The sequence below is a fragment of the Dysidea avara genome, chromosome 1 (genome assembly GCF_963678975.1).
Source record: "Dysidea avara chromosome 1, odDysAvar1.4, whole genome shotgun sequence".
NCBI classification, from domain to species: domain Eukaryota; kingdom Metazoa; phylum Porifera; class Demospongiae; order Dictyoceratida; family Dysideidae; genus Dysidea; species Dysidea avara.
Window position 1 is genome coordinate 22,417,793 of NC_089272.1, and position 130,622 is coordinate 22,548,414.

Below are 130,622 nucleotides of genomic sequence, written 5' to 3' on the forward strand. Positions count from 1 at the left end.
CATTAAGAGTCTGAAAACTACAGCTATCTAGTTACTTAATATAGCTGCATTCAGCCATGAATAGTATTAAAAAAGTCAATGATATACAGCATGGAAAATGGCAATGTACAGGTGAGGATGGAAGCTAACAATTAAAGATATGTGGCCTTACAAAACCACCAAAATTGTAAATTTACCTCTGGCTGCATGGGTACATGCAATTAGCAGACCATTAATGCAGGCTCCTTTCCAGCACATAACAGAAGTAAAAATTGCCTTGCCAGCATGTTCATATTTACTAAGTATACCTTTATCAATAATGATCTACAGCTTTACATTATTTAAATGAAAGCCAGTAAAATCCTTCTGCAATTAAAGGTTCCAGTAAGATTGAACCCTATAAAGCAATGTTGCATGGCTTTGTACTAAAATGAATTACGTACAACTTGCCATGTAGATTTATCACTTACTAGACTGTTTTATATACAGCTGCTATTTTCCATTTGAGCAAAATAGATAGACATACAAATTTGGTTGTTATCTCTCATATCTCACGCAGTGTATTATAGCAAAAAGTTATTTAAGCATAGCCAGCTATCTAGATTTGCAAAACCTAAAATTCATCTACATTTGTACCTCTAATTTTCAATTGTGCCATTATAGTGGATCCAGGGGGTTTCTGAGGTTTCCAGAAACTAGTCAAGTATCAGATCTCAAGTGCATGGATTGATTTGCAAAGGGTTCAGAACGAAATTCTCTAATAAAGCAATCAACTACCCTAATAGAACAGTCACATTGTAAAGCAGTCTTTAAGACCTGAAAATATCCACATTACATGTCCAAACTTCACATTGTTCCACCTCTTAGCTCTTTAGCCTGCTTCCTAGCAGAAGCAAGCATAAGCAGTCTATAATACGTCTAAAATTTCAGTTTTAAAGGTTTTTTTTGGCAAAAAATGACCAGATTCAATTTCACAATGCACAACTTTCAAAACTTCCCTGGGGAGCATACTCCCTAGGTTTAAGTGTGTGCACAACAGAACCTGCCGCCAAAATTCCTGGAGCCACCCTTGGTAGCCACTCAGCTGCAGGGGCGTAGCCAGGATTTTTAAATGGAGTTTTTTCCCCAGCAGTTGAGAGACCTTGCACACATTTACAAATTTCAATAGACAGTCATTTTTCATGTATAAATTAGTTTGTCAGTGTGAGCAAGAGTTTCACTCTTTGTGTGAGTGAATACTTTATTATTAATTTTGAACAATCTCCAACATGTAGAACTTTGTGACTACCTTTCCAACATTAGTTTTAAACAGTTCAATGTCACTGTCATTAATACTCTACACAATATTGCATTGTGTCCCTAGAGAATACAGTATATTAAAGTCCATTTCTGTATGCATCTATGCTGCTGTTGGCTCATATGCATTGTAATTTACAGAAATTCAGAAAAACAATTTATTTGTGAAGCAAAGCTAGGGCAGCAAGATGGTTACTAGCTCCTGGTTTGAAGGCAGTTCCTTAATAGTTTAATACTTCTCTAGCTATCCACACAAATGATATTAAGAGTATTTATTCAATATAACATACTTTTATTACACACTTAGTTGAATGAATGTGCAGGTAATTTGTTAATAAATTTCTTTGAAAATTAGAATTACCACCAAACAGAATAAGACACTGTGAATTCTCAACTATGGTACTCTGTAGGGCAGCAATGTATCCAGCATCCTCTATTCCATTAGTGACAGCTACAAAACTTTTTTCATATTCTTGCAAAGTTGTCATGTTTCCATATAGCATGTGAATGGCATTATTTAAAATAAAGTTTATCAAATCCTCATGCATGTATTTTACAGCTGAAGCATCGCCAAACCTCCCGAGATCCATAGACAAAAAAACCTTTCCATCTGATCCTAAGCTATTTATCTTCTTCTTGATTTGTGTAATGCAAGTATCAAAAAATTTTTGCTGCCAGCTTGTAGAAAAAGATCCTTGAAATCTTTTAGCTCTTTTCACAGAACGAAATGACACTGCAATGTAATTGCCAAATGTTGTCCCAATAACGTCATGGACATATCTTTGACTGTCTGCAATAATTCTTTTACTAGGGAGGATTGAATTCATTGGCTTATTGTTCCTCCAGTATTCTCTTTCTTTAAAATATATGCGGAATGGGTTAATTCCTGGCCAAAGAGAAAACCACACAGTAACCTCTTTTGGATTAAACTCACCATATAACTTGGTGTTGAACTTAGGCACAGTTGTACTATTGCCAGCAAACATAAAGCACACTTTTCTTACAACTTTAAAGTTCAACTCAGAAGCAAGTTTAAATGCACTGCTTGCAAGGAATTGTTTTAACTTGATGTCACATCCAATACTGTGTTTCTCTACAGCATGGATATCTAACAGGATAACAATAGCAACAATAAGGTTTGAAGATTTATTTTGTACAAAAGATTCCCATGAAATCAGAGGCATTAGCTGTAAGTCAGCAGAAATTTTATTCCAATGTTGTATATCAAAGTAATCACGAAATCGTAAAAGTCCTGAAATGTCTGAAACGCATTTAGGTAACACAAACTTTGACTGCACAACAAATGGTTCAACAGGATAAACACCAACTGTTTTAGACCATTGTGAGAGTGCCCACAAGTTCAAAGCAGCACCAACTTGCTGTTCCCAGAAAGAACTGCTAATAACAAATCCACAAACTGGATCACTTTTAGGTTTCACAGTATTAGGAGGAGCATGTGTTGTTGTAATATCAGGGGTACTCTTATTGATTGTACTAGGCTGTATGCAGAATTTCAGTAAACCCAGAATGAACAGCATTGTCATTAATACTAAAATAACTTTCCTTGGCCTCATAACCTACAAATAAAATAATACTGTAACACCATCTGCAATCATGTATTACATTTAATAGTTAATATTGCAATGTACATGTATAATATGCAGTGATGCTACACACATTAAGCATCATATTGGTATGGATTAAAAGGTAGATCATTTACTGGACTGGACTATAGGACTTTTCCAGGTAATTAGCCATACATGACAATCCTTTGGTTTACACACAGTCAGTTTCTGAATGTGCAAGAATTGATAATACTTTGATTTAGAGAACTAGCTATGATTATATGTACACAGACTATCCAGTAGGCAGGCAAGGTACGTATAATTGTGAAAAACTGCATATATATACTACCAAGAGTTCATAATATACACGTTTAAGGAAAAATTAGAAATTCTAAGTTCGGTTAGGGATCATAGAAAAAAAGTAGGGAGACAAGGGAGGTCGCCTATACCTGCAGATATACTAGCGAACATTTAATCCTAATCCAGTCTATACCCAAGACCAAGACTGAATTAGGGATTAAATATTGACTAGTATATCTGCAGGTGTAAGTGACCTCCCTTGTTTCCCAACTTTTTTCTATGATCCCTAATCGAACTTAAAATTTCTAATTTTTCCTTGAACTTGTTTGTTTACTTTTTTGTAACATTATTATGACTGGCGAACCCACGCATGCCGCATCAAAAGAAAGGATGGTGCCAGAATTAATGTTTTCATCTGTACGCGTGCCCTAGCTATCAAAAACTGCTTCGAAAGTGCAGTGGCCTTTATGCTTCACTTTCCACTGTTCAGCCTGTTACACAGCACTACAGACAAAAAACAGAAGAAGTGCCTCTGCAACAATCCAGTCACCACGAAAATATGACGATTCGCACGCCCCAACTATCAATTACTGCCTCGAAAGTGCAGCGGCCATTACGTTTCGCTTTCAGCTATGTTCAGCCCATTACAGAGGATTGCAAAATGTTACAACGGATACTGTATATATATCATATTGACCTATTTACTTGTAAGCATGTCCTAGGAGCTTTGGTTACGAGCGAAATGGCGGGAACCCGTACCAGTGTTTCAACAGGAAATCTACAAATGGGTTTATCTAACTTATTGCTATCATTGGGAACTCTACCACAATCAAGTGCCATTGTTCCAGCGTGAGTTTGTCTCAATCCCCATCTAAATACACTTTCTTGTTTCGCTTTGTCAACCCAAAGAAGAAGAGCGATTTCACTTTGAGAAATTGGCATGATATGGATGAAAAGTTTTCATCAATATGGTATTTGAGGTTTAAATTAATGGTTACTTTTCCCAAAAGAATTTTCGGATACAGCTTCTACGAATTTTCAAGTAGGATACCTAGAACCTCCCAACCAGGCGAAGCAGTGGCTGTGTGATGATAGGGATATTCGTAAGATGTACACAGAATTTCCATCTGGCTCCAGGATAACATTCTGGTGTGAAGTCCCCACACCTAAAGAGGACAGCGGAGAACCACCTTCAAAGAAGCGAGCCCAGAGAAAAAAGAGATGACCTGCAGGATATAGTTGACAAATTAAAGGAGAAACATCCTGACATGGAGAATGTAAAGTTACGATTGTAGGCTAAGTTGGTTCAAAGTGGCCATCATGATGACACACCCCCAAACATCCCACTGATTACAGACAAAGTTGTGGGTAACTCTAAAAAAACTGCCAAAGAAGGGGTGGCGAGTATAGTTGCAGAAGCAGCTACGGCTATTGTTAAAGCCTGTAATCCACCTAGATCTCCTGTTCAGAGTTTGGATTGCGACAGTAGTGGAAAGGGAATCTCCCCTCTGAAAGCTGTTTCACTTCGTAGAAGCTGTTTAGAACACCAAAGGAGCTTTATGAAGATAGTGTGTTGTCAAAGGAAGAGTTTGAAGAGGAAAAGGACCGTATACTACATATGCTGAGGGGATTGGGTAAATAAACCTATAAACACTAATATTAACCAAGTTGTTCATTTGTTGATTTTTTTGTTTGTGGAGTAGCTACGATGGCATGTATGTTCATATGCGTGTGCATGTGTAGTCAAATATTCAATTGCAACCACAATGTAATACCCAAGCTTTACAGTCTTCATTACTTATACAATTAAATGCTCCTGAAACTGCTGTTTCAACGTCAAAGTTATCCCAATTCTCTTCATTTGCTTTAAGTACAGACTTCACTTTACTAAAGGCTTCCTCTATTGGGTTAAGATCTGGACTAAACGGTGGCAGATAGTACACCAATAACCTTGCTTGCTCCAAGTCTTGTATGACATCTCCTGTATGGTGTATCATGGCTACAATGCTACATGGATTAACTCCATTGAAAGGCTGTAAGTGGGGCAACAAATAAAAATCTGTCAAATACATCTGCTGTAACTCCCCTTGCACAAGTTGTAAAATCCATAATTCTATCACATGTCATAGCTGCTATAGTGGAAACATGCTGACCTCTAAACAAAAACCTGTGTATAGTAGGAGTGCTACCTTTCATGCTATAGGAAAATTTACGCCTTTGATCTCATTTATCTGATCCCATTTCATCAATGAAGACAAAAAATTCTGGGTGACTGCTGAAAATAGATATATCTATCAAATACTGGACTCTCAGTAGATCATTCTGTTGAGTTGCAGTCACTGCCATCTTCTGTCTTGTAAGCCCCCATTCTTCCAAGTAACGACAAATTCTACCTTCACTGATGTCTATGCCTGTAGCTTGAAATAATTCTTCATTGATCTCTCTGAGGTGGATTCCGGGCTTCTCAATTACTAGGTCTAGGATGTAGTACTTCCCAATGTCTGACAGTTTTGTTACACTTATGTTTGGAGGATATTTGTTCTTACTTACATCTCCTGTTTGTTCAAAACGAGTTATAACATTGGAAGGATTCACATTTAAATGTTCAGCTACATCTTTGTGTGCTTTTCCTAGTCCTATCACTTGATATACAATCCTTAAATGAATATCTAAGGAGTAGGCAGCAGTTCTGTTCCTTTCACAACTCATGTCATTTACCTAGCTATTTACAGTGAATATTAGGCACGCTGAAAAACTAACTATACAGTGACTCAGAATTGAAATTGCCACGTAACATGAAATCACGTGACACGTGATACGCATTCCACTTCCGTAGATGCAAACATTCCGCAATCCTCTGTACATAGCGTTACAAATGAAGAACAGTGTTAGAATCATTTCTGCAATCAGTCCAGTCACCTAGAGCTGGGCAATGTTTCAATATATTGGCTTGAACTACACAATATATTGTATCGAGGTAAATTATAGAGCCACAATAATATCGTCTAGACAATATAATCGCCAATATCGTCTATATCGCCTAGTTAAATATGGCTAGTGGTTGTGTTTCTTGCACTTGCTATATAGCTACAAGGAAAGTCAATTTGGTTATGGGAAAATTCTAGCTGTTGGCTGGTACCAAATCACATTCTATGATATAATATGATGCAATAATGTGTTATGTAATGTTACTAATCTCACTGCTTGACAAATCTAATTATACTCAATATTTAATCATATCGTGAATATAAGCTTGTCAATATATCAAATAGCATTATTTTCAGTATCGCCCAGGACTAGTTACCACAGAAAATATGGACAATTTCCATTTACAAACGTGCTGTAGGGAAGCCACGCATCTTGCTACTGCGAATCGACACCTTGAGCTGTCAGCAAAAAGAAATGGGACACAAAGGACGACAAAGGTAAGTCCATACTGCGGTATGCCAAAAGACACGTGTTGGGATGAAGTGATGCTAAACAGTGAAAAAATCAAGCCCATAGCATTAGCCGTTATCGAGTTACGCTTGCCTAAAGGCAGGCAGGCAGGCAGGCAGGCAGGCAGGCAGGCAGGCAGGCAGGCAGGCAGGCAGGCAGGCAGGCAGGCAGGCAGGCAGGCAGGCAGGCAGGCAGGCAGGCAGGCAGGCAGGCAGGCAGGCAGGCAGGCAGGCAGGCAGGCAGGCAGGCAGGCAGGCAGGCAGGCAGGCAGGCAGGCAGGCAGGCAGGCAGGCAGGCAGGCAGGCAGGCAGGCAGGCAGGCAGGCAGGCAGGCAGGCAGGCAGGCAGGCAGGCAGGCAGGCAGGCAGGCAGGCATAGAAATTTCCATTGAACAATTAAAAAAAAAATTTGTAACAATTTATTGGAAGCCTTTAGGATCATACTGAAGACACTTTTGGGCTTGGTTATACCCCAGGAGGGAGTTGTGAAGCTGGTTTTCGGGTGAATTTTTGGCTAGGAAAACCCTAATCTCCATGATCCCTAATATACAGTACTACCGTACTGTATGATACAGAGGAGAGTATCCTAACTCTCATATACACCTGTAGAAGGGCATATTGTGAAGTTATGATGTAACGACAAGATGTTGTGGTTTGTGACATACAAGCAGCCGTAAAGGTGCAAGAATCGTTATCACCTTTTTCCACACTCGTGACGCTCGGAGTAGCCGCATTCGTGAATGGCCAGGCAAGAAATACCTACAAAGCGGTCTGAACCAATGAAGGATCAATTGTAGTTCGGTGAGAAACACTTAGAGCTGGAGTTAATTTGGTTGCTAGCAACGTTGTTAGGCACACATTCAATCAATATCATATTCAACTAACGACATCATAGTACTCAATATAATGTCTCTTAAATGATCTGTCAAAATGACAGATCAACATGCAACTGTCGGTCATTGGTCCATAATAGTAAGCAGTTCCATACAATGGTTGGTCATTGGTTCATTATAGTAAGCAGTTTCATACACAATGACTTTTAGACACTTTTGTTTTGATAGGTCATAATGTCAGAGCATTTTCAATTTGGTCGTTCACTGTGGCTTTTGGGTAGGAAAATGACAGATGACAGGCTGTTATAGCTCTACCTTGGCAGTATTGTTTAGAAGCCCAAGAGTGCCTTGAAACAGAGTAGAAAATCTTACTGACTGCCTGCCTTCAGAGAAGCGTAACTCGACAACAGCTAAGGCTACAGACTTAACTTTTTCATTGCTTGACATACCTTCAGCTCAACAGGTACCTTTTGGCATACTGCAGTAGGTTTTTGCCCATTTAGCAGCTTGAAGCTACAATCAGTTGTGCCAAAGTAATTCTAATTTCTCTTTGTACTTGTAGGCTGGCGAATGGATTAAATGTCCACTAGTATATCTTCAGGTGTAGGCAGCCTCCCTTATTTCATTACTTTTTATTTCTATGATCCCTACTTAGGCTTATATAATTCCTAATTAATACATGCAGCAGTAAATTAAAAATGCATGCGGGCGCTGATAAAAAACAACAGAAAATAGTGGCCTAATGGTTAGGCCATAGTGTTTAGTATACTAGAACTAAAAGTGGTTTTAGTACAGCCTTTTCTTTTTATAGTAGCTCTAGGAACTAGAACTAAACTATAATTCCATTACAATCTATTGAAAAAACTGGAACTATACTAGAAAAGTGTTGTTTTAAGTTTTTGAACAAAGTGTTGTTTTAAGTTTTTGAACAAGAACTAAACTAAAATAAATAGCTTTATAGTACTGATGCTAGAACTAAACTAAAACTTTTAGTACTGCAACTACTAATGCAACTGTTGTCTGAGATTTAGCAGGAGCCTAATTGGTGAACTGACTATCTGGCACATCAAGTTAAAGCCTGACTTAGAAGTACATATTAACATACTGTATAAGATGCATGAGTAAGAACAAAGGCAACTTTCCATTACCATTTTGAGTGGCTTGTGACATTGTAGCAACCACTGCCCTGGTGGAAAGAATAATTTCTTCTGGTAGAGAGGTGACAAGGGAGAAATGAAAGTGCGCAACAGACGAAAACTTAGAGAGATCTTCTTACGCAGAAACAAGAAGTGTATTGTTTAGGTAGAATGTTTTTTTTAAAATCTTTGATTTAGGTTCTACTTCTCAAAGTGGTATATATAGGATGATAATTCTATTACACCTAGTTAGTGATTTTTTTTTTTTTTTTTTTTTTTTTTGTAAAAGCAATGAATAAGTATGACAAAGTATATATTCTTAGCATCAGTACTGTACTATAACTAATACTTACTAAATTACAGGTACTATAATACTAACTAAAATTGCTTCAGTCATGGATACTAGAACTAATACAAACTATTATTGTTTCTAACAAGGAACACTAGAACTAATACTAACTAAAACTGTTTTAAACAATGAATACTAGAACTAATACTAACTTAAAATATTTCTGGCAACTGAACTAGAATTGTACTAGAAAATTATACCTGTACTAGAAAAACACTATTAATAGGCCACTCCAAATAAATTCTCTGCATGTTTCCAGTCCATTTGTATGCGCATGGGTGGTCCATTTCCATTATAAGATTGGCAGCTTTTCAAGCCATATTTGCCTGGCACAACCTTAAAAAAATTGTATAAAAACATGTACCTTACTTGTGCAAAAATAACACAAATGTGAAGTTATGCCAACTTGAGTCAGCATTACTGACATGTGAGCTGACACTGTTACAAGATGGCTTTTACTGAGCCTGTATAGTAGCTATGCAAGAAAACAATGGAAGAATACAGAATAATAATGAATATTTACAGCTGACTGTATCCAGATGCAGCCGGTGGGCGGGAAACAGAGAATATATTCGGGGTGGCCTTACCTGAATGCCTCTAGCTAGCAAGACCAAATCACAGCATGTAAAAAAGCAGAACTTGAAACATCTCAGACAAAATTAACGTCAGTATCATTCCAGTGAATATCGTATAGCTGTATAGTAACACCCCATAACAGCAAATAGAAACTTTAGCTACATGCATGGTAGCAATGCTTCAACATGCCAGCAACTCTTCCTCGCCTCTGACTCTGCTTGGGTACGATCTAGCGTCAAGGGGGTGTGTCACTGCAATAGACACTGTACCACGATCTGCGACCGCGGTCAAAGCCGGTTTTCGATTTTGACCGTTAACTTTCATCGAAAATCTGTCTTGACTACTGACCTGGTTCCGTTTATTTTCGCTATATTTTCGTGTACTACTTACTCGCGAAGCTTTGACCGTGCTGGAAAAACAGTTTGACCGTTGTTCTTCGTGAAAAATTGGCTTTGTTCATTGACCTTTAGTTTTGACCGTGGTCGCAGATCGTAGAACAGTGCCTATTGGAGTGACACCCCCTTGTAGCGTGGCCCTGAGATCGTTTTACCGTTGTAGCTAGCTAGCTAGTTTTAATATGGTCACGCGAGACAAGTATGCACATACAAACCATACCTTCTGGGTGCACTATATCTTGCCATCACACATACCCACTGTCTACCCTCGTCCAGGCCCAGTTTCCGCCGTTTTGGAAGGCGTTTTATAGAATGTGGGTTGTGGTTTATATGTGCGAGGTCCAAAATTTTGCGAATTTCGCATATATTTTATAACTTACTCAATAGAGTTATCATAACAGATTAACAGCATAAACACAAAGCAAACAGATAAAGTAAATTAACAAACTAAGACAACTGCTATATACAACTACACACTGGCAAACAACTACATAACCAACCATTACTACTATACAACAGCCCTGATACAACTACTACAGTAAAAGGGGAATACAAATAACTAAGGGTAGAGGGGATTGTTATCGTCATCAGTCTTGAAGGGCCCAATATCTTAAAATCATTTTAGCATTACTTTGCCACAGTGCAACAGAAAGTTGTTGTAGTAAATTCTTTCCTGTCAATTTGGGAGGAACACCGCTTCTATGGGGTGGTACGGTCAGCAATAACTTTTAACATTTTGCAAATTGTTAACTTGCAAAAATTTTTTGCTGATAGACAGACAGAGAAATTGTTCACAATTGTGTCTCGCAGATTTCACACCCACAAAAATTGGACCTCGCAACAATATACCCACTGTCCTTTACCCTACTTACATTAATAATTAGTGACCTTCAACAACACCCTGTGCATTGTAGCAAGAGTACAACTCAAAAATGGGGTGTATCCATTCACTGGACTGCTGGATTAGTTTCTTTTTCAATAACCTTCTTTCAATAACCACACGACCATTACTTTAACCACATGCTCAGGGTTCTCAGTGTCTTGTCTTGCATGTTAGAGGCACATACAGTTAACTAGTCTATTTTTAGTATGGTATGATAAGTTCATAATCAGTAAGTTGAATTCTTAAATACACTTACTAGTTACTACATGTAAAGATACAGCCTTACCTCTAGTAGTGTATGCATTGGGAAGCGTTTCTCTTGCTAACTGAACACTGCACTTGTTGCTATTTAATTTTAAAACAGAGGAGATGGTCACTCTATAGTGAATATGCAAACTACAGAAAGACTAGATGATGCTACATTATTTCAATATAATTGCAGGTGTAAAACTGACTCTATGTTATGTTAAAGTGTGTTACTTTACAAAGACAGACAGATGTGTTTAGCAGTGTTAACAGTGCACAGTATCATTGCTGGTAAGCAAATGATACATTTGTGAAAACGAACTACACTGAGGTTTGGTGTAGTTTTTTTTTGTTAATAAGTTTCATGTCTTGTGGTGAATGGCATGATTTCTAAAATACTTCTGTGGTTAAGTCTGGCTACAAAACAAATTTTTTTGAGTCCAGTAGTCCAGTTCAATGAATGGATACACCCTCAAAATTGTGCACTGTGTTCTGATTTTAAGCATAAACAGGTTGCAGTTAACTGTCACGCATAACCCTTGGACATAATTGAATATTTCATTGTGGGCAGATAATGGAATTTACTGGACAGTTATGAGCAACTGTACTGTAGCTAGTCATTTTCTCTATGGTTGAGAGATCAACAATATCCATGTGCAATCACATAATGTACACCTACCACATGCATGCTATCCATGTACATGTTCATGAATAATACCAAAGTGTCAAGAACAAGTATGTGCTAAACTATGCTTGTATGCTACTGCATGCATGCTATCCATGTACACGTACACGAACAACACCAAAGTGTCAAGAACAAGTATGTGTTAAACTACGCTTGTACTGTGACAGCACATCAGAAAATCCAGTTATGCCTTATAAGAAATTCTATGCACACAGTTAATTACCCTACAATGAACAATATACACATTGGTTGGTAAATTCCCTTCAAAATTCCAACTGTGACTAACTTTTCTCATTATATAATTAACACTAATTCTTTTCAGTCATCATACATGTAGTAAACATTTTGAGCTGTCAGAAAACAATTGTTGAGAGAATGTTTTAGTTTTTCATAACAAAGTAGAGTGGCCACCAGATGAGATGGCAGGTAATGGAGCTTGTGTTGGAACATATCCATATGGTCCACAATAAACTTCATACAGCAAGTAGATAGTGGTTTTATTCCTATAAATGTGAGAGAAGTATACATTCAGGTAACTGCATTACAGCACTCAAAGTATCATTAGGCCACTATTTAATGATTTTCTGCTTTTTATCAGTGCCTGCATGCACTTCCCAATTATTTGAGATTTAACGATTATTTCATCTGACTAACCAAATATTGAGGATGTGCAGTTCAGTTTTAAAGATTGCTGCACTAGTACAGTAGCTACCTTACACAATGTAGCCCAGAGAATGTGAAAGATTGGTGTAATGAAGTTTGCAAGTAAAAGGTTGATCCTTGAGTGGAACTGATCAAGTGATGAAGGACAACTACCGTATACCCGGAAATTTTCGTGCTACGTAATTTTCATGGTTACTTAAGCTACCGTGAAAATTTATCACGTGAAAATTTGGGTCTCTGTGGTTACGTGAGCGTTATTAAGGAGACACGGAGATTCAACACGTGTAACCTCGTGTGTACCAGAAGAAATGTTGGCAACGTTTACTCTCCATAATAATTACACTGCTATTCGTGGATATCACGTCTACAAGGACGTTTGGCCAAATCCTTTCATGGGTGAAATTGTGCGTTGTGAACGCGAAGAAAGAAATGATCACGACCCCTATGCTGTGGTGCTAAAGAAAGCTGGTACTGGTACAGTGGGTCATGTTCCTCGTACAATTTCGTGCATTTGCATCCTTTTTCTAAGGCAGGGTGGCAATATTTTAGCCTCTGTGACTGGACCACCAAGATACTCTGTTGATTTAGTGCAAGGTGGTGTAGAAATACCCTGCATGTACAGATTTACAGGTGGAAATAAAGAAAGCCCATTACCGGCTTAATTCTGAACATTCAAGATGGTCTTGGTGGAATTGAAGGTGCATATGCAATGCATGTTAGAAAATTCTTAAAACTCGTGTTCTTTAGTTGCAGATACTGACGGTGTTAATGACAAGTCTGACAAAGATAGTCCAATGATCCAAATGACAGTTGATACAACATCTACATCTACTAGTATGCCTTGTGTAGCTACGCTGGTAAAAACTGAGCCAGTAGACAATGACTTTCCTCCAGAACCACAAGAGAGCAATGTCACATGGGTTAAGATTAAAGATACATCTTTGACTACTGTTGATAAACATTTGTTGACCATTAGTGAGAAGCTCTCCGATAAGCATATCAATGCAGCTCAGAGACTACTAAAGATGACCTTTCCCAAAATTAATGGATTACGATTAACCTTGTTGCAAGATAAACCACATAAAGAATCAACTGAAAATGCTATACAGATTTTTCATATTGAAGGAGACCACTGGGTTTGTGCTACAACCATAGGGGCTTCAGGAAAGAAAGTCCTAGTATACGATTCAGCTGATATCAGATGGAGTGATCAAGCTGTTTCTTTTGTTAGAAAACAATTTCGATGCGCAGCCAGCAATATTACTGTTCTAAGAAATGTTCAGAAACAGCAGGGAGGACATGAATGTGGATTATATGCAATTGCCAATGCATATGGTAAGGACCCGATAAAGATGACCTACGTATAAAGAATCGGCAATGCGTGATCAGCTCGTCCACTGCTTGTCAGAATTGAAACTTGAAGTATTCCCAACTACCCCATAAAATTATGAACTCTGAACTTTGTACATAATTCTTATTAATGTCTCATGTAATTATAGCTAGTCACAATTTCTAAATTTACAGTCAAGGTTACAGCACTGGTATTTATACTGAAGCTACACATGAAGATAAGGTTTCAGTAATTCCAGCTTCAACAAACCCATTCTTTATAAAATCATTCTGCTCCACATATGCACAGGCCTCCGTAAGCCATTTAAATCCAAGGGGTTTTAACTGGCTAAGCTTCAAATCAATCACATTGCCATCTTCAGTTGTAGCATTTTTTACTCTCTTCTCAACTTCCTTAGAATACCAGTGATGAAATTGTCTTTTCATCTGATCTTTCAGTGGCTTATTAACGGCTAGATCAAGCGGCTGCAGCCGATCTGTGCAATTGGGAGGAACCTCTACTGCAAGGATGTTGTTTTACTCCAAAACTTTCAAAAAGTTAGGTGTTGTCTGGCCTTTGAAGGTGTCAAACAGTACAAGACAAGAATGTGTCTGACCAAGCTTCAATTCTGCACGCTTCGCATTTACATACGGTATCAAAATGTTGTGCAAGTACTCCAACATAGTCTGTTCATTAGACCAGTGGTTCTCAGTGTAGGTCAAATACCAATTTTTGGGATATGCAACTTTGGGTAAACAAGCTGGGATTTTACCGGCATAGATCACCTGGGTAGGAAGTAATTTACCACTCATTGTACATGTCAGCAATACAGTGATCTGACGCTTGTCATCCAGACCAGCAATTTCGACTCGCTTGGACCCCTTTTCAGCAAATGTCCAGTCTGATACTGGCACATACTTTAGGCCAGTCTGGTCCCAATTAATGATGAGGTCTTCAGGAATATCTTCCATTATTACCATGGAACAAATATCTGATAGATACTGCTTCTTGACCTTCTCAAAATCTGTTGGAAGTATTTTGGCTGTGGTTGTCCCCTTTCGCTTGACCATGTTCATCCTTTCCAAAAACCGTGTTGCCCAGCTTTTAGTTATATCTATATGGCCACCATTTTCAGCGAGAACATTGGCATCGTGACTCACAATTACACCCACAGCGGTAGCCATTACAGTTTGTGTATTGACAACAGACCTTTGTCACGCTGGAGTTTCACGAATGATTTTACCTCGTCTTCCCACTTTTCTCCAAGAAGAAGGGGCCTTCCTCGACGCTTTGATGGTAGCACTTCGATTTGGACTGGCAGGGCATCACGTTTCCTGCCCTGACTCTGGATACGAAGTTCTCTGAGATATAGATTCTTCCATCCATGCACAGTACAGCCAAGTGCAACGTCGCACTTGCTCGCACATACAATTTTGCTCGAGATTTTAAAATCGCTAATTATGGGGCGTGGCAACTGCTTTGCTCGTGATTCTTGTGAATGAATCAGCTGCCACGTTGTCTCACGAGCGAAACAGTTGCCACGCCCCTTAATTAGCGATTTTTAAAATCTCGAGCAAAGTTGTGTGTGCGAGCGAGTGCGACGTTGCGTTTGGGCGGTACCGTAGCTTCCTTCAAATTTGGAAAATGCTTATCTTGCTTGAAAAAACGCATAGCAGCTGCAGTTCCGTGTTTAGCAGCATGTTCCCCAACGATGGCTCTCTCTTCGTCTGTCACTTTTATATATTCACCTCATGTGTTTCTGCCACTCGTGCTGTCATTTCCTACAATCGCCCCCACTTCTCGGTTTACAGTGTCAATCGTTGCCTGCGATATACTGGTAGGTAAGGATGCACTTTGGCCATCAGTATGACGCTTGAAGTAGAAATCAAGATCTTTCGTTGTCGATGTCTTCGCCATGTGGTTAAACAAAAATCTCTCGGTAATCACCTTTTTGCGTGAAATTAAAAATGCGAAAGTTCTTGGCATCCGTGAAATTAAAATCGTGAAAATCCACGGAAGGTTCATATCTGTGAAATATACGTACCGCGAAAATTTCCGGGTATACGGTATATGTAGGTACATCTAATAGAGGATAGTTGCAACAAAACTAGCTATGTTGAGTTAGCTAAGTTAGCAAGTTGCCTGTTATACAGAGAGTATCAGGCCCTGGAGAGTATAGAGGTATGAAAATAAGTCTAGCTAGCTAAAAGTACTATGGATAATGGTAATGACCCACCCACACTCTACAGTGCATTTGGAATATCACCAAATAGTGGCCTTATGTCCTTTTTTAACATACAGTATTTGGTTATTTCATTAAACAGCTGCTACATGTGCCATTGACAATGGGCACTCACCGGTGTTTGCATTAGGCTTGTCAATGTGACACTGTTTATGATGTGTATACATACTTAATTCTTGTACTCTTCATGCCTCAATTAAAAGTTGGAAAAAGTGCGTTGTGATGCTTCCACAATTAAATAAATCGATCTCCTAAGTAATAGTTAGACACTCGTAATAGATGTCTTCAAGGATGTAAAAGCCGAGGTGACATCAATAATTACCAAGGTGCAGCCAAGATAATGATTGATGTCACCTATGACTTTAAATCCTCAAAGATGCCTATTGCCAGTGTCTAAGTGTTTCAGACAATAACATAGAAGCAGTGAGTTGGCCAGAGAGCTTCTATCGTAAACACTGAGGGCATTTCAGCGAGCAAAGGATTTGAGGTCATGGCAAGCTATGGCTGAGTGTGATAGAACAGTGGTAAGGGAATTGATTGAAGTTGATTTAGATTGTGGATACTAACTTATGTCTATGTAATCGGAACTATATCAACATCTCATTTTTTCAACTAAACTATAAAACATCTTAAAATAGTATACATACTCACATAAAGGTGTGTATACACAAAGTAGTATTAGTAGGTGTATAAACATACCGAACTCCATAACAGTAACATTTGCAACTAGTTCTTCACCATGTGGCCTGAATAGTCCACCAAAACACAATACTTGTGTATCACAGGCTGAAGTGGTACCATAGAGAGGAGATATAGCTGCACCAACCCTAGGGCCATGGTTTATTGGGTAGTCAAACTACAAAAAAACACACACAAATACGTGATGAACACAGAAGGGGAATACAGTGAGTGTAGTAAAATAACTCTTCCAGCAATATGATATTATCAGGAACAAATTTCAAACACCCATAATACTTGATAATACAGTAACTAGCTAAATGGTTTATGTACCAATTTCTCTACCAGCCTTCTTTGCATGCAGAAATTTGATGAACCTAAACTATTCGGGAGCAGCTAATACTCATTTACACCGACTTGATGACTTGCAATCCCGCATTGAGTGAACATGCTCATCTGTTTTTCAACCCCTCTTTTAGCATTGACATGCTGCTATTATGGGACTGGTTTGCCATTTATTAGATGGAGAGGGACGTGGAAACTTACCTGGTTATTGCCCACAGTTACTTGATAATCCAATTCATTGCAGATCTCATCGTCTTCACTTCTGGGACCCAGCTGAACACTTACATTTTTGTTAACCCCTGTAACTTTAGAACACTAGACAGATTCAAGCGCAGTTGACTTGCTACAGCTGCCGATATATGGAATGGCCTTCCAGCTGATATGATTTTGCAAGACGTTTCTGGCTGGCGCACTGTACTAAAAGATACAAGTATAAGAAAAAATTAGAAATTTTAAACTAGAGTAGGGATCAACTTGCACCAATAAAAAGTATTGTAACAAGCTTGAGTTGGTATATTATGACAGCAAATTACTGTAACACAAAAAGAATTGAATATCCATACTGTGCTGTGGAGTTTCCATAATTGAAATGCACAGTAGGAATATTCACTTCTTTCTGTGTTACAGTGATTTGCTGTCATAATATACCAACTCAAGCTTGTTACGATACTTTTTATTGGTGCACTATACTCTAGTTGATCCCTACTCTAGTTTAAAATTCCTAATTTTTTCTTATATTTGTTTCTGTTCTTTTTATAGAACTGTTGTAACTAGTTTGTTTCATAAAGATGATTTGATGTAGCTATGGGAAGTCAATCAAAGAAGATGCCATCAATTTTTTTTTTGATGTTGAACATAAACTGTAATTTTGCACATACTGTAGATTGGTGTACTGATATTCTGCAACAATTGATTTAATTGATTGATTTATACATATATCTTATATGGTTTAAGACAAGTGTACAGGAAATAAAATAAGCGACCTAGATGCAGGGGTACCAAGCTTCAAAGTAGCTGGAGCCCTGGCAAGGCAAACACACACACACACAAAAGAAACAAAACACACACATTCATCAATTAAATTAATTAGATCTGACAGATCCCACAGATCCGAGGAGCAAGCACTGAAAATTCTGTCAGTATGAGCAGAATATTGCAATTCTGGCAGCTTGATCAAACAATGACTTAATGGTAACTTGCATGCATGAGATAAGTTGGTCATCGTCGCAGGTGTATACTCTGAGCAACCAATCTCAATTGTAACAAGCTGGGCATACAGGCCAGTACATCAGTGTTCATAGAATGAAATAGCTTAGACAAAGAACTTACACAGTAAAGCATTGTGAAACGGTGCCAGTAAGGTTCTGCTCTACTTTGCTAAAAATGATATTTTATCCACCCTGGCATCGTCTGGAACAGATAGTTGAACTCAAACACACGAGACTGATCAGCACATGCCCGTTCTACTTTGCTAAGAACGACTTATTATCCACCTGTCGTCTGGAACAGTCAGTTGAACTCAAACACACAAGAAACAAACAATTAATAATGTTCATAGATTGAACACCTTAGTACAACTTACACGGGCAGCAAAGCAGTTCGTTAATGAGAAACACAAGCAATTAAACTGTGCTAACTAATCAGCACGTGCCTGTTCTACTTTGCTAAAAACGAGTTCTTATCCTCCACCCGTCATCTGTAGCAGTCAGTTGAACACAAACACATGAGAAACAAACAATTAACAGTGTTCATACCTTAGTACAAAGAACTTAGACAAGCAATTAAACCGTGTCAACTAATCAGCACGTGGCCTGTTCTACAGTACTTTGCTAAGAACGAGTTCTTATCCTCCACCTGTCATCTGGAACAATCAGTTGAACTCAAACACACGAGAAACAAACGTACCGGCCTGAGTACCGGCCAGCACAGAAAGTCCAGCAGCACATACTAAATAAATTATTAGCACTAATGCACCGTTATCGCGAATAAATGAACACCTTGCATTGTCAGCGAAAAGAACTGGGTACAAAGGAAAGTCCATGATGCATGCATTGTACATACTGCGGTTGGTGAAAAGGCACATCTCGGGACAAAGCAACGTCGAACAGTGAAGAAATCAAGCCCGTAGCTATATCCATTGTCGAGTTATGCTTGGCTAAAGGCATCGGTTAGTCAGAATAAAATTCTATTAAATAGAAAATTTATAGAAACTTTTTGAAAGGATTTGGGGTTAATCTGAAGACATTTTTGGGCTTGGCTGTACCTAACCAATACCGCCAAGTTGTCATGAAGGCTGGTTTTAGGGTGATATTTTGGGCTGGAAAAGCCCAGTTTTGCACGATCCCTACTATACAGTACTACCGTACCGTATGGTTCAGCGTTTTGTGTGTAGCTAACATTTTAATTGTATAAGTATTAGGGATGAAACAAATATCAAATTTTAAGAATCCGAATATTCTTGAACGAATTAACGAATTATTCTTTAAGAATTTTTTGTGTAACTAGATGCTTATAAGGGACAAAATCACCTTGATTACTACCACAACTTATTATTAAATATTATTATGTAATTTACAGACCTCAAATTGAGTAAAGTGTACATGATTAGTTAACAACTAGACTACAAGTAAAAATTTAAAAGTTCTTTACATACATGTATTTGTCTTTAAAAGATGATGAATTACAGTTTTAAAATGACAGCTTTCAGTTTTTAGAAGCTTTTCAAGGTTAAACATGTAATTGTCTGATTAACGAATATTTCTTAACGGATACGAATATTTCTTGACAAACGAATAACGAATATTCATACTATTCGTTTCAGCCTTAATAAGTATGTATTGTGAGGTTTTGCTATAGTAAAAAAACAACAAAACAAACAAACAAAAAACAAGTTGATGTTGTGCTACTTCTAAAAACCAGGCGCCATGCAGCTAGCTAACTTATCTGGAATTAAGTTATTAATTAAGTATTACATAGGTTTTTGGTTGTACAATAATACATAATTATTTTATTGTAATTTTCGTATTTTGTAATTTACAAAATTTTCGTAATTCTTCAATTACGTTGCTATGCGCTGCTAAGGAAGCGCTTGTTAAACAAACCACTTTTATCAACACATTACGCACAGAAGTATCTTCTAAACTGTTTTATAGTTTGACTATCATGTTTTTTTCCACAAATTCTCTTGACAAAGCCTCAAAGCTGCTCTTCATTTTCGTTCGCGTACGTAGGGGATACGCCCCCCTTTCCAACTCGAAGGGATAGGCTATTCCTGGTAGTCTACGAGGCCTGCACAGTTGTTTTTCAGTTGTTAAACGCCTGTAAAACCCGAAGGGAAGGTAATTCACTAAGTCGGAGGAGAGTCACCACACCCGTATTTCAGACCACCGAAAGAAACCGCCTCAGAGCAAAGTTTACCTGTGCGGAAGTTTAAATACAGACTCATTTAACTTTTACCTGCTTTTCCATTTAACGATTTTGCCCACGTGGGTGCATACGGACAAACATAGGTAGATAGGTAGGTACACACACACACACACACACTTTTTTTATGAAAACAATTTTAGTAAACCAGGTGCGCGCCCACAGCTGGCCTTTGGCCGGCTGTGGGTACACGTTTGGTTTAAAAACAACAAAATAAAACAACAACAACATCAAGTTGGTTCCCTAAAACCCCGTAAAATCATGAGCTATAGTACATAACACTGTACATTTATGTAGGAGTAAAGGATACAAAGCAGCATACTAGCACGCAAAGCATGCCAACCATATTTCTAGGAAATTTTAAAAATTAGACTATCAAAGTAATTTCAGCAGTTTATCTGTGTGCTTTAATTACTGCACTATTATGACTGCTCTATTAGGGTATCTTGACCTACTAAACATTTACCAAGAGTTAATGATACAGAGAGGAAAGTACCTAATGTACATAAAAGGAAGTTTAAATGACTTCATTTCTGCATAACATAGATTATATATTGTTTCACTACTATTCTATCGTTGGAACCCTACTTCATTTTCAAAATAATAATTTTCAATTGTACTAGTAAGATACTTAGCTCTTATCTGAGAATTTCGGAACATTAATCCAAAATATGTACGTACCTTTGTCCACTGCAGTGTATCAACATCTAGTATCCAAGCATCATCTACTGTTGTCAAAAAGTGATCCACACCCCAAAGTACTAGCACCTTTTGGCTTAGCTGTTTCTCATTTCCAATATCATGGCCAACAGATGAGGGGTTGACCAGGCAACATGTACTGTGGTACTGCCTGCAAGCTGGCCATGGATCCTCAGGTTTTAGTCTACCAATTGCTCCACTCCAGTGCTAAGAGAGAAAAGAACATACAGGAATGGTAGCTACTGCATGTAATCAGTTGTACAAGCATAAGTCAATGGTTATGGTCCCTATTTTTGACAGTACATGTATACGTATTCCGACAGTACGTGTATACATACATTGTATATGCAATGAAAAGATGGATTCTAAGAAGTACTGTACCCTGTTGCTGCAGAGGACAGCCGGTGGGGGCACCACATGGCCTACACGTGGATGTGGTCATAGGCTTTGCTGGTGACTTGGCCTAGCTAACCTATTAGAAGAAAGCCATTAGGATAAGGGAGGAAACTACTCTGGGTATTAGATCCTCATGCCAGCAGGGTTTCTTATTCTGGTCCATCAACCAGGCACCAATGGGGTTGTACTGTATTTTTAAGGCTTAATCATATACCATATGGCATGTAGAGAACTGTAATGTACTGTACATGTACTGTACATTTATAGAGTAGAAGTTGAATATCCAAACATCCAACTACAATTATCCAAATGCCAAAATGACTGTTCAATTACAGTCTTGGTCAGCAGCTGCAGGTGAATTGTTACAAAGTACTGTACATTTGATTTTACACACTTTTCAGTTACCTTCCTCCAATGGATGCAAATCAGATAATTGACTCTTTGTCATATCAAACAGTACGGTAGTGTACTGTTTAAGTAGGAATCCCCCCGAAATGATACGAGCCGCCAAAAATCTCGCCTTTTAAAAACCAGCTTAGAAACTTCTTACACTACGAAAATCACTTTTACGGAATAATATTAGTCCATCTAGCATCAAATTTAGCATTAAAAACAAGAAAATGCTTACTGGCGGCTGGATATAGAATTTTTTAAAAATCGTAAAAACTCGAAATTTCGTCTCACTGCCTCACTGCCTCACTCACTCACTCACTCACTCACTCACTCACTCACTCACTCACTCACTCACTCACTCACTCACTCACTCACTCACTCACTCACTCACTCACTCACTCACTCACTCACTCACTCACTCACTCACTCACTCACTCACTCACTCACTCACTCACTCACTCACTGACCACAGTTGCAAGCCTAGAGCCCAAACGAAGCAGTGCATGGTCACCATTTACGCCACAACAACAAACTCAACGGTGGGATGTGCCTTTTGGGGTTCTGACGAGTGTACGCCTTGTCTTTTCTTTTATCTTCAATCAGGCTGCTTATCTTATCCAACGAAACCATATCGAGGCATTAATTTTCCATATCAACACTTTCTTTAAGCAGCATAATAGATGCCACAAAATTATTTAAGGAACTTAGACTACGCTACTGTACGGAGGTACCAGTACTCCACAATACGTAGGTCACAACATCACGTCCATTCTTTATTCTGCGTATTATCGATCTATACCATGATGACCACGCCCCTTTTACGCTAGCTGTATTTGTGACCATGCACCTTCAAGTTGGTAGGCTGATTCAAGCTCGGATTCGAGATTCTCTAGTCTAATACTAGGAATCGATCGAAACACGATGACCACACCCCTTTTTGGAGCAAGCACACATCTTTGCAGGCTGACTCAAGATACTCTAATACAGCAGTCACCCTAATAGAACAGTCACATGTTTATAGCTAGCTATATGGTTTATCAAAAAACTAAACAAACTAGTATATTAAAAATTATAAATTTAAAAATGAAGTAGGAATCCAAGCGATAAAAAGTAGTGAAACAAGAGATGAACAATGGTAGCTATTACAGTATAGCTCAGTGGGAAATCCCTACTTTGGCATTGAACACAAAATAATTGTTATACCATGCCAAAGTAGGGATTTCCCACTGAGCTATACTGTAATAGCTACCATTGTTCATCTCTTGTTTCACTACTTTTTATCGCTTGGATTCCTACTTCATTTTTAAATTTATAATTTTTAATATACTAGTACAGTACATACACCATATCAGAGTTCATTATATTTAGACTACAACAAGTTTGATACTGAAATTTGATTGGCTGAAAACGTGGTCTCTAAATCTCGTAGAGCCACGGTCATGTCCAATAGAGACCACGCTCTGAGGCGATACGAAACACGATAATTACGCGCCTGTAACATTGGCAACGCATGGGCGTTTAAATGGCTAGTAACAGCCCTACTGAATTAGAGGGAGGTATTATGGGCTTGTTTGTACTAATCAACACTACATTACTTGCTTACAAGCAGCTGTCGGGGCACAACAACAGCAACAATGAGTTGTAGTCCAGTCGCTGAGTCCAGTACTTCGATACATAGCACGCGCCTGTAACATTGGCAACGCATGGGCGTTTAAACGGGTAGCAACAGCCACGCTGAGGTCCCGCCATGTAGGGTGTAGAGGGCTTGTTTCTAGTAATTAGCCATACATTTCCCATTTACAAGCAGCTGTCAATTCAAGGTACAATAACGAGTTGTAGTCTAAATAAGTTAGACGTCAAGAACCACTGTGTTCTACGGGATTTAGAAAACCCTCAGGCCCTTAGTAGCGCCCTCGCTACGCTCGGGCGCTACAGCCCAGGGCCTTCGAGTTTTCTAAATCCCGTAGAATCCTGGTTCTCGACGTCTAACTATTATATAGAGAGATAATAAGTAAACCATGTGCATTTTGGGGGTAATTTGCCATACACAACACATGTACAGTATTAATCATATCGAACTCACCCAAGAATTCATGTCCAATATGTGTATCTCTGATGATGGGCCCATTAAGTGAGTGCCACCAAAGATCAGTGCTCTGTGGGAATCAATCTTGGTCATTGTAAAACGGGCACAGGGAAGTGGTGGCACTCCAGTAATAGCTGGTTTTGACCACATCTCTACAAAAAATGTCATAGGAACTTACAGCTTGTAATGAAAATATGAGGTTCGTAATTAATCATATCAATGTAATAGTTGCAACATGCATGGGCATGAGGTATTTGCTTGAAATGTATGCCCAACTGCCCGAGGGCATACATTTCAGGCAAAGCATGAAAGCCCCATGTTACAACTAATATGTAACACTTCCCATCCGTATCAGGCTGATAGCTTGCACAGGGTGATCAATCACCCAAGCCAAAACAAGTGCAACCACTGGATATATATATATATATATATGCATGCCAAAAAATTTCGATTGTGGGTCAGCACCTAGTATGCTCCAGTTACATTTGGTTATGATGAACGGACAAATCATAGAGAATTTTGGTTACGCAAGTTTAACGTTTTAATCTGAGCTATTGAATTGTTTATGGAATAATTACGGAGTTTATTAAAGGCCTAGATAGGTACAGTAAGCTTGCTTGCAGAGTGGTTACTTCGTGATGGGGGTGTGGTCCATATTTGGAAACGTGTGGAAATGATTGTCAAATAAGCTATAACACTACTTCTTATCTTAGCCCAACATTTTTCAACTCGTAGGGCAGCGTGGCTCTCTTGTCTGAGTGGTTTTCTTAGCAAAATCCAAGTCTTGCATACTAATCACGCTAGTATTAATTGATCCCCAAAATCGATTTCGGCCTTAACGTCTATATAATTGCTGCCCAGATGTAGCCCAATCTACATACGAAATGTGGCTAAATGTGCCTTCAGAGTGGCCCAAAAAGCTTCTAAGAATTTTATTATATTTAACAGAATTTCTACTTGATGTACTGATTCCCAACAGCTAAGGCTACATGCCTTGATTTATTCTCTGTTAGATGTTTACAAATGCCTTTTGGCATACTGCAGTACACTGTACAATGCTTGCATTGTGGACTTGTAGCTTTGTCCTTTGTATCCTATTTCTTTTCGCTGACAGTGCAAGGTGTCGATTCGGGGGTAACAACCAAAAGAAACTTTAATTCAATTATGGGGTTGGGGAAATAATTAGCAATACAGCTAGGGAAGTTGCCTTCACCTGCAGTTATGTATCAGTATATAATCCCTACAGATAGCTATAACCATGAATGAAGGGTTATATGTCCCTATAAGTAGCACTTCATTAGTTTTTATTTCTACTGTATGACCCCTACTTGAATATAAAATCTTTCCTCGTACTCGCATAAATTGTGCTGATAAACCTGTGCTTCATGTCTAAACAAAGCCCCTATTAATAAACCCATCTGCATGATCTATTGTTAAACAAAAAATGATCAATTTGCATTGATTAGTGGCATCAGGAGCTTATAAGCGCCAAAGGCGCTTATAAGCTCCTGGTCCAAGAATTTTGACAGTGAACGACTATCATAAATCCCATACAAAAGTACCGGTAGTAAATGCGGCTCGAGTCGAGGTATAACTTGCCACTAACACTACAGACAGGGCTCCTCTTTTCAGTTTATCTGCTATACAGGTAGACGAATCTATCATTCCAGAAGAAGCACTAATAAGTGGTCTATTTCCTGAGATTTGAATTTACATTAGACTGCATTTATTCACCGTCATGACATATTAAAATATCACGTGTCAACAGAATGTTTTTGGCAGTGCATATGGTCTATGTCATACCACTATTTTTTCAGCTACTACTGTATGTTCCATGTTCAGAGCTGCATGTATAAGATTGTCTTTATAACACAATAATGGTGTCACTACTCTTGCCAAGGCAATACACTTACGGTGAATGTTCCTACATACACACCACTTATCAATTTATCAAAACATATGTATCGGATTTATCAAATCAAGCATTTTCAGGTGGTCAACATAATTTCAAAACACTTGGTTAAACCGAATTATGCATTTAAAAAATCTAATATCTGTTTAATATCTTTTTTGAAACCCCAGCTTGGTAAATAGGCTGATCATAAAATCTCATCATTCCTTGTCATTCGTTGTCCAATACAAAATACATGTATTTTACACTACATACAAAAACACTAATTTACAACCTTTAACTCACAAAATCTCTACAGCACACCATACAACAAAAGAAAGCCCTTGAATTTCTCTATCCAATGCCAACCGTACAAATGGGAAAATGTTGCCATAGCAACAGTTATTTACTACTGATGATGACATAATACGCGTTCCATACATTAACCTATTGGAAAATTTAATTATCTTGGTGCCCACCTGCTTGGCAGACTTGGGTCCAAATACATTGCATAGTATTTAAATACAAATACTATAAATTTCCAAATACAAATGCAAATACTTTGGTCAGGATAGTATTTAAATACAAATACTTTCCATAGTATTTAAATACAATTTAAATTCTCTAATTTAGTATCTATGCTGTACACATGCTAGTTGCATTTATTAATTTTTGTTAACACTGTTACTATTGAGATTAAATTGTTAGGTACATGCCAGCTCTACCATAGCCTCTATGCATGTACAGGAGGTATATGTATCAAACGGTACGGTCGTACCGTTTAAGTAGGGATCGTGGTGAATGTTTCACGAGCTGCCCAAAATTCTGCCTTTAAAAATCATCCTACAGACATTTTACGCAGCGAAGATCACCTTTACGGAATAGTACTAGTCCATGTAATACATAAAACAGCATTAAATACAACAAAACACTTACAGGTGGCCGGATATAAAATTTTTAAAAATCGCCAAAAACTCCTATTTTAGTCTCACTGCCTCACTCACTGCCTCACTCACTACCTGACCACAGTCGCAAGCCTAGAGCCCAAACGAAGCAGCGCATGGTCACCATTTTACGCCACAACAACAAACTCACTGGTGGGATGTGCCTTTTGGGGTTCTGACGAGTGTACGCCCTGTGCACCTTTTCTTTCCTTTTATCTTCAATCAGGTTGGTTGTCTTCTTCTTCAAGCATCAAAACCATACGGAGGCATTAATTTTCCGTATCAACACTTTTCTGTAGACACCACAAAATTATTTCAGAAGGCGCTTATGCTGCTGAAAGAGCGGGGCGCTTACAATTTCAAGTGTTGCACGTGAAACATTAAGGTTGCTGAACAGAGCCGGCCTTAACCTTAGGCAGGGTAGGCAGCCTTCCTAGGGCCTCAGGGCTGAGGGGGCCTCCGAGCACCAAAAAAGAGGCCTCAGGCTTACGGATTGCATGCACATCTATATATAATAAAATGCTATTCATACAGCCAATTTCCCTTATGCAGCCATACACTAGTGGGACAGTTCTAGGTATTCCCAGGCTATGAATAGCCTTTTATCAACTTATATCATTACAGGATAAGCACTTACATCGTCATAACAAAAGCACGCAGGAATATTCTCTATTGTTTTACTCACGTGCAGAACTGATTCATGTGATAGTGAGTATTTAAAACCTATTATGGAGAGACAGTGTTGTGACGGTTTGGAGCATAGGAGAGACATGGATTTCTTATAGTGTCTGTTTGTATTGCGACCAATGCATGTGAGTTGTACATTACTTAGGAAAAGGTGTACACTACTATTAGCCGTGGTTTGTTGTAGCTTGGCTGTTCGCCATTTGGTGCATCTTGACTGTGCTGCTTTGGCGCATCCTTTGTTTCGCACTTCTGATTTGGTGCAACTGCGTGGTTCTGTAGTAGCTACACTGGATGGAAATTGGCACTAAGATTACAGTGAAGTATTGTTCATGATTGAACGGGTGAGGCACTAGTTCTTCGATTGTAAAGGTCTCAAGATGAGCTAGCTGAAGAGCTGGAAGATTGCCATACAGTGCTATAGAGCTGTAAAGATATCTGTATATTATAAGTTACACAAACACTTCTAGGATAGAAATAAAGCTGCAAAAACAGCAGCCATACATGCATGTATAGCTAGCGTAGCTACATAGAGCTGTGCAGTCCATGCTGTTTTGCATAACAAGCTTATAAATGTATATAAAGGCCCTACAAATGGTTTTGACTGTTAGGGAGGGGGCTCTAGCTTTGGCTTTGCCTAGGGCCTCCAAAATACTAAGGCCAGCCCTGCTGCTGAGTTGTCACTTCGACTTTTGCCAATGCCTGGACTGCAATTGACGAAGAGATTTGAGACGGACTGATACTCAACGGCTTGTTCCTCTGAACACACTGACCTAGCCACTCAGTGCCAGACGGCGAGATCAACGAGTCAGTGATTCTTGTGATTGGATAGTACTCGAGTTCATCCTGTTAGTTGAGACTAAGCTCCAGACAACTGAAAGGACCTGTTCGTTAGAACAACTTTTGGCTGGGGTGAATAGAACGCGGACCATCGTACTGAGGCAGTTCATAGATCTGAACGCCACTGCTACTACGATCAAAGGTAAGCTATGCACGCTACTACGGGCCTATGTGCTTCCAATTTTGGCACAGTACATACTTTAATAAGCTGTAACTAGCTAGCTGTGCTACAACAAAAAACTAAACAAACTAGTATTTTAAAAATTGTTAATTTAAAAATGAAGTAGGGATCTATGCAATAAAAAGTAGTGAAACAAGAGATGAATGATGGTATTACAGCATAGTTCGATAGGAAAGTCCCTACTTTGGCATTGAGCAAAATTATAGCTAATGTGCCAAAGTAGGGACTTTCCCATCGAGCTATGTTGTAATACCATCATTCATCTCTTGTTTCACTACTTTTTATTGTATAGATCCCTACTTCATTTTTAAATTAAAATATATTATAATGTCACTATTGATTGCATCTAATACATCAGTTCTTCAGATCTTTTATCCTTTACTCTACATCTCTCAGGTAGAAATATTTTCCCTGCAATACTAAAAAGTATTTCAACAGTCAACTTCAAAGGATAGGTAACTGCTTATGAATCCAGTGAAATATACACTTGAAAGTAGTGTGGACCAAAGGTGTCGACAAGCTATGCATAGCTGATCTCGCACTCTTTATGATCAAAGGTTCATTTGATTTTACCATCTTATTGTAGCAAAAGTATTTGAAGCAATTGTAAGTATTTAAATACATTAGGAAAGTATTCAATTACAAATACATCCAGTTCCCAAACTACAATTACTAATACAATTACTCAAAATTTGCAATTAAATACAAATACTAATGTAATTAAACCCCAATTTACAAGTTGTTATCCTCAACCAAATTTGCTAAGTTTGGTATCACTCTATGCAGTGAAGGATGCTTAATAAGACTCCGACCACCGTAAAAATTGTTAAACAGGTTAGTTTACAGAGATATGTTGAAAAACACATGTTTTTACGGGCATTCTGAACACGTAAATTTTGTAGGACAAGGCTGCTTTTTAGCTTCAACTTCGTTACTATACAAAGAACTTATACTTGAATCGAATTCCCTTTCATCAAGGAATCTGATAAGCCAAACTTCATGTCTGTCAACCAGAGTGCACGAAAGTTATGGCGCCTTGTTTAGAAGACAGTGTTATTTTATATGAAACAGGCGTAACCTATTCGGAAATCCAGAATATCTTACAAATGTTTTGATATGATATAAGCTAATGCTGTACCATAAATGTTATACCTGGAGTTACTTACTTGACATTGGGTCAAACACATGAAGTTCATTGGTCAGTCCATCAGTTTTCTGATCTTCGTTAATCCCTTCTCCTCCAAAGATACACAGCATCCCATCATGTTCCACCATACCACACATGCCCTTAACCATTGGAGACTCTTGTGGATTACTTGCCACTAAATACTCCCATATCATTGTATTCAAATTTAGACTATGTATAGCATTGTTGTTGAACTGTGGTCGCCTCTGCCTTCCCCTCCATCCACCAAACACAAATAATTGATTCCATATGGCACACATGGGAACGCATAATTCACCCTTTGGAATAGAGCCTTTTGTAACATGAACCGTCCACGTTCCAGTGGAGATATCAAACACATCTACTTCGTCAGTCGTGTTGTCTGAGGTGGCAAACGGTATTCCACAATCATCAATGATTCCTCTCCAGTAGTACACCTTGTTGTCGTGTACACATGCTGCTGGGACTGACCGGGATTGAACTTTCCATATGTCAACGCTTATCTCGTTAGTCATATTACACGACGTAAATTGAGGCCTAGGCCCTCTGGCTTGAGGCGTAATCAGACTCGCTGGCGGCGCTTCATACCGTATAGCCTAAATATTTCGAGGGGGGAAATTTTCGCTGATTTCGCGGTTTTGCGGGTTATCTGCAAAAAATTTTATCCTTGACCTCCATATAGTCTAATACATTTTGGGAGTACTCCGAGTGTTTGCAAATCCGCGAAATTTTTGTTTTTAGCAACATTGCTCAACCTCGAAATATTTGCCCCTAGAAATGATTTGATAAGCGCCCTGTGCGTTAGGTTGCAGAATGACGTCACGCGTTAAAATTTTTTTAACCAGGCGCACGCCCACAGCCGGCCGAAGGCCGGCTGTGGGCGTGCGCCTGGTTTACTGTAATTGTTTCCGTAAAAGTGTGTGTGTGTACCTATCTATCTACCTATGTACCTATCTACCTATGTACCTATCTACCTATGTTTGTCCGTACGCACCCACGTGAGCAAAATCGTTTAATAACGGTAAAAGCAGCTTTTACGTAAGAAGTAAAAGTGAAATGAAGTCTGTATTAAACTTCTGTACAGGTGAACTTTGCTCTGAGGTGGTTTCTTTTCGGCGGACTGAAATACGGGTGTAGTGACTTTCCTCAGACTACCTTCCCCTTGAGGTTTTCAGGCATTTACTGAAAAACAACGGTGCAGGCCTCGTACACTGCCAGGAATAGCCTATCGCTTCGAATTGAAAGGGGGCGTATCCCTTACGTACGCGAACGAAAATGAAGAGCAGCTTTGAGGCTTTGTCGAGAGAATTTATTATTATTATTATTATTATTATTATTATCAATTTTTCCAAAGATGGGTAACACAAAAGGCAATACTGCCTGTACAAGGTGATCCCCAACACAGAACATACATTCACATATATAATTACACACAAACAAATACAAAAGGAACATGAACTACTTAATAATTACAAATCAATAAACCTAATTACAAAAAAAGATAATGTTTTAACCTAGTCTTAAAACTGCCAGCAGTCCTTTGAGATAAAATTTCAAAAGGAATTGAGTTCCAAAGAAAAGGTGTAGTCACAAAAAATGAGTGCCGAAATGCGTTGATAGTTGACGACGCAAGATTTAATGTCAAAGCATGTGACCTCGTAGCCAATGTGTTAAAATGAAAATACCTTGAGAAATTGATGGCAGTTCTTTTATGATAAATGGAGTAGAGGGTCCAGATAGACATATAGCTTCGACGTGTTTTAAGTAAAGGCCATCCCAGTTCACTGATGCAAACCGACGACGACTTAGACCATTTTTGAGCAGCTGCATCCCAAAAGCTTTTAATCCAGCGTGCAGCTCTATTTTGCACCGATTCCAACAAACTAATATCCTGTGCTGTGTACGGCGCCCACACTACGCAAGCATATTCAAGGTAGGGTCTAACCAGTGCTTTGTAAGCACTAACTTTAGCTGCTTGGGTACAACCAAACATAGCACGGCGTATACGGTTCAGGCACTTAGTAGCTTTACTGACTACATATCGACAATGATCATTCCACCTAAGTTTTGAGCTGATTACAATGCCAAGATATTTAACTTTCTGTGACCATGGAATTGGATGAGATCCAATAAAGTACTCAAAGTTGATTGGATGGCGTTTATTAGTGATGTTAACTGCTTCACAAATAAACGGAAAAAACATGTTAGTGGGAAAAAACACGTGGGAAAAAACACGTTAGTCACACTATAAAACAGTTTAGAAGATAGTTTTGTGCGTAATATGTTGGTAAAAGCGGTTTATTTAACAAACGCTTCCTTAGCAGTGCATAGCAACGTAATTGAACGAATTACGAATATTTCATGAATTACGAAATACGAGAATAGCTAATTATATTATTGCACAACCCAAATTACCCTATTGTAAAGTATTAATACATAGTTGGTTAATTCATAGTAGTATATACTGTCTATAGTTATTCCAGATGAGTTAGCTAGCTGCATGACGCCTGGTTTTTAGAAGTAGCACAACATCAACTTGTTAATACAAAATTCTTAACGCTCTGACTTTACTAATCTATACACTACTACTACCAGGGGGCCCAGTTTAAATTGTTGCATTCAAGATTATTGTGCAGATCTAATTACTTCATGAATAGAATGATTAATGCTGATTGGAACAGTTTACCTACCTCTGCCGTGGAAACACTTCAAGTAACACTTTTAAATTGCTGTTAGATAATTATTTACTAGATTTTATTTTGCATAATCATGAACCATGATATGGTGGTTCATAATAGAGACCGCTTATGTTTTTTGCAAAATCCTAATAGAACACACACTTAAACACCACCTTAGGAAACTCCCAAAGAAGTCTTGGAAGTTAATTTGGAAGAAGTATAGGTCCACTGGAAAATATGAAGCCAAATAAAGTTTTTTTTAAATAACTGAAATTTATGCCATTTTGTTCATCTTATTATTATTAGCTAATTTTATTCCACAGGTCTAGAGCAACTTTTTGGTGATAAAAAAACTATATACATAACTTTCCTTCCTATATGTCTTTCTTCACGTCCATGACCTATTATTACAATGATAACACCCATTCTCAAGCATAGGCAATTCTAAGGAGGGGCCAGGGGGCTATGGCCCCTCCCTGCTAAAAAATAACTTTTTAAAAATCTTGGGGAAAAGTTGCAGTATAGATTAGCATTGTTATTCTTAGGATTTTTCATGTCTTTACCATCTATTTTAGGCTGTTTTCAAGCCTTCAAATTGCAACTTTCTGGGGGTTGCACCCCCAGACCCCACCTGAAATTCTACTTTATATTACAGCCATTCAACAATAGTCATATACTGTTCCCTACTTGCCCCCCCCCCCCCCCCCCCCCCTGTAGGTCAGGTCTAGAATCGCCACTGTTCGCAAGCAATTTGGTTCACTTTGCCATTTACTGTGTAATACGTATCAAGCACTACCAGCATAAAGAAACAAGAGTCAAACAAGCCAGCATGTTAAATACACAGAGATCTCTGTTTGGACTCAAATAAACATTTATACAGAAGCATTCTCAGTACTTATCTGCTCCTGATTTATGGAGAAACTACTGTTTTTCCCTTAATTTCTACCATATCCATTGAGTCCAAATAGAGATCTCTGTGTGTTTAACATGCTGGGTTGTTTGATTCTTGTTTCTTAACTTTTTTCAGCAATCTCTATTCCCATGACATTGTTTTAAATTTTAAAATTATTTACACTAGCGTTAATGTATTGATTGGGTATACAGGCTTTGCCTTTACCCGTATTTAATCCTAATCATTTACAGTTTGAAAGTTATGCTGGTTTTGTTTCACTCTTGAACAAAATTCTAACACCAAACTTCACAGTGCTGGATTGCAATCATCACAACATTTTTATCTTCCGTAAAGATGGACCTCTATACAGTTGTAATAGCCAGCTTTCCTGGGTTGGGCAACACTAGCTGGGGCTGCATGTGTATTGTGATTTGAGTTACATGGGATAATTGCATGGTGATTAAGGAATCACAACAGAAAAATAATGTAATTGTAGTTAAACTCATTTTCTTTCTTGACATGTTAAGTTTGTTAAAAGGTTGTATACCGATAAATCCTTTTGGGGCAATTGCCTTGGAGAATTTCAGGTAACTATAGGTAAATTTATTTGCCAAGTGTGTGGATAGGTACTATAGTTTGTATGCACTTCTGTGTGCACCAGGGGATTGGGTCATCCAGGTCACATTTTGTCCAGGTAAACCAGATGTGTCTGACCCAGATTATAAAATCTCCAGATCTGACCTGGATTGTGCATTGGATAAGTTCATTGATTTATAGTGTCTTGCTTGACCATGATGAGAGGAAGCGTAACTATGAATCTTAGAAACAGTTCATGTGAAAAGGATGGTGAATGTGAGTTACCTGACTGCTCTATTAGAGTATTTTGATTGTTTGGTACTTAATTGGATTAATGCACCTCTTGAAAGTGTTGCTCTTGTACTAAACAAAGGTTTTAGTGCACACCTCAACATTAATTAACCCAGGTCAAGTTGCATCCACCTCTGATGCTTGACTAGCTCCTTTTCATGTTCTCTAACCTATATAATGTGTAATCTGTGACAAAAAAGACAGGGCTGTTTGAGAGCTAAACTGTGACTTTTACATACAGTATCACAAAATCAAGCTTACTTATTGCATGTGGTTCAGACGTGGGTTATGAGTGCTTGACCAGAGTAACAAAATGTAACTCAGATGACCTGATTCAACCCTGGTTGTGATTAAGTGCAAATTAGAGGTAACTATTTTGCGTAGATAATAACACGACATGGGGGAAAGAAGTAGCAAGGTTGTCTGATGAATGGCAGAAGCATGTACAACAGTGGATAAATGTCCTACATTGGTACACTGTACGCAAGGAAATTTTGACGTAAGAAAAACTTCGAATTACTTCAGCAGATTTGAGGAATAAAATGTTGACGAAAATGAAGAAATTGTAGGCAAAACCTGTACTTTTAAGGGCGCTTATAAACATTTGACGAATTTAAATTTGACGAATTAAACCGATTCGTCAAATTTTTTTGATGTCAAAATTTCCTTGCGCACGGTAGTATAGAACATGGAAATTTGTTCACTAATTTACAAAATGAATAAAATTAAAGCAAATTTTGCTTCCCTTATACAGACCATACTATACAGTGTATTTTGTCATAGATATGACTCTAATATCTATGGTTTTGTCATCTCAAGGTTCATTTCATAGAAGTCACTAAAAGGATTTTGATCCTTATACAGCTTCACAAAAAGAAGATATTCCGGCTACACCAAATAGAAAGTGTGAGCAAGATATTAAAACGACTTAACATTTCATGTAGCTATTTATAGATAAAGGCTGCTTTTCTATGGCCCTGACAATAAATACAATACAAGCCTACTAGCTACCTACTTACACAACAAAACAAAATTACATCACACAAAATAATTCTTTCACAGATTTAGCACTGCACATTGCTATAGGTAATAATGGACAAGGAAAATTACAATATTAATTTAATTATAAGTTTGGCCTCTTGTTACGTCTATCCCCGATGTCCAATTTCTGCCCAAAAATAATCAGTTTGTTCTGTTCCAAATGGCCGTGCTCCTGTACACCAATCAGACTGTTTTCCATAAGACCTCTCCAATATGATTTCTCTGTTCAAGTTTCCTGAGCACTTAAGCAGATTTTGTGTTATAGGCCATATGACCCTTATGGTCAGATGTCGTCTATGATGATATTGACCTTTCTTGCGTGACGTCACGTTAGACCACAAACCCACAATCGAAGAGAGGTCCGCTCTTCCAGCATTCTTTATGTGATGGGTCTCATTCGTTTATGTAGAAAAACAGTCTTGCTTTATTTAATAGTTTCATTTGTAATAATTTCAATTATAGGGTATTGTTTTATGTACGGATTACCGGGTTTTAAAGAAAATGGCGTCTCGTTAACCTCGCGATCGTCGATTGCTTATGACAGACTTCTGGATGCAGCCAATACATCGAGGGAAACGTACAAGCTAGTGCACAAGGGAGGGAAAGATGTTACCAGGCTTCTTGACTTGTATGTAGCCAAGTTTAAAATGTTCACTGTGAGTCAGAATGTACCAAATGTTCGTGAGAGAAGAAAATTTGTACAAAATGAATTTAAACGATTTCAAGCTGTCAATGTAGTTACAAAACAATTTGGAATAACACAGTTGGACTCAGTTGATTCACAGAAGCAGTTTATAGTTTGTCCAGCTTATGAGCTCTGGAAACATAACAGAAGCAGTCAAATACCACCACATTTCCAGGAGTGTCACAAAATGTCTTTCCGTTCTTCAGGTCCAGTTACATTGCTAACTAGTTACCCAGGGTCAGGCAATTCGTGGGTACGACAATTGATAGAGACTGCTACAGGAATTTATACTGGATCGGTATTTTGTGACCCTTCTTATGTAGCATTCAGTATGATTGGGGAAGGTTTACGGACTGGCAATGTTATTGTAGTGAAGACACATTTTTCAAAGATTGAGTCCAGTAAGGTCATCTACTTGATTAGAAATCCATTTGATGCAATAGTAGCTGAATGGAGTAGGTTTGTAGCAAGGAGAAATATGGCAGGTAGACATGTCTCTGAAGTTGGAAAGGAACATTTCGGTAAGCGCATGTGCATTTGAATATGCACGTGTAATGATGATATATTAGCTAAAAGTTTAGAGTGTGTTTATAGCTGGGTGTACCAAAAGGGCCTATACACTTGAATTTTAACATTATGATGTGGGTGTGGACTGGACTACTAGACTGGAATTTTTTGTTTTTTTGCACATTATATGGTTGGATTTATTGATTCTCACCAGTTAATGGCAGTTTGTTAGCCTGCAGCCCACTATTAAATACTGAACACGTACGGGCAGTGAAATATACAAAATCTTTTAATGATTATGCTACTGTTCAGTTATGCCGCTATACAGCTTGAGGTTCAACAGCACCTATACCTTACCATATACTGCTGATATGTGACAGTAATAGTTACTCAGTGATCATCTTGCCAGTTGATGAATATATCCTTATTTATTAACACTTTACAGTGACCAGCACTGAAGGCCTTAGAGCAAGCTCAATAAGTAAGCTATGTAGTCTCATGTGGCCAGATGTATATTTCAAAGCAGGGGCTTAACAGTTAGAGATTATAAGTGTCTGCTGAAAACCTTAACCCTGTGTTGAAATAGAGGTCACATGAGACTATATAGCTCCCTCGTTGAGCTTGCTATAAGGATATCTTCGGCAAGATGATAACTGAGCAACTATCGTTGTCACATAGCAACAGTATATGGTAAGGAGTGAGAGCTATCCCCCCAAGCCCACATTTTCTGAGGGGCACTAAATAGTGTAGAAACTGATGTCGTTTTAATAGAATAAGAAAATTTTTCTGAACAAAGTAAAAGTGCGTGCTAGCATTGGGATTTGTCCTTAAGTGGAGTTGATCGTGTCAATGCCACTACACAGGCATGACATTCATAACATTACGTGACAATAGTACCAGTATCAAGTAGTTACTGTGCCAGGCTAGAATGACGCTTGTCTTTGTCAAGAAAGTAAGCTATCAACAAGCAAACTGTGGGTGCTAGCATAGAGATTTATCCTTCAAGTTTATTGTATCAGCACCACAGTGCATTGGAATGCTTAGATCTGAATGCTAATGCATGCTTGTCTAGAAAGTAACCTAACAGTAAGTTTTTGGCTTTGCTGATTTTCATTTGATGAAAAAATCTACTGGTGAGAGTGTGAGACCCAAGGTTACAAACTATGTATTCAGTAATCCCACCACAAGTTTCTATTGGATTTAGTAACCTCAGATATCAAAGGAAATATTACATAAAATTTTCTATATGTATAGCTATTAATTGCCCGTTCATATTAAGGCAATCATTTTTTTAACAGGTTTGTGGTAGTGGGCTACTGCCTGACAGAAGCTATGGGATTTTTTTTTTGTCAAGCTTGCTACAATGGGGTTGTTATAGCATGGTGTTTTGAGCATGCGTGTCAGAGTCTTAATAAGTGATAACACGAGTGAAGTGTCAGCTAACGTTGATCTGCTGCTTGAAGCTGAATCCTGTTGCATAACAACTTGGGGGCTTGTCCGAGAGAACCAGAAGCTTGATCTTTTGAAGATCTTGGTGTACAGAAGTCGTATTTGCTGTTGATTATTGCCAATTTTCATGGCCAGTTTTTGCCACTTAGTACCACTTCACACTTCTAACCCCAAACTTGAATTCCTTGGCACCGGGTTGAATGGTGCCTGAACAGGTGTGAATTTTGTTATTTGGCGTTGTTTCTTTCTGTGTTCTCGTTTGTTAGGGATCGGATTGTTAACAGCGGTGGTGGGCAACTTTTGGAATTGTATTATTACACTACCACTGTACTAGAATTGCTGGCTGATAAAACTGTTTTGTATTTTCACTACTATTACCTTGTTGTATCTATGAGTTATTATGTCGTTTAGCATCGAATCATTCGTGGACTCTCCTAAATCGTCAACCTTAGTGCCACTGAAGAAAGCGGACTTATCTGCTCTTGCTCAACATTATAAGCTGGAAATTACTAGTACTATGAAGAAGAACGGTATTCGAAAGCTGCTTGTGGAGCATTTAGTGGAGGAAGAGATCATTTCTGACGATGAAGATGTGCTAACTAGCGCTAGTGTGGCAGAGCTAAAAAAACTCGAGCTGAAAGATAAGGAAAAGGAACGCAAGAGCCAACTAAAGCTGAAGGAAATGGAGCTAAAAGAGCGTGAGTTGACAATGCAATTAAAAATAAAGGAGTTAGAGTTAGTGGCAGCTACTGCCACAGCAAACCCCACCCCTCATCGTAGTGATTTTGGCGTATATTGTTAATAAAGACACCAAGTGAGAAGCCTGTCACTATTTTGAGAGATACAGGTGCTTCACAGTCCTTAATCTTAGACAGTGTGCTACCCTTTTGCTCCCAGTCTGATACTGGCATGACAATGTTGCTACAAGGAGTGGAGTTGGGTATCTTCAATCATAAGGTTTGTTTGAGGAGTTCCTTAGTGAATAGTCCAGTTGTTTTAGGAGTGAGACATTCTCTCCCAGTTCAGGGGGTTGATCTTATACTGGGTAATGATCTGGCTGGAGGCAAGGTTACGGCAAACCCCCATGTTTCACAGATGCCATGCAATGAAGAGACTCTGATCAATGCACCAGAATTATTTTCAGCTTGTGCTGTGACATGGGCTATGTCCAGAGCTGCATCTAAGCAATCCACTCCGGACATCTCTGCTGTTAAGGGAGATCCCCTTGAAAGTGTGGCTGGCACGGTTCTTGATGATTAGGCTCCAAATGTATAACATCTACTTCTGCAGAGGAAGCAGTGTCCCAAGTGAAAGATCATTGTTTGTTGTCTCGGGAATCACTGATCAATGAACAAGAGAGAGATGAAGAGATTAGACAGTTAGCCCTTCATGCTGTGGATGAACACTAGGCTACTATGGTGCCTGGTTGTTATTTTCAGAAAAATGGTATTCTGATGAGGAAGTGGAGACCTCCTGAAGTTCCAGCACCACATGAGTGGAAGGTAATTATCAAGTAGTGCTTCCACCTATGTACCGAAGTGTTGTTCGAAGTCTTGCCCATGAAACACCAATGGCTGGACATCTAGGTGTAAACAAAACTTACCACAAGATATTGGATCACTTTTATTGGCCTGGAGGATGTGAAGTAGTATTGTCATACCTGCCATACTTGTCAATTGGTTGGGAAGCCCAATCAAAAACCTCTACCAGCACCCCTGAAACCAATTCCTGCCATTTTCTCATGTCATAATTGACTGTGTTGGGCTACTGCCAAAGACAAAGGATGGGAATCAGTATCTGCTCACGATTATGTGTGCCTCTACACGTTTCCCAGAAGCAATTCCTTTAAGGACTATCAAAGTCCCGAAGATTGCTAGAGCTCTGATTAAGTTTTTCACCTTGGTGGGATTGCCCAAGTCAGTGCAATCAGATCAGGGCTCCAACTTCATGTCCCATTTGTTTCAGGATGTGATGCTCCAACTTGGCATTAAGCAAGTGAAATCGTCTCCCTATCATCCTCAATTGCAGGGAGCCTTGGAAAGGTTTCATCAAACCTTGAAAACCATGATGAGAGCATACTGTTTCCAAGAGAACAAGGACTGGGATGAGGGTATTCCCCTTTTGCTATTTGCTGCAAGAGAATCCGTCCAGGAATCTCTTGGCTTTAGTCCCTTTGAACTTGTGTTTGGACATGTACCACGTGGTCCTCTTAAGTTTCTCAAGGAAACTTGGTTACTAGATGATGCTCCAGAGAGTTTGTTAACTCGTATGTCCAATGTTCGTGACCGACTACACACAGCCAATGAGCTTGCTCAGAAACATCTCAAGAAAACACAATCTGCAATGAAGACGTGGTATGATCAGAAAGCCAGAGATCGAGTTTTTAAATGTGGTGATAAGGTACTTGTGCTACTGCCAGTGCATGGAAGTTCTCTACAAGCGCGTTATTGTGGACCATTTACAGTTGAGGAAAAGGTGAACAGTGTAGATTACATTATCAGTACTCCAGGACATCACAAAGCTAAGAGACTTTGTCATGTGAATATGTTGAAGGCTTACCATGAGAAACCAGACATGCAGGGTATTCCAAAGACCGTGAGTGTTGTTAGTTCACTACCGAGTGATCCCAGTAATGTGACCCAACCAATGATGATTGAGGATGAGCCTAGGGAATCTGTTCGACTCCAGAACTCTGATGTTTTACAACATTTAGATGAGAAACTGCGACATCAACCTGTAGGGGAGAGAGAGGCAGTATCAAGGTTGGTGAGAGAATTTGTTGTTTTATTCCCTGATGTGCCATGTAGAACCACCATTGCTTGTCATGATGTTGATGTGGGGGATGCTCGTCCTATTAAACAACACCCTTACAGACTCCACCCAAGCAAACTAGCAGCCTTGAGGAAGGAAGTGCAGTATATGCTACAACATGGTATCGTAGAACCAAGTCAGAGTGAATGGAGTTCCCCATGTGTGCTGGTCCCGAAGGCAGATGGCAGCTATTGGTTCTGTACCGATTTTAGGAAGGTAAATACAGTAACCAAGTCAGACTCCTTTCCATTACCTAGAGTGGAAGACTGTATTGACTCTGTTGGTCACTCACGTTATATCACCAAGTTTGACCTACTGAAGGGTTATTGGCAGGTGCCACTTACCGAGAGAGCGAGAGATATATGCGTTTGTTACTCCTGATGGTTTATATCAGCACACAGTCATGCCATTTGGAATGAAGAATGCTCCTGCCACCTTCCAGCGCATGATTAATCGTGTAATTGGTGGTTTGGAAGGTTGCCAGGTCTACATTGATGACATTTATGATTATTGTGTATAGTAATGATTGGGACCATCATGTGAAGCAACTTCGTGAGTTTTTGTGCCGTTTGAGAGAGGCCAAACTGACTGTGAATCTGGTGAAGACAGAGTTTTGTCATGCTTGTGTCGAGTTCCTTGGACACGTTGTAGGACAAGGCTGGATAACTCCAGTTACTGCCAAGGTGAAAGCTATTGCTAAATTTCCAGTTCCTACTGACCAGCGCCAGCTGACACGATTTCTAGGGATGGCTGGTTATTACCAGAAGTTTTGCCACAACTTCTCTACTATTGCTGAGCCACTCACTGCATTGCTGAAGAAGGGCAAGAAGTTCCACTGGTCTCCTGAGTGTAGAAGTGCTTTTGAGAAGATTAGGTTGATACTACTTTCTGGTCCTGTTCTAAAGGCACCTGACTTCCAGAAGCAGTTTAAATTGTTTGTGGACACCAGCGATGTTGGTATTGGAGCTGTGCTGCTTCAAGAGGACATGACTAAAACACGGAACGGACTGGGAAAACGGACTCACAAACGGACTGGAAGGAACTCCCCTGAAAACGTTTTTTTTGCCATAGAAACTCACTAAATCACTGCTACAAAGAATATAACACGTAACAACAGCCTTAAATAAACCTCTAAACGTGTGCTCGAGCCACCATTACTACCCTGAGATAATTTACAAAGCGCCAGTCTGCCAGTTTGAGCGCCTGTGACAGCGAAGTTGTCGGTTAGCTACAGTTTAAGCAAACAAAGTATCACAGACTGTATTTGTAGTAGCCAGTTTCTTGCCAGCTGATTAAATACAACGTAGCCGCCACGAAGCCTACCTGTCACGAGCTGTCACCTGTAAAACTGAAGATCAGCCGTCAAACTAATTGCAGCAATTAACCAGACCATGAATTCCAAGTAACATAGTGTCTTAACACTTGTGTCTTGTCTTGTTTACACATGCGAAACGAAAGTGCGCTTTTAATTAAACACAAAATGAATTTAATTTCAGACTATCTTTAAGCGCAGGGCTTAATATCGGCTTGAGCAAACTTCGACATCGTGTTCAGAGCAGTTCAGAGGTTTGTTTCAGGTCGTTGTTGCGTGTTATATTCTTTCTAGCACCTATACAGTGAATTTCTATGGCCAAAAAACGTTTTCAGGCAAGTTCTTTCCAGTCCGTTTGCTAGTCCGTTTTCCCAGTCCGTTCCGTGTTTTAGTCATGTCCGCTTCAAGAAGACCCTTCTGGAGTGGACCATCCTGTGTGCTATTATTCAAAGAAGTTGAACTGCCACCAAAGGAATTATTCAACAAGTGAAAGGAATCTCTTGCACTTTTGCTGTCTCTACAACATTTTGAAGTTTATGTTGGGTCAACTGTTACTCCTGTTAAAGTTTTCACTGACCATAATCCATTAGTGTTTATTAACAAGATGAAGAATCACAACCAACGTTTGGTTCGCTGGAGCTTGGCTTTGCAGGAGTATAACTTAGACATTGAGCATATTAAAGGTAGAGACAATGTTATTGCCGATGCCCTGTCTCGGGCTGTTTGATCACACTGTGCTTGAACTTTTGAACTATTTGGTAACTTGTTTATTGTAGGCTTTACCTTGTATTCCCTCTGTATTTTAGTAGCTACCTTCTTTTTTGTATTTATGTGTGATATGCTGCATGCATGTGGGGGGAGCTTTGTAGGGGGGGGGGGTGTTATAGCATGGTGTTTTGCGCGTGCATATCAGAGTCTTAATAAGTGATAACACGAGTGAAGTGCCAGCTAACATTGATCCACCGCTTGAAGTCGAATGCTGCCGTGTAACAGGATATAGTTCATTTCCAACAATGCTGTTCAGTGACTTTGTGTGTATGCATGAACTATTGGTTTTTTAACTAGTATATTAAAAATTATTAATTTAAAAATGAAGTAGGGGTCCAAGCAATAAAAGGTAGTGAAACAAGAGATGAATGATGGTATTTCGGTGGGAAATCCCTACATTGGCATGTTATAACAATGATTAATTTTTTCAATGGCAAAGTAGGATTTTCCCACCAAGCTATGCTGTAATACCATCATTGCGCTGGATGTACTTTGCCCCTCAACGTACTCTTGTGTGTCGTGATCTGTCGGTATGTGCCCTGCAGCGGTAGTATACTTGCATTGGAGTTAGTAAAATTGTAATGAAATGGGAATGGGATCAACCAATGAGAAATCCTTAAATATATAAAGGTAACATACTGGATCCTTTTGCTACAATAATCAAAACAATTTAGTGCTGCTACGATAATAATATAACAAGGTGGTGATATGATCAGTTATATCAATGGTTGCACGATAGGGTATCACTCTTTTCACCCTATTTCATGTCTCTATAAAACTTAGACAAAAAAAGGTAACCAAAAAAAAAAATTGTGCAATCCTGATCCGGGTTTGAACCCAGGACCACCAGTGTGATAGCCCAGTGTGCTACCAGATGTGTTACTGCTGCTAGCTCCCTTGCTTTTGCTTCTTTTCTATCTTATAAATGTGACTCAAGAAGTAAGCTGTATCAGCGTTGAAACCGGGTCGGGTCAACCGGGTCGGGTCAACCGGGTCTGACCCAGTTTACAGATTATCCAGGTCTGACCTGGATTGAATCACGTGAGAAACGAAATTGTTAGTTGGACGATGTGGAAGCTTATTAACGCTAGCCGCGCAGTTATTTTGTGAGCCACGCCTACTTATCACATTACAAACATACACTCAGCCATGCCTACTTATCACATTACAAACATACACTCAGCCACGCCTATTTATTAGTAGGTGCAGTCTGCAAGCTTACGTGGAGCCACACCCACTAATCGATTGTTGTACGAGTTGTATTATTGTCTAGTCTTGCAGCAGGACATTTGTGAGTTACACCCACTTTAATATATCGGGAAAGTGTAATACTAGGTATGCATGAAGCCACACCCAATTGTTGTCTGCTCACGGTAGCTACGTGGAACCAAACCCACTGACTGATTTTAAATTATAGACCTACCGGCTTGGTTATCACACAACTACTCGTTTGGTCAACATGTTAATCGAACAGTCAAGGCATAGTCTCGCTTGCTCGAGACTGCCTCTTAGCGCATGCCTCGGCTTTAATTAATCTGGGTCACATCCAGCCGGATTGCTATCCGGGTCAGTGGGTCATCCAGGTCAGCAGTAGTAACCCGGTTTCAACGCTGAGCTGTACATAGTAAGAAAAACCTAACCCTAAAGGTGAAGAAGAAACCAAAGGTGAACCCTAATGCTAATACTACTTGTCGCATCCCCTAAGGTCGACTACTTGCGGCAACTACTAGACGTGTGCTCTAAAGTCAAAGAGAGAGAGCAACAACTACAGAAGGATGTCTGGATGTTTTTGTGCTTAATTATACATAAGGGTCATGAAAGGTGGTGAAAAGAGTAAAAACCTTGTGCAATAGTAGCACCACTTAGTATAATGATGTGGGGGAGGCCAGGAAGATGGTATTTGGCATTTAATTAAGTTATATGTTGATGGTGTAGTAGTGGTCACAAGCCAACCTCAAAGTAAACTGTGAGGTTTTAAAGTTTCTATGCAGTTCCAGCCACTTGTCTCAACCATATAGCAGTAGTAAAATGTACTTGAAACCTAGTTACCATGAGTAACTTTTACTTGTGGTATACATTCAACTAAAGTTTTAACTTAGTATATAAATTTGTCTTGCAATTGTTACAGTTAGTTCTATATCGTAATATACGTTCATATCGTGACATAAACCTTGGTGATATATGATCTAGACTTTTTCTATATCATGGCAGCACTGCAAAACATTCTGTTGAGCAGTCACTGTGCACCAAAACACTTTAATAGAGTAGTCAAAATTTGATGGACTACCCAGCATAGATTAGGCCTAGTGCCTGTATACCTGTATATACAGGTTTGGAAAGCTACATCTGCAGCCTCTCAGGACAAGAAGCCACATGAAGCAGTATGCTTATCAAGCTTGAGTGGGTTCAATGAGGATGCTATGATAGTCGTGGAGGGGAATTCTGCATTCCTCCAGTTTGTGAGGGTTGGAGTTCAGTAACTTTTTTTCCCTTGTTAACATTTTTTCCATTGCTGACCACATGGTATTTTAATGGTGTATCCCAGAGTGACTAGGTGGTAGTTACTATAATTCTTGCCAGCAGCTAATTTTGGCAAAATTATTAACAGTTTTGAGTTAGTGCTCACAGGATGATATAGATGAAATAGCATATTGTTGTATGCTTGCGGAAGTGGGAAAACTAATATATGACATCCACGTAAGACTTAGCCTGCATGAATGTTGCCACATGAGATTCTAATCTAACTACATGCAATCTCCTGAAATTACATGCTATTGGTTTCAAAGAAACAAGTGTACATGAATCAATTACATGTACACATGTAATAGCTAGCTGTAATGCTAACTTCTTCCCTGAAATTATTGACTGCTCTATCAGGGTGTTTCTATCATTTTAGAGGAAGGATCTTGCAATGTTTCACAGAAGTATGTGGTGTAGTGCATTAACATTTCCATTGGTCCTTCCTGTTCCCGCTTTACGTTTCCCTAGATTCTGCTTGCCAAAAGTGAGTCCTGTAATGTATAGTACTTTTAAAAATTGTTAATTTAAAAATGATGTAGGGATCTATGCAATAAAAAGTAGTGAAACAAAGATGAACAATAGTATTATAGCATAGCTCGCGATCGGTGGGAAGCCCCTACTTTGGCATTGAATTGCTATGGCTAATGTGCCAAAGTAGGGAAAGCTTTGCTGTAATACCATCATTCATCTCTTGTTTCGCTTTTTATTGCATAGATCCCTACTTCATTTCAATCAACAATTCTTTAAAACACTAGTTTGATTAGTTTTTTGTTGTAACACAGCTAGCTACAGTGACTGTTCTATTAGAATATCATGCATGGCTGTTGTATTAGAGTATCTTGAGTCATCCAAGGGGTGTGCAGCTTAGCTAGACCAATAAGAGGTGAAGTCATCTTGTTTGCTGTTAAGTAAATCTAATCCAAAACAGCCAAGCTATATAAAAGAGTGCGACCCCCAAAAAAGCTATGATGAAAAAAGATGTGAAATCCAAGGTGGTGGCCAAGAAATGGCTGTGATGGTAGGTTAATAGTAATAATTTTAATAATGACAATTCAGGTGAATTTTGTGCCAAGACCAGAATTTTTGTTATTAAATTTTTTACCATTAACCTACCATCACAGCCATTTCTTGGCCGCCACCTTGGATTTCACATCTTTTGTCACCATAGCCATTTTGGGAGCCGTACTCTTTTTTATAGCTTGGCTGTTTTGGATTAGATATCACTGCTTTTTGTATTTGTATACCCTAAAGCCAGCCTATGGCCGGCTTTGGGGCTTTTTAAACCTATCTTTTTTTCTTTACCACAGGAAGAAGAAAATGATTTAATCATAATCATAATCAAGATTTAAAGCAGATTTTTAATACTTTAACTATTTCTGATTTTATCAGTAATTATACAAATTATATATATTTATTACATGCCAATTATTTCCTACAGGATAACTCATTTGCTCTCTGCTGGATGACGTGAAATGTAGCTGAACTCTCTACAGGATTCTCTCTACAGGATGACTCATTTCTAGCTGAATTCTCTATAGGGTTATCTGTTTGTAGTTGAACTCTCTACAGGGTGATTTGTTTGTAGCTAAACTCTCTACAAGATGATTTGTTTGTAGCTGATCTCTCTATAGGGTAACTTGTTTGTAGCTGAACTCTCTACAGGATGGTTTCTTTGTAGCTGATAGGGCGACATGTTTCTAGCTGAACTCTTGATCTACAGGGTGATCTGTTCGTAGCTGAACTCTCTACAGGGTGACTTGTTTATAGTCTATAAAATTAACTGTTTGTAGCTGAACTCCCTATAGAATAACTTGCAATGTAATATAATTCTATAATGGAGTAAGTTATAAACGTTCTGAATGTTCTATTAGGGTGACTGTTCTATTAGAGTATCTCGATCTCGCTTTTGCTACACGTAGTTGGCTTTCGAATCATAACTCAGTAGTTTGTAATCCGATTCTTCTATACTACTGCAAGAACTTTCTATGATAATTATTCCAGCTACACACCGACTTTTAACTCATTGCTCTAAGCGGTTTGCCTGTTAGGCGTGAAAACTAATAGTTTTTTTATTCATAAAAATCGATCGCGTAATTGTGACACAGGTTCGGTTTTGTGTCATATCTCGATGGCCTTTATCTGGATTCCTTTGAAACCACAAAAAACCATTCCTACGATGGTTACTCCATCTACATAGCAATTTTCAGCTCTTTCCTTCAATGGGTTTACCCTGTGGGCGTGACAGACCTTCGACCTTATTTTACGCAAATAATCGATCATAACTCCGTGAATGTTCATCGGATTCCTACCAAGCGTGGTACTGAGATTTTATTTTATTTTTTTGGTACTGAGATTCGCCTTAATGAGCCCTTTATGTATACCAAATTTCAGCTTGATCGAAGTACGCGTTTGCATTTTATTGCAGATTTTGTAAAGTGTGCAAAAAGAAGTAGAAGAAAAAAAACTCCTAACTTTGGCCGCTTGTATCTCGGAAATGGCTGGAGTGATTTTCTTCAAATTTGGAATGTGGACTCCCCTACCTAGCCAGCACTTCTGTAGAAAATTTAGTTTCAATTGGATAAGGGATCACGGAGCTACAAAGGTGTAAAAATTGCATTTTCTTTCTTCCTATTAATATACTCACGGTGTGGTGTGCCAGCTTCTTAGGCCGCACGACGCACTACCGTGTGTCTTGATAGCTAGATTGTTAAGAGGTGTGGTCTCCATACTCTATCGCTATTAGTCCACCTATATCTTTACTTGATGGGTGTGGTCACGAACGGGATCCCAATCGTAAAGTTTCAGATATCTAGCTAGTATATACCCCATATGGTAGCGCCGGGACTGAAGCACTTCTGAAATCCAGCTCTAAAATAATTCTGTGGCATCTAAATATGCTGCCGAAAGAAAGTGTTGATACGGAAAATTAACGCCTCAATATGGTTTCGTTGGATGAAGAAGACAAGCAGCCTGATTGAAGATAAAAGAAAAGACAAGGCACACACAAAGGGCCTACACTCGTTGGAACCCCAAAAGGCATGGCGAGTTTGTTTTTGTGGCGTAAAATGGTGGCCATGTGCTGCTTTGTTTGGCCTCTACTAGCCTTGCGACTTGGTCAGACAGTGAGACTAAAGTTCGAGTTTTGGTGATTTTTAAAATTCAATATCTGACCACCTGTAAGTGTTTTGTTATATTTAATGCTGTATTATTTATTATTATAGTGTTGTTTTAGTACAGCAAATTCATTTTAGTTTAGTTCTAGTTCTTGTACCCATAGTCCACTACAGTTAGTTTTAGTTCTAGTACCCAAATTCCACCATAGTTTTAGTTAGTTTTAGTTCTAGTACCCCAATTCCACCATAGTTTTAGTTCTAGTACCCCAATTCCACCACAGTTTTAGTTAGTATTAGTTCTGGTACCCCATATTTCTGTAATTTTAGTTAGTATTTAGTTTCATTTTAGTTAGTGTTAGTTTTAGTGTTAGATATCTTCACCTATACTAACCTTGGTAGCACCCCCTAGACTTCCAGAAACTTTAGATTTGGTGTTTTGATAGATTTTTCAATTTTATTTTCCATTTTATATCAATGAGGAAAACTGTACGAGAATCCAATTCTTCAATTAATACACGGAATTTGCTGTTATCTACTAAATTCAGTGGTACATTGTTAGCACCTATAAAGATTGCAAGATGAAATGTATAATAGCCTTATGTTTATTGTTATTAGGGTTGTACAATTTAGATCCTAAACTACGTATTGGCAAGGAGGACTGTTTCAAATGGCTAGAAGAACCTCTCCCTTTGTCTTTTCAATTTCAGCTGCTTCAAAATGTTTATAAGCATCAGTATGGCATGTCTTCAAATGCTTCTTCAAGTTTATAGAATATTGTCCTTTAAATTCTTTATACACTTTCGCCTTAATGGTACATATTCCACTTTCTTACCAGTCCTATCAGGTGTGCCTCAAGGGAGTATTCTAGGACCACTTTTATTTCTTATCTACATCAATGACTTATTTTTATCTGTCCGTTCCTCTAATGCTCTCTCCTTTGCAGACGACACAAAATGCTATAAACAAATTCTTGAACATCTAGACTCCATACAACTTCAACAAGACCTTGATTCAATGGCAAACTGGTCTAGAGATTGGAACCAATTTTTTAATACCAGCAAGTTTATACATCTATCATTTAATACAAAATTCCCTACATCCTACTTCATAGACGACACTATAATCAAAACTAGTAGTACTCACCGTGACCTCGGTGTCATTTTATCAACTGATTTATCTTGGAAAAATCATTATAACCATATATCAGCTAAAGCCTATAGAACCCTTGGACTACTGAGACGTACCTTCAGCCACTCAGTTGACATTCCAACCAAGAAAACTTTATATTTAGCATTAGTTCGATCACAATTACTTTACTGTTCTCCTTTATGGCACCCCTACCTTATTTGCGACATCTCTGCTTTAGAAAGAATCCAACGCCGGGCAACCAAATTTATTCTTAATGACTATGTAACCGATTACAAAACACGTCTTATCAAACTTAACATACTACCACTGATGTACACCTATGATCTTTATGACATACTCTTCTTCGTAAAATCAATCCAGCATCCATCTAATCATTTCAATATCAGTAACTATGTCAACTTTTGCCGCAATCCTACCAGATCCTCCACCAGTAACAAGCTTCAACACAATTTTACATCAACCAACAAACAAAGTAACTTCTACTTTAACAGATTACCAAGAACCTACAACAGTCTACCAGTACTTGACTTAAATCAACCTTTTCCCACCATTAAATCACAGTTACTCAAGATCTTCTGGCAGCATTTTATAAACAATTTTAACTCTGACAATCCCCACAGTATGCACTTTGTTTGCCCTTGTAGTACCTGCTCCAAGTCTCCTCGCCCACCAAACTTCAGCAGTAATTAATCTTTTTTTTTTTTTTCTTCTTCTTGCTCTCTCTTAAAATAAGTACTTAGCTATATAAGTAAGTTTATTATTAAATACACATGTAAGTTTTAAAATTATAGGATAGTTCAACTATATACCAAATGTAAATGTATGTAATAACCTTAGCCAGCTAACTTAATTTGATTGTAATTTTATACATTCAATTGTAAGTTGTACGTATACTTTTTCTGGCTGTGGACACCAGTTGCCCACAGACCATTAATGCAGGCCTTGCCTGCATTAAAAAGCAGTTAAAATAAAAAAAATAAAAAAAAAATAAAAATAAAATACCACAAATCAAACCATCAGTACTTTTCACAGTACACACACTTTTGTCCTTGATCTTATCATGCCTGAAGTGGTTCCACACTCCACTTGACTTAGGCCTTCCACCTGGTTCAGCACAACTTCCACTTGCCATTGTGCACAAATGAACAAAAGCTCTATATAGAATGCTTAAATAACCTAGAATTAATGCTGAATAACAATGTTTTATAATAGCATTTGCAGGCATCACCATCTTCAAAGAAAAGTGTTAAGTGGTTTATATAGTGCACAATACCTTTTTATGTAGGATTGCTTGAGAAACCTTTCAGTTAGTTCTAGTTCTTGAGCTAAAAGTTTTAATGGTTTTGGTTTAGTTTTAGTTTTTGAATCAAAAATTGAAAGAATTTTAGTTTAGTTTTAGAACAAAAATAGATCACAATTTTAGTTTAGTTCTAGTGTACTAGAACTAGAATTAAATTGCTGTACTAAAACTAGATTTAGTTCTAGTTCCTTAGAATTAAAATAACACTATCTATTTTATGGACTAGTACTATTCTATAAAGGTGATTTTGTCACACAAGATGTTTCTAGGATGATTTTCATAGGCAGAATTGTGGGCGGCCTGCAAAATTTTTGGGGTGATCCCTACTTAAACGGTACTACTGTACCATTTGATATCCAAATAGCGCAAAAATATTGATGAGGGAAAATTTTGACAAATTGTGGACAATAATCAAGCATTTTGACAAATAAAAATACTTCAATTATGTATAAGAGATTACACTAAATGTAAAATTATAAGAAGGATCATGTAAATCGTTGATTTTCCCCTGTCAAACTTTCCACTAAAAGGTATTATATTTCATTTGAGTTGCTATTGTTGTATGCATATGTAGATGTGCGCTTATTGTAGGTAGCAATGCAGAATGGGACAGAAGTCTCAGGAGATACATAGTCAAATGGCTGAACCATGTTAAGGATTGGCTAGAGTTGAATGATCAATCAACTCTGGTAATTCAGTATGAAAAGTTGCAAACAAACTTGGATAGAGAACTAAGACGAGTGCTAGATTTTCTGAAGTACCCATACACTGAAGATGATATACAATGTACTCTACAATCTGGAATGAGTAACTTCCATAGAAATCATACCAAACACTTTGATCCTTATACTCCATCTCAAAAACAGTTTATATTACAAAAATTACAAATTGTTCGCAAAACTTTACACCAAAATGATATAGATTATCTACCTTGAAATGTACATGATCTTGCATTGGGTGTTATATTGTTTCAGATAACATACATATATGACAATACTACATTCTGTAACAGTTTGACACAAAATCAATACAATTGTGTAGAAAATTGTATTGAAACATTATTAATTTTAAATATAGTTGCAGTTGTCTAATTATGCTATAAATGGTGCTTCCCTGTGATTTCTTAATATAGACGGAGGTATATTCTTTTTCATGTGTCAGCACTTAGTTTAAAAGCAAACAGGTACAACACCACGTCATCTGTTCTGTTTTTAGAAATTGTCAACTGAAACATACATGTAAGCAAGTGCTGGTTTGTCAAAGCAAAACAATCTACTTACTCCGAAGTTGACTATGTTCACTGTTAAGTGCCTTATTATTGTGTGATCATGATCATGGCAACTTATAATCATATCAGAGAGCAGTGCCCAGTTCCAATACTGTTTTTTATACCTAAGTATCTGAATCATTACAAAACTCAATGTATATATAGGAGCGTTCAGTGTGTTCTTGTTCCATAGTTTAACCACTAAGGTGTAAAATGTAAATAATTATTTGAAACTGATATTTAATTTATTAAACTGCCGCTTCATAAAAGCAGAGGAGAACAAGATTAGACAGTAATCTGGAATTGATGAGTTATTAATTCTGCTCTGCAGAGTGGAGGTCCACATTGTTAGTGGTAGGTCACTTACACCTACATGGTGGCCTTACCTTTGTTCATCACAACAAACCACAGCTAAGTGTGGCCCTAAAGCTTGGGTGTACATATATCAGCTAAGTATAGGTCTGTTATGATGTAGCTATTGAGCCACCACAACGGCTCTTCCATTTATAGGCATCATGAGTACATACAGTGTGGATCCAGGTATTTGAAAAGGAGGGTTCCACTCTGAGATCTGGTAACTACAGCCTTAGTCATCTAGCTAGCTAACAGCTATAGAGTAGATGTTGCAGCTACGAGAAAAATTTAGATCCATGCTGTTGCAAAGAGAAATAGTTTCAGACTTCCAAGTTTTAGGCACACAATAGTGTACCTATATTATATCCTGATATCTATGACTATGTGTGGTATTTAATCTCAATAATAATTGTTCTGAGCAGAATAATACACAGTAGAGGATGGCATGGTCAATGACCCAACTATGGGATCTTGGATGGGCTATGAGACACACATATTTAATTCTCTGAAAAAGTAAAAAAAGGAAATCATGCACCCAAAGCATTGAAACTTGTAGCAATTAGATGCATGAGCATTTAGACCAAGTGTGCATTCACTGTTTTGCAAGCACTCCCAAAATGTGGACTATAAGGAGTTTTTTATTATTATTTCAATTTCCCCCCAAAACCGTACCCCCTCGAAGTATTTAGACAAGGGGCGGGCGCTGCATGAGGTACTCCTTCGCATTGAGAGGAAGGGCGGGCGCCGACTTACCTTCAGGAGGCCGGGCTTGCGCTAATGCGGTGTTTGCGCATTTAACTTCTCGCTTTAAACCATAGATATACCGGAACCCCTGCCCAGTTAGTCTTGTGCCCGCGTATTATGGGCACGAGGCTACGTACCGTATAGCATAGATAATATACTCTATGCGTATAGCCAAGGGGCAAATATTTTGAGGTTGAGCAATGTTGCTAAAAATAAAAATTTCTAGGATTTGCAACTGAACACTCCCAAAATGTATTAGAGGTCCGGCTAAATATTTCAAGGCTAAAATTTTCGCTGATAACCCCCAAAACTGAAAATTTTCCCCCGGATGGGCACGAGACTAACAACTAGTGGCGCTTAGTGTTCCTAATTATATTGGATGCGCTAACAACACAGCCACAGGTCATTACCACGGGAAAGTGGACTGGAGCGAATTTAGCGAAAAGGGGGTTTGCTCGGGGATTTGAGACATCATATGGAGTGAGAGATAACTCAGAATAAAGATGTATAAATTGATATACAGCGTACAGGAAAAATGGTAAGCTTATCACCGTGGGGCTAGTTTTAACAGCTAGCTAGTCGCCGTGGGGCTAGTTTTAATAGCTAGCTAGCTCATGATCAAGTGTAGGGCAAGCACTGGAATCTGGCAAGTTGTTAACTCTTCCGTTAGTTCCTACATAATGGCTACATCAGTAAGCTAGTTAGTGCTTCCACAGCATTACTTCCAGGACACCCATAACCTTCATTATAATAATGTTAATTAATGATGTCATTTTGCGTATATTGTTTATAATGCAATTAACAATAAAAGCCGTCGGTTATGATGTCAGCGAATACTTCTAAAATTAATTTTGTGCCTTAAAAATATTGGCTGCTATTTTAATTACTTTTCTTCCTTTGTTGTATATAGGGCTGACAGAAACATCATTTGCCAAAAAAGCAGTGTTGCTCTCCTCATTCTCACCGCCTATGATACATTTATGACAAGTAAGAGATGTTGTGTAGCTAGTTATTTGTGTTATTTGGCAACTTGTTTTAGCTAAAAACTTAAAGTTTCTGCTCCTAAATATTGCAATTGGAACTTATCAATGGCCAATAATCATGCTAGCATAACCCATATTTAATTATCTCTAAAAGTGCAAGCTTTGGTGAATCATGCTTGACTGTTGTCTTCGAATGTTTCTCTATGTTGGGAATCACTTCAAGGACTTACTGTCATTACTGCTGAACCCTTCATTTCGTAGTTTTTACAACTGAGTTGAATTTGAGTAGTGTATAGCTCATGGACATTATTTGCTAAACACACACCTACTGTTTGCAGGATTGTGTAGCACTGTTAATGGTGTGATCTTTGTATAACAGTAGTATCACAATGTCATACATTTACTGTAGCTACAGTATTTGTAATACCTTACTACTTTTAGCCAAACACGTAGGCATCAAGGTTAAATCATTCTTATACCTGAAAGGAATAGGAATGAATGGGAAAAAAGGCTATTGCCAGAATGGAGGGAAGAACAGCTATTACCGACTGTCTAGAATAAGTCAATCATAAGTCATACTGATTCATGTGCAGAAAATCTAAAATTGCAGGTAATAGAATGACCCAATTAAGATAGGTCATTTGCTCCTTCATACACAAGCGACTGCAGGGCTAAATCTATACAACTTCCAAATTTTCTCAGCATTATCTGCATTTTCCAAGGAATGGTTCGCCAAAGTTTCAGTTGATTATGGTGAGTAGTTTTGGAATTACAGTGCTAGACAGCAGGAAGAGCAAGATGATTGATTTGTACAGCAACTATACTAAAAACAAACTACAGGCGCTTACATTCACAGCCATAACTTCCATTTGGATTAGTCTACAGGGTTTAGATTTGGCTTACAATGTTCGCCATGGATTGGCAGATCGACCAAGGTACGAACTAGATGGGTTTTTGCTGAGATGGTTACGTATATCAATATCAGTACTGATATTGTGATATTGGTAATACTGGTGTATTACAATATCGGTATATACCACTTTAGCGTGGGCGTTCAAAGGCGCCGCTCGGTGTTTAACTCGCATATTGCCCAGGCAATACCATGGGAAAGCGGTTTGCCAATGACTTTGATTCCCAGCCAGTTCAAACAAACGATACGCTTTGACACATTATATTGAGCAACATAGAACTTTGCATTGTGGGACTCGATTCTGTAGTGGTTGCTAAACTGAATATATTCTCTAAGATGGACTAGTTGGTTGTTAGTAAAGGATAATGAAGGCACAAAATAATTGTTTTGGTGATCGTGGATGTGTATTTCTACCCGCCGCGTATCAGCCTTTGAACAGACCACAGAACGGAAAAGCTACTACTGCTACGCTGAAATAGGTTAGTAACTTACAGTCCTAAGTACTTAACTTAATATAATAACTTACTTACTGTCCCAATAGTGAAGTTAGTTGGCTTAACTTAGTACAAAAATGATAACATATCAGCAAAATCCCTCACAGCCGTGGTATAACTATTAAATAATTCTTGGAAGATATTTTTACTTAAGTACTATTGTTGCATGTTCTTATGACTTTGTAACACAGTGGGGATCAAGCATGAACCTCCATTAGATTTTTCATGCTTCAAGGGTTCGAGCTCTCAGTTGGGCAATTTTTTCTTTGTAGTGGTCATAACATGTAGCAGTGGAAATGAAGTGCCATGCATAAGATATACATGTGATTTCAAATTGAACCATATTATGCATGCAAGGGTGATATTGGGCACCTGAGTCCTAAGTAAATCCAGGGACAACAGTGATAACCAAGGTATGTAACCTGCTGAGCAAAACCCAAATAGTTTGCATTATTTTGTTTTTGGGATGTGGAACTGCTCAAAAGCAACGTTGTCTTGCAAGAGTGCGAGCGATTAAAAAAGGGTGTGGCACCTGTAGTATCCATCTCAAACAAAACAGGATGAATACTTGTGAATGAAATGAGTACCACATCCTTTAAATAGCAAGTTTTTAAAATTGCTCGCACTGCAAGAGATGACGTTGCATTTGAGTGGCACCGTGTAGTATAACGGATTGAGTAAAAACGTGTGCTGCGAACTCAATACACACAGTTTAATCACTTCACTGATCAGTGAAATGAAGCTCACATTTAATCAAACTTACATTCCATTCTAAGGTTAGTTCTGTACCATGAAGCAAATACACTAAGTAGCCTTTAACAAATCAAGATGTGATTAAGGAATGTGTCCCACAAATTTATTTTTATTTTATTTATCCAAATTACTGTAGAAAGGGAGAAAAGTCTAAGGCTGCACAAGGGTGTTTCCCCAATGCAACTAAATTTGTTGTGATAGTGTATTAAAATACTCTTTCTGGAATGCAAACTACTTCACAAGCTGAGTTAGCAATACTAAACATGTTTTGCACTTAAATAGTTCCTTGTGTAGCCAGGTGTTCAGTAGCTATACAGCCCAAGTGTACTGGGTCATGGGCTGATGTTAACCTGAGCTCACTTAGCTAGGCTCAAAAATGCCTTCAGTATGGCCTGAAATACTTCCAATATATTATTCAGTGGAATTTTATTGACTGACCGACCGCTCAATATTGACTGACTGACTTCCTGATGCCTTCAGACAGTTTAACTCGATAATGGCTAAGGCTATGGGCTTGATTTTTCACTGTTTGACATCGCTTCAGCCTGACAGGCGCCTTTTGGCATATTGCAGTATGTACAGTGCATGGACTTACCTCTGTCCTCCTTTGTGTCGCATTCATCTTTGCTGACAGCACAAGATATCTATTCGCTGTAGTGTTGCATGATGGCTTCCCTAGGAATCGTCCAAGTTTCCATTGTGACTGGATTAATTACAGAGGTCCTTCTTTGTTTGTAGTACTGTGTAACGTAGAAAACAAATGCCACTTTGCTGTTTCAGTAATTGATAGCTGGAAATATAAAGTAGTGAAACAACCTAAACCTGAAGATATGCTAGTGGACATTTAATCCATGGGTATAGACTAAAGTGCTAAAGTAGGGTATGTAGGTATGTAATGTATCTTCAAATTTAAGCGACCTCCCTTGCTTCACTACTTTCTATTTCTATGATCCCTAATTTTTCCATTGCACTAGTTTCTAAATGTGTTTGTTATAGCAGAGCTACGTGTAGCCGTGACTGCTTTATTAGAGTATCTGAGTCTTACTGCTTATTTTGAGTGAACTGCACAATAGATTAAGTGGCATGGTTGCCATATCTTGTTTTCCACAGCAAAACTGCAGCTAGATTATTAAGGGGCATGGTTGCGTAGATCTGATCATTAAGGGTGTAGCAGTGTGGTCTGATTGTTTAACAGCATGATTCCCATGGGATCATTTTATTAGTGTAGCTGCACATAACTTCTCCCTCTGATACATAATTGCTTCAAAGAATTCTGCGGCACCTAAATAAACAAGTATAAGAAAAAATTAGGAATTTTAAATTAGAGTAGGGACGGTGTATAGTGCTGCAATAAAAAGTACTGAAACAAGCTGGATCAGAGTAGTACGTAATGTCCAAATACTGTAAAACAATAAGGATGTTGCACAGTAGGGATATTCACTTCTTATTGTTTCACTGTCCCTACTCTAATTTAAAATTCATAATTTTTTCTTATACATGTTTGTGAAGTTTTTTTGCAAGCTCATGACCCCTAAATAGCCTACTTTTCACAAAACCAGCCACAATATTTTAAAAGAGTTAATCACAGAACTATTATACTAGATTATGACTCATACAATAACAACTGATCAGTGGGCGCGGCTCTACATAAGCCTGCAGACAATAATGGACATGGATTTGTGCATACTTACAGACTGATGAATGGGCGTGGCTACCATATGTCTACAGACAGTAATTTACATAAGTGGGCGTGGCTCGTGAAAGAAGCAGGGCTACACTATGACGTGTGGTAACACGTCCACATTTAATTTAGCAAGTGGGGTCAGACCCGAATAATCTGTAAAGTGGGACCTGGATGACCCGACTCGGTTTAACATTGTTAATAAATAAACTATATTTATTGACTTACACATTGCTATATAGTTTGCCGCGAGTTGCTCTCACCGATCGATGATTCACGTACGCATGTGTTCAAATAGTTTGGTGCAACCGGCAACCACGTGTATTCGAATAGTTTGATGCAATATACACTGGTAGATGGAAGCCATATTGTAGTCTATTAACACTCAGTGGTAGAACCTTGACTGATGGCCATGGTAAAGAAGGATAAAAGGTAAGACAATAGCATAAGCATTGTATATTTATCAATATACCAAAGGTTTTTTCTTAAGTGAGCTAGAAACGTTTCTGAAAAAGAATTAGGGCTGTAGCTGTAGCCAGTTTTCCGCTACGCTTGACTGAAGGCGTCAGGCAGGCAGGCAGTAGAAAATTCCATTGAATAATAATAATAAAAAATCTGTAGCAACTTGACGGAAATGTTTTGGGTCAATCTGAAGACACTTTTGGGCTTGGTTTTACCCAACCAATACTGTCATGTTGTTATGAGGAAAATCGCAAAAGGTTTTTGGGTTATATTATATCACGGATCGCCCCCACACCTTCGATGTCCCTACTATACAGTACTATTGTACTGTATGATATGCTCATTTTAGGAAAATGTTGATACTGAAAATAAATGCCTCGGTATGGTTTCCTTACATTAACCATGTAAAGAAGATGAAAGACAAAGCACAGAAGGCAGACACTTGTCAGAACCAGAAAAGACACATGCCATACGTGAATTTGTTGTTATGGCATGAAATGGTTCCCCAGTGCATGTGCAAGTCAAAGGCTTTTCACATTGACTCACACATCTCCTGAAACACTACCATGCAATACTAATGGGATATACTTCTTATAAGAAGCTCACCTAAAGCATTCAAGCCATTGTGGGAGATTTTAAATGATTTTGTGGGAGCTTTTAAAGGAGATGTGTGTTCTAATAGAGTACATACATTAAATACGTGTGTTTTGTACAAGAGACAAATTAGCATACATATTTCAGATAAGCAATTAGTTCAGACATTTTAATATGGTGCTAGAAAGAAATAGACTGGCTTTTCAATTAAAAAGTTTGAATTATGCATAATTTTATAAACGGTGTACATGTGTGGAGATCAAAGAGTCCACTCCAGTGTGCTAGTTTTCACTTAGATAGTATTGACCAAGAGGCAGACTAGATACATAACATACTGTAGATGATGTATTGTATATACTTTAAGTGTTCAAGATATAATTCTGTAAATGAAGTTTCAGTGTGGTTATATACCTAACCAAGGTGCCATGAAGGTACTATTAGGATGATATTTTTGGCCAGAAAAGCTCATGATCTCTAATATACAGTACTATTGTACTGTATGATTAACTTTATGAAGTAGAGTTCCAGCAATAACAGTAGTGAAACAAAAGATTTGAGTAATGGTAGCTATTACAGCTGCATGTGTGGGAAAATCTCTAATTTAGCACTGAACAGATGGTGGTAACATGCCAAAGTTAGGGATTTTCACACATAGCTATGTTGTAATACCATTATTCATATCTCTAATTGTTTCGCTATTTTTATCACTAGAACTTTACTTAATTTTGAATAATTTTTAGTTGCACTCAGTTGAATAAAATAAAATATACAGTGGAAGTTACTCTTGTAGTTACTAGCTATTGACAATTAATATACTACGTAGAAAGAAATTTGAAGTTGGTAGCATTACACTGGGAATTATTTACAAATAATTGAATGCAGAAGGAAGGAGTTCCAGATTCCACCTACTGTGGCCCTTTTGGGATCTGCTAGGATGTCTCTCATAATAGAGAATGTTTCTTTCTGTAAGTTAAGCTGTCAATATTTTGACTCCCTGTATTAACAAGTACTTTAGCCTTCCCACAGCTCCGTTACATAGTCTACATATGTAACCTAGTCTGGGATAACCAGTCTTATAATTATTGCCTATTTGAAAGTATCAAGAAATTCCAGTTTTAAGTATTCACTGTGTTGTAGCTGCCAATGGATGAAGCTATGTGTACCAAATTTTCACATGTTTCATACCAATTCCTTACCATCCAGTGTACAAGTAGCCAACAGCTAAGTTTCATACCATTTTAGATAGTTTTTAACTCGATGTTGACTGTATCAGGCAAACTCTAAAAGGGGTGGACCAGAAAAAGGGAAAGAGGATGTCCACAAAATTAAAGAGGAAGGCATAGGGATGAATTAGGCCAAGTTTGGCCCATTCAGGCAGGTATTAAAACTAACTAAAATGCAAGGACATTTACCAACATAGGTCTCTTTTCAACACCACAGAGTTGTACAACTACATATTATAGCCATCCCCAGGCTGGCCAGGGCTCCATTGGGGACTCAGACTGCTTATACAGATCGCCATTGTACTTGGAAAAAGCAAGCAGCAAAAGCAGACCACTCAAATCTAGTTGTGAAATTTGATAGTTCATTCATGTAGCTTTGTGCTCTCAGTGAAAAATCAAATCTGCTGTCATGGGCAATAGGACTGGTTTTCCCAGACCCAGTCACCTTTGACAACTATTGTGAAAAGTTAAGCCCACTCCTAACTGTATCTGTTTGGTTACTATGATGTGAGGAGTGGAATAACTTTATGCCTTGTCTAGGTGTGTTATATCACTGATACTCATTGTGATAAACAATACTGACATTCATGTATCCAACTTGATATTGTTATCACACATACCCAGCCACAATTACACATGATGTAATTTGTCGAATGTTTGTTATCCAATACAATGAACAGTGAGTTGTGATGTCATCCGTACAATTTTGCAATGTTATTCTGAAATGTGAATGAACTTGTGGCATTGTTTATTAAATTCATGATGGCTTAATGGAGGTCTTTTTGTTACTATTTTTAAATCTAATGACATAACTGCTATCTATGACCCAAGAAGCTCTGGTAGGGACAATTTTACTGACATAAGCAAAACAAGCTCTTACAGTATTTACTGCCACAAATGGTTTCCTTATTTCAAAACATTGCTGCTATGTATGTGATAAAAATCTTTTAAGAGCAGTCCCTTTTTCTTGCATCCTTTGTTGTGCTCAGATGATGCAGTCAATAATATGTCAATATGCGTAAAATCATATTTCACCTTTTACATGACTAATGTGTATATTAGTTACATATACTCCATATACTCCTGATACGTACAGAGTTACTCATACTGTACATCATTTGGATTTAGTGATAAAAATGCCCAATTCACATTGTAAATATGCTTACTAAGGTTTGCTTAACTACTACAATGGAACCTTTGTATTACGAACATTTTGAGACCCAGAATTTTGGGCACTATTTGCTATAATAAAGAGGTTTTCCTCTTTCAGAGGTAAAAATGTAGTAACCAGTCCTGTTGGGACCAAATTTTTCCTTATTATGGAGTTTTTTTCCATTGTATCAGGGAGTTTAGTAAGAGAGGTTCCACTCAGTATAATCTCAGTTGTAACCATCCACACATATGTACATAACATTATCCTGATCATGTTACCGCATTAAAGTAATTTTGTATCTACGTATAGCTTGCGTTAAACAAAATTAATGTTTGTGGTTTACTAGGGTATTCTGTTACAATAATGGATTTATCGCCTTGTTGCCTGATGAGTGAAAACAAGTATCTTAATGGACATGTAGACTTTCATACTTTGCTTTAAACTTAATTATGTCCATTTGTGCACAAAATATGATAAACCTTCCTTTTAAAGTATCCACTTCTGAAAATCACAACTCCACCCATTTACAGCACCTGGACTGATCAGAATCTATGACAAGTAGGAATGCAATATATAGCAGTAAAGACACGCTGATCATTATCTACCAAACTAGGCTAGCAATGTCAATGTGCAGAGAACACTTGTCATCTCTTGGTCTGTGGGATGGATTAAAAGGAAAGAAGAAATGTAAACAGGTTCTGTTACAAAAATGTAGAGACCACAGTATTGATGTGTATAGGATTGATTTCGTGCATTGACACATTAATGGTATTTTCGAGTCTTTTGTTATTGTTACACTGCCTACAACAACACACACCAAAAACTGGTCATTTTTACACATTCCTTAAATTCTATTTTATTGCTTCTCTGTTATCTAGTAACAAAGGAGTGGACAGCCAAAGTTTCAGCATTTTATGATTAGTTTTGGAGTTATAGTGAACTTGATTTGGTCCCATATTTGTAGACCAATTTGTTTCAAATGTTCTGTGTGATAGACTGAGACTATGCAAAGTGAGAATTTGCAAAGTGAGAATTATCGACCAGCACCTTCCCACAGCTCCGTAGTGTGTAGGATAGTTCTTATAGTGTGCATACGATAACTCTCTTCAAAAGCCAACTTCTAATTGTATCTGTGTTACTGTAAGGAGTGGATTGTTAATAAATTTATACCTTGATTTAGATATGCTATATAGCTAGTAATATACGCATCAGACATTTATGTATCAACTTGATATTGGGTTTTGTTATCGCGCATACCCAGCTGAGATATCACAATGAAATGTAATTGTTGAAGCCTGTTTGTTATCTAATACAATGAACAGTCAGTTGTGACATCATTAGTTTTGATAATACATCTTACACTGTTATTTTCAATTGCCCATGAGCTTGTAGTGTATATTAAATTCATGATGGCTTAATGGAGGTCTTTTTGTTACTATTTTTAAGTTTAGTATAGTTCATCCCATAAATTAAAGCTCTGGTAGGTATTCTTTTTACTGACATCAGCAGAACAAATACCCATTACATAGTTCCATTTTAAGTGCTCTAGCAGTATGTACTGCCACAAATGGTTTCCTTGCTTTATAGCATTGCTGCTATGTATGTGATAAAAATCTTTTAAGAGCAGTCCCTTTTTCTTGCATCCTTTGTTGTGCTCAGATGATGCAGTCAATAGTATGTCAATATGTGTAAAAATTAGGGCAGAAACGATCATTGTTATTTAGTACATATTTGAGTACTCTCTAGAGTTAACGATCGAATACTAGCTGTTTGTAGTCATACTTGTGTGAACATGTTTGATATTGATCATGACCTTAGCAGTTTACAGTTTTTTCAAGTAACAACAATTATATGCACACTGTGTTGTTAGTGTTCCTAACAAGAAATTATGCCAATTAATTTCTATAGCCTTCATTGTGTCACTTCCTGATGGCAAATGCATCATGTGAGCTTGGTCATGTGATCTTAACGAGTACTCAAGTACAATTTTACAATCTGATTACCAAAACCCTTAACAAGTACTTGAGTATTTGCAGTATTTGTTTTAGCCCTAGTAAAAATCATCTTTCACCTTTTACATGACTAAAGTATGTATTAGTTACATATGTTTTATATATGCTCCTGAAGTACTCATACTGTACATCATTTGGAAATGTTTGGGTCAGTGATAGAAATACTCAATTCACATTGTAAAGTTTTTTTTCAGTAAGTGTATGCTTACTAAGGTTTGCATAACTTCTAGTCTCAGTTTGATGAAACTATCCACACGAATGTACAAAACATAACCTGACCACTACATTTAAGTAATTTTGTAGCTATGTATAGTTTGCATTTAGCATAATTCCTGTGGTTTATGTAGAATTGCATGAGCCTACAAGGGTATTCTGTTACAATAATGGATTTGTTGCCTTAATGTCTGATGATTGAGAAACAATTATCCTAATGGACAGGCAGACTTTCAGAATTTTAACAACTTGAGTGCAGATACTTGTTACATGATGTACACGTTAGCTCTCAAATATGATAAATCCAATCATTTTTTCCCTTTGAAAGTATCCACTTTAGTACATATGAGAGAGATCTGGAGATCACAACTTACCCCTAGACTGCATGACAATAATACATGTTTTGAGACACGGTTTGAGACACGTTTTATGCTGATCATCATTATCTACCAAACTAGGCTAGTAATGTATGTGTGCATGCAGAGAACACACATCATCTCTTGGTCAATGGGATGGATAAAAAGAAATAGGGAGAACAAATTAGAGAGGGTCTGTTACAAAAATAAAGACCAAAGTATTGGAGCTTGATTTCACCGACACATTATTATATGTTTCCATCCATGATATATTGTGCTTTAATGAGAACAGTCAATGAAATGTGCTGTTTGTGATGCCCATGAACTATGCTGAATGATTTCAATTGGATCAAGTCCATGTGAATTGTACTCATTGGCTGGCTGATGGCTTACGAGTCGTTTAGATGCCTGCATCCCCCCAAAGTACTGATTAGGTGTTGACAATGATAAAGAGAGATATACAGCTCAATTACATTAGCCCTCGTCCATGTATGAAGAAATTAGCTTGTTGTGCCTGGTAGTTTGCAGGCCTGGTTTTGTGATATTGTAGCAAGTAAAATTCTTTTACAGTCAGTCCCTAGATAATTTGTCACAAAGCTTTGGCTACGTACAGCCTCTTTATGTTCAACTTAATTACACAAAATTTATGAATTTAAAGTTCGATTAGAAATAAGAAGCATAAAAACAAAGAGGTCGCCTGCACCTGCAGGTATACTAGTGGACATTTCAGTCTATAGCCATGACTGACTTAGGGATTAAATCTCCAGTAGTATATCTGCAGGTGTAGACAACCTCTGTACTTTCAGCGATCCCTAATTGAGCTTAAGCTTCCTATTTTTTCAGTAAACCCATGTATACTACATCAAAAAGAAAGAATGGTGCTGGACATAATTATAATTAGTTTTACATCTTAACATGATCAATTACTGAGAAGTGATCATTACGCTTCGTTTTCAGGTATGTTCAGCCTGATACAAGAGCATTTTGTAACAAAGAACAGTATAGAAGCACTTCTGCAATCAATCCAGTCACTACGGAAAATACAGATGATTCTCGTCACAAATGTGATAGTCAACCACAGAAAAGCCATTTCATGTTACCCCGAATCAACACCTTGCACTACCAGGACGAAGCTAAGTCCATGATGTATACGCTGCATGTACTGTGGTATGCCAAAGGTACCTGTTGGGCTGAAGTAATGTCTAACAATGAAAAAATCAAGCTCGTGTTTTTAGCCATTGTTTAGTTGTGTTGGTTTGAGGGCATCAGTCAGTCAGTCAAGCATTCAGCAGAAATTTCCAAACCTATTATTGGAAGCATGCATTTCAGTCGCAGTGAAGGTAGTTTTGGGCTTCTAACCAATAATGCTAAGATGCCACGAAAGTAATTGTGAGGCTGGTTTCTCATCACTATTGTGTGAGAAAGCGCAAACCTCCACAATCCCTAATACAGTACTGTTGTACTGCATGTGTAATGCACACTACGGCTTAATCTATAGCATAAGTCGCCATTTATCGAACAGATTTCAACAAGCGCTTATATTTCCTCACCACAGCAACATACAGACTTCCAGTTTGGACTATTTGACAGAGCGGCCCCTGGTCTCTCTTGGCACCAAGTGGTAAGTAAATCACACGAACACACTGGGAATTATGGGCTAAACCACAAACCTCATCGTTTGCCATATCTCGAACACCGGTACGTATTATCGAACATCAGTACTTCACTCAATGACCAATTTTCAAACAGTTTTCACATTCCAATGAATTACTGACTAGGGAATTACTCTGCCACTTTGAGGTTTCTATGGGATATCCAACTACTGGTAACAGTCTGCATCCGAAAGTTTATGGAGATTGAATGCACCGTTCACGAGTTATTCGAGTTTGACCGAAACAATGATTGTTATAGGTGCTACAGTTTTGCTCATAACTTGAAGCCTCCTGGCTCGATTTACTTAAAACTTGGGACTCAGAAAGAACAAAGATCACCCCATTGAATGGTCCAAACTGGAAGTATATGCGTTGTTGTGGTAAGAAGTTACAGGAGTTTGTTAAAATAATTGTGATTTTGTTCGCTTCGTGCCACCGCGTATCCACTAGAGCCTCTGGAGTGCTTTACCAATAGAAACTACGGAAGGAAACTATTATAAATGTTGTATTGTTGGCTGTTACAGCTCAATAAGTCTTTAGTTTGCCTTTATCCGCTTTCATGTGTTGTTTAGCTCGCGTAGTGTATTAAGTTCGATAATTTGTACCACTCGATAATAGGCGACTTACGCTACATGCATTCTGGATGTGAAATTATTAGGCTTTCTCATCAGCTCATGCTCATATGCAATAATGCCTTGAATGGACTATTCCAGTTAAATATTAAGTTGTGCAGGCAAACACTTCTGAAGACAAGACTTTATGGTAATACCCAGAATGAATGCTGTACTTGTGGTGTTTAGTGGGGACATCCAGAGTAACACCTAGCATGCATACGGGTAACAAACTGTATTCATTGTTGAATGTTGATGCTTAACATACTTTTGGGACAGAAAAACATTAGTAAGCTGTTACAGAGCACTTTTTGTTTTGACCAAATACATGAATACAGGACGTAGGGGTAAGCACACACCTAAGTTAAAAGCATGTTAGTTAAAATAATTTTATTACCCACTACAGTGTAGTAAACAACATGTTATGTGTATAGTGGTAAGTATAGCTTCTGTATTTTATGAATGGTTTAATTGGTTTAATTGTCTAGCATTTGATGTACATGAGTGCCTGAAACATTCATCATTACTCCCATTAATGGCAATGGCAGCATGTTTTGATAAAATTAATGTGTCATCATGTCTGGTTTTAGAAGACAGTGGGTAATACTTGTTAATTGGTGTTTTGACTATGTGGACACTAATGGACAATGCATTCCCTAGCAAAGCTAGACAAAATAAGTTATTGTTACAATCCACATAGACAATCAGGCAGCATGAGGTCATGTTTTAATGGAATTATGTTGTAAACAAATTTATGACAACCCATAATTACCTTGTGTGTATCAACTATATAAGATTATGGTAGTCAAGCATGGTTTCAGCACATCCAAATGGTAATGGTAATGATATTCTTTACTGCTCATATGCATATAAAGGTAAACTTTGATCAATTTAGAAGATTCAATAGGATTGGTCCCAGTGCCTTGTGATGTTTTATCTCACTAAAAGTAGTACTGGTTTGTTCAGTCATACAAATATCACTCAATAAATTGTTGTACAGGTGGGTCTGTAATTAAAAAAAACTACCTCGTTTACTAACGCACATGGCTACAGCTACATATTACTTTCAAATAAACCTTATGTACAGTAGTATGTATGTAGCTATTTGTCTTATAAAGTTCACCTCATAAAGATGAATTTTACAGTGCGTAGTAGAATGAAGCTATTAGTAGTATGTAGTAATATAGCATGGGTGTATCCATTCACTGGATTGGACTACTGGACTGGATTACTGGACTGGACTACTGGACTCAGATATTTTTTTGTTTTCTTATGTTTTTATCACCAAACTTAACTAAAAAGTGTTTTAGTAACTGACACCATTCACCATGAGACATAAAACTTGTACATTAATCACAAAAACTGCACTAAAACCTTAGTGCAGTTTGTTATCAAAAATAATTTGCCTATTGCTAGCAATGTTTCATGCATAGCACACCATATATATGTTTTACAACATGCAATTACATTACGTTACTGTAACATAAAAATTGCCTGTAGCCTCCGCATTCACTTCAGCTTTGCTGGCTCTTTGGTTTATAATGTTTGCAAATAGCAACGAGTGCGCAGTGGCACATTTAAGCTTCCCAATGTGCACACCTTCAAACAGGAAGGTAAGGTTACACATATATGACAAGACATGGAGAGCCTTAGCCCCATGTGTGGTATACTACTCTATCAAGGCCGGAGGAGATGGTCCGGTTGGTCAGGCCTGAGCCGGACCAATAATCTGGAGTTGAACCAACTAGCTGACCAGCTTGAACTACATTACTCTCTTGCAATCTTTGGACGATCACATCTACATGTAGCTACGTACATTTTACTGATGTTATTGAAAATGCATGACACGAGTAGTTACCTAGTTTCTCAGCCTAACTAAAGCACAGAACTACACGTATAGTACCTCCAATTACCTTACAGTACAGCATAGCATTCGTATCGTTTTGTACAGAAATGATTGTCGGTTCTACATACAGTATCACGTGTGCTGACAGTTGGCATTTATCACATGTAAGGCAGGTGTTTTCTTTGATTCTAAACCAGCACACTTATATCACAATTCAATCTTCATAAAATAATCATAGGCATTCCTTGGCTTGTCCTTGGCTTGTCTCTCTTGGCTTCTTTTACTGGGCGAAGGGCTGGCAGTGACAAACCAGATGACTCATTCCACGGCAAGAAGCTGTTCACCCATACATTACATGGTGGCCATCTGGATGAGATGTTGAGTAGAAATCACTCCTCTTCAACTACCCACTCGTCCTGTTGAGATACTGAGCAAACTCTCAGTCTTACCCACATCGTGCCATTTTCGAATACTGATTGGTCTTGTGACTGTCCACCAGTATATTTACGTGATGATCCGTTCACTTCATACAAACCAGTATAGTAATATACTGTATTTTTGTAGCTGTGTAGCTTTTTATTGTAGCTGTGTGAATTCACTGTATAGTACTTATATCCTAGCTAAAGGCTGCATGGGTTCCCTGTGAAATTTGGGGGGAAAGTTGCAAGCTGCTAGCTAGTTTTACTTTAAAATTTAGCATCAATTTTAAATTTTAAGGCATTTTCAAGCCTGTAAATTGCAAAAATTCTGCAGCTCCTGGGGGTTGCACCCCCAGACCCCCTTTGAACTTCTAATTGCTAGCCATAACTAAATGAACCATACAGCAAGTTTCATGCTGTGTCCCCTGTATGTCAGGTCTACAATTATACATAGTATAGAAAGTCTGCAGAACAACAGATAGGCTTGAGCATATTTATATAGCTAGCTAGCAGTGAAATATCACTAAAATTGCATATCTGAGTGTCTAATTTTCAAAAATTTCCTGTGGGAGCATGCCTCCAGACCCCCTAGAATTCCCGTGCTTCGCACTTCGCAGAGTGTGCTTCACACACTGTGCAACAGCTCCTCTCTCATTGGCATGTATATAGTAGCAATTTCAATGGCCTGACCAACTCAATTTTCCCTCCTCCGGCCCTGTCTATGTAATCACTTTTAGTGGTTGAAAAATGTGTTGTGGTTGAAAAAATGTGTTTGAGCAAATTTTATGTGAGTCCAGTAGTCCAAGTCCAGTAATCCAGTCCAGTAGTCCAGTCCAGTGAATGGATACACCCAATATAGCATGCAGTTTTGAATAGTATAATTTGTGATATGATGTTTAAGTATAGGTTGAATACAGAGGAAATCCTGGATCCCAGGCTATATGGCTCCACATCCACTGCAAATTGTGTAGCTAGCTACATGGCTTCTCATTTACAAAGATGTATAGACACTTACATTTTTGGTTTTGGCCCACATACTGGAGAGACTCATGTGAATGGAGCATGGAGATTTATTCAATCCATAGCCAGTGCAGCAAAAGGAAATGAAGTGAATGGGAACATTCTCCATGCAAGTGTGATCTCTGCTGTGCGCAGCTATGTTTGCTTCCTTGTGGCAAAAGAGTTTGACCTTAACCTACAGTATTACAGACAATCGTAGAATTGTTTGACTAACCACAGGCTGAGGGTTCAATACATATATCTAGACACAGTAACTTACTTCTTGCTTGATCTCATGCCTGTTCAATCAGTCAATAATAGAAACACTATGCACTAATAATAACAATAAAACATGGTGAGATTTTAATTTGGTGATTTTGCGAGTGCCGCCAAATCCGCTAATTTTAATTCCACACCAAAGTTTCTACTCATACAGTACTTCACCAATGTTTTTGCATTCCATACTTGTACTAGATACCTTTGTAAGTCATGGTGACTAGTCTCGCAGAGCCAGTTCTCTGCCATATTGCCTTATCTGATGCTATAATGAATGCCTCATTATGATATCTATGCCTGTTTGGATGCCGATGGAGATATTAATCAAGAGCTTTAAATTCTGACAAGTCTTTGACTTTGTGTGTCACATGACACACGAAGTGTGGTTGTCGATCTGCTGGTTTAGCATGCATCACCGATACTACTATGGAAATTTGTCTGCTTAAAGTTCCTGAACTTTAGTATCTAGGTGATACTAGTGTGCTCATTGTGTAGCATAAGTGGTCTAATGCAGTCAGCTATAGACCCCCTCCGTGATGAATAAAAATGGCTATGCAAGACTACATGCTGTGCACGTGACTGGCAGAGGTGTCTAGTACAAGCATAGAATGTATAAACACTGAAGTATATTTTTTTAAAAAAGGTTTGGTCCTCTTGGGTCGCCAGGTCCACTGTTTATACCTAATTATAGACTGGAACCCCTCTTAAATGTACACTGTGCAGTGTGTGTACCATGTAACAGTGTCCTTGTCAGAGAGTTATCCAGATTTCAGGAGTGAAAACGCAACTCATACAAATGGGGTACACTTAAGTATCAAGGCGCCTACATGTTCAGTGTGGGTTCAGTATACAAGTTGGTTATACGTATGATTACATTGCTACACTAAAGCACATAGAAAAATACAGACTTTTACCATAGTGTATCACACAGTGTTGTTTACTGTTTTCAATGGTATTTGTAACTGTATGTATAATAGCTATGCCAATAATGTCAACAAGTTTATTGTTAGTGGCAATGTGGAATTATACCTGTAGCAGAATAATAAACACATTAATTTGGATTTTGTTCTGGTACTTGGTATACATGGTCCATTTAGTAATGTGTAGACCACAGTCATGGTGTTCAATTGCCCATTGAGATAGTTTTCCTCATGAATTCTATGATAACTATAGGTGATGAGTTGCAGTCTACAACACTAATGTTGCAAAGCAATGTGTTGTTCAATGCAAAGCAGGACGTCTGGCTGGATCATTAGGATTCAAATGAATCAAGTGCCATTGAAAAAGGTATAGATCTGGAATACACTGTATGTATTGTATATCTACCTACATACATATGATAATGTATTACAAGAAATTTTGTTATCACATACAACCCAACAACTGCACTGTACTTTTTAGAATGTTGCGGTTATGGGACCACTGGGGATCTAGTATATGTTTTCAGTGGTCCCAAGTTCAAGCTATCTGGAAAAAAGCATTCACCCTGTATGTATCCGAAATGTGTTGGGAAAATCATGTTTCCTCACATCTGTTCATACCCCTTATTAAGCCACCCAGATTATCAACATCACCTACCAGTTATCAATCATTGATGCATACAAGTGAGATTACAAGGTTCATGCAAAAAGCAAACCTGAGTCAATGTTTGGTCAATGCCCATTCTTGCAGGTAATTTTTGCTGCAATGTATGGCCAATTGATTCACATAAACTGGGACAATTGGAAACAGCAAAAATGGAAACCAGAAATGGAAAATGGAAGTGGTCTAAATTGTTATGTACATGTATCCTAGAGTAAAATCCTTACTTATACCCCGTTCACACTACCTTCTAACCCAGGTAGAGCAGGGCACAGCTCGAAACAAATTGCAGTGTAAATCAATCGAGCTGTGCCGAACCTGGTACAGCATGGCACAACAAGGAGAGGTGGGCTGGCACGGGTTGGAACGGGATAGGGTACAGTGTGAACGCATTCCGAGCTGGCCAACTCAGGTTAACAATATAACTTGCTTCTGTTGGCCACACAGCAAGTATATTCTATGCTCTAAAACTGTTCTTCAAATGACTACAACATACCAGTAAATTTTGTGACAGTTACACTCGGACAACGCCTTAATATTACTGGTGAAAGGAGCACCCACTAGTTTAAACATGGCGTCCGTAACATTATATGACTTATTTCAGCTGGTTCTATGCTTTTTTGCTACAATTCCAATTCCTTTTTATTAAGCGCCTAAATAATCAAAAGCTTGTGAGCTTATCTTAGCTAATTATTATTTGACGCTTGCGCTATTGAGCTCGCTTCAGATGTAGTAGTGTAAGCAAGTGCCAACCCGAGATTAATAACCCAAGTCGAAAACACTCTGGCTAACCCAGGATAGTGTGAACGGGGTGTTAGTAGTCACCTCTTAAAAATCACCTTTTTACAAAGACCATTTTTGTACAAAGACCACATTGTAATTAGATTCTAAAGATAGCCAAGGCTAAAGATCAGTGGCAACTCCCATATTTTGGTCACATTTTACTAAAGTCATTTGGCTATCCATATATGATTATCGCTTAGTTTCATCATACAAAATAGTCCATGCAAGTGAAGTGTAGTCACTACACCAAAGAAAAATGAGGTCTTATAAAGATATGATGACCTTTAGAGCCTAGATTACCTAACAGTAGCTGTTTTGATAAAGTCATGAAATAGATGTTTGAAACTTGGCTATCATTACTGATCTTTATATGTGACTGGATTTTGGAAAAACATTCCAAATCGCACATTAGAAGTTTTGAGATAAACGGTTTTAAAGAATTCAAGTCAGTGTAGCTCGCCAATGATAGCAAGCACACGTATGAAATGTACACAAAAGATGCATCAATTTACTACCTTTCAGACCACTTCCAGTACTTGTGGCTGCTTGTAGAGTTTCCCACCAAATAAGAGAAAATCTGAGCAGTTGGACGAGCAAAGTAGTATCACAAGTGCTCACAAAGGGGTGGGGGGTGGTGGTGCAGGGACTTCAAAATGGAGGCAGATTGCGATTGGATTCCAGAAACGAGATTACAGGGCTGTGCTGGCTTCTTAGTGGCTGATATGTAGCAAAATCAACAGAAAAAAACGTCTGGCTAACATTATCAGGCCATCCACCAGTAAACCACTGATTCATGCCTTCACAAGGCCAGAAACTGCCATTCGAGCTCTCCACACTACCCAGAAAAGATGTCAGCCTTGGTAGTTTGAGTAGTACTGATGGTCAAAACTACGTAGCAGTATGGCGGTGTAGCTATCCACTGGTGGTGTTAGTTTGATTTTGCCTGATGTGCGATTTGGGTTAGTTTTGTAAAATCTGGTCACATATTTATAAAAGGTGACCATGAAGTGGTCTTATTCATAAGTATGCCTTAGCCATCTATTACAAATTGGTCTTTGTTGTACGGAGGTAGTCTTTGTAAGGAGATGGTTGTAGGAGGTGGCCACCAATTATAAGTGAAGGTTTTACTCTAGGACACATTTATGACAATTTGACCATTTACGTTTTTCATTGATTGTGCACAACAGATAATGTTGTGATGTGAAAAATATTTTCAATTGTCATTAAGAACACCTTTAAAGGTTCACCTACAGAATTTGTATGATAAAATAAGAATGGGGGAATTTCTACAGTACTTGAGCACACTCCCAATGAACAAAGTGCCTCAAGTTCATAGTATGTTTGGTCACGTCATAGGGATAATTATGATGTGAGGCCAACCACCTCTGATGATATAATACAGCGAGGTAAATTAGTGGATTGATTGACATAAGCATTTTGAGCTAGAGACTTGTTCTATGGATTTAACAGAATGTGTGAAGTTATACCATATATGGTAAATGCATACTTTGTTAATATGTGTTTCTACGAAGGTTGCCCCCTTAATAGAGCACATTATTCAACACTCATCAATGTAAGAAAAAGTTATCCTCACTGACCACTGTTACTGTAACAGTAATTAAACTAAATGATGTGATACTGTATAAGCCACTTTGTATGGGTTCAAGAACAGAGGATATGTGCTATTACGTAACATTAATAATTTGAACGGAAAATGATCATCAGGCTAAGCTCAGTGTAGTTGTTAAGTTTAGATTATATGACAGTAACTAAATGATATTCTAAGATGAATTATCTGTAAAATGAGCGTTTAAGCGATGCTTGGATGCATATTTCTACCCCTGTGTGGGGGGCATGTCAGCCATTGAGCAACCACGAAACAAGAAGAATATGACAACTAGGTGAGTAGCTTATAGTCCTAAGTACTTAACTTAATGTATTAACTTACTTACTTACTGCCACAATAGCAAAGTAGTATTAAAAACTTTACATCCCTAAAACAATCCCACAATCAAAAGTTCTTGGTATGTGTTGAAACATACCAAGTAGGAATAAAATTCTGAGAGTTATTTGCCCACGCAATTGAAACCACAATCGATCATCAGATGCTAGTGTATAAAACAAATGGGGTAAGTGCTCTGTAGTTCTTTCACCTATCAGGTGAGTGTGCCATGAGTGATACATATGTATATATATATATATATGTAGTAGTTGTAACATGGGCATGAGTGATTTGCCTGAAATATACGCACTTGTGCTCGTGCATATATTTCAGGCAAATCACTCGTGCCCATGTTACAACTAATATATTCCACTTGGGTGACTCACCTGCAAGTGTACATGGAAATTGCAGGAATGCTTTGCGAGTGTATTTATATGGGACCATGTGAATTTCGATTGTGGATAATGTCGTAAGAGCAATGACGAGGCACTGCTGAGAGGCCGGAACATAAGTGTATCGTCACAAGCATGCAGATCGCTTCGATTGTGGGTGCGCAATTAAACACAGGAAGCCCAAATACGAGCTGACCAGCTCATAATGAAGCTTAAGTGCACTATAAAGTACTTACTATACTAGCCATGAATAAACTAAAGTAGTGAATATGTATATAGCGCTATAATGGCCTAGCCAATTAAGCGCCACGCCCAGTTACTATGCGTGAGTGACATCGCGCCAGGTGTCAAAATAGCAATATAAAGACAATTCAAGTGCACTAAAGATTACTAGCCTTGAATAAACTAAAGTAGTGAATCAAGACACACGGTAGTGTGTCGTGTGGCCCAAGAAGCCAGCACGCAACACCCGTGAGTATATTGACAGGAAGAAAGAAAATGCAATTTTCACACCTACGTAGCTCTGTGCTGCCTTGATGAAACAAGACGCTTTTTGCGGCGTGCCCGAGAATTTTTGACAGTGAACAACTATCGTGAATCCCATACAAAAGTACGGGTAGCAAATGCGGCTCAGACTATAACTTGCCACATGAACTACAGATGGGGCTCCTCCTTCCAGTTACTCTGTTATACACACAAAGGAATCTATCGCTCTGGAGAAACTCGCATAACTGGTCTAGTTTCAGTGATTCGCACTTTCTATGCATACATTCATTCACCGTGTCGTGACGTAAGGAAACATCACGTTTTCATTAGAATGTTTTCAGTCATAAAGTTAGTGCATATCCTCTATGTAAGTGATGCAATAACCTGTCACCCACCATATTTTGTATCATCTTCAAATGTGTGGGAGTAGTCTTAGACACTGACTTGATAGTAATATGAGCACACACTTCATTTGGAGTGACTTTTTAATGAAGCTATGACGTAGTTATTTGTTTACTATATGCACTTATAAATGTATACCTACACATGCATATGTACCTACACATATTCCTGGACACAGACATACCAATTCAATCATTGTTCCACTTTAAATGTTTCTGCCACCTTTTACCATGCATGATGTGCAAACATTGCAATAATAACAATTAAGTTAGTAGGAAAGTTGTGGCTGCTAATATGTCAATAGGTATTCCCAGTGACACCATTTTTCTGAAGAAATTTTTAAGCGCATAATTGTCCATCCCTCATCTAATATACTTATTCAACCAATAAACAAAATAATTTTGTACACAGGCATGTTTGTGGTTGAATCATAGTATGACTAGTTATGAGTAATAATGTGTCAATGTCAAGGTGTAAAGTATAATTATGTGATTCAAACTTGTAAGTATGATACATATAACCACATAGTAAATATACTCTACAAAGTTCACTGTCTAAAATCAAATTACATGTCAATTCATGTACAGCTCTACCCAAATCCTGTGGTGAAACATATCAGTGGTCTAAATACTTCTAACCCTGATTTGGACTATTCTGTGGAGTTGTGTATAGACAGCTAAAGATATGTCAGTACTGAAAACTATTTGTCTAGTTGTGTTGCCATAATGTAATATAATACTTACCCATTGGAGGTATGTACAGTACTTCATCATACTACTGCATATACATAATAGGGACCACAAAGGAGTAGGCGTGGCCCACAGAATAGCATCACCCAAAAACCAGCCTCAATTTTCCCAGACGACGATGAGTAAGTATTGGTTAGGTAAAACTAAGCCCAAACAAGCTTTCAGATCAACCCAAAAGGTTTTCAACAAGTTGCTATGGAAATTTTAAAAATCAGAATTTTCTAGTGACTGACTGATGCCTTCAGACAAGCATAACTCAATAACAGCTAGGGCTACGGGCTTGATTTTTTCAATTTTCGACGTTGATTCGGCCCGAGAGGTGCTTTTGGCATACCACAGTACATACAATGCATTCTTCATGGACTTACCAGTGTCCTCCTTTGTGTCCCATTCATCTTTGCTGACAGCGAAAAGTGTTGGTTTGGTAGTAGCACGTGATGGCTTTCCTTTGTAACGGAATCGTCCGTATTTTTCATAGTGGCTATTTTGATTGCAGAGGTGCTTTTCAAACAGCTCTTGATTCGTACTGCTGTGTAACGGGTTGAACATAGCCGACAACGAAGCATAATGAATACTTCACTTTTCATGCAGACGATAATTGATATAGCTGGGGTGCGTGGCGCCATTTCTTTTAGTGTGCATGGATTGGCCAAGGTGCTTTTCTAACAGTTTTTGATTCGAAATGCTGTGTAAGGGATTGAACATAGCTGACAACGAAGCATAATGGATACTTCACTTTTCAGACGATAATTGATATAGCTGGGGTGCGCTGTGTCATTTCTTTCAGTATGCGTGGATTGCAGAGGTGCTTTTCAAACAGTTCTTGATTCGAAATGCTGTGTAACAGGTTGAATGTAGCTGACAACAAAGTGTAATGGATACTTCATTTTTCAGACTATAATTGATATAGCTGGGGCCTGCGGTGTCATTTCAGATGCAGTATGCATGGGTTCATCAGTCATAATAATTATTTGCAAAAAAAAAAGTTAACAAACAAGTATATACACATAAAATTTTGGAATTTTTAACTAGAGTAGGGACCATAGCACATCATTAAAAAGTACTGAAACAAGTTGGAGTAGTCCATGATATTAAATCACAGTAAAACAATAAGAAGTGTTATATCCCTACTGTATATTTCCGTTATGGTATTTTGAGCACAGTATATAGGGATATAGCACTTCTTATTGTTTTACTGCGAATTAGTATCATGGACTACTCCAACTTGTTTCAGTACTTTTTATTGATGTGCTATGGTCCCTACTCAAGTTGAAAATTCCAATTTTGTTGTGTACTAGTACACATTTCACAGCATAATTCATACACAAATACTGACTGTATTTATTCCATCTATGTTTTAGTGTTGGAACCAATAGTCCAAAAATTCTACCTTGGCTCAAACAAAAATAGACCACAGCCATCAATAGTGAATAACATTAGAGTCATGTATAGATTTGAGGTTCGTTTTATCTCGTTATAGGGAGTTATTTAAAATAGTTGTTCCAATGTTGAATAAAGACGGGGTTAGAATAGGTAGTATTGGAGCACTATTTTTTCTGTGTTTAAAACTATACATTTAAATTGTTACTTTTATTTGGACAATCTTAATTACCTTTCAAGTAGCATGGTATGTCATAATAGGTTGATACGTTAAAGCGAATGTATTTTCTGAGAAATATTAACAAATAGATTATTTATTGTGACAACCCAAACATACATGTATACACAGTGATGTACTAGCATGTATATCCATATCAGTGGTACGTAGTACATATGCTATCTTTACACATCTGGCTTCTGATAGAGTCTAGAGCACAAGTTTCATGTTTCATGTAATGTCCTATATCATCACATTTTGTCATATTGAAGACGGATACCACCTACTCACACATCATCAACCCCAACATGAATGCAGAACAGTCCTACTTGCCTATAATAGTTCATAATGTGAAATCATAGCAAGGTATAGTCCATGATGCTGTGTGACATCTTCACAGTAAAACCAAAGTAATGGAGGTAGGTTATTAAAATTATGATTTCTACCACTATAATTTGCAAGTAATTACTGTCGATACGTAGTGACGGTCACTACCAAGTCCATCACTATTTATAGATAGTGACAGAAATTTATAGTGGAGTTTTATTGTGTAATATCACTTGCTAATATAGTAAGTGGTGTCCACAGATTCCCTCATTGAATATATTACATATTAACAGCATATATTTAACAGTGTGAAGTATTGGCACATTCACAGCCATGCATGTTGTGGCTGTTAATGAAAAGTTTGTAAATTAAATTAAAAAATATTGTGACTATAGCAGATAATACTCTGCTAAATTTAAAGTAAATGCAAATAATTGAGGTACACTGTACCGCAAGCAATTAATTGGGCTATTGGAAGGTGTTTATGGTACACAGTGGTGCCTATATAGATAGTATGTAGTTATTTATAGTGTGCAGTTCTTTAATGATGTGAATCATTTTAATCCATTTTCCTCTAACATGTAATGGCAGACAAAATTCCGAGTGTCATTTCAATGCATCCAGTTTTGATTTCATCCACACTATGATGACGGTGTCCTAATTAATTTTGGCATACTTTTCCAGATTCAGATTAGAAGCCTAGTGCAGTATATAACCATTGCTGATTCAAAGAAAACACATATAGTAAATGTAATAGAATAACATACAGATTTACACATTTCATTAGGGAGCTAGTGGACTAAATGTTTTAATAGCTTGTAACCACATCAGTCATAGTTAACTCCCTGTGATATCAAGTTAAATCTATGATATTTATTTTGTGGCAACTAATGTACGCACCTGCTACGTACATATACCTATATCTATGGTTAAACTACCTTTTTGATTATTTACAACTTCATATGTCAATCATCCATGCAGATAATATTACATTGCTATTTATGCTACCTAATGACATCTTGCTATAGGTGTAAGTTTAATTTTGAATTTCAATTTTAGTCAAGTGGTATAATGCTCCAGATCCATTTTTACAATTCTGTGATTTTATACACATGCAAATCCATTGTGTGCATGATACTCATTAGTATTTGGTAAACATGTTGTGGCTAACATGTTATGCATACAGTAGTTACATACGTATTCAAATTCTTTGTTTATAGCTACAATACATTTTTATGTACAGATTGTGACTGTCATGCGAATGAGATGTCCTCAGCAAACCAGTGATATACTTTGTAGTATACGTTTATCTATTTTGAGGTATGTTTAAGCAGATTATATTGTGTGATAAAGTTTGTGTATTCATAATTATATATTTTGTGCATGTACGTAACTAGTATTAGGTATAGTATTACTGTAGGTAACATTTGTATTTTCTCCATATGATAATTATTTGCATACATGTACTTGTGCATATGCCTGGACACCATGCTTTGTGTGTATGCATGTGTCTGTGCATGTGTGTGTGCACATGTATGTGCCAGTACATGTGTGTAGCTCACATGCATATTGACACACATGCATATAACTTACATGCATATTAAATGTTGCAAATGCATAATCTTCCCCCATTCCTGGAATGATGTAAAACTAACATTCTATCTTCAAAAACATTTCCCTATTTGTGACTGAGTTTTGTTTGGAAAATCACCTGTATGGGCATATTGTTGATTCATAGAAAAATGTATTTTAATTTTTTAAAATATTGTAACTCACCAACCCTGGCAGCTACACATATGGATTTTTCACTAAAGATGAAACAATTCATAATCTTTAAGAGCATCTGTTGGTAGAATTTCCCACTATTTTAGATAAATTTTTCACCAGTGTTGCTGTATCAAAAGTCCCGCAAAGGGTGGGGGTGGCCAAGAGATTAACTACAAAATGGTCGAGATGGCACCAGACCACATAACAGCCTGTCAGACGCGGGAAATAGGTTGAAATCTCACAAAACAGACATTCAGCTCCATGCCAATCTGTACAGAGTGTTTGAACCATCTATAGCACGTCCCTGGTGTTCACAGACCCGTACAGACGGTTTTACAGGCTGACAGAAAACCATATACCAAAAGCAGACCCAACAAGTTGAAGGTGAGTTTTCAGTGATGTGGAAATTGTTAGCCTGATAGTGCAGCGAGTTCATGCTGGTGTTATCTCAGTTTTGGTCTATTGCGCCCATATAGTTGATTTTGTTAAATCCCGTCACATTTATGTAGTAGCTGAAAGACAATATATTTTATTAGAAAGATTGTCGTGTGATGTCAGAAGGAATTTGTATAATTAGTATGGAATCAATTTAATAATTTGTGATAGTAAACACTCCACCTGGCTGGCTAATGTAGTACTAAAGCCAAATGCATGTGATGCAATGCAATTAATGTATGACGTAAGGTACTATTGATGCCAGGCATTAGTGTATGACGTAAGAAACTAATGTAAACCTGATTAATGACTGGTTTACTTAAGTCTGACCTTATTAGATAGGTGTTTAATAATGCAATTACCACATATATTTGTAATTTGAGATGAACTTATTGTGTGTGAAATGTATGAGTACACTAACACACCTGTTACAGTCAATGCATAAAGTTTATGTGCGAAGATACTGCATGGTATTCAACAAATCATGATCTAATGTGGTCATAGCCCTACTACCTACTAATGATCTGACCATCGTGGGACCATCTGTACAGACCATGACATGAAATTACATAATTAGTAACATTAAATAAACATGTGTGGTGGCTTTATAACACAAAATTGCATGCATGTTAGATTACTACCTACTTACACAATTTTAAGTGATGGTAAGAGTGACAAGTGATAACATGAACATGTGTGCATGTGCAATTGTGACGACTTTATATTGTCAAGTCATAACTATGTTGTAGGCAAAAATATATTTTACACATTGATCAGGTTGCATTTTAAATGTACGTGATAGGCCATCATAATGTTATACAGGTGTGGTCATTTCCTGCCAGCAGTTGCCTTAACAGTATTTTGCATACATGGAATGATCAGTTGTAGGCATAACATCTTGAAATTGAAGATTCTAAAATAAGGTACACATGTTCAATTTCCTTTCATATAATTTCTGTTGCAAGGTAGCATCACTAAATCATGTATGTACGTAGATCTTTACATTTTATAAATTAAAGGCTGTGAATCCCCTTTCATTGACATCATAATTATTATTTTAAATTATGAAATGTTGTTATACATATGTTGCTTCAGTTGTAGTTGCCCATATGTACATATAAGTAGCTTTATTTGTACAATTAACACAAGAAAGGAATATTTGTACTGTAGGTGCATATAAATAGAAATTGAGTGTTTCTTGTCTTACATTTATAGTATATAATATTTCAGATACCTACTGTAATTTGTTACAGTTTGGTATCATTTGTTAGTCTGCAAATTCTGTTGCTTTGCTGAGAAACTCAACTATGATAAACACATAGCGTATGGACTTTACCTACATGTTGTGACTCAAATGCAGCTATGCAGTATCATATACATGAAATGTATTTGATCATGAAGACTGTTAGCTTTACAAATTGAATAAGCTTTAGTATTATGTACATATGACATGCACCTTCAGTAGATACTCTGGCCATTAATCATCATGAAATATGATGGAATATCCAACTGGACTATGTAAAATAAATGCTGTTATGTGAGCCATAGGAATTCGTAAGAGACTATTTCTATTACAAATCACCATCGATCATTGATTGGCTTGTAATTGATGATTACACATGGGCTCATGCATGCTATAGTAGTATCTCTTCATCTTTACTTAAAATTAATTTATTTGATTATAAGGCCACTATTTGGTGATTTTCTGTTTTTCATTAAAAAATTCCAAATGTAGAGTGCAGACGGGCAAGCGGGTCATTACCATTACCCATTATCCCTGGTACTTGCCACAATATAGCTAGCTATAGACTTATTTTCATACCTATATACTCTCCAGGGCCTAATACTCTCTGTATAACAGGCAATTTGCTAACTCAACATAACTAGTTTGGCAACTATATTGTAGTTACATAAGCCGTTCTTCGTCACATGATCACATTTCCACTTGAGGATCAACTTCTTACTTGTAAACATCATTGCACCACCCTTTCACATTCTCTTGGCTACAAAGCGCAAGGTAGCTACTGTGCATCATTCTTGTACTGCACATCCTCAAATTTATAATTAGTTGATCACATGAAATAATGGTTAAATCTTTAATAATGGGAAAATATGTGCAGTAGTAAAAATACATGTGGGGGCTGATGAAAAAGAGAAAATCATTAAATAGTGGCCTAAAAGTGAAAACACAGCATTGGCATTGTGTTGGTAAGAAAGTATGTACGTATATTAAATGATGCTGCAAGTGACTACACTAAGGAAAGTATCAATTTTCAGTGTGGGTTTACATTCCACTACCTAGACAATGCATATGCAGTTTCTCACCATTTTCATGGCTGTTATAGTTTTCGTGGAATTTGTAACTATATACGTATGGTGTCAAGTATATACTTCCCTAATGATAGCACCATGCCAACAATATCAACTACATGGCCCATTGTTAGTAGCAGAATAAATTATAATTATGTATATGGTTAATGCATTTGATTGTCTTATTTGTTATACATGGTCCGTGTGTAGATACTAGACCACAATCATGGTATTGCCCAGTGAGATAGTTTAATGGAGTTTAACTAGTTAAACTAGGTTAATGTTGCAGTCAAGCATGCGTGAGTGTATTATGATAGTGACTAACCCGAAGCTCCACCATGACTAGGGGGAAGATTGGGTAGGCACACACGTGAGAAGGGTTGGCAATAATTGGAGAATAACATTGCGCATGTGTTACAAGGAAAAGGCGCGTGTAGAGGTGTTAGAACACATGGTGCTACATGGCATAGCGAATCTTGTCCCACCCATACCACTCCCCTCTACCAACTATCTCATATTAGTATTTTTAGAAGATGATAATCACAAAGGGATTGTTCAGTGGGGTTTAATGTAATGTATTGCCCAAAAAATAAATAAATAGAATAAAATTAATAACGGGGGTGTGGGGAGGTGAAGCATGCACCACAGACAGTCCCAGCAGGGAGTTTAGTAAATCCCCCAATTTTTTTCCATTGTCTTTTCCATCTTGAGGCTAGCTCAGGGTGTGACAGTGCAGGGTTTCTATTAGGAACATTGTGGCATGCGGAAATTCTTGTGGTTTCAGAGAATGTTAGAATCCCCAAGCATTCCTACCTCCAAGCCTTTGTAGTAAAACATGCTGTATACATCATGTAAAATTGTTGAAAAGGGGCCTATTTGAGAATTAATAGGAGAATCCATGGAACCCTGCACACCTACCAAAACAACCACCATCTGTTGACGGTGACAACCCGCTCACAACAGGGTAAGACCTGCTGACCGGGTTAAACTGACAAGCAACATTAACCCCATGAATGCTATGATAACTATAGGTGATGAATTAAAATCTACAGCACTAATTTTGCGAAGCAATGTGTTGTTCAATACAGGATTTGTGTAAATCAAGTGCAAAAGTATGAATCTAGAATACATTGTGTTTATTGCTTCTACCTATGACACAGATCACACATTGAATGTACAGTTTGTTTCAAGTTACAAGATAGCGTATTACTATTCCATACTATACATACTTACATATATTATTATGTTCATCTAACATGTGACATAATAATTGTATATATGACTTATTATATGTATATATATATATTAATACAACATCAATATCGTGTCCTGTACAAAAACTCCAATAGCAGCTTGTGGTATATTTCTGATATACTACAGCAAACTAGCCAATAGAATCAGTATATCACTTGTACATTTGGTATACGCATCTGATTGGCTAAAAATTTTTGATAGTGTTTAGTTGTTTTACCAGTTAGGTATGTCCGACTTGACAACTGCTGGTACCATAGTAACCAATACCTGTTACCTAGCAACAACATTGTTACCTAGCAACCGTTGCTAGGTAACCACTACTGATTTTAGAAATGATTTTGACACCATAGCTACGGTTGCTAAGCAACCACCAAAAAGCATGTAACTAGGTCAGGTTTACATTTTGTTGCCTAGCAACAGTTGCTATGGATTGTTGGACCGATTTTCAAGAAGATTGCAGACTGCAACACATGTGCATACTCCTTGAGCATGCTAATTACAAGGAATTACTTACCAGTACTAATAATGGTGTAAAAACATTAGAAATTGCTGTTACTGCTTCCAAGTGGGAGACGAGATGTTGTATTAACATAATTATACTACAGATATATAGATCTGTCTTTGTTTCTTTGTATTAGCAGTTATTGTACTTTTATGCCTTTAAATTTAACAATGGCCAACAGTTAGTCAGATACTTTCTGCAAGGAGTTCAAGTGGTGTTAGGTAAAACAACGGTCTCTTAAATCTGTTGTTAACCTCATGCTTCACCGGTTTACTGTGATATATATATATAATACCAGTTCCCAATAGCTAAAGGTTGTTGAATTGGTTGTTGTTCAGGCAAGATTTTATATTTCTCCATATTACGTAGGTTTGCTATTTATAGCATGTGGAAAGTCTTTTTTAGACTTAAGGTACTTCCATGCATGTAGCAAACACTATGGTCAATAATAACACATGGACATTCTTTTAATTTCCATAACTGTTGTTTACGTTCATTTTTCCTGTTATAGCAGATTGTACACTGTTTCAAAATAAACACAAATCGTGTGTAAAACCTTTTCCAAGAAAATCACATCAATTATATACAGTATGCTTCAATAAATTTTATTGCCACATAATGATAATATGCAACCAAACAACTACTGTACACTCTAATTTGTGGTTATGGGGGAAGTCCTGGGCATCTCTATACACCCTGTAGTGTATGTTTTTCAGCAAGCCGGAGTTCAAGGCGGTATTTACTCTGTGATACTTGTACCAGGTAGGTAAGCCACTCAGATTATCTGGGTCATCTGCCCGGTTCTCATTCAGCATGTTGCTGTCTATAAGCATGTCAGTTGTCATTCATTAAGTCACGAAGTGTACATGTGCTTGAAACTTTAATACAAAAGACTTACCTTAGTCGATGTTTGCTTTTGCTCTTACAGGCAACCTTTGCTGTAATGCTGCCGATTTTGCTGTGCTAAAATGTAGCTCTTGACTCACACCTTTGTTTTAATTAAACTGGATCCCACCCGACTCAGGTCATCTGAGTCACCAGTACTGGTTTCAAAGCTGGTTATCAGAGTAATGTCGTATGTACATATTACATTGTAAAAATTAGTAGTGAATTTCACTAATTTCTGTCACAATATTCACTATTTTGTGTAGTGACATTCACTACTTTTGTAGTGACCTTCACTACTCTTTTGTAGTGACCCTCACTACATAGTAGTGAATGTCACTACATGGTAGTGATGGTCAAGTAGTGAACGTCACTACACAAAAACAGTGAGTATTGTGGCAGACATTAGTAGTGACCTTCACTAGTTTGTTTTTACTGTGTATATTGATAAAATGTATGTGAATAATGAAAGCTGCCATTCAACTTGCAGAAACCATTGTTCATACTGTTTCTGGGTCATATCTATTTGCGTGTGATCATTTAATGGTATGGACAACAACATTAGGGTTAATGACTATCAAAAGTGCAAAGATGGTGTTGTGAGCCTAAAAGACCCTTGGGCTACAGAATTTGGATGATAAAATAAGTATAGGACATCTCAAAACGAATATGTACTTCCTACAGTATGTGTGCATTCTCTATCTGCATCCACATGATTTGTCTGTTAAAGTAAAGTACGGCATCTTCATAATGCTGTTTGAAAAATCAGGTGTGAGATGGTGATGCTTTTCTATTGTCTGCAAAGTTTGTCCTTAATCTAAAAGAAAGTGAGTTTTGTATAATTAGATGTGATCAATTTGTATGGGTTCAGGAATGTAAAGTGACTTAGTATGATGCAATAACCTGCCATCACCCACCCATATTTGTATCCTCAAGTGTCTGGGATTAGTCACTAGTAGGGGTGTTTTGTAGTATTACACTGAGTATGAGCACATGTGCAAAGTTATATTGTTGAGTTGGTGGCTCCAGTGAAGCCATGAAGTATCAATATAGCTATGTATTTATTTCTGTACTACATATGTGTACACACATATGCCTAGACACATGGTGTTACAGTCACAGAAATAACACATGCAGAAATATGACATAGCTACTTTCCAATGCAGTCACTAAACACAACATTTCATAGTAGGTACTTTGAAATAGGAAGTTGTGGCTGCTAATATATGTTACCAGGTATTCCCAGTGACACCATATTCCTCAAGAAATTTTTTTAAAGTGATCATGCCTCACCTATGTATGCAGCATTTTGTCTATACATACTTGTTGCTTTTCTAACAAATGGTAACCTCATACGTACACCTATGCACCGAAAAAAAACGAACAACAAAATATTTTTATATGTGACATATTTGTGGTTTTATAAACAACATGTTATGTATGAGTGGTTCATGAGGATTTATGTCAAAGTCAAGGTGCAAAGTATTATTGTGATTCAAATATAGCCACACAAATACTCTACTAAAGTCCATTGTCATGATCTGATTACAAGTCAATTAATTTATAGGCTGCTTACTTAAAGCCTTTGCTGTAGCAATTCTTACTTTAAATGTATTTTCTGAGAAATATTACATAAACTATTGTCATAATTATGGGCATATGTATATGTATGGATAGCTATATAGTTATGTACTGGCATGTATACCACATCAATGGTAGTGGCTTCACATAACATATCTTGCTTCTCATCTGTGTATCACCCTGTATCATCACATCTTATCTATTGAAGACATACTAATTTTCCACCACCTACCCACACATCTCCAACCCCATATGAATGTAAAACTTGCCTGCTAACAAACTGCCTGATAAAAAAAAATCATTTATAGACAAACTGTGGTCTACTAGGATAAAGGAGCCTTTTGCATTACTATGGTAATTCCTTATCTTATGAATGGACACAGATGTATTTGATGGTACACTCACTGCGGTACACCAGCACACGATACATTATGTGGTATGTGATATCAAATCATTAGCACCCAAATAATAAAGTACAGGGTGGGTGTTAGCAAGAGTTCATGATATATGACTCTTGGTATTAGTCTATGACATCTGTGCAGGTGGTATCCACCAGCATTGTAAGTAGGTCAGTACTGTCGACCCGTTTGACCCACTGACCCGAATAATAATCTGGATGGGGCCCGGATCTGACCCGCATGTGACCCGGTTTAATTAAAATAGAGGTGTGCCCCAAGAGCTAGATTAAAACTCCACAAGTTCCACTAGTTAGCCCTACATTTTTGTACACTATAGAAAGGATTGTCTGCAAGAAGTGAGTAGCTACGTATTATCAAGTGGATGTGGCTCCATGTAAGTTTACATGCAGCTACAGAATTTCCAGAAGTTAGTTACCTACATTTCAAATAGCAACACAGATCTGGTGATGCTATGCATGCTCACAGAGCACAGCTGATACAGTTCCAATAAGTGGGCGTGGCTCTGCATACCCTGCACCGACAGCAAAGCATATTCCTGAATGGTGGGTGTGGCTCCACAAATTTCTTGAGTGTTTACAACTGCATTTCCACCAATACAATCGAGCTTGTTAACTTATGGTCACATGTGATCTCATCCGGGTCAGACCCAGATATTCAGTGCAGTGGATAAGACCCACTTTACCCGGATAATCTGGATGACCCGGCCCACTTACAACGCTGATGTCCACATATATTGCTGTGTTTTCACCGTGGAAAGATTAAATTCTGACATACTTTTCCGGATTCAGACTGTTATGATAACTCCTGTATAACCATTACTGATTCAAAGAAAATACATAAGGTAAATGTACGTAATAGGACAACTTAGAGATTTACATAATTTGTTAGGGAGTGGTTGATAACATGTAACCACATCAGTCTTAGTTAACTCCCTGTGATATCAAGTCAAATCTATAATATACATATATTTTGTCACAGCTAACGTACCTGCTACATACACATACCTATAATATTATGTGTAGTTAAAATATCTTTTCTTCTTTCCTTGATTATTTATTATATAGTTATACAACGGCCACGAGTGCTCTGCCTGATATAAACGCACGAGCCTGAGGGCCGTCAGGCCCGAAGGAAAGTGCGTTTATACAGGCAGAGCACGAGTGCACGTTGTATAACTGTTATGTACCACTCACCTAATAGGTGGGGAGAGCCTTACAAGACAGCTGTAACACTTATAAAGGCCAGGTTTCTAACTTCGATTGTGGGTAACCAAGCCGGACGTTGCGATGACGTTCCCCCTACAGTACTGCAGCCACCTGAGATATTGAAAACTAGTACGCTATGGGTTATATCACTAACCTGCATTCGCTGTTCGACTCTCATCATGTAGTGCTCAGCATGCCAGTGTGCCATATAGACTAAGCACCAGACTAATCACCATAGTGATTCTCTCGAGCGAAAAAAAGCAGCTAAATAGACGGTTTAAGTAAACAAAACCTAACTACTAAACGATACTAGTCTAATTCTTACTATTCACACTGGCTAAACTCGAATCTGGTGGCATGACAAAACTGGTTCCCACAATCGAACGTAAAGGTTAGTATTATTTAGAATGTATTTGTTTTATTGAGTCATTGTCGAGGTGGACTACAGTTTAATCTGAGCTAAGATGGCACCAGACTAGTAAGGTGTATAAGTACGTTTATATATATGTAGACTAGAGTCGTGGCCACCCGTGTGGCTTTTTCGATCGCCATTGGCTGCTTGTAAACATTATACGTATTGGTGACGTTATGGCCCACAATCGACCTTTACATGTCGGGCTATAAAAGAATTCGAGTGATCTGTGAAGTGTCTTTCCACCTATTAGGTGAGGTGTCGTAGTGGTCTTCGCCACCGGCACTTGTGCTATGAAACCACAACCAGTGCGTTATAAGTTATAATGCACTCTTATAAGTTATAATGCACTCGCTGCGGTCTGCAGCAGTGCAATATACAAATTATGGCACTGGCGGTGCCTTTGAACTGCCCACGCAGAGTGGTACATAACTTCATACGTCACTCATCCATGTGGATAATATTATATTGCTAGTTATGCTACCTAATGACATCTTGCTATATGTGTTTGCTTAATTTTATGTTTCAATGTTAGACAAGTGGTATAATGCTCCAGATCCATTTTTACAATTCTGTGATTTTATATACATTCAAATCCATTGTGTGAGTGACACTCAGTAGTATTTGGTGAACATGTTGTAGCTAACATGTCATACATACAGTAGTTATATACATTTTCAAATTCTGTGTTTATGCAATACATTTTTGTGTACAGGTATGACTGTCATGAATGAGATATTCTCAACAAACTAGTGGTACTTTGTAGTGTACATAATTATGTTAACTATTTTTTAGTACACATGGTATGTTTCTATTTATTATAAAATTTGTATATTTCCACAATCATAATTATAATGTACAGTTCTGATCACTAATATTAGCTGTTACTTGTAAGAGTCTCCAAATCTTAGTGATAATGAATTTAAGACAGTGGATGTTTGCACATACCTGGACACCATGATTTATGTGTGCATGTATACATCAGTGGGTTCAGTGCATATGTGTGTGATTTATAGTACAATTATTATAAGTTCTCCCCTAACACTAACAGTGTGCCTTTAAAATTATTTCCTATTTATATATTATCATTGTGGCTGAAAGACAGTAATTTTATTAGAAAGACTGTCATGTGATGTCAGAAAGAATTTGTAAACATTAACATTAACAAAATACTTTGGTTAAATTTATCCAAACAAAGCAGCCAAGTAGCAAACACTCTGACTACTCTAGTACTAGTGTGCGATTGTACATGTGATGTAATGCAAGTTAAGTTAAGGTATGATGTAAGCTGCTATTAGGTACATTAATGCAGGAATTTATTGTATGATGTAAGAAACCAGACCAATGACTGGTTTACTTTATAGGATGGTTTATTGGCTTTATATATATTTTTTAAATTCCCTATAGTGAACTTCATATAGTTATGTAGGTACACCACACCGTGGTAGACTATTTCAGTCACAATTGGTGAGGTTAGATCAATACCTATTTTATAGACGTTAGTCAAACCACGACCTTGCTGCGGCAGTCATAGCCCTACTAGTGTTTGTTATTCTGACTATCAGGACCATCTGGTTTAAGTACATGCAAACCATGGTATGACAATACTCACTTAATGACATTAAATAAACATGTGTAGTGGAGTGCATGCACCTGTAAGAACATGACTTTAAGTGAATGGGTAAAAATACACGTACAAACAACATAGGTACGAACACATGTGCATCTGCAATTGTGACACCTTACTGTTGTTGAGCCATCATAATTACCAAAAATAGTTTTGTATGTTTTTTTTTCAATAAGGAAAACAAATGTTATGGGTTGTCATAATGCATACATGTTCTGTCATAATGTATGTTACACAGGTGTTGTAATTTCCTGCTAACAGTTGGAATGATCAGTTTCTATGTATAAGTCCTTATTCTGCATATCTTTTTGTAATTTTGCTGCAAGGTGTATAGCATTACTTACCTATCCAATTTCTTTTTAATTTCAAGCTATGAACTCCAGGAATTTTTGTGCATTATACTGTTAAAAATCAAATGCTATGGTAATGCCTAGGGTGTTATTTTTTGACTGAAGCAGTCAAAATGTAGCACTTTTATGTTCTACCTATCATATATAGTCTTATTATTGTATAATTAACACGCCTTAAATTTTATTTTATTGGGAACACTATATAGTTGTTTAGTCAATTGACAGTCGTTACAGTGTGCTGCAGTCGTTACAGTGTGCTGTGTGCTATGGAAGCCCCAGAATAACTCAAAGTACAAATTTTCAATTATGTAGACTCTAAAAGCTGTTTAAATTGCATTGTGACATGTTGTAGAGCAATTATTTGTAAGGTACAAAGTTTATTCTCATACATACTTACTTCAAGAACCTGCTGTGATTCATTTCAGTGTTTGGCATCATTTGTTAACCTGTAGACTCTGTTAGAAATTATGGTACAGTATGGACCTTACCCTTTACATATTGTGACTAACTATGATGTATACTATGCAACTATGCAGTGTTGTGCACTGTATACTATGAACTGACCTATACATGAAATGTATTAAGTTTGATCTGTAGACGACACATGCCAGATTTAACTATGGTGATATAAGTAATGCAGATACATACATAACCATGCAGTATTCTGGCTAAATGCTGAGTTTTAATACATGATTGCATATCAGTCCTATACTAACTGAGCTATGTAAATGTGTATACTGTTATCTGAGCCATAGGAATTTGTGAGCTAGGGACCATTAAAATCAACAGATTTGTTTGTACAGTAATTGATGACTGCATGCATGTGAGCTTAATATGCAAGATACTCTTTGTATATAATTAAATGCATTGAAGTAAAGTGGTAATAACAGTCAGAATTGGTGTTGCGTTGGTAAGTAAAAATATGCTGTCCGTATTACAATGTACCTGAGGGGTCTAGGATTTTTTTTCAGAATTTTAGTACTAAGTTCTTACTCCCTACTACACAGTAGCCTGAATTCCCATGCATAGAGGGATGCATATGCATGCTGATTAATATCAGCATGTATATACATGTATAGTGATAGGTTCAGATTATTACATTATTATAGCATTTGCAACTGTGCAGTCGATGCAACTCAATATTATGTTGGTGCTACCTTCTATAACCATATTATGATCAGTACATGAGTCCTCCATGAGCACGATTTGATCATGACCTATTTTCAACTTCTATGGGTCACAAAGTGCTTCTGTGGTCAATGTTTCAAACATAAATGTTAGGTTTTCAAATAGTTTTAGCATAAACAACTTTTGGTGGTCAAGTTTTCAAAGTGTAAACAGCTTTCCATAAAATCCACCACACCATGCAGTGCCCTATGCAAATTGAAATTCTAATCCGCATGTAACTGTTTTAGAACAACATAGAAAAGCCTCCCTATTATATTACCCCTGTCATATATATTACTATATCTGTACCCAGTTTTATGTTTATGTCATTACTGTAACCAGTTTCACATTTATAAACAACATAACATTACAAAAACAGTCATTGCATTATGAATTAGTCTCACAACCAATATTCACTTATTAACAAAATATACCAGTATTGAAAAACAAGCTTGAGTTACAGAGAAAATTAATATGATAGTGATAGCGCATGGAATCAAATTTACAGTCAGCTATATATTTCATGTATAACTAGACATTATTCCAAATGTGGTGTGTGCATATGTTTAGTTAATCGAGTAAACACTCAGTTGATGAAACAGATAGCAAAGTATCGTTGCTTGGGTACCTTGTTACAAGGTTACACTGTTCACTGTACCCATCATCACTACTCTCTTCCTTAGCACTACCTATGGTTATAGGTAAACTAACTGTAAGCTTTGACTTGTTGGTCATCCTCAGTTTGACTTTAAGCTCATAAGTAACCTTCACTAAATGACAGTCAGTTATGCTGGGACTTGTTGAAGGGATCTGCAGCATCTTTTTGGTCCAAATTTTGTTATCCTCAGCTGTTTCTAAGATTGTACAATATTTCTTGTGCACATGATCTTTGTGCATGACATTTCTCATTAGAGTTGTCTGCAGTGAAGAGACTTTACTGTTCGTATGGTTTTCTATGTCTGCAGAGATGATTACAGAATCCCCAACACAGTAACCGCAATGATTAGTTGTGATAGCCATCGCAATGTGTCCATTGTTAGAAAAGCATTTGAACAAGCTACATTTTTCTTTTGTAGATGAAACACACTGTGGGTTTACAAATGAAGAGTGGCCGACGTCCACAATGTTTGACACGGAGACAGGAATTTCAGTTGATTGATCCTTCTTTTTGGGCCTGACCACAGTAGCTTTCAAACCATATGCAATGTGACAGCCTTTCAGATTCTCACAGAGAAAGGAGCTAGGCAATGAATGTGGTATCTCAATGCTAAATGGAAAGGTGTGTCTACCAGCATCCAGAAACTGCTGGTTGGATCCAGACCATACTGTGGTAGTGAAATCAACAAGATTCTCTTGGTCACTGTCTATGTGAGAACACTTTTCTTTCTTCAACTCCTGTTCGAATTCTGAGACAAAGATATATGCCCTTCCACTAAAAGTTACGTTGATCTTGTCGACCATCTTTGCCTTCTCTAGTTGCAGAACGACTTTTCCATTGATGGTTGACCCCGCGCAGAAGGCCTGCTTTTCAAATAAGTCGATGTATAACAATATTCTCCCCATCGGTAATTTGTCGAAACTAAAATGTGACACTCGTTTCTTATCACACTCCTTTTATACGGAAAATGCCAGCCTGAAGCCAATTCAGTTCGGACAAAGCCATATATTTACACTGACTATGCGCATTTACGTATATGGAAAGTGTTGTGACTTGCTAATGTGACGTCAAAGTGACAAAAATACACCACGCGTTAATTCATAAAAGCTTTCATCATACTAATCACCGCCTCCTTTGAACTTGATGATGAAAAGTGTAAAGTGTTCGGTCACGGGTGTATAGGTATGAAGGATTTACTCTGGAAGGTACTGGTTAATTCGTGGCCAGCGACCGCAGGAGGATCATGCGGGGTGTTCCAAAACTTTTGTAACGCACTCTTTGCTCACAAGTACAGGGAGGAAGGAAGGAAGTAACAGAAGTAAGCATGGTGAGATCAACAGGTACTTTCAAAGTCACTACGAGTCACGTAACACCTGGCACCAACATGATGCGTATAGCGTCGTGTGTACTCAGCTGCACTGAGAGGTTTCAAGTTTGAACTTAACGCCGGTTAGGCACCAGCACGTGGTCACTAGTCTATTAATATCCTCGTATAATTCTGAACACAATAGGAACCTTGAAGCATCATGCTAGTCAGTGTAATTATGCCATACTTATGTTTTTTGGCCCGGAACCATCAGATGAGATTACTCGGTATGACGACTATTTATTTTTATTATTTATTGTTAATCAGCAGGACCCTCCAGGGGTATAATGCTGATGTGCAGTTACATGTGTACAATTTCAATTAGTTACTTAACTACACAAGGGGGTGGTACTCCAACTGATATATCTGTACTTTGATCTTCGTCCTCGGTCAAAACGAAAGTCAAGCTATAAATTTGTAGTCTGTCAAAGGACAAGCACAGCTTGGGAAAGGTATATACCACTATTGATACTTTCAGATTAGCAATGAATTTTCCTTGTCATGGGCATTTTCCTTATATGGATGCGTGAGTCCGAGGACACATCACATTAATTGTTTATTATTGTTCATGCCTTTTACTTCAATAATGATGGTTCTTCCTCCTGACATGGAGGTATTATGAGACACTGCATTTGTAAGTTGACTATATATATCATATTTGATTATGGTAAATTTTATATGCAAAGGATAACAGGGACACTGTAAACAGTGGAAACAGATTAGTTGACCTAGTATACACACTTCATATCTTTCTACTCTTTACTGCATAGTGAGTGGTACAAAGACAATCATTAGTAGTCTTCCAAATATAGCAAAATTAAGGAGCTATAATTAGATTTGTGGTTTACGTATAATCACTATCTATGATGATCTGAATAGGTATTACCTACTAAACTTGTTTTAAGCTATGCGACCCATATTACTCCCAATCCCGTAATACCAGCACCTACTTTATACATACTATCCTTGTAGATACCTTGCAAGTCATATTGGCTAATCTCAAATAGCCTATAGTGTAGATCACTCTTTCTCTGTCCTGTCATCAGCTTTGCATGCTAGTGTGCTTTGCATGCTAGTGTGCTTTGCATGCTAGTGTGCTTTGCATGCCAGTGTGCTTTGCATGCTAGTGTGCTTTGCATGCTAGTGTGCTTTGCATGCTAGTGTGCTTTGCATGCTAGTGTGCATTGCATGCTAGTGTGCTTTGCACACTAAGGTACAGTTAATGACTTACAGCCATGACGGTTCCTTGCATGATGCCTAGAAATGATAAGTGCAGCGTAGGCCACTCATTCTTCACATCTTCAGTAATTGTAGTATTATAAATCAAGGACTTGTTTCTAACTGTTTGTGGGCTACATGGCACACAAAGCTTGTTTATTGAGCTGCTGGTGTACCTTGCAGTAATCGCTTCACTGAAGCCATTTTCATGTTCACTGAACTTTATTAGCTGGTGATATAATAGGCTAGCATGCAGCATATGCATGAGCAGGCAATTTTCAGAGACGCTTGTTATTTCTAAATTAAATCAAACACAGTATGAACAATTTCAACAGATTGGCTTTGTGAGATTAGCCACTGACTAGCAAAGGTGTCTAGCAATGTGTAAAATCCATGAAAGGTTGGGTCTTCACGGGTTCTTGGGTCCCCAGGTCCACTGTTTATACCTACCCTTTGAGATGTGGTGATTGCAATTGCTGCTGCCTTTTCATTGCTAAGACTGTTCCATATGAAAATGCATCATAATTTATAAGCTATGTATGTCATGCCAGGAATAAGATTGACATGAATACTCTAATAGAATAGTTTGTCAGTAATTACACTGATGTTGTCCTGAATCCCCTGATATTGTTGATCTCAAAAATTCATTGTGTTTCTATGGTGGAATTTAAATGTCCAATACACTCTGTCCATCATTAAGAATCAGCATGGAATATCAAAAGTTGAATATTTGCAATTATTGGCAGAATTTGATCAATCTAGCATCTCCGGTTATTAACTATGAGACCATTGAAATTTCAGTACTTGCACTACTGGAGTGAAAGACCCCATGGAAAGTGAAGTTTTGTGTTTTCATTGAGTTTTCATCAGTTTTTGAAATGCAATTTCACCACATTTTCATGACAACTGTTGAAAGCTACCACTGAAAACTTTTCAGTTTTCACAGGTTGTTTCATTGGTTCATCTCCCATTTCCAACTGACCTACGTTTGGAATTTTATCAAATTTTCCAGCTGTACCATACTGTCTTCAAGCCATCTGTAGAACTATGCAAGTGCTATGAATAGCCTATGATGCTGGACATTTTTGGCTAGAAACTGTAAAGAGTGGCTGGATCTGACTAATATTTCTACTTACACCCTTGCTATGCCCACACAGTTTCTTAGGACCATACTGACTCATAGTCACGTGTGTCCAAGGACTCGCATGCACTAATATACAAAATTTTCAGTGACGGTTTTCTCTCGTAAACTAGAAAAATATTTTTATAAAGTCTGAAATTAACAATTTACTACAATAACAGTATTGTTACCTAGTGTTGTTTTTGTACAAATCTCACTATACAGTCGGTTATATTTGTGACACCTTGGGACTGACCAAAAGTGTCCTGATTATCAAGGTGTCATGATTTTCCAACAATTCCAAGTCAGTTTACATGCTAGGGATCAGCGTTGAAACCGGGTCACTACTACTGACCCGGATGACCCACTGACCCGGATGTTACCCGGATTGATTAAAGCCGAGGCGTGCGATAAGAGCTATGTTTCGGGTAGTTTCGAGCGAGCGAGACTACGTTTTGAGCGTTCGATTCGTGTTGAGTAAACGAGTAGTTATGTGATAACTAAGCCGGTAAGTTTATAATATAAAATCAGTCAGTGGGTTTTGGTTCCACGTAGCTACTGCGAGTTTACAGACAGCAATTGGGTGTGGCTTCGTGCATACCCAGTATTACAATTTCCCGATATATTGAAGTGGGTGTGGCCACAAAAGTATTATCCTGCTGAAAGACTCGACTATATACAACTCTTACAATAATTGATTAGTGGGCGTGGCTTCACGTAAGCTTGCAGACAGCCAAAGGACACAGTTTCGTGCTACAGACTGCACTTACTAATAAATGGGCATGGCTGAGCGTATGTTTGTAACACGATAAGTGGGCGTGGCTCACGAAAGAGCTACGCGATGCATCGTCAAACGAACATTTTCATTTCTCACGTGATCCAATCCGCGGATAATTTGTAAACCGGCCGGATGCCCCGACCTGGTAGTCTCGCGGCGCCCCCCCCCCCCCCCCCCTAAAATTTTTTTTGAAATTATTATTTTTTTAACCCGGGCTTGATGGACTGCCCTTGCTACCACCCCCAGCACATAAATGGCCTGTGCTGGACAAACCGGGACTTTCTTAGTCCACGGCAAACTGAGACTCTGCCCGAATCAGCTCCACAATTGGGGGAGTCTTAACATAGTGACCGATGGATGAACGGGCTCCGCGGATGCATTGTATGGAGGACCAAAAAATAGGGTCTGGCGCCGCGAGACTAGTTTCAACACTGCTAGAGATATACTTTATTATTTTTTACTGTTCAGAAATCAAAAAGATCGTTGTGCACAGATGTGATCATAATGCATGTTCAGGTTGGTACAAAACTCATCTAAGCCTAAGGTAGGGGAGTGAATTACAAAGGGGGGAGTGTGTTCCAGAGTCTGATTGTAGAAGGGAAAAAGGAAAATTTATAAGAGTCAATCATAGTGACAAGCTGTTTATAATATCCTTCCCTTGATGGACGATGATTAGCTATTAGATCATTTGTAGGTATACTTAGATTGCCATTAAAGTAGTTATCTTAGACTTGTTTCTTTTTTCTTCAAGGGTAGGTAAATTTAATGGTAAAAATTTTAATAACGACAATTCAGGTGAATGTTGTGCCAAGACCAAATTCACCTGAATTGTCGTTATTAAATTTTTTACCATTAACCTATCATCACAGCCATTTATTATTCTTGGTCGCCACCTTGGATTTCACATCTTTTTGCACCATAACCTTTTTGAGGGCCGCACTCTTTTGGATTAGATAGTCATTATATCATCTGTCAAGTTATTCAAAACATTGTTGACATAGAAAACAATCCTTGGCAATACAAGAGCTCTCCAAATTGAATCTAGTATGTGGTAGCATTTTGGAAAATACTCATGCTCTACTACAGCAGTTATGTATGTAAACCACGTCCATTGGCTATACCCTTTGTGAAACTTACAGTGTACAGTGTTTACTTTAGAATTATTCTTTTATTACTTGTTTCTTTCATCTGCAAGCTCAAGAGTGTTATAAAATGTACTTCAATTTTAATGAACGATCTGAAGATTTGGATAATTCCTTGATTATCTAGGACAATGATGCCACTATTAACAAATTTTGTATCAAAAGTCAAGGAATGCAGATTTATGTCTACATATTGTATATATTCATACTAACATCATTCTTGTTACACTACTAAATCTAGAAAAATTATTGTAGCAAAATCTGGCTGCTCTAGATCTCCTTTGGATGGATTCAAGTTGGTGTGGGTGTGGGGGGCCCAGACAGAGGATGCATATTCAACAATGGGGCAGACCATCATCTTGTAACAATTGCTCTTAACAGAAACAGGGCATTGGTGAAGATTACGACACAAAAATCCATTAACCTGGTTTGCTTTGCTAGTGACTCTTTGAATGTGTTCATTCCATGATAGTTTCTGGTCAATGGTGATCCCAAGATATTTTGTGTGAGGAACCTCAGAGATGATAGAATTCTCCAGATGATAGCTATAAATGATGGGATTTCTTTTATTGGTAATTCTCAAGTGTTCACATTTCTTAATGTTAAATTCCATCAGCCAAGTATGAGCCCATTCAGTAAGTTTGTCAAGATCCTGTTGTAGGGCTATACAATCGGATTCAGAATGTATGTAGGAGTACAGTTGGACATCATCTGCATATATACAATTTAACTTTATTATTGACACAAGCAGGGAGATCATTTATATACAATAAAAACAGAAGTGGTGCAAGTACAGTACCTTGGGGTACAGAGAACTTGTTTAGAGTAGCTGTTTTTCCCTTCTAGCACTACATACTGGGATCTGCAAGTTAAAAAGGACTTAATCCACAATAGGATAGATCCATCAATCCCATAATGTTGGAGCTTGAGGTAGAGTCGGGAATGTGGAACCTTATCAAAGGCTTTACTAAAGTCAAGTAGAAGTACATCACATTGGCCCTTTTGATTCAAACACTTAGCAAAGTCATTTACCGTGGAAATTAATTGTGTTTCACAACTCCTTTTGTGATGGAAATCGTGTTGTTCATTGCATAGAATGTTAAAGGATGTTAAATGATTAGATACACTTGGATATACTATATGCTCTAATATGTTGCAGCAGATACACGTAAGGGACACAGGTCTATAGTTGCATGGGTCTGATTTATTACCTTTCTTATAAATAGGAACTACCTTCGCAGTTTTCCAGATACTTGGTAGTGTACCTTGATCTAAAGAAGCCTGGAAGATCAATGATAAGGCTGGGGAGATTTCATATGCCACTTCTTTAAGAAAACGAGCAGGAAGGGGTATACTTTGCAACTATGCATCACCAAGTGTCTAGATTATGCAGGTGTGCCCATTTTCAAGTGTCTTGATTAACCGAGGGATCCGCAGTGATGCATAAATCTTGTAGGCTATTGAAGAGAGTCTGTAGATCTTATATCTCAAATTAGTCTAAATTTCCACTTGACTATTATGTGTGATCAAATTAGTTTGCTTTTTTGACAATTTCTGTAAATATCTGTGTAAATCTTGTAAAGCCTGTAGGCAATTTTTCACTTGTTGCAGACCCATCATGATTGACAGGGCAAAACATTGACTTCTGCAGCATTGTACAGTAGTTAAAATTAAAAGCACTGCTTATAGGATGGTGCCTACACAGCATAATTCATACACAAATACTGACTGTATTTATTCCGTCTATGTTATGGTGTTGGAACTAATAGTCCAAAAATTTTATCTAGGCTCAAACAAAAATAGACCACAGCCCCAAATAGTGAATAACGTTAGAGTCATTTATAGATTTGAGGTTCGTTTTGTCTCATTATAGGGAGTTTTTAAAATAGTTGTTCCAATACTGAATAAAGACGGGGTTAGAATATGTAGTATTGGAACACTATTTTTGCTGTGCTATACTCAGCAGAGCCATGATGACATATTTATGGGTAAAATATCCCCTAACCAATACCCCAACCAATAGTAACCATATGCATGCACCGATATTTCAATGAGAATGCAATGATCAACATGATGCCACCCTATATAATGTCCAGGGAGGCAACTGCTAACTGTCTGTGTCACTGTATTTAAGTAGGATCTTGGGTATCCCAACACAATCCCTACTCTTACTTAAGGTATATAAGAATAAAGCAAAAACTTTTACATCACAACTTGAAATTATGTGAAGATGCGTACGTAACAGGATACAGAACAATAGTTGCTATTTGGTGGTTTTAACCAGGCTGTAAAAACTATTTTTGGAAAAAGCAATGTCACCTAACAGTACTTCAGTAAGGAAAAGGAACTAAAGTGAACTATTATAGTAGGATTAGAAATATTGAGGAATTCTTCTATATCATTCTTCACAAAATGTCAAAATATTTTCCTATAGGTACAATGTCAGTATAAACATATTGTATGGCAAAAGTGGAACTGTATCATTTGTTAACAAGCATTTGATACGTCCGTGCATGTAATACGATGTGTAGATCTACTTCATTATCATTTTGGTGTTGAGCAGCTGCTATGAAATGGGCAGCCTGTGTGATAAGCCATTACTTATTTGCAAAAATTGCATACTTCGAACGTTTGTACACATACAATATCATTGTGAATAGATACATTAATTTTGTCCATTAGTGAATCAGTGATTCAACACTATAGTGAGGTTGCTACAGTTAAATTGTTGCTGGCATTGACATGGGATGCCATTTTTAGACTCATGAAGAATGAATGATCACCTCCTTAGTATCTGAAAGGCAGTCAAATGAATTTTGCCACAATCACTCTCAGGCTCTTGTCTTTGTTTCATATTTACACATTCTGTATCACCCACAACTATAGTATGTACGTGTTGAGCTGGATCCTCACAAACATTTAATAACTCATAGATGCAATTATGCACGATCTTGAAATTTGGCTCATTTGTAGTACTGCTTGACCCGCTAAAGATATTTCAAAATCTTTTTTTTTTAATGTCAGACATAATATTTATGACCAATCAAAAATTTCACTATAAATTTCCTATGTGGAAGCCATAAAAGTGCACTGTCCATTGCTACCCTTTCCTGAACTTGAAATGGAGCCATACTGTACGTATCTGTTGTTGACGACTTTGCTGTCACCACTAATTATCTGGTTGACTGAAATGTTAACTCTCTTGAGAAAAATCCACTTTTAATTTTTAGCTGTTTTTCAGGATCCAGCTCAACTTGTACATACTATAGACATTATTCAGCTGGCCAGGTGAAGGTACTATAAGTGTGAATGTTTAGCGTTACGTTGGTCAGCAGTTATATTAATATGCTCTTGCAGGAAATTTAATGATGACATGCAGCATCATCATAAATGATATTACATATATGTGTGGGTTGTTAAAAGTAATTTATGAGATTATTCCTCTGATTATTTAACATTTCTACCATTGATACCATCACTACATAGCTAAATTTTCACCAACTTGACATACATATGTATGGTTTACATGTGACCTAGTTGTAAGTAGGTAGCTAATGCACTATGCAAAGTCTCATTAAATACCGATGTACTTGATCACAGTGGTGACATAGTGGAAGTAAGGTGATGTATGTATTCATGCTGGATTAACACCTACCATATTTATGTAGTGTCTTGTATGTATAACAATAATTACCTTGACTGCAGACCATAGTTTACATACAATAATCAGACAACTAATGATGTAACATGGGTTATTTATTAGTTGCTAGTGAATATAGCAACACTATGAAATGTTCAATGATTGTAGTCAGTGTTAGTCACATATCCACACATTGCCTAGGCATGAGTCAAGTTATAAAGGGAATTCATACGTTGGAAGCCATTGTTAGCCCAACAACCACTTCTGGTTAGAACTGTATCAGTACTACATGGCTTCTATGTTCACTTGCAGCATGTGGCATGTGGACAGAAATTAGGTGTGTGTGCGTGTGTGTGTGTGTGTGTAATGTGAGTATATATTTGGGATGGTGTAGTTAAACTATATAACTGCATATAACTGAACTCACTTGCTCTATACAAATAAGTTCTCAACAAATTCATCAGATGGCCAGGCTGTTTCACTTTTCTATGAACTCATGATACTTAAAATCAAGTGATAGTTAGGAGGTAACTGTACATGTGACGCACGTAATTGCATGCTTCCTACTGTTTTCTAGGTAACTATATAAAACCCTACATATTATATGTACATATACATACGTAAGTTTTACTTTTATAGATAACTACACACTCATGTACATTGTACATACATGAATGTTATAACACACTAGCTATATGCACACAGAAGTTTAACTGTGATGCATTATTGTTTCAGTGTTAGTTCCTCTTCACACTCATGTACATTGAATGTTATAACACACTAGCTATGTGCACACAGGACTTCAACTCTGATGTTTATTTCAGTGTTAGTTCCTCTTCATACTCATGTACATTGTACATCCATGAGTGTTATAAAAGGAACTAACACTGAAACAATAATGCATCAGAGTTGAACACCTGTGTGCACATAGCTAGTGTGTTATAACATTCATGTATGTACAATGTACATGAGTGTGTGGTTATCTATAAAAGTAAAACTTACGTATGTATATGTACATATACACTATGTAGAGTTTTCAGTATATAGTTACCTAGAAAACAGTAGGAAGCATGCAATTACATGCATCACATGTATACAGTTACCTCACAATGTACACCTAACTATCACTTGATTTTAAGTATCATGAGTTCATAGAAAAGTGAAACAGCCTGGCCATCTGATGAATTTGTTGAGAAATCATTTGTAGAGCAAGTGAGTTCAGTTATATGCAGTTATATAGTTTAACTACACCATCCCAAATATATACTCACATCACACACACACACACACACATACACACACACGCCTAATTTCTAGCAACTATACAGCTACACAGCTATGTACATATCAATTTACCACTGATCATAAGCAGCCCATTTTATGTTGTATATGTAATTTCATACGTACATACTGTCATTTCCGATTACAAATAATGGAGTAAGAGTGAATAATTTGTTGCAATACTCAAAAGCAACAATTTACAACTTACACACCATACTTCATGCGGTTAAGTAAAGCTGGTGTGATACAATTAAACAAAAGATGAATTTGCTGCTCAGTATTCAATGGAGTGTAGCTAGTTCATTCATACCAGTGAACCATGGAACCCTATAACCTACCAAAACAACCACCATCATTAGACAGCAGTTGAGAAGAGAGCCACATCACATGCAGAATGACGGTTAGGTTATTGTATTGATGAACATTAATCATTTATAATTAGCATTACATCTGATGAAATATACTTTTAATAGTTAGCAATACATGTACTGCAACATTAATTTTGGTAATATATAATTTCTAACTTAAAGTATGCATCATATTGTCTCAGATTACTGGCTACTTCTTGTTTGAGGCATTCTTGAAAGCTGTCATTTACCCATGAAGCTAAATTGTATGAGATGATCACACTTGTGAGGTCCACATAACGTTGGTTTGAAGCCTACACGTTGTACCACAGATACTATATCTATGCTTGCAGATACTTGACATTCAGAGATATAGTCATCACTGTCACCATTTTTTATACAGTAAAGACTCGTGGCAGTTACCTTACTATGATAACAGTGGCCATAGCAAACAGGTCAAACTGTAGATACAAGGCCATGCAACTTACTTATTTAGATGACTATATTAAAAAAAGTCACCATTTTTTATACAGTAAAGACTCGTGGCAGTTACCTTACTATGATAACAGTGGCCATAGCAAACAGGTCAAACTGTAGATACAAGGCCATGCAACTTACTTATTTAGATGACTATATTAATGCGTTGCATTGGAATGCATTGTAATGTTAATGTATGAAATATTAGTAGCTGGTGCAGAAGACACGTGTAAGTTTCAGCCCAGTGCTCAATTATTGCATAGATATATATATATATATATATTGGGTAACGAATATATAATCTATGATTATTGTGGTATCATAAAGGCAAGCAATATTCCTATAGGGTTATTATAACATCTTCACATCGCAAGCAATGTGAGGAAATGCATATGTATGACATACATAGTTGATCATGACAATAATTACGGTACAATGAAATGTAATAGAATTGTGATGCTCATAAGCTTAGTAGTACAACTGTGTCTACACTGTAATACATATCATGAAACTGATTCGCAAATAATCACATGTACATACACACAGAGGAAATTTTTTCCGACACTAGTTGTGAACATGAAATTTTATCGGAGCACCCTGTACATTGTAAGTATGTAATTATGGCTTTTATAATGTGAAATGTGTGTTTTTGCAGCACATGCACACCTACATACCTGCATTTTGAAAACGACTGTCATGCGTCAATCACCTTTAGTATCTTCTACATTTTGCATGTGCATAAACTCAACTATATATCTATGTTATAATTGGTCGTGAATGATGAATGATGCAGCATGAGATAAATGTATAACATTGAAATCTACAAGAAGTTCATGATAAGATGTAATAATTCTGAAGAAAATGGGTGGTCACTGAAATCATGAAATTTAATACTACAAGCATGCAGCCACATAAGTACCTGTATGTGTAATTCTATACTCTTTCAATCTATAGCTAAACTGTAAAAAATTTCGTACACTGTAAATGTAAATGCTCCATTAGTGCAACACCTTGACGTACATAGTTATATGTACCTCAGTTAATCAGGAACATCAAACTCATTTGTAGCTACAAGTACAGTTAGTGAGACACTGATTTCTATAGCTCTAAGAACACGAGGGAACTTGTGATATATAGGCAGAACTTAATTCCTAAGTGCATAAAGTGCATAATTTAACAGTTGTCATGCAGGTGAATTACATGAACATAACTAAAATGAGTGATACACTCATCTGTGAAATCATACAAGCATAATCACTTGCATTGTGCGGATTTCGTTGGAGGCATGAATAGGTATGACATCTGCCAGAACAAATTTTAAAAATCAAGATATAAGTCAGTCATTTTATGCAGTAGCCACACATTCAATAACAGGACCATTAAACCAACAACTTCACTGAAGTCAACAAAATGGCATATTCACAGCAGAGTATTATTTAGTTGTCTAGCCAGAATATTCCAATTTTCTCTCAATTCATTTCCTAACGAATGTATAAGGTGAAATAAATCCTCTTTTTTGATAAGCACAACATTTAATGTTAAACAAGTATCAGTGTATACATGGCCATTTTAGGATTACAAGATTGTAGATCAGCTACCTACAACTTAGTTGCAGAATATTATACATATAGTTGTGCACATCCAAATGCATATGTATATATAGCTACTGGCAGATGTTCACAGATGTTCAATAACATAAGTTGGATAACTCATAGATCAATGAGTGATAACATTGCATTTATGACTATTAGTACAGGTAGTCATGGATAGGAGTTATATCACAGGAAAATGGATAGAGTATTCAAGTTTGGAAGCCATATTCATCCCAACATCTACAACTTAACATAATTATTCATATATTTTTCATGTTTCTTTAACTGGCTTCTGTGTGGTGTCACCGAGACCCTATTTGGTAAGCATTGCTAAGCATTTGACTATCAACACACAGATCTGAAATCAGGGAATGAACCCATGCTAGTTAATGGACCGGAGTGACTAAAGGAAGTTGCTCAGGAAATCTAACCCTGTTACAGTATTTTATATATTTGTATAGACCAGACTTAGCAAAACTATTATATAAGCAAGGGAACAACATTGAGATTGGGCCATCTATATATATTATGCTACTGTAACTTTGGCATATTAGAGAGCTATATGGTAATACTCCATATAGCCATATACTTTGAATATGAACTAACTAATATGTCCATTGGTGGATCAAGCATAAATATATTGTGGTCCAGTGCCGTTACAACTTAGGAAGCCTAGCTATAGAGCTAATATGTCTATTGGTGGATCAAGCATAAATATATTGTGGTCCAGTGCTGTTACAACTTAGGAGGCCTAGCTATAGAGAGACAAATTTGAAACCTTTCAAAGGGTTATCCTAACTCAAAAACCGGATATTTTTTCATAGCCTAATTTAGTTCTTTAGTGTGAGGCATCTATTTGCATAGTTTACTTTGCATTTGCAATTGTAACAAAACACTTTACCTTGAAAAGCAAAACAGAATTTAGATACTATTGTACTCAGGGGCGGATCCAAGGGGAGGGGCACAAACAAGTTCAAATCCACATCATTAAAAAGAAGAATCTAGTCTGAGTAGCTAGCATAGTACAGTTTGTCATCATCGATGCAAACAATTAGATCAGTAGTGTTTCATTAGACGTAATATTACCAAATAGACAGAAGGTTAGCTATATGAAGATGGCTTAAACACCTGTCAAACAATAATTATTTTACAGGTGCTTATTATGCACAATGATGTTGGGTAACAGTTTGACTTTAGCTTTAGTTTCAGGGTAAAGGGAGGAGATATGGGGGGGATTTGCCCCAAATGCCTCATGCTGGATCTACCATTGGTACTTGTTAGAACTTGAATCCTACTGTTGCATAAAAATTAACCCGTGCTAGAATGTTGAATGCTAGGCTTTTGTCCAGTCTGAGATTGAGAAATTGCTCTAAATGGCCAGCAGCTACAATAATCACCTATAGTTATGTATGATTAGTTTGCTACAACTGGCCAATCAACAGACACCATTACATGGTAAATTATTTGCCAGACCAAACTGTAAGCTTGTAACCAATCCTCATGGCTATGAAGTATTTTGCCGTTCAAAATTCTGTGGTATTCTATGGTGTACACAAAATTGCTATTGCTGGTAAAGACGGAGCTGTGCAAGTATACTAATTTCATTTGTTAGTTTACCAGATGTCTGGATATATTGGAAATTCCTCTATGACTCTGTCTTCCATATTAAATTAATTTTAAAAATGAGCTAGAGATATCATACCAAAACAAGAGAGATAAACCTAGCTGAGTGGGACAATTCCTACATTGTTCATTGCACAATGCTAATAAATTTAATAGTTGTAAAATAATCACTTAATGGATTTGCATTAGTACATTAATATCCTTTGCGCCATTTATCACAATGATACTCTAATAGAGCACTTGGTAACTTTTTGTTTATTAGTACCACAAAGCTAATAAATCCATAGCCAGCATAAGTTAGCTATAGTGACTAGCTACAGTAACTTATCAAGACCAAAAGCAACTCCTTACAAACAATCCAAATAAATAGGTTTGTGAAGCAGTGCCTACACACTCAGAATAAGAAGTTATATATTGGGGTACCTTGCAGGTCCCTGGTGACATAGTTAACTATTAGTGTAGTGTGACTTCTCTATTATAATGTTTAACTTGCTTTAGCAGTAAGATTCTGAAATGTTGAAGAAGCATATTGGTGTAAAATCCAACAGGTATTATCCATTCAATAACAGCTTGGCTGTATACAAAAGGTGCAACCATGAAAATAGAAATAATTTGAGACTCAAGCTGATATCTGGTACGGCCAAGAATGAATGTTACTATAAATTACAAAGTATTAACATTGATCCTTTATTACTGACTTGTGTTCTACATTCAAGTGCTAGTAATTTGAAATATAGCCACTGTAGAAAAAGATGTGGCCGAATTACTAGCCAATTAGAGATAATTATAAGAAATTAATAAGGAATGCATCATAACCATGATAGCTCAGACCTGAGTATAGAATCTCTGGCATCAGAGGGCACAGCACCCCAGAAACTGTGTTAACTTTCATAACATAAGTACAATTTGAAACATTTTCAACTACAACATGTAACAATGTGAGACTATTAGCATTTATAAGCAGTACAAAATAGTCTGGTACAATGAGAAGATTTACTTGTGTGATTCCTACTATAGAAAAACAAAATTTAATACATATTTTTCATTTTTAGACTACTTTACACCTTGGCTGCTCTGTTAGGGTATTCGGGCATTCTGTTAGAGCATACCATCTCAGTTTTCAGCAACAATAATTTTGGCAAGACATCATTCTGATGAGAAGTTAAGCCTCCCTTATAGCAGTCCGAGAAGGGGCTTTAGCCCTAAACTCCCCTCCTTTTCACCATCTATAGAATATTAATGGTATTGTTCTAATCTAGCACTGATCACACCACATGATGTCATTGAATAGTGCACCTATCAACATAAAAACTTGCTTTCATTTTGCTTTTCTTAATAGGTAGGGCTTTGTAAATGCGGTACACAGGTTCTCATATATAACAGTGCTATTCACACACCACTTTGAAAAAAATTGAATACACTTTTGCTGAGAAGCACCAGCCACAACTCTTTTGTACCATTAAAACAAATTCTTAGCATATTTGATTCAACATCACAAATGATATGAACTCATTAATGGCAGTTAGCAGTTTAGGGGGGTGGGGAAATTTTCAGAGGGGGTTTCAGCTGAAACCATTGCAATGTATTCACCACTGGTTACGCATTTTAAAACTTTGTTGCCAAAGTCACAGAAGATCTTTGAAATTTTATAGTCTAAACTTGCAATTTCTTGTGTCTATAATGCAAATTATATATATTGTGAATTCATAGTCTAATATTTATTGAAATTTCATTGAAATTACAATGAATGCAAAAAAAAACATAAACACAATGTAATTGCAAAATGTAATTCCACTGAAATGTCAGTCAATTAGGCTGTGAATTTTATTGGTGATTTCACCAATTTCAAAGCATTCTTGACCCAAGAAATTTTAATGGGTTCATTAAAGTCGATGATGCTACTGTTAGTACTGTGCCTTCATGTAAACTTCAGTAAATTTCATAAAAATCCATCAAAACAGCATGAAACTAGTTATCAGATTCCCATGCATTTTATAAAGCTCCATTTGAAATTTCCAGTGCCAGTTTTTCATGACATTAATTTTAAATACTTCTGGAGAGGTTGGATCCAGCCAAGGCCCCTGGTCCTGGCCACCTTCCTACTAAAGCAATTTAACTTTGAGCACAGCAAATCATTCCTGTGTTATGTAGATCAAACTTTAGAACATGCTACTCTCCCTGCCAGCTAACATTACCCCTGTAGTAAAGAATGGAAATCAAAGTACTCCTGCAAACTATCAACGAATCTCACTAACGTCAGTCCTTTGTAAAGTATTATCTTTCCACCATATAATTTCCCAATTCATGTCACTAAAATTAATATCTTAAACCCTCTACAAAATGGATTCAGGTCTAAATCCAACAATCTATATATGAACAGCCAGCAACAAACTGATTTATTACTTACAGATCTTTCAAAAGCAGAAAACTATACTGGACCTCTTCTTCAGTGGATCTCCTCCTGGTTAGTTGAACAAAATACCAAAGAGTGATTGTATCTAGTGCAATTGTCAGGGCTGGGGTATATACACAGGGTACGGTTCTACGCCTTTTCATGATCATGTTCCTTACATATGTATATCAATGACCTAAATGAAACATTACATCTTCAGTTTGATTATTTATTTATGACTGTTTTATTTATAAGACTGGATTAACAAAATTTAATCTAAATGGCAAATGAAATTAAAATAAACCTGAAAAACTGCCCACCCACTGAAAGAACAGCTTATTTATGACTCATATCATGGAATATGCCACTCGAGTCTGGGATCTGTATTATAACACTGATGTTTACAAGTTGGTAAAAGTGCAAAGAAAAGCTGCTCAATGAATTTTGTCAGAATACTCTAGAACACCAGTGTTACATCATTACTTTCCGTATACCTACAGCATCATCTAGCTAATTATTGATACACTTCCAATTTCCATCCATTCATATAAGTACATGCAGTTTTTACTAACAAATTGCAATAATCATTAATCAGTAAATTCACCCAAGTTTCTTGGTTCTATTACATTAATTAGTAAATTATTCCAGTCTTTAACAGGTTTTGGATAAAAAAACTATACTTATAAGTGTTAAGGGGTGCTTGTGACAGGATAAAGTGATTTAGATAACATAGTTACAGTTTTTGATATAGTGATTGTACCATTTTGTGGTTTCTACTCCCTGGCAAACCAGCTGAGCTGAATGCCCAGTACCTATTCTTAAGATTAGAGATTGCATATTTATAGTTAGCCTACTTTTGTTTAAATCAGCAAATTCAATGTTTTAAAATTTGAAATAGGGTAAAAGTTGAGACAAAAGGTGCTCTATTATGAGTGTCTCAATTGTTTTAATGAAATAAAAGGAGTGCTGCTGAAAGCGTATTGCTGATGTTAGTTGAGGTCGTACAATGATGAAAATGCTACATAAGGAATTAATATAAATCAGTATGATCACATGCAACGCATGGGATGAGTTTAACTATGAGTTAAACATGGACAGATTTAGGGACAGTGTTAGACTTCAAAAAGCCCTAGAACATGTATAGTAGTGTTGTTCCTGAGACCATTTTATTGGTATTCAGCAAAATATGTTTTTATTTATAAATCTTGTGCATGTGACTTATGCAGCAAAGCTGCAAAAGGATCACATATATAGGAATTGTGTTGTTGTGCTTTGACATGTGATATTATACTATCAATGAACAAAAGCGTGTGGTGTGGAGTGGGGGCTTTACAGACCTATTGGGTTATCATACCACTTAGCCAAAAACACTATTATCAATGTTGCTTTTGCGGTTTTTTGCATATATTTCATCATTGAGAGAAATCAAAGGGACAAGATCTGAAGGTCAGCTGGCAACTAATGCCTTGCCTTAATTACTACTTACTTACAACTATTACAATTACTTACTACAAAATATTAAAGTTACATGAGTGGGGAAGCTTACTACAATTTCTACAAGGACATAAAAAATGCAAAGTACTTTATTATCAGTGTCAAAAGTATTTAAAACATGATCCCATAAAATATTAATCAAGTTAACCTACCAGAGGAGGCTGCATGACTGTTATATCCTTAGTCCTTTGCCTACTATTGAGCCACTTCAGTCTGACAAGCATACTGCAGGTGCCACATGCATATATTCCATCACATGACTGTTATCCTGAGGGTGCAGGTACGACTTCCTACACCTATATCCAAGGTACTTTGTACACCTCTTCATCTGTAATAGTTTAAATATTTATGGTTTCAACTTTTGGTAACAATACTACAGCATATACTTTCTGTAAAATCTATGCCAACCTATTAAACAGGTTTGCATGGTGGAACAGTTATTAAAAATCTGTTACTGTTTCATTAAAGTATTTTAATGAAGGGTGACTGCTATATTAGAATATTTTGGTAGGAGAAAGGATCTAACAATGCTGAAAAGAAGCACTGTGCTTTAAAATCCAACACATAACAATGTTGATAAATCAAATAATGCCCATTGGTTGTTCCCATTCACGTTTTCCATTCCTGTCCCAATACCATTTCCCTAGAATTCTACTTACCCTGTAACGAAAACTGGGAAGGAGAAAGACCAACAGATTTAAAGGTTGCTGATATTCAGGTTGGGATTTACAGCACAATACTTCTTTGCAGCATTGTTAGATCCTTCTACTACAATGATCAAAACATTCTAATAGAGCAGTCAAGTTAGTAACTAACTAACCTACCAGGGACCTGCACTGGAAGCCTGTCAGCTGCCTGTGAATTTGAGACAATTTGCTGGCAGGTATGTAAATTAGCTAAGTTGTCATCTAGCTACTCCCTATAAACCACAAGGATATATTAAACTATTAAACTGTATAAGTGTTCTATAAACATGAAACTGTACGACATGCAATTTCTGAAATCCTATGATGGGAGTATGCAGCAGTATACTTGTCAGGCTGGAGCAGCTACCTGGCTCTTAGCTTCCTCATTGCCCCTTTGACAAGCATACAGCAGCTGCCACATGCCCCATCATGCATGTGAGCTTTTATCCTGAAACTATAGGTACACCATTCTTTATTGTTCTTTTAGAGTATTTTAGTGACTTCAAATGTTTCAGTCGTTTTTGCAGAAGAATCCAGCAATGCTGCAAGAAGCATTGTGCTGTAAAGGTCAACCTGTATATTGGCATGATGACCTTTATCAAACATTTTCTGTTGGTCATTCCCATTTCCGTTCCACTCCTATTCTTGTTTTCCTAAAGCCGGCACACCACACCGTGAGTATATTGACAGGAAGAAAGAAAACAGCTTTCTCACGTGTGCATAGCTCCATGGCCCCTTCTCCAAAACACACCATTTTTGTATTATAGCTGTCTGCCAGGTAGGGTACGCCACACAGCAAATTTGATTCGCAACATATGGGTGTTCAAAGTTTCATTTTAATTTCTTCTTATGCCGTATGGAGACTATGGGGCTTCGATTTTTCTTTTCGTACACTTTGCAAAAATTACTATAAAACGCAAACATTTAACTTGATTGCCTCTATCTTTGGCGCAAATGAAGACCGTGTAATGGTGGATTCACCTACCAAGCTTGCTGTGAATCTGAGGAATATCCAAGGAGTTATGAGCATTTATTCACATAAAAATATATCAAACTTCTGTCATGGCTACAGGGTATACTGAGTATAGGAATAACTTGAAAATTGGTGTGTAGATAGGCTGATCACCATAGCAGTGCCTTTTGAAATATAGCAATAGAGTTACAGCGACAAAGTTATAAAACAAAAACCAAACAAATGTAAAATCGCAGGATCAAGATACTCTAAATAGAGCAGTCACCACGAGGTGTACAAAAAATGTCAAAAAAAACTTACCAGAGTTCAAACCAGGGACCCCCATACCTAACACCTGCATTCTTCACCACTGAACCACTGCTACCTTAGCTGATCACCTCACTTAATTTCTGTGTTATAAATTAAATTTCTAGTTGAAATCTCAAACGTTTGCAATTTCATAGATCTACCAATAGAAGTGCTAGCTATATTGTTCTAGAATATTCTATGTATGTTCTATTAGAAGTCCTTAGAAATGTGCACTCTATTAGAGTATTACAATAATATTATCAAATATTGAATTAAATCATGCAATGAAATACATTTATAAGTCTGTCTTCAATAATATCAATTGTATCTGCATAGAAAATAAGAAATGTAAAACCAACTCAAAGTCAGCCATAGGCTGGTTTTGGGGCCTTATAAAGTACAAAAAGAAGTGAAATCCATTTGTGTGGATTCTGCTTACCTGAAGAATCCTAGCAATGCATGTCTTAAGTTAGCTACTTGCCTGTGCTCAGAATCTGCGTTGGGAATCCACAAAATATGCAATTTGCTTGTCAAAGTTTGTGGGCTAGCTAGGTGTCTTGTACTTGTGTACAGGTCTCTTGCCAGAATAAAAAAATTGCGCTTTCTCTGAATGCCATTGTCTAAATGTACTTACAAGAACATGTGGTTTGGAGCGCATATGCTGCTAATATACAACTCATAAATTCTTTGAAATATGACATCATCATTATAATATTATACACATAAACTGTAAGTATTAATAATAATAATTGATCAGTTAATCATTACTACCATGTACTTTTCAGAAATGCATTGTTCCATAAAATTATAAATTATTAGTGCACATTTTGCATTTAAATATCACCCATCTGTGGAACCTAATGATCTAATACAACAATAAGTACCTTTCCAATTAAATGTTTAAAAATTTTGATTGCATCAAATGATCAGTAACCTAGCAATTAATAAATCAGCACTTGCAAATATGTACCATTGTTCTGTGAGCAGATAAGCAAACTCTACCCAATCCTGCACCACCACAGATGCAGTATTCCTGTGTTGTACATCAATAATTATAATTTTAAGATACTGTACACATGTAGATCACTTGTGTATAGCCAGCCTTTGGTAATAGCTATAATATTATTATATACTTTGCTTGGTGTTTTCATTTTTGTGTTTAGTCAGTTTTCTCTATTTATTTCAAAATAAATAATTTCTTTGAAGTTTACAGACTAACAGTCAGAACCTAAAGGTACGGTGTCTCTAATACCCTATCAATAGTAACAAAGCGTGTAACTTTTTATTTAGATTGCCTTTTAGTAGACAATTCCTTGTTTCCCATCACCTTTAGAGCCACCAGGTAGTGGGGGCAGGCAGTTATTATATAATAACTAATGTCATTATTTGGTGAGCCTTCAAAATGACAAAACCATGTCCATCATTTAATAATTCCAAACAACAGACAAGCTACAATGGATGTTTCAAAGAATTACAAGCTTTTCATAAGTGCAATAGGCGACAAAATTTTAAAAGCATTTCCAGAAATTAGGTAACAGATTAACAGTTTTTAGGAAAATTGAATACCTTTCAGTAAAAAATGCTGTGGTAAAATAACTGAGAGTGACTGACTACTCTATCAATTATTATGGCCAATGCAGTAGGACAAAGTAATACTGATATGTGGGTGAATGGTGGGAGACAAGCTAAGGAATTACTAAATGTTGGCCTTAATACTGTATTTCTGAGTAATAATAATGAATGGACAATATGTGCAGTACAATGTTTACATAACAGGGTATATATAGCTATACATTGAAAAACTGTATATTTCTATATCCATGGCTGAACATTCTTTAAAGTAGCTTCTGTATGTACAGACACCAAAACTGGAAAGTTTTATTATTTTAAAGTAAACCCAACAATTTTTGTGAATAATACATTGCACACTGCAGATTAGTCTATTAAATTTTAATGGATATGAGGCAGGTAAATGGCATGTGTTATAGCTTTGGCTAAGAAGGAAATATAGTTATCAGCTGAGTGTGAAGTAAAACCAAGTGTGATAACTAAGATGCTTATTGCCATAAAAGCTCTCCGATATGCTGTACATTTCAATGAACAGCATAAGCTACAGCATCATCAGTGACTATATTGTGACAAAAAAAATACAGCACAGCTGCAAATATTGATTATTTTTATTATTACAGCTTCATGTCCAGTAGTATAAATTATACAGTGTATCTCCCTATAACATACCTAGAATTATCTTCTCTTCCCATGCAATGAGTTATTATCCACTGATGTCACAGTTATATCTCTGACTACATTCCTTTAGTGACATCACAACATATACGCAGCACATCTCTGAACTTAGTCATTTACGCACTTCTTCATTATGTGGAAATAAAAACCATTTTGAGAATGTAAAATAATGTTATGCTTAAACAGTTTATAGCTACAATCAGGAAATTATTACAGCAACAACAATATCATTATCCTATATACCAGAATTAGGAATTATAAGCTGAAAGTGCCCAAATATATATTTTTGCGAATGCATTTATTACACAAATATACAGTGGAACTACATCCGGCTATTCATTATGCAAAATGATAATGCTTTGAAACAATGAAAAACAGTTGAAAATCCAATGAATGCTTATTGCGATTATTTCAAGTACCAATAGCTATGTATGCTACTCTCTGATTTAATAGCTATTGTAAGTGTACTTGAAGAAGGACCTCTGGCCGGGAGGAATCAAATTAGCAATTAGAGAGAGAAAGTGGTGACCACTCTAATGATGTTAGCATTTCAGTTATACTATCTCGCATATTCCTTCTCCATGGTCGATTCAGGACAAATCTAGCTGCTCTATGTTGTGTCATATACTAGTCATTGTACATTACTGATAGCTTATGCGCTATAATATGCAGGAGTTATAGAGCCATTATGCAAATTTCTATCATGACCAAAACACTATATTTAATAGCCATGCGTGCGTGGACATCATGTAGCTAACATAAATCAAATTATATAAATGTAGGTTTGATGTTTGTTGTGATACGCATAGCTGTAATCACTATTAGCTAAACAAATCAGAGCTAGCTATACGTGTGTGTGCAAATGCATGTGTGTATGTGAGTGAGTGGGTGATGAGTGCATGCATGCGTGTGTGTGAGTGAGTGCATGCGTGTTGTGTGTGTGCATGCATGTGAAGCAGCTTAGCCAAGTGCCTAGAGCATTGGTCTGGTAGTTATGCCAATTCGGTGTTGTTGTTTCCTTGAACAAGAAACATTGCTCCAGTCTACTGAGCTGTATATTGGGGACCGCATGTGGTGGCTTGTTGTTAACTGGGGAAGCAGCCCATCCAGCAATGAGTACCTGCATGGTGTAAACTGGGAAAGCAAATGCCCAACTGTCCTTGTCTCATTTAGGGTCATTGTGGAACTTCAGGTTCTATGTGTGACCTGGACAGTCCTCCTGTAGCCCTGCCCCAGGTAGATCTGCCTTAAGTTCCTGAGTCGTGTGCAGTCATCCCAGTGATAGTTCGCTGGGTGGCAATAGCTGTATTGTTTTGCATGGCTGCCGTAGGCTTTGCTTTGTGCGTGTGTTGTGTAAGTAAGTGAGTCAGTGTGTGTGTGTGTGGTGTGTAGTGTGTGTGTAGTGTGTGTGTGTGTAGTGTGTGTGTAGCAGTGTTGGGAGTAACGCGTTACTTATGTAACGCGTTACGTAATATTATTACTTTTGTGGTAACAAAGTAATATAACGAAATACGCTATAAAAACAGGTAATATAACGCAAGCTACTTTACTTACAAATATAACGCGTTACCTAAGTAATATAGTTACTATAACGAGTCTAATATTACGTAATATTATTACTACAAGTAACGAAGTTACTAATCTCGTTAGTTATCCTCAGAGTAACGGCTAGCCACAACGAAGTAACGAGGCCTACTGAATGAAGCTTATTCACCAGCTTCTTACTTATAACCAAAATTTGCATATTGTCCAACAACGCAATCATGTCACGTGATAAGGTGGTAGTTTCACACGTGACAGCTTAAGGCTGTGGACACAAAGTAATATAATATGTAATATTATTACAGTTACTTTATTTTATGGGTAATATCAGGGCCGCCCACAGGGGGGGGGCAACTGGGGAATTTTGCCCCGGGCCCCAGCCTGAAAGGGGCCCCAGGAGGCCCCATGAAGGGCCTCCTGAATACCTGTTTAAAAGATCGATATACCCTAATAGAGCAGTCAGATCTAAATACTCTAATAGAGCAGTCACAGTATTCTTCAGAGGAGCAGTGTAACAAGCTTATAGATAAGGAGATATGGTTGGTGATGGGTAGTTATTGTCATTGCCAGCAGGTTGTGACCTTTTTTTTTTTTTTTTTTTTTTGGTCTTCACCTTACAACTTGGGTCAAGGGCCCCCACTTTAACTCTTTGCCCTGGGCCCCTTAATTTCTCTGGGCGGCCCTGGGTAATATGTAACTGTGACTAAATAGTTCAGTTGCAAGTAATATGTAATATGTAACTAGTTACTTTTACAAAGTAACTTGCCCAACACTGCCTATTACTGCACACATGGTAGTTATTATTTTGATGGTTTAATATAGTCATGCTGAAAATTTAAGGTCATGGACTAATAATAAGGATGTAATTTAAATTTTGTGGAATCAGTATTTCTCATTGAAAAAGCATGTATGTCAACTTGACAGAGAACACTAGCACTCAAAAATAATTACGGGCAATCTAGTAGAGCCATACTAAACATGGAAAAACAATGTGTTAAGCTTTGTATGTAAGATGGTATACAGGTAAATATCTGAACTGATATTTAATTTGGAAACTTAATCCCAGACACCTCTCAATGTAAAGCTTTTAATTTTCTACTGTACAGCTGCTGTCCTTAAAGATTTGTAGAGCTTAACTTTTGGTTATGTTACCTTTGTTACTCTGTTGCTACTGTAGGTGCTTCACACTATAAAAATTTCTGCTATGCTGCTGCTATTGACTAGCTGATTGACTGCTGACTAGCTATGTAGCTGGGTGCTATCTAACTGTCAACTAGCTGCTGACTAGCTTGTTGGCTGTTGACTAGCTGGTTGGCTATTGACCAGCAGCTGGTTGACAGCTGAATAGCTGGTTATAGCTGCTGATTAACTAGTTGGCTGTTGACTAGCCAGTTGGCCACTATCTAGCTAGTTGGCTATTGACTAGCTGCATGGTTGGCTGTTGACTAGCTGGTTGGCTATTGCCTCCAGAAGCTTTCATATGCTTCAGGACTAATGAAGAGTGGGACTAAGAGATAGGAATAAGTGACAGTCATGAGTAGTACAGCTAGCTAGCTATAAATGAGCCAAAAGAATGGTATATGCACTTCATTTGCAAAATATTCTTCAGCATGCAGGCTAAGTGTTTCCATGCATGGGAAAGTGCTGCAGGTGCTACTTATCAACTATGGAGGATTCTCAATAGTGTTATATGTGGTGATTGTTCTCTATTAGAGTATTTGACTGACTGCTGTATTAGAGTATCTCGATCTTGTTTTTTTTTTTGGTGCATGCTTCCCCCCCTTCTGATTTGCCACTGACTTGTGTAGGTGATCTTTGTGCAGTAAGGTTAGAGCAACATTAGTATTACAAGTACCAGGCAAATAAGTGATAGTGATAGGAGCATCAGACATATTCAGTCATTTACTGGGACAGTTGCCAGTGATGCCTGACTATACCAGTACTATGCTTGTGGGTGGCTGGCCTATATGGTTACTATTGTTGCATGAGTCAAAGTATGTGTCCCAGTGAGTCTGCAGCAGCATAAACAGATAAAGTACTAATAAGAATAAGAATAAGATCTCAAAGCTTCTAATGAAAACAGAATAGAGGATGGAAATATTCCAACAACTTTGTAGTCCAGGGTAAAATATTCAATATAGCCCAGAATAAGTATTATGAGTGTACAAATACTCTATAATACTGTCTATGTGGTGCCTTAGTAAAGGTACACATTACTGGAGGATTCTGGTACTATGATAATTGTGACAATACATCACCAGCAAAATTACATACTGATATTTATTTTTCTGCTTATCACCTTTTACAAACCTACGTAAGTATAAGGGAAAAGAATCCATCACTGATTATATTTCTGTGCATACACTATGAAATGCATACTTCACAAACCCATCAGGTTTTTGGGTATCTAGCCATTCAACATACTTAGCACACATCTACATAATTACATGAACACATCAAATGAGTACACAACTGATATTAAACATTTAGCCAACTTTTACTCTCGTTGCATATCCTCAGTATATAAAAGTAAAATGGACATAACATCGAATATGCACATGTACATAAATACAGAGTGTTTTAATTGTTTGTAAAAATCATTTGTACTAGTTACACATTTTTTTTTGTAAGGTGAATAAATCAGGATTCATTTCCATGTGTAATAAAAGGGGGCAGGACCCATTGAATGGGGTGTGACCCACTATGGCCCAATATCCAAATTTGCTTGTTATGCATTTCTTTACTTCTGTGCTAAATTTATATAGTGCTTTTATCACAAAATGCACAATTGTTATACTATGCTACCTCAGTGCTCACTATTACTATACTGTATGTAGTTAATACTTTACAACATTCTTCAATAGAGTTTATAGGGGCAGATTTTGGCCCCCTGCATTTAGTATTTAGCTTTCTTACCGATCTCTAGTGGAAGATAGTAAGATACACTTAGCTCTAAACATGGTTTCTGCATTATGTTTCGAGATTGTATATTTCTTAAAAGTAATGTGCATACTTGTTATTGTTTTTGTACTCCACAAGAAATGGAATTGTTCTAATGATTCCCTTGACAAGATAAAACCTAGATATGTAGTTCACATGATTCCCTCCACTGAAGCTGACACCTACTAACTGTATATCCCACCTTAGCCTTATGTCCCAGTAGTCTAAGATGTATAGGCTTGTATGTGGGGAAGTGATATGTATGTGGTTGCTCAAGACTGGCTCAGTGATCTAGAAAGTCCATCTGTTGGCATTCATTGTTAATGGAGTACATGTACATATGTACCTATGAATGTTATGCACCACAACTACCAGGTCAGGTAGAATTTGTCCACAGGGTAAGGGCATTTGCAACAAGAATAAGCATGTACTTAGCAATTCTCCTACGCATGTAAATTGTATGGGATTTGTTGTTTGTAACACAAAGTTGTCCCCGGGGGTTGGGAACTTACCATGTAACATTTATTAATCCCCACCATTCCTTATATGTATGTAGGGCATGACGTTGATAGATGCATTGCTCAAAATTATAACTTATCATGCGATACTATAAGAGTTAAAGTTTTCATCTCTTGACAAATCTGACTCCTGGGTTGTGAATGTTCATTGACATCTTCAAGAAGTTTGTATAGTGGGATAACGCCTGTCAATAACCAAAGTTGTCTTCCGGTACTGGGCAAGATATGCTCGCTGCTACAGTTACTGTATAAAACATAAAAAAACCAAACAGCCTAAACACTTTGAGGAAGAAATTTAGTTTTTTGAGGTTTTTTGGGCCCAAAAATGAAAATTTTATCCTTGAAATATTTAGATCTCTATTATGTTACATTTGGGATTATTACAAATCTGCAAAAGTTTTATTACAACATTGCACAACCTTGAAAATATCCTCCCTAGGCTATTCGGTAACAAGTGATTCAGAATTATTTGATTACAAAACAATGATGCCAATGGTGTTTTACGTTATGGTTATGCATCAAGTCAATCGATCACGCAACTATTTTAGTCATCAGTTTTATTCAATTAAAGTTACCAAATACTGATTGAATTACTTTTTTCTCACCGAAATGAGAAATCAGAAAATTATGTCTCTTTTTAAAGGTATACCTAGACTACGTGTACGATGCTAGATGATAAATTCACCTGAGACATTAAAGACTTTTAAAATATATATGCTGATCGATGTAAGCTTCATGCATGCATTAACATGTGGAAATGGGATTACTACCCCACTATAGGGGCCTGTGAGAAGGTCAAGTGTAACAAGTTTTGTAAATCCACGAAAATTTATTTTTAGCAACATAGCTCAACTTCGAAAAATTTGCCCCTCGATATATTTAGGTTATACAGTAGTTATAAAATGTCTAAAGGGTAATTACTGTAATCATGTGAGGCAGCATATCCAAGTGGCTAGAGTACTGGGCCAGGCCTGGTAATCAAAAGGTTCCAAGTTTGATGACTGGTTGTGCCCAGTTGCTGTTGTTATTTCCTTAAGCAAGATACTTTAGTTTAAAAAATTCTCCAGTCTACAATGTGGACCTGGTTACCTGGTATCAACTGGGGTTAACCAATTGTCTGTAACATCAATGGGTAGCTGGTGTTAACTGGGGACGCAAATTCCCAACTGTCCTTGTCTTGCTCACTTAGCGGTGTTGCCAGAGTTGATGTGGAACTTCAGGTTCTGCTGCCTCTCCATATGAGTCCTGCCCCAGGAGGATTTACCTGCACAAGACTTGAATGTTTGAGTGGTCCACAGACATCCTAGTGCAGAAGTATGGCGAACATAAAACATAAACACGACAAGAAAGTTTTGCCAAATTCACAAGACACACTACTGTACTATGAAAATTTAAGGATTTTTCTTAGTGAACGGACCCTTGTATATATTGCACTGGGGGTGATTGTGTAATGGGGAAGAAGGTTTATGGGGTTTTGTAGTGGGTCCCTTAGAACACTCATACTATGATTGTTTTACTAGCTAGTTTTCATATTCTTAATTGTCTTGCTGGAAAAATTAACTGCAGAAAAACCTAATAAATAAGGTAACCTCCATCCAAAAATGTGACCTCAATAATGAGGTGATTTTTGATGAGGTAATGAAGTAGTATGTTTTAGCACCAGTACAAGCTACTACACTGTAAATTCAAATGGGTACAAATGACCCAAATCTTGGGGTTGTTTCAAATGACCAATTTTTTGGTAGTAATGACCCAAGGATGTACTTGTTTATTTTAGATATAGTCATATTACCCAGATGTCCCATGGTCTCTTCAATCACTAGCTAAGTGTTTGAAGTAACCTTGTCATCATGTTCATTTTAACCATTAACTCGTCACAAAATATTTGTTTACAGTAATTAATGAGTCAGTCATCACTAGTAATAACATATTTAATCTGTCGATGAGACATATTCATGATAATTGTTACATACTGCATCCTAATACTTTAAACATACCTAATCTTATATAGTTTTCAAATTGTATATAAAACCTATGTTCTCCGTGTTTACTTTTGATTGTGGAATGTAACAGTATTAACCACAAAAGTTATAACGACCAGTGTGCCAATGTAAGTTTAACCATGTAGCTGGTTGTCTAAATCTTATCATAGTAGACTTGACAATACTACCAAAACATGTTAATTCAACATCCTAAGTGAACAGTTATATTGACCATCTCTAGTTATTTTGACTCAAATTCCTACTCTGCCTTTCGATGGCCATTTTAACCAAAATTTCTGTAGTTTAAATATGCCCATGGAGGTTGAATTGATCCATTTGAATTTTGGTGGTTGCTAAGTGTGGTTTCATTGTATATAGTGTTTTCCATGCACATGATTATACAAAGTAATCATACAGTACGATAGTTATCGTACAGTATGATAGTTACTGTATAGTAGGGACCACAAAGGAGTAGGCGTGGCCCACGAAATAACAATACTCAGAAACCAGCCTCAATTTTCCCTGACGACAATGAGGTAGTATTGGTTAGGTAAAACTAAGCCCAAACAAGCTTTCAGATCGACCCGAAACGCTTTCAACAAGTTGCTACAGAATTACAACCGTAACTCGATAACGGCTAAGGCTACAGGCTTGATTTTTTCACTGTTTGACGTCGTAAGGTGCCTTTTGGCATACCACAGTACATACAATGTATTCTTCGTGGACTTACCAGTGTCCTCCTTTGTGTCCCATTTATCTTTGCTGACAGTGAAAAGTGTCGATTTGGCGGTAGCACATGATGGCTTTCCTTCGTATTAACGGAAATTGTCCATATTTTTCATAGTGGCTGTTTTGATTGCAGAGGTGCTTTTCAAACAGTTCTTGATTCGTACTGCTGTGTAACGGGTTGAACATAGCCGACAACAAAGCGTAATGAATACTTTACTTTTCAGACAATAATTGGTAGCTGGGGTGCGCGGCACCGTTTCTTTCTTTCGGTATGCATGGATTGCAGAGGTGCTGTTTGAACAGTTCTTGATCCGAAATGCTGTGTAACGGGTTGAACATAGCTGACAATGAAGCGTAATGGATACTTCACTTTTCAGATGATAATTGATATAGCTGGGGCGCGCGGGACCATTTCAGATGCGCTTTGCGTGGGTTCACCAGTCATAATAATTATTTACAAAAAAAGTTAACAAACAAGTACATAGAAAAATTTGGAATTTTCAACTAGAGTAGGGACCATAACACATCGATAAAAAGTACTGAAACAAGCTGGAGTAGTGCACGATATTAAATCATAGTAAAAAAATAAGTAGTGTTATATCCCTACTGTGTTCAAGATAACATAATGGAAATGCACAGTAGGGATATAACACTTCTTATTGTTTTACTGTGATTTAATATCGTGCACTACTCCAGTTTGTTTCAGTACTTTTTATCGATGTGCTATGGTCCCTACTCTAGTTGAAAATTCCAAATTTTTCTGTGTACTTGTAAGACATCTACAAACAAACTTAAAAAATCTGTGGGTATAACAAAGTGCCAAGGATATATAATGAACACATATAGCCTAGACAAATATGCAGTCTCGTTGATTGCTTACTACAAAATTCATTTTAAGAAGTCAAAGCACAGCTATGAGTAGTACGTACATCAGCTGTTTGTCTTTTCCCAGATACTGTATCACTTAGTATGTCCCTTTAGTACTCTCTCTCTCTCACACATACGCACACGCACACACACGCACACACACCATGCATGTACCCGATCATCAGATTGAACAAGATCTGTGGATGACCACTGTCATTACAAATCTGTCATCACAGTTCCCTATACGGTTCCCTATATACATTCAATGTTTACAGATACAACATATCTGACGTACCTCATGGATTGCAGCTAGCTGTCATAACATTTGTTCTTCCCATTGCTCATTCTACCGAACCGATGGATCTATCAATATCATTAAAGACACAAGTAAAGCATTATCTTATAAATAACTGACCTACACAGGTGTGTAGTATATTGTATTTCCTCTAACTATTGCTGTGGCTACTATTTTTTCTTGTGATAATCAAATTTCTAATAATTACACTCAGATTAGTAAAGCTTGTGGCAGCTATTCAAAGGTAGATACAATTCAAGGTGCAGTGATATTTCAAGGAAATATGAAATCAATTTTGAAATTCAGGCAGAAAGCTGATATACAACTCCAAAGTTAAAGTGGTTATAAAGTAGTGTTGCACCGATATGAGATTTTGCCAATATTCTGATAACTGATATTGGATAATGTTTTCAAGTTGATAAATGTAGCTGATCCGATATAGCAGAGGATATCTATTTTGTAGCATTTTTACTAGAAATTTGATTGTGAAGGACCAATTTAGCTTGTTTATAGCAGCAGTATTGCTACAACAACAGCTGACAGTACACTGAAGCAGTAATAACAACATCGTGATGCAAGAAATGCAACTCAATGCAGTTGTAAACATCATTTGGTGTACATGATCATGTATTTATAAATACATACACATATCTGTATCTGATGCTTTTTTTATTGTGGTGCCGATCCGATACCGATATACAAAAAAAAAACAAGCTGATATATGGCTTTTCTGATAACCGATCCGATTATCGGTGCAACACTATTATAAAGTCAAGCAGTGCTTGTTAACTCAGAAATTTTATTAATTCCCTAACTAGTTTGACACTTTTCTCATCTGACCATGGTTGATTTGCAATAGATTACAAAAATTTACTACTATCTTGATAAGCAAATTCATTGTCTTATTTAGAAATAGTGCTGGGAAATATCACGATATTATCGTATATCAGGATATTTACCTCTGATATCGTCTTCAAATTGCAATATTGTCATATTGTATTTCAGTAGTTTTCTGTATTTAGTGTAATTCTACTAGCTATGTACATGTATTGACTTCTCATTCCCGATTATTTACTTTAATACTTTACAGTTTACATTGAATGAAGACAGTGGTGGATCAAGAAATTTTCAGAGGGGGTTTCAGGTTCAGGAAGTTTTCAATAAGTGATCCCAGACTGACTGTCCAGCTGGGGTGAATGTTACGTAACTTGATAGCTCAGTGGCCTATAGCTACATAGGTCAACTAGCTAGCAATGAATCAGTAAAAATCATTCCACAACATTGTTTCACAGGCCTTCACAGAAAGTTTTGAAGCAAAACAGCACTTGTACTCGTTAAAATGATCACTATTTTTAAAGGCACTTAACACGCTTAAACACTAATGGAATTTTCAGTGATTTCAAAGGCAAAAGTATGAAGTTTGTAGCCATTAGAAAAAGTCCCAATATAATGCACTATGTATATCTCTTGGTGATTTATCACCCACACGATCCATAAATAAATTTGGGGTGTGCGCACTATTTTCAGAGGGGAAACTATTGCAACCCCCCTGTATCCGCCACTGGAAGAGCATTAATAATCAAAGTGATGTGGAAGACCCACTACATCCTCAAACAGCTACCTACAATGAAATAAATTAATCACTACCATACCGTGAACATGAACCTGTCAGAAGGCCAGCATAGCAGGGATTTTATTGAATGCTGAAATTAGGTAGTGACAGATCACTGGTTGTTTGTAGGTTAATTAAAATTATAATTAGCATTCACAAAAATAAATACATACTTGTTGATCTAAGCAAATTAGTGGCGTGCAATGTGTAGTGTATTGGTGTGGCTATCCATTGATTGTGAACAGTGAACTTCAAGGTGTGTGCGTAGGCTGCTTTTCACAAGTGGATTTCTAGAGAGCTCTGGCACCTTGAAATTTCACTGGCCAGCTGGAATATGAGGTTAGAAACATGAACAACCCTTGGACAGTTGCCCAGACATTTTCTACATGTATTTCTTTCACTTTCAGTAGCATAGATGGTATTGAGAGCCCAATATTAAGGCTTATGACCTACTTGGCCGTCTATTCAAATACCAATTGCCACCCACCACCCATAGTGACATGCTTGTGCTACAGATACCGTCATAAAAACGATGCTAGTTATATAAATACATAGCTAGCTTGCTATGGACTAAAGTGAGTTAACACTATACAGTCACAGTGAAAATTTCAAACTCGTAGATTTTGGTCTTCACAAGCTGTACTGAAGTGAAATGTTTAAAGCCGCACATCTCACAATCTATTGATGTGCGTAGATCAACAGTTTTTTTTCTTCGAATTAGGTCACATATGCACTCACTAGTTATGGCGCTTGTTGCAGCTGATCTAACCTCAAGCTAACCTGGAGCTCTTGGGTTAGGCAGCAGTTACTGGAAGACAACTTTGGTTGTTGATAGGCGTTATTCCACTATACAAACTTCTTGAAGATGACAATGAACATTCAGGAGTCCAATTTGTCTAAATAAATTAAGAGACGAAAACATTTAACTTGTATAGCATCACATGAAAAGTTATAGTTATGAACAATGCATCTATCAACGTCATGCCATACATACATATATATGGAATGGTGGGGATTAATAAATGTTACATGGTAAGTTCCCAACCCCCGGGGACAACTTTGAGTTACAAATATATAACAAATCCCATACAATTTACATACGTAGGGGAATTGCTTATTCTTGTTGCAAATGCCCCTACCCTGTGGACAAATTCTACCTGACCTGGTAGTTGTGGTGCATAACATTCATAGGTACATACAGGGCCACCCAGAGAAATTAAGGGGCCCAGGGCAAAGAGTTAAAGTGGGTCCCCAAGGGTAAGGAGGTTTCCATTCTGAATCACAACTTCACCCAAGCTGTAAGTTGAAGACACACACAAAAATGGTCATTCCTGACAATAGTTACCCCTCACCAACCATATCTCCTTATTTATAAGCTTGCTACCCTGCTCCTCTGAAGAATACTGTGACTGCTTTATTAGAGTATTTAGATCTGACTGCTCTATTAGAGTATATTGATCTTTTAAACAGGTATTCGAGGAGCCCTTCATGGGGCCTCCTGGGTCCCCTTTCAGGCTGGGGCCCAGGGAAAAATGCCCCAGTTTCCCCCCCTGTGGGCGGCCCTGGGTACATATGTACATGTAGTCCATTAACAATGAACGCCAACAGATGGACTTTCTAGATCACTGAGCCAGTCTTGAGCAACCGCATACATATCACTTCCCCACTATACATCTTAGACTACTGGGACATAAGGCTAAGGTGGGGTATACAGCAGGCCAAAGAGTGAGGGGGCCAGGCCAGCTGTAAATTGAAGACCAGAGAAAAGAAAAGGTAACTACCTGCTGACAATAGCTGCTCTCCACCAATTATATCTCCTTATACTCATACATAGCTAAGTAGCTTGCTACACTGCTTCTCTGAATACCGTGACTGATCTATTAGAGTAATCCAGATCCTGACTGTTCTATTAGAGTATCTCGATCTTCTCTTGTAAACAGTGTCCCATAAAAGTGAGTGGGGGCATGGCCTCCTCCCCGCCCATGCTATACAGTTAGTAGGTGCTTCAGTGGAGGGAATTGTGTGAACTACATATCTAGGTTTGGTCCTGTCAAGGGAGCCATTAGAACAATTCCATTTCTTCTCGTGAAGTACAAAAACAAAAACAAAAAGATACTATAGCACAATAACAACACAGTGGTACGCAAGATACTGTAAGGTAGCATGTTAGTTGATCTATCATCTTTGGAGCCATGATACGTATGTATACACCCAAACAAACTATTACAGGAGAAATGACTTTATCTTCAACAAACTGTCTGTAGTCACGGAGAAGCGACTTTCTTGTTCCGTGAATGGCTGAATTTATATACCAAGATTTTAGAGGCGCGTAACTTAAGCACAAGTCACATGACCTCATTGGATTTGGTGAAAAACGATCGCTTCCCGCATAGATAATCAAGGGGGTGACACACAGGCACTCACTGCAGGTAGATCTGCGACCGCGCTAAGTCAAAGGTCAAGGCCACCAAAATCGTGCCAATTCAATAAAACTAGCTTCCAACCCACAATCGAAAAGTGCTGAAATATCGTCGCTAAGTCACCGGTCAAGGCTCTGTAATAGTCACAGGTCAAAGCAAAATTTCGGCCGGTCAAGACTTTGACCGCGGCGCAGATCTACCTACAGCGCGTACCTACGTGACACCCCCTTGATAATAGACACCCCATACATGTCTATTATCTATGCTTCCCGTTTCAGTGCAAAGGAGCATGGACCCACTATATGACTAATGCTTTGTATGTGTCATGTCTTGTATGTTTTTCAGTTTCGTACTTGTGTATTTGTATGTGTCTCAGTGTACTCTGACGTGGAAGAACGGCTATGCCGAACGTCATGAGTTTAAACAAAAATCAAATCAAAATCAAATCAAAATCAATCAAGGTCGCGATTGCAATTGCGGAGTAGTTACGGTGCGAGTAGGTGCAATCACTTGGGTGCAATCGAAAGACGCAAACTAGGTGAGTTTGTTGTGTGTATGCTGGGTTGGTAGTTTGTCATTTTACACATATTGATATCCTGGTTTCTAACTTTTGTAAGGTCGCCAAACTAAAGCTAAGATAATTTGCTCCAACTCGATAACAACACTATAAATCATAATAAGGAAGTACAATACACATATGCACAAGAAAATACAAAAGACCAGTAAAAAGAATATGGTTACAGGCAATTACAAGTACATGAATACAAAACGCAAAGGTTAACTACTAAAATAGATACATGATGTGTGAGTGATAAAGTCACTTGTTTGTGCAATAGAGTTCACAGTCAGATGGCTTCAGTGCAACTGCTACACTTTCATGTGAATCATGCCCAGATTGTTTACAGTATTTATCACTGTGTATTCGTCTGGCATAAAAATAAAAATAAACTTAAACAAAAAAGGGTCCTCAAACGAAAAAAAAGATACCAAAATTCCTGACCTGGAATTGAACCTGGGACCTCGTGTGTGATCCCAGGATTGTAACCAGTGTGCTACGTGCCTCCCAGCTACCCATCTTTCTTAGTTTCTACCTTATATACGTCATTCAAGAAGAAACCTATATAAGAAGAATACCCAGTGAAGAAAAGTCCCAAGCTGAACTCGACCCTAACGCTAACCTGACGTTTACCTGTTAAGAATAATGATGACTTTCACTGTCTGTGTAGCTAGGGTTGGCCTGGCTTCACTCGCTCCAACCCTAGCTCGCCTCGCAAAAACTTACCTTCATACGTTTGATACTAAAATACCACCATATACCGGCTAGCTATCGTAAGGCTCGTACTCCTGGCCTCTATGCTAAAGATATCCGTAAACCATTTTCTGGTCATTGGTAGCTAATGAACACAGCAGGGGCGGATCCAGGATTTTTCAAGAGGGGGTCTCTGAGCTGGGTGGAGGGTAACCCCCCCCCACAGTTCACATAATTATTCAAATCAGCACATCCTGCCTACGGCTGTACGTAGCATACATAAAATGTGCCCTTAGGCAAACTAGCACGATGTGTATATCTAGCTGGAAACCTACACTGCTGTTTGTGCAGCTTATTGCTATACTATGCTATTGTAGACTTATAGCTTACTACATTGGCACACAGTAGTCATGACGAATGATGGAGCACTTGTGCATCACACCATAGATTTTCGATCACACTTCTTGCTTGCCGTCACCCTTGCAGAAGTGGCACCAAAAGTGAACCTTGTGCAAGTGTGAGTGAAGTTGGTCTTCCTGACAAGTTGAATAACTACTGAAGTAGCTAACTCCTGTGTCACTTTGTAATTCACACTGTCGAGTGCGGGGACTGGCATTCTGTGTCTTCTGGGTGAGGTCTCAAGAACAGCCGAGTGATATCACGTGCCCATATTGACCAAAGGCGGAGTCAGGTGTATTACCACTAAAGAAAAGTACCGGCAGTAAAACACTCTTTATATCAAGACTCACGGTAGTGAGGCGCGCGGCTAAGAAACTACAAAGCGCACGCCCAATTAAAAGATGCGGCCACTACTGTGAGTTATTTACGTGTAGGGTCGGTTTTGCAATATTAGCCCTGGATTACACAACATCTCTCAATGGATTTGTATTGGGTTATGTAATAAAAAAATCTTTAGTCGTTGTCGTTTTATTGCGACTTTGCTAAAATAAAAAATATAACCGTATTTAGACATATTTCACTTTATTTCTCTACCTTGTATTAAACGTATCGTCACGTTATACCAGTCATCTTACCTGTATTTGTACCAGCCGTCTAGGCCTGACATTATCTAATTCTAGTTGGCCCTACGCATATTTTCTCCATTCAAACCTGTAATCCCTACAATAACTTTTAAAGACACGATGTGGACACAAGCCCTAATGTCTGACAAACAAGTTGTGAAAGCGTGCAGACCCGTAAGTTCCCTAGGAAAGGCATTTTAAGCAGAAATCAGAGTCCATTT

At 37.5% G+C, this 130,622-nt stretch overlaps 4 protein-coding genes and 2 long non-coding RNA genes across 13 annotated transcripts; 1 reads left to right on the top strand and 5 right to left on the bottom strand.

Moving 5' to 3' along the window:
- Positions 1-1,511: 1,511 nt before the first annotated feature.
- LOC136259386 (uncharacterized) lies at positions 1,512-10,190 on the bottom strand. The gene is made up of 2 exons (XM_066052880.1): positions 10,086-10,190; positions 1,512-2,852 (listed from the first exon to the last, which is right to left on the bottom strand). The coding sequence occupies exon 2, from the start codon at positions 2,847-2,849 to the stop codon at positions 1,548-1,550; it is 1,302 nt and encodes a 433-aa protein (XP_065908952.1). The 5' UTR covers positions 2,850-2,852; positions 10,086-10,190; the 3' UTR covers positions 1,512-1,547.
- Positions 10,191-11,941: 1,751 nt separating this feature from the next.
- On the bottom strand, positions 11,942-30,232 carry LOC136259395 (kelch domain-containing protein 1-like). Its single transcript, XM_066052888.1, has 5 exons — positions 29,641-30,232; positions 23,932-24,086; positions 21,042-21,266; positions 16,614-16,770; positions 11,942-12,182 (listed from the first exon to the last, which is right to left on the bottom strand). The coding sequence occupies exons 1-5, from the start codon at positions 30,152-30,154 to the stop codon at positions 11,998-12,000; spliced, it is 1,236 nt and encodes a 411-aa protein (XP_065908960.1). The 5' UTR covers positions 30,155-30,232; the 3' UTR covers positions 11,942-11,997.
- A 5,234-nt stretch (positions 30,233-35,466) lies between these two features.
- On the top strand, positions 35,467-89,630 carry LOC136259412 (WSCD family member CG9164-like). 6 transcript variants are annotated; one of them, XR_010703248.1, is made up of 7 exons: positions 53,476-53,634; positions 54,007-54,083; positions 58,729-58,852; positions 70,907-71,020; positions 79,236-79,312; positions 80,057-81,117; positions 89,478-89,630. XR_010703248.1 is itself a non-coding variant. In XM_066052904.1 (2 exons), the coding sequence occupies exons 1-2, from the start codon at positions 35,504-35,506 to the stop codon at positions 51,664-51,666; spliced, it is 1,164 nt and encodes a 387-aa protein (XP_065908976.1). In that variant the 5' UTR covers positions 35,467-35,503; the 3' UTR covers positions 51,667-51,822. The 6 variants fall into 6 exon arrangements, 1 of the variants encoding a protein (XP_065908976.1); XR_010703249.1 differs by lacking the exons at positions 53,476-53,634; positions 58,729-58,852 and adding an exon at positions 36,187-36,323; XR_010703246.1 differs by lacking the exon at positions 58,729-58,852.
- A 2,846-nt stretch (positions 89,631-92,476) lies between these two features.
- Positions 92,477-93,469, bottom strand: LOC136268617 (arrestin domain-containing protein 17-like). Its single transcript, XM_066064035.1, has one exon. It carries the CDS (start codon positions 93,467-93,469, stop codon positions 92,477-92,479), a length of 993 nt encoding a protein of 330 aa, XP_065920107.1.
- A 15,479-nt stretch (positions 93,470-108,948) lies between these two features.
- On the bottom strand, positions 108,949-115,350 carry LOC136259443 (uncharacterized). The gene is made up of 3 exons (XR_010703254.1): positions 115,220-115,350; positions 111,187-111,362; positions 108,949-109,736 (listed from the first exon to the last, which is right to left on the bottom strand). It is a non-coding gene; the product is annotated as an uncharacterized lncRNA (long non-coding RNA).
- A 3,851-nt stretch (positions 115,351-119,201) lies between these two features.
- Positions 119,202-128,232, bottom strand: LOC136259430 (uncharacterized). 3 transcript variants are annotated; one of them, XR_010703252.1, is made up of 5 exons: positions 128,135-128,232; positions 126,491-126,606; positions 124,099-124,166; positions 121,315-121,528; positions 119,202-120,469 (listed from the first exon to the last, which is right to left on the bottom strand). It is a non-coding gene; the product is annotated as an uncharacterized lncRNA (long non-coding RNA). The 3 variants fall into 3 exon arrangements; XR_010703251.1 differs by having other exon boundaries at positions 119,202-121,256; XR_010703253.1 differs by having other exon boundaries at positions 119,202-121,256; positions 126,449-126,606.
- Between the last annotated feature and the right edge of the window lie 2,390 nt (positions 128,233-130,622).

Excerpts from the sequence above, each read along its gene's own strand:
- LOC136259386 (XM_066052880.1), bottom strand. The coding sequence starts at position 2,849 with ATGAGGCCAAGGAAAGTTATTTTAGTATTAATGACAATGCTGTTCATT.
- LOC136259395 (XM_066052888.1), bottom strand. The coding sequence starts at position 30,154 with ATGACTAACGAGATAAGCGTTGACATATGGAAAGTTCAATCCCGGTCA. Across the intron at positions 24,087-29,640 it reads TGTGTTTGACCCAATGTCAA|AGATGTGGTCAAAACCAGCT; the intron begins GTAAGTAACTCC and ends CATTTTTTGTAG. Across the intron at positions 16,771-21,041 it reads ATACACTGCAGTGGACAAAG|TTTGACTACCCAATAAACCA; the intron begins GTACGTACATAT and ends GTTTTTTTGTAG.
- LOC136259412 (XM_066052904.1), top strand. The coding sequence starts at position 35,504 with ATGGGTCTCATTCGTTTATGTAGAAAAACAGTCTTGCTTTATTTAATA. Across the intron at positions 36,324-51,322 it reads AGTTGGAAAGGAACATTTCG|GTAGCAATGCAGAATGGGAC; the intron begins GTAAGCGCATGT and ends CGCTTATTGTAG.
- LOC136268617 (XM_066064035.1), bottom strand. The coding sequence starts at position 93,469 with ATGGGGAGAATATTGTTATACATCGACTTATTTGAAAAGCAGGCCTTC.